The 121,896-nt window shown below is 40.5% G+C and overlaps 3 protein-coding genes and 1 long non-coding RNA gene across 8 annotated transcripts in view; 1 reads left to right on the top strand and 3 right to left on the bottom strand.

Annotated features, from left to right (window-relative positions):
• Positions 1 to 361: 361 nt before the first annotated feature.
• IFT80 (intraflagellar transport 80) lies at positions 362 to 70,453 on the bottom strand. Its single transcript, XM_072142910.1, has 18 exons — positions 69,511 to 70,453; positions 68,963 to 69,073; positions 64,152 to 64,220; positions 61,724 to 61,833; positions 60,558 to 60,647; positions 58,171 to 58,308; positions 29,357 to 29,536; positions 24,719 to 24,837; positions 20,756 to 20,830; positions 18,383 to 18,546; positions 16,865 to 16,929; positions 15,744 to 15,879; positions 15,313 to 15,460; positions 11,413 to 11,584; positions 7,579 to 7,668; positions 7,316 to 7,488; positions 3,704 to 3,827; positions 362 to 519 (listed from the first exon to the last, which is right to left on the bottom strand). Exons 1-18 carry the CDS (start codon positions 69,533 to 69,535, stop codon positions 397 to 399), a joined length of 2,112 nt encoding a protein of 703 aa, XP_071999011.1. The 5' UTR covers positions 69,536 to 70,453; the 3' UTR covers positions 362 to 396.
• A 1,938-nt stretch (positions 70,454 to 72,391) lies between these two features.
• On the bottom strand, positions 72,392 to 81,057 carry LOC140122251 (uncharacterized). Its single transcript, XR_011854300.1, has 3 exons — positions 80,850 to 81,057; positions 80,406 to 80,601; positions 72,392 to 72,860 (listed from the first exon to the last, which is right to left on the bottom strand). It is a non-coding gene; the product is annotated as an uncharacterized lncRNA (long non-coding RNA).
• On the top strand, positions 80,535 to 110,431 carry SMC4 (structural maintenance of chromosomes 4). Of its 5 annotated transcripts, none has more exons than XM_072142906.1 (24): positions 80,535 to 80,667; positions 81,816 to 81,961; positions 82,383 to 82,561; positions 82,806 to 82,997; positions 83,569 to 83,745; positions 91,651 to 91,815; positions 92,118 to 92,245; positions 93,427 to 93,567; positions 93,671 to 93,821; positions 93,990 to 94,154; positions 96,416 to 96,649; positions 97,717 to 97,902; positions 99,138 to 99,299; positions 99,392 to 99,617; positions 100,565 to 100,644; positions 100,734 to 100,886; positions 101,706 to 101,832; positions 102,585 to 102,774; positions 103,110 to 103,254; positions 103,429 to 103,602; positions 106,312 to 106,494; positions 107,101 to 107,333; positions 109,090 to 109,273; positions 109,892 to 110,431. In XM_072142906.1, the coding sequence occupies exons 2-24, from the start codon at positions 81,841 to 81,843 to the stop codon at positions 110,066 to 110,068; spliced, it is 3,873 nt and encodes a 1,290-aa protein (XP_071999007.1). In that variant the 5' UTR covers positions 80,535 to 80,667; positions 81,816 to 81,840; the 3' UTR covers positions 110,069 to 110,431. The 5 variants fall into 5 exon arrangements, with proteins under 5 accessions (XP_071999007.1, XP_071999009.1, XP_071999008.1 ...); XM_072142908.1 differs by lacking the exon at positions 80,535 to 80,667 and adding an exon at positions 80,868 to 80,950; XM_072142907.1 differs by lacking the exon at positions 80,535 to 80,667 and adding an exon at positions 80,994 to 81,083.
• Positions 110,432 to 119,854: 9,423 nt separating this feature from the next.
• The window catches only part of TRIM59 (tripartite motif containing 59), a 10,265-nt gene continuing 8,223 nt past the window's right edge, over positions 119,855 to 121,896 (bottom strand). The window contains exon 2 of the mRNA XM_072139579.1: positions 119,855 to 121,896. This exon is cut by the window's right edge and continues 28 nt beyond it. Within this exon, the coding sequence (XP_071995680.1) occupies positions 120,734 to 121,896 (1,163 nt within the window). The 3' untranslated portion in view covers positions 119,855 to 120,733.

Below are 121,896 nucleotides of genomic sequence, written 5' to 3'. Positions count from 1 at the left end.
TAAGTGATTGTCAGAACTGAATTATTTCTCCAGGGGAAACTATGTAAAATATCCCTGAAGAGAATGTCTAACCTTGAAGGCCTTGTGTAAAAAGAAGTCAAAACTTGAAGGTCTTAAAATACGAAACATTAAAGTACAACTGAGCTCAGGAATAATATTTTAGGTCCATTAGCATTTATCTTCTGCACTGCACTAGTCAAGCTATCAGCAATCTGTACACTTGTCCATTACCTGATCAATAGGCAAGAACCTGCAAAAAGCATAAACAGAACAAAAATCTAGCTATACAGTATGTTTATTTTTAGGAATAAAGGATATTGGTATCCTAGGCATATCTTCTGATTCCCTGCAGGTTCCAGCACCCCACGTGTTTTATACAGAACTGTATTGCTCACTTCAGTGCTGCAATGAAATGCTGCTTCTAGTTGAGGGACCTAGGGGCCCAGTAGACGCTCGTTCTCTCTCCTTCACAAGTTCCAGTTCAATCTTGGCTCTGATTTTCTCCCAGTCTACTTCAACCTGAGCGTCAAACAAGAAATGAAGAGAAGGATTACAACATTTTAAACATCACTAGAGCAGAAAAACTGCACATTTTCAATGGGTTGTGACACAATCACAACTTTCATGTATTCTCGGCCTTCTTTTATGTGGCCCATATGATGTGCAGCAACTAAAACCTGAGTCAGTATGTGAAAAGGAATTGAATTCCAAAATTTATATACAACTGGTCTGCCTTGGTTGTTCCTTGTACAAATAGGGAAAGTTTAGAATACCAGTTATAATTGGAAAAATAGGAAATGGTAGGGTCATCCATAATAGTAAGATTGGGTCCAAGTGGTTCTGAGGAGGAGCTGGCTCGCAGGGGAGGGGGGTTTATGGAAGGGAAGGTGAGGAGTATGTAACCAAAGTTATGTCTAAATACGGATTTAAAATCCAAATATTGTAAGGGCATAGCACAAAAACTGTAATTATTTTGCAATTATCCTGCTGATGTAATGTATACTTGTAGCACTGTATAACATTATTGCCTGCGGCAGTTTATGTCCATATCTCCCTCCTTGTTGTATTTGTTGGGATTGTAAAAAGAGAGGAAAAACTTTCAATGAAGACATTTACACACACGTTAGACAGTCTGAGGGTGCATCCACACTTTCAGGTTTTCAGATGCAGTTTTTGATTCCCAAACTAGGAGTGGAGTAAACTCATTATCATCCACACCTGCTTTTGGCTTCTGAAAAACTGAACGTGTGGCTGCACCCTTACAAGTACCATCGGCCTTTTGAAAGCAACCATAAGGATGATAGGACACTCAGCGAAATGTAGCTACCCCCGACCAATAGAATAGGTCACAATTGCCTGAAGAACCAATATCGATGGATTTACATGCAGTAAAAAATAAAAGCCACTGCTCACAGCTGAGCGAAGAAACACAGGGAGGGCAAAAATAAACCCCTAGTGTGCCTGGAGTTTGGATCTTAAAGTTGTTACGAACTTCACAGCCTGTTTCTTAACAAACTAAGTAGAATTTCTTATTGAAGCGTATTAGAAAAATGCTTACAACACTTCTCCCGATTATTACAAATTATTTCAAACAAAGGTTATGCTTTAATGGTGTATTCTGACCACTTGTGTTGAGAGGCTATGAGCAACTTAATTTTAGCTTGTTCTGGACATAACAAATACTGAACCGGGTGTATATGTGAATATATGTCATAGTAATAGTGAGTGATTATGGTCAATGTTTTATTGAATTTTGCTTTTCTCTTGTTACTAAGGGAACAAAAGTTAATAGGAAGAAAGGTGGGTATGTCGAAATGTGAGGGGGTTTGTGACTCTAACGTAAGGGAGTGTTTCAGGAATGTCAATAGTTAGCAGATCTTTATTTCATCGGCACAGTGCACTAAACATACATCAAAGAGATAACCTTTTCCAATAAAAGGAACGGCAATCTTGGATAGAAAGCTGACTGTAGTAAAGATGCAAGATTAGCGCGGCCTAAATGTGAGAATTGCAGGATTAAGTGATGGTTCTCTAAAGGACACAGGGATGCAGCCAGAATGTGACTTGATCAGGGGAAATGATGATATCTTCTACAGATAAAGCAAGCAGAGACGAGTTATCATTGTACTTGAGTCATTACTTAATACACTTAAGGAAGGTGCAGACATAAATTTAGAAATGCTAGAACAACACGGCACAAGGTGAAAGCAGTAATGTTATCTCAATGTCCTGGAAACACAACATGGACTGAGAAGATTTCTAATTTTCCATATTTATGAGTCACACAACAATCCTTAATTTAAAATTAATCCAATCCATAAACTATGTATAACTGAATCCATAACCTCCATTCAGGCATACTGCAGTATGTGACATTGTATGCGGAGATTTAGAATATTAAAAGGTATACATGTGAACCTATTCACATAACATTAATGGGTGTACATGTCAAATATTATATATTATATTCACAGCCTCGGCAGAACTACCACCTAAACAGCCAAGTCAGGCCTTCCAATGTCTGTCAACCTGTGACCTCTGTATGTAGATAGAGTTAACTGCGATGGGATGTGGAGTGCCAACCGCTTCCATGCATCACCATTCATATTCTTCCACTGCAAAGTGCAGCAAAGAAGAGAAATGCTGCAAGGGAAAGAGGAGAGGGGAGTATCTGACTTTTATTTTACAACACACGGCAATAAATGGTGGGAGGTGAAGCCAGGGGCGTACAGGAAAGATGGGAGAGCTACATAGATGGAGACATAAGGTGCGAGGGCCACCTAAATTGGGAATAAGGTGGTGGTATATGGAAAAGGAGGTATAGGGTGAAAGAGACTACAGAAAGTAGAGAATAAGTAGGTGGGGGAGATCCCCAACATTACTCTTTCACCAGCTGCCAGGTCTCTTACGTGTTCTCACATGCTGGAAGTGCTCCAATAGGTTGCTCACCCCAAAAGAAATGTGCTTAGTTATGTGGCATAACTAAAGGGGTTGTGGTGCTGCAAATTGTTCATTTTTTTCCATGACCGTCGATTGCTTTACAACTCTGTCTTTGGTTCCTGTGCTGCGGATCTCTAATGACAAACCTGGTAGACTTGACCTGTGCTGCCCTCCCTAACCTTAGCTTGTCCCTGGAAATTCTCCCCTGGTACTTGGCATTGTTGTTTAAAGACACATCCACTTCAACTACCACCTATACTCTGACTACTTAGAGAAGCAGTAACCTGGCAATCCAGGTAATTGACATAACATTAATATCACAGTAAGTCTATAACCCATTGCTAGTTACAGACTGAAATCTCCAGAAATTTCTTGCTGACTATAGCTATACAAAGTTTGGCTAAGGTGATTTACATCAATGCGTGTAATGTGCGGTAGCCTGGTATCCAGACTCTTCCACTACCTTATGGAAAGTAAATAAATTTTTAGAGATGACTGCATTAAAAAAAGCAATAAACTTTTCTACAACCAGATTATTCATTATTTTGATCATTTCTAATCTTCTCTCTACAAGGACACATTGGAAAATGGTTCAAAAGTTTAAAAAGTTCAGGTATAGTGATATACTCCAAAAATAATGAATAAAAGAGAAGTACAGCAGTTATACACAATATATTGGGGGATCCTGATGACCACGTGCCCCTGAGTCAAGGATGACAAGGATGTAGAGCAAATACAAATATCAGTGCACAGATCTACTTACACCTTCTGCATACTGCAGAAATCTCTTGTTAGTTTCTTTTTTATTGAAGTCGTTCAAATACTTTTGTCTATAAGCCAAAACTGTATCGACATGTGTCTTGTGTTTCACGGCGAGCTCCAGGGCCCTAAAGTAAACATACATTATTCTATTATAATGGGTGACAGCAAGTACATTAAGCAGGTTACAATGTTTGCATCCAAAAATTCATTTTAAACTTGTTAAAATTCAAATTCTTGATGTGACAAGAGTTTGTCAAGCGAGGGTCTTCACCAAGGCCCCACCTATCCCTATGGGTGCAGTCATACAAAACCGTTAAAATTGCAATCAGTTTTGAGGTGGTTTTAGGTGTGGTTTTGTTAATTTAACAGGTAAATGATATTTGTGGAACAGGCTTCCTCTTCAAAAACAAATTCACCCGTTCAGTTCATGTCTTTCACCTGTTTAACAAAACTGCACCTAAAACCACCTCAAAACTGCAATGCAATTTATGAGCAGTATCCTGGGCATTTCTCAGCAGGAGGGAAGGGGGGGGGGGGTCTAGCTGAGACCCTAACCAACAAAAGTTTTTTTTCACTCCATAGTTTACAGTTTTAATTCCAGTATGAAGGCCATATAAAATTCCATATAAAAACCTGGCACCTGTTGATCATGTGAAAATGTGGTCCTGGTGGTACCCAGGGGACAGAACCAGGAGCAGACTGTGTAGTTGTCAATGAGTTTTAGGAAAATTCCTCTCGTCTATAAATTCTACTTTCTTATCTAAATCTAGAAGCTGAGAATCTGTCACTGTCATCTAATAAGCACATAGGCTTATAAGGACTGTTACAGTATACAGTACTTATCAAAACACTCTTGTAACACGCCATGTACCTGTGTGATCACCGAAATATCAGGACAGATTTTCAGCTAAAAATATGACCAAGAATCAGCACATGCAACGGCTCCAAGCAGATGTCTCGATAAAATTTGTTATACAAAAATAAATTGAACCAGTCATGTAATCTGCATGTTGCATTATATGGAGCAGGAGAGGCTGAGCATTTTGTACATATAGTCCTATCTGCAGGAAGTGCAACATCCCTGCCAATGCAAAGCTTTAACAGGTGTTGCGAAAATCAAATCCTCCTCCATACAAAGGGTTAATCTGTGAGAGTGATCAACTCACTGAGGGCTTCCAGTGTGGAATCATGGTAATTCAGCTGTAAGTCTCTGACTGTGGAACAATGTTAACCTGGTTAACCAATCAGTGTTTATTTTGCAATTGAAATGTCAGGAGCAAGCTGGTTGGATGATCCCCTGACCTGGACACTCCCCAATGTTATAGAAACTTTCAGTGTGGAAGGTTTTCGATGCTTTCCCCGGAGGCCTCTCCAGGGAGAGCCCAGAGAGTGCTAAGGCCCAGCATGCAACCACGGGGCCCTTGCAGACCTCCAGCACCAGAAATCTGCTGAAGCAGCCAACCATCCTCCAGCCACCATACCGGGCTGTGAGCACATCTTCCTGAGGAATTAGATCCGTCCAGCTATCTCCTTCCAACTGAAGTTCTGCTGATGTTTAAGGCCGTTGCCTGCTGTTCGCTGTTCCAATAAAGAACTATAAGTTATTCTGCACCAACATGCCTCCGTGTGATCCATGGGTTAGGCTGTTCACCATCACGGGCTACCCATCCTCCAGGGATCCCTATCTACACACAAGGGTTGCCCCAAGGAGAAACCTATTCTATAAGCCTCTCCCTCCATTTTCTTGCACACACCACCTGCTGGAGACCTGCCAGGCTACGGACCTGCAACAGCCAGCCAATCATGTATTCCGGGCCCTGGCTTCATCCAGGTCACGAGAAAGGCTAGGCCCCAGTGGGGGTATGTTGCAGAAGCATGTTATAGAGCAGGATGATCAGAGCAGATTATATAAAGTGTCCTATCTGCAGAGAGAAATGTTATAACTCAAAAGGAGCTGGTCAGATTGTATGTAGGGTCCTATCTGCAGGCAGAATGTTGTAGAGCTGAAGAAGCTGAGTACAGGCAGTCCCCGGGTTACATACAAGATAGGGACTGTAGGTTTGTTCTTAAGTTGAATTTGTATGTAAGTCGAAACTGTATATTTTATCATTGTAGTTCCCGACAATTTTTTTTTTTGCCCCAGTGACAATTGGAGTTTCAAATTTTTTTGCTGTAATAGGACCAAGAATTATCAATAAAGCTTCATTGCAGACAATTTTAAGCTGATTATTGCAATCTGGGACTATTTTAAAGCATCCAGAGAGCTTCACCAGAGGTCACAGTGGGCAGAGGGGTCCGTCTGTAACTATGGGTTGTCTGTAAGTCGGGTGTCCTTAAGTAGGGGACCGCCTGTAGTTTGTACATAGTGTCCCATCTGCAAGCAGCATATTATAGAACGGGAAAGGCTGAGCAGATTGTATATAGTGTCCAATCTGCAGGCAGCGTGTTATAAAGCAGGAGGAGTTGTACAGATTATACATGGTGTCCTATCGGCAGACAACAAAAGTTTTAGATCAGAAGGTGCTGAGCAAATTTTACATAGTTTTAGATTTACAGGCAGCATATTATAGTATTAGAGAGCAGAAGGAGCCATGTAGACTACATACTGTTCCATCTGCCGATAGCATGTTATAGAGCAAGAAAAACTGAATATGGTGTTCTATAGGCGGGTGGCATATAGAAGAGCAGGCGGATTTGAGCAGAATGCACATAGTATCCTTACATGTTATAGGAACTAAGCATATTGACATTCACAACTGCAGGAAGAGATTGAGTAGAAGTATTTTATTTAACTAAATATCTACTTATTCTGTGAGCTACAGCTTAAATTTAAACAAAATCTACCATTTGTTTTAATGCATTGGAACCAACCATGCCTTGAGAATGCTGCAGCGACACAGCTGTAGTGATGCAGCATATCTTGTTTAATCCCTGAACTGAGTGGTTTTGCTTAGAAAAAAATTATAAAATTCAGGACCTTTGGAAAGCTGGGTGCAGAATGGCTGCTGTACATAAACACATTACTTCCACATACACAGGAGCTGCCTGAATTGTCCAGACAGGACTAATCAAACTGAGCTGGATGACAATTGATTACTTCTGACTGTCAAGGACAACACAGTGAATACAGTGTTTTCTGAAACAGTGCATAATTAGGGTAAGAGGAGAGCACCAGGGCAACCACAGGGGAGAGACAGCCTAATTATCATAATTTTATAATAGTTTTTTCAGCAAAACTACTCAGTTCAGGGACTATAACAAGATATGTTTCTGCATCAGTGTAGCTACATCATTCTCAAGGTATGTTTAGTTCCAATGGTAAATTGAGTAAATTGGTAAACTTTATTGAGTGAGTATATTAAAATATCAGTCAGTCACCTCCCCATGCAATTTATTCAACACAAAACAACTGTGTATATGCCTGAAGATTATATAGCATTCTAAAATTCCCTTAAAGCTTCATTTGCTAGAATGTTGTTTTTTCTTTTAATAATCTTATTTCTGTTTTAGGTCCACTAAAAAGGTGTTTTAAAATGTGATTTTCTTTTATTGTAAAATATACATAGCCTCTACTTAGATCTGATGTTCAACGACCTATTTCTGTTTGCATTACCTCTCCCAGTTGTAGGAGTCAATGTTGAGCTGTATGGCTTGGTAAATAAGTCCAGCCTGCAGGATAATGGCCTCTGCATCTTGAAAGTTCCCACTGAAGAGCTGGATGTGAGCCAATCTCGACTCTTTTGATGGCAGATCTTTAATTGAATTTATGTACTGAACTTTATCAATCTGCAAGAAAAATAGTAGACGCTGCAGAAAACATCAACATTCATCAAGATAGTGCTGGTATTTAAGGGGGGATTATGTATTCTTCCTTACTTCGCCAATAGCTGCATATGCAATTTCGGCTGTGGACATATCTTTATTCGCAATGGCCATAGCGGCTAAACAAGCCCATGTTGTCTGCTCCTGCATGCAAGGAGATAGAGAAAGACACAGGCATCAACATAATAAAATGTTTAAAACATTGTAATATTTAAAGGGAACCCGCCAGCAAATTGTTTAAAAATACAGAGAGTGACAGGTTCCCATTTACTCTAGTGAAGACAGCTGTAACCTGTGAAGTTTCGAACTCAACAGTGATTTACTTAAAAAAATAAAATAAAGCCAGTGACAGGTTCAGATAGAACCCTCTTAACTAAATGCCACCTTCTTTTAGTTAAACGTGGTTTCCCTCACATCCCCATAAAATCAACTTTGTTGATTTACCCACTAACATTTCCAAAATCTACCTCTACGGAGAATGGGGAGAAGTAGAAGTCCAAGAAGGCATGCTGTAATTTCATATGATCAATACATACATGGGGTAGATTTTGCAAATGTATAAAGGACCTTTGATGACATCACCCTGGTCACATGATATGAATGGTAAGAGGAGGCATAGGGAAAGGGGAGCAGTAGAAGTGAGTGAAGATTGGAGTGGCCACTTGACTCTGCTGAGCAGGGCATGCTCCCTCTTACTCACCGTCGGATCTGGCTGTATGCCAGGTAAGATAACAAAGATGATTTTATGGGGATATTAAGGAAACTATATTTAGCTAAAAGAAGGTGGCAATTAGTTAAGAGGGTTCTACGGGAATCTGTCACTAGCATTATTTGTGAAAAATGTGGTGACAGATTTCCTTAAATTTATTTTCATCTTTTCAAGTAAATCACTTGTCGAGTTCAAAACTTTATGGGTTACAGCTGTCTTCACCAGGGTAAAGACATTTTCCAGGAGTTAGACATGGATGACCTGTCCTTAGATTAGGCCATTCATGCTTTATCAGTGGGGATCCTAGCACCTCACTGAGATTATGCAGTAGACTAAGCAGGATACAGAGCTGCACACTGGACAGCAAGTGCATAGCTCCAAACAGTGTGTAGTGAGCACAGCAGGTGACTGCAGCTCATTTCACATTTAAAGTAAATCTGCCATCAAAATCAAGCACGATAAACCAGGGACACTTACTTATAGATCCAGGCACTGTGACTGTGGTAATATTCTTATATTTGTTATCCATTAATCCAACAGGCTCTGGGGGTGTTACCTGAGCCCCTCTGTGCTGCATCTTCACAGGCTTTTCCACTGTGTAAGATTACAGCAGGAAGAGGGAGGGGGGAGTGCGAGACAGTAAACTACAGCACAGAGTGGCTCTGGAAATATCCCCCAAAGCCTCATTAGCATAACTTAAAAGTTGATTTTTGAAGGAATGAGGCCATGGATGACAAATATAAGTTGATTACAGTCACAGTACCTGGCTCTGAGTAATTTACATTCAACACAACTCCAAAAAAAATCTCCAAAAAATTCTACAAAATAGTGCAAGATTGTTTTTTTGCGGGCTGAGCAATGTATTCAACCATGAAGGAAAACTAACAAAATATCTTCATGTCATGTTTTGAAGAGTTTCAGATTGGAAAATTAGAAATAATTAAATGAGAAGTAAGTCACAATCATTTGGTAATTATTGTTATTTTTTAACATACAAAGATTAGTATTTTTGGCCAAGATTTATATTCCTTTTGGACTTCAGTGTCTTTTTTTTCTTATGTGGTATAGTCATGCATAAGTCAGGACTGTAGAACAATACCCCCTTTGTAAAAATCAGGTTTGGCCAATATCCAGGTTTCTAGAATTAGGGCATATGGGCTTGATAATTTTGGCACATTTCTTAGGAGGACACTAAGGACTGGAGCACAGGACTATTCCCGCCACTTCACTATACTGGCGTAAACATAGAACTACCGCTAGTGCAACGCCGTTGCAAGGAGCTGGTCTCATGATAAATCTTCCCCATAAAGAGCATAAGAACATTAATTAAAGGTAGAAAGCCACTAATGAATCTGATGAGCAGCTGAGATCCAAAAGACAGACATTCAACTGTTCCAAGGAACTGGTCTCATGATAAATCTTCCCCATAGATCCAGGCACCATGACTGTGGTAATCTTGTCATATTTGTTATCAATGGCCTCCTTCCTTCTAAAGAGCCAAGGCTCTAGGAGGTGCTACCAGAGCCCCTCCATGTTGTAGTTTCACAGGCTGTTACACTGTGCAGGAGCATTCCACCCCTCCCACTGGCTGAGACTGTAATAGGTAGAGGGAGGAGGGAGGTGCTGAGGGAGCAGGTGGGAGGTGAGATGTGTTCCTGCACAGTGTAACAGCCTGTGAAGATATAGCATAGAGGGGCTCTGGTAACGCCCTTCAGACTCATTAGCATAATTATAAAAATTGGATGAGAGATATATAATACATGAAGATTTCCAGTGTCACAGTGCCTGAATATACGAGTACGAGTCCATGTTTTATCCATGCTTGATTTTGATTTCCTTTAAAACTTGGCAGTGTCTCCTTCCTTGACTTTGTCAGACATTGAACATATAGCAAGTTCCTATATAGTAATGGGATTTTCCTCCCTCTAAAATATGTACAGGATTCCGTAGGAGGAAAAAAAAAATCTTATAGTGAGAACAAAGTGAACAACAACAGAAGTTAACCCCATTATGTGGAAAACTTTAATCTCCTAATAGACTTTAGATAACAAGCTTTGTATAGAACATTAACAAAACTGAATGATGTGAAGTTAATAGAATAGCCTCCTCTGGTGTCTGTATAAAAACGTTTAGCACACAGGGAATAAAATATACATTAGATTATCTCAAAGCAATGTGGAATAGGTTTTAATAAAATGCAAAAACATATGCCGGCTTCACTGAGACATCAGTAATAAAACGGAATATTGATAATGTGGGACTTTCTATAAACATCCATTTGACTACCTCTAGGTTTCTATATTGGAAGAAATACGACCCGGAGCATCTTGTTCATGCTGTTTGTTTTTTAATCAAAGATCCAGAGAAAGTTTATGTGGCTATAATACTGCGTTTGCACATTTACTTTTGCTAAGTTGCAACAGAGCTCATTGCTCTCAATGGGCCAATTCAAGAGAAAAGTGAAGCCGCTAAGGCTTTGTCTGGATTTTAACATATGTTGCTGCAGTGCAGATGTTCACACAAGCCAGCTTCATTGTTTCAGCCAACGTAACAGCCTGGCGCTGGAAGGAATGCCAGGGGCATGCGATCTGCTGCTGTATGAGAAAGCTCAATCCATTGGAAGATGCCCTCAAGAGCTGCTACACTAAATGACAGTCTCACATAGGAAAGGCCTATTGTTATATCAAACATAGCGAGTGGAACTTTACTGTGCACTTTGGAAAGTTTATGGGTGCCTTGAAACCCTCACAGCATACTGAGCAGGATCATATTGCTCAAACTGAACAAACAAAGGTCCAAATGATCCAAGCAGCATGTTAAAACTTTTTAAAGAAAGATTGGTTTCCTTCAACAATAATTGTAAACTTAAAACACCCAAAAGCTAAAAATAGTCTTCATTTTAAAGGGGTATTCCAGTATTTGTGAGCTATACCCTATCCACAAGATAGGGGACATAAGTGTAAGTACAAGGACGACCACCCATTACAAAAATGTGATTACAGTTCCCCTGTGTGAAAGGATTCGAACTCCACTCTAGAATACAGATTACCCATAACTATGTGTCCAGTGTATTCATTGTTACAAATAGCCCAGTCCTAATACCGGATATTACTGATTATATTTAGGTTTTTGTCCAGTATACCTAATAAAGGTAGCAGCAGAACAAAATAATAACTCACCTTAACAAAGCGACAGAGCCGGACAGCCTCATCCCACTTTGAAGCAGTCATGTAATCATGAATAATTGCTGGATATGGCGATATGTTCGTGTGGACTAGGGAGCCATCACTTCTTCGAATTGTCACCCTGTTTCCGACAAAGCTCACAATCTGGGGACTCTTGGTGTACTCACTGTGAAAAAAAACGTAAAAAATATTATATTTTAATAAAATCTCTCTCTATACACCGTTTTACAAAATTAGCAAAGTATATCAACATAAAAGCTTTATTTTTGCTAAAAAAACCAAAACTTGACGATAATGAAGAACAGCAATGACAGTACAGTCCCCAATCAGTAAGTAGTGCACAGGCCTTTGCTTTGAATGACATCAGCACATGTGCAGCCACAGGACATCACTCGTCTCTCACACGGCTCTGGTGGGATTGTGGTTCACTCTTCTTCTAGTCTCTTCCACAGTTCTGTGACTGTTGTGGGTTTCTTGGCCATAACTTTGCCACCAAGATTTTTCAGAGGTTTTCTGTTTTAAGGAACTGCTTTACCCGCTTTGCTGTGCGATAGTGGGCACTGTCCTCCATGAAAATTGCTGATTACAGGGGCGTAACTAGGAGACGCAGGGACCTATAGCAGGTTTGTGCATGGGATCCCCCTCCCCTTAAAAAAAATGATAGCTTTATTTGTACACTCATACATACAAATTTATACACTGATACACACACATTTAAACACTCTTTTATACATCTATACACTCATACATACAGCATATAAAAACTTATACAGTATATACACATAGTATCTACACATTTATACACACATACAAGACATATATAAATCATTTACACACGTAGTTTATACAAATCAAAATTTGGCCGCCGTTCATCAGGGACATAGGGGCAGGCAAGGGGGCACGGCAGAATCATAATGTGTGCATGGAGAGCTCCCGAACCCTTCCCTCTATGTTCCCGCTGCTGAGCATTGCTGCCAACAGGGGCCGAGGACCTGCACTGCGCATGGACATATTGTGGCAGATTTACTTACCCGGCCCATTCGCGATCCAGCGGCGCGTTCTCTGCGGTGGATTCGGGTCCGGCCGGGATTCACTAAGGCAGTTCCTCCGACGTCCACCAGGTGGCGTTGTTCGGCCACGCCCCCTGATTTCCGTCGCGTGCATGCCAGCGCTGATGCACCAAAATCCCGGGGCAAAACAGGGAAAATCGGAAATATTCGGGTAACACGTCAGGAAAACGCGAATCGGGCCCTTAGTAAATGACCCCCATTGAGACAGGCCGGGGGTCACAGAATGAATACAAAGTCGGCCGTGTCCCCTGGCCTATTAACATGGCGGGCCCCATAGCAACCTCTACGCCACTGGCTGACTGAGTGAAGAACGCAATGAAGGAACCATGTGTTGCTGAAGAAGGTTCTGATACACTCTGCATTCACTCTGCTATGTAGCTGAATCAGAGGTCCAACTCCTGCTGCAGAAAACATTGCCCAAACCATGACATTTACTCCACCACATTTCACTGACTTCTTTACACACTTTGGTTCAGTCTTTCCCTAGTTTGTCGATAAAAAGAGCCAAATAAGTTGAACTTGCTTTCTTCAGTAAACGACCTTTTACTTCAGTGGACGACCTTGCATCTTTTTTTCACACAAAAGGCCCCTAAGCATAGATGAGTAGACTTTTGATTCTTTCTGCTAATGAGAGGTCTCAGCTATGACACAACGCGTGCACGAGAAGAACGCATGGATTTGTCTGGGACTGCATTGTTACATGAAGACTAGAGGGAAGAGGAGCTGTGGGGTGCACCAGAATGCAAGTATTTAAGTTTATTTTTTTATACCCCGCTGGGCTCCCCGGGGCATTTAATTACTGGGGGTGGGGTCACTGCTGCAGGGCATTTCAGTACCCCCTCAGGGAATTTCATTAATGGGGAAGGCTTCTGCAGACTTATTAGAGCGGCTACTGCACGGGGCATTTCTTTACTAGGGGAGGCTGCAGCAGGGCATTTCATTACTGGAGAGGGGGGCTGCATGGGCATTTCAATATTGGGGGGTGGGGGTGACCAATGCACTTCCCACCTTGGGCTTATACTCAAATCAATACGTTTTCCCAGTATTTTGTGGTAAAATTAGGTACCTTGGCTTATACTCTGAGCATTTCATTGCTGGGGGAGGCTGCATGGGACATTTCATTGCTGGAGGCGGCTGCATGGGGCATTTCATTGCTGGGTGAGGCTGCATGGGGCCATTTCATTGCTGGGGGAGGCTGCATGGGGCCATTTCATTGCTGGGGGAGGCTGCATGGGGCCATTTCATTGCTGGGGGAGGCTGCATGGGGCCATTTCATTGATGGGGGAGGCTGCATGGGGCCATTTCATTGCTGGGGGAGGCTGCATGGGGCCATTTCATTGCTGGGAGAGGCTGCATGGGGCATTTAATTGCTGGTGCAGGCTGCATGGGGCATTAATGGCTGGTGGAGGCTGCATGGGGCATTTATTGCTGGTGGGGGCTGCGAACAATGCATTTTCCACCCTAGGCTTATACGCAAGTCAATGAGGGAAATTTATGAGAAGCGTCTGAGAGAAGAACTGGCCTAGTTACTCAATTAAAATAATTACCGCTCATCTTTTACTTTCCCGGTTTGCAGCGTTCAGGCCGTGTGCGTTCCGGGCAGCACGCGTTGTGAGTGTGATGCGAGTTTGTTGTGTAGAAGGGCCTTATAGTTGCCCATGGAAACCAGACATTTCTCCCCAAATAAGTTTTCCCAATATTTTGTGGTAAAATTGTGGGCCTCGGATTATATGGTAAGTAGCAGCAGAGGTGTCTAATTGGCAGCTATCTCCATTACACATTGGCACAGGTATTATATATGGAATAAATCTTTGCATTCATGGGAAACAGCTGCCGAATGACAACAGGAACCTTATGACAAACTGTACCTTAGTAGCATAAAGGCAATCTGGGAATGTGTGAAGTATAGGTTTATCTCCCACCACACCACAAGTTACAGTTTTCCTTTACTCTTCAAGCAGGTTCTGTGGTTCCCAGTAAAATATTAGTAGATTTGCTAATTTTGCTGACAATAAGCAGAGACATGATCGTCTGATCATTCTAGGAATAGAAGTTATCTGGAAAGATGTAATTCTACAATAATAATGAGCAGTCACATCTTAACCAGAGATCTACCTGATGAATGGAGAGTTTCCATACAGCACTATGTGAAAAAGTCTGTGTGTCATCATGAAAATAAACAATGTCATACAAAATCCAGCAGGTGGTGCAATTCCCCACATGCTTTGAATAAAGCAATCCATTGTGCAATGCAGAGTGTGCCCAAGGGTCACAGCGTCTTACTACTACTACACGTCTCCAATCTCTACCGTCCCCTTATAACACATTCATTCCTGTAAGCAAATATTCCTCCAGATATAGTTAATGCTGGAGAACACAGATTTCTATAGACAATTTATCAGTGTATATAGATATGTCATGTTGTCTAGTCGAAGTTCTGAACATTCTGTTATTTTCACTGCAAAATGTTATGCAACAAGCTTTGGGGTTCTACAGCTTCCAGGGCTCAGTACCTCTCCAGCCGAAACAGCTACACTACTCACAATGAATGACTTAGAAGTTTGCAGAACATATAACTGTTCCAAGCTTGGCCTTATAAAAATAAAGATAAGATACAAAGGAGTTAAGGTGGTGTTGTAGGATTAGTCCAGAGTAAAAGGGTCAGGGATGGCAGCTATATAACTGCATGGGTAATCATATCCTGAATTAGACTACAATGGATGATGATGATGTACACAAGTCCTGCAGTGTGTATATTTAATACAATCTCTCTCCATTGCCCAGATTTCAGCAGACGAGTACTATTAGCAACATACAAACATACCTTCCATCTTTCTCAGAAATGGTTTTTGGTAGCAGTTCTTTATCCACATAGGCCACGTTTGGATAGTACCAGACAGTGAAACGATTGTCCTGAATGCCACACAGTATATTAGATAAGTCACTCCATGCTAAAGTGTGTACCATACTACCTACAAAACAAAAAGAGGCAACGCATTTCTAGATTTAGACTCAACATGAATACAAGTATTTATTAGGTTACTGAACAGCAAATTACTAAATCCCATATAGTCCCTGCTCAAGAAAGCTGCAAATCGTAAAGACTTGGGTCATAGCAAGGAATCGATCCTCTTGTTTTACTTTGACAGAAGCCTATATCGATCTGCTCTGCATTTGCATCAGTTTCAGATAACCAATGCATTACTTATGGAAGTCACTGCATGTAAAGTAAACAAGAAATGAATTGCAACCTACCAATTTTGACAGCTTTCTGTTCTTTTCCAAGCCTCCTGACCGTACTGATGTAGAGGTCTCGATTTTTATCAACAAATGCAATTTTTCGTTCAATCGCTGGTCCTCCTTGATCCAGTGCAATCTCTACTACTTCGATCTGAAATTGAAAAGTGAGAGTGAGATATAAATAGAATGTGAAAATGAAATTCCACTCAAAGTTCTCCAAACAATTTACTTGTGCTCTTGTGATTCACCAGGCTCTTAGGTAAATTCACTGCCGGAGAAATATGGTATTGAAGATGAATAATCACATAGGGCGTCACTTAACTTCCAATTATCACACATCAGAAATCATCACCCATTAGATGTCACCCTAGTATACCAATGTGCCAGGAAATGCACCCATACAAGCGCCTCCACCCATATAGTAACCCATTTCCATATACTAACAGATAGATTTTAGTACTCTCCAAAGTCTCTGAAGAGGTTATCAAAACAAACTATGGCAGGTATGATTTGTAAAGCACTACGGAATATGATGGAGCTATATAAATATTATTATTTTTATGTTAAATAACACATATTGGCACAAACGATAGCTGTTCATATGTTCATGTGAATAATTAAATTGATAACATCAGATATGATGTCCTGTACACATGAAGATTACCTTCTATCAATGGGGTTTGTCCTAGGTAATGGGCTACAGCATAAAACAAATAAGATCTGTATTAAAACATGAGATGCATCATATTCATAGGAATTGCTGTTTGGGGCCTGGTACAAGAAGCTAGCACTGAGCTCACTCGCTGTATCTATGACATTTCACAATTCGCCCCATAAGTAGCCACAGAAAATCTAGCTCCATGCAGATAAGACAGAAAAAAGGCATGTGGCAGCATCATATTGCTCACTGTCCAAAGAATTTAATTCACAACTGTGTGTGGTCCAGCTGGAAAAAATCCATGCGGGAGACAAAGCGCTAGTTATACAGTAGTTAACCTCTACGGCTGCAAACTGGCTCTTGTTTGAGTTTTTTCTTTTACACCCCTTTTTCTCTACTAAAGTAAAACGCAGCATAAAAGACAAATAACATACAAGAGGAAATCAACAATGAAATGCGACTGTACTGAACACTTCACCTTATGTGCAAGAGGTTTCCCGTCTCCCAGAGGCTTTCCTGATAGAGCATCAAACAAGTAGATCACTACAAAAGAAGGGAAGACATCATGGCAAGAGGAAGCATACACCTTCATTCACTGGCACTTCTGATCTGTATGTGAGGAACATAGGAGTAAATGTAGGGAAGTACACCTTTCCTGGTTATCTGACTAGATTCAAGGTGGGATCGTCCTCCGATTGTTGGGGGAACAACTTTTCAAAAGTCATGAATAAAAGTCAGTAGTCATAGGTGAAGATGCCATTTATCTTTCTTACTGTTTAATGCTTTGATCTTTACCTCAGCTCCAGCGATAATCAGTGAATACAGTTTAGTCACAGTCTATGAGAGGCTATGGTTGTCTGAGAGGGGAAGTGCTCCAGCACAGTGTAACAGTCTGTGAAGCTACGCAGGAGTTCTGGGATGCCTCCCAGAGTTCTTATGGCTTATTAGCTTAGTGTTAAAAGTTGAACTTAGAAGGAAGAAGGCCATGGATAACAAATGTAAGAACATTACCACAGTCTCAGTGCCTGGATCTATGAGTATTGTCCCTGGTTTACCATGCTTGATTTTGATCCTCGGCACAGTACCGAATCTCCCTACCTCTCTTCCCTGGACTAATTCCAATGCACACCCATTTGCTCTTTGATCGAAGTTTATGCTCTTCTTTAATTCAAACCTCCCACTTCTCCCGAGCTGCACCAATTCTCTGGAATTCCGTTTCAGGCCGTTACCCAACCACCAAGCATGCTTCAAAGATACATCTCTTAAGGCAGGCCCATCACATTCACTGACTGCATGTAACTTTCACTCTCCTTTGAATAACCCACCCTGTGCACTCCTCCCGCCTATGTTATCTATCAGCACTGGAGTTGTCACCCCTTCTCCCTCCATAGGCAAAAGAACGACTGTGTGCTTACCGCGCCGTGACCTGCAGCCATTGAAATCTATGGGGGCCTTGATCTGATCGCAAATCATGCCCCCATTTTAGTTGTGTGAATTAGCCCTTACTCTGTAGTCCCATTCACCATGGGCTCTGTACTTAAAGATGGTGGCTGGTGAAGGCTCATACAGCATTTTTTCTTTATATAATGGCTGGACTGTTGTATAACCACTGTCACAGCCTGTGTCACCCCGTCCTCCTCATAGACTGTAAGCACTTGCGAGCAGGGCCATCGCTTCTATTGTTTAATTTGGCCATGTGATTGCTCTGGTAGGTGTTATTTTATATATCCCCCATGATGGCGCTATATAAAGATTTATTACATTGACTAAAGTACGAAGCAAATGCAGAGATAGGATAAATATAAAATACATATTACTAAACTACTTGTAAAAAATAGATAAACAGGTCATTGGTCCCATATACACCAAGGGGAATATGCTTTAGTAATGGAAAGACTGCAGGGTCACTTTTAAACCTTGGTATTAGATTTTCCTCTTTGCTCCATTTATCTCCAATATGACCTGCATACAACAAGTACTGAATATGATGACTTACACTTTTCATCTGTTTTGTCCTTCATAGCTATGGTATCATTGCTTAAAGACACCGTCTGTGCATTGAGAATATCTGTCCTCATCCCAGGCACTTTCGGAGAGCTGATGAGACGACCTTCATAGGAGTATAAAAACAGACTGCCACCATCCACCAGGAGGAAATGCCTGCAAGAAAACAAGGAAGGAAGGAAGTGGCCAAAGAGCAGGTACATTACAGCCAACAATGAGGACATCTTCAAAGAGGACCTCAGCAAACAAAGCAATGAGTCAGGGCAGGAGCACCCACATCTATGATGTATCTCCAGCTACAAATCATTGCTACTTTCCGGAGCCTCATCTGTGCTTGTAGTTATGCAGAATCCAGATTGTGTTCTGAACTGTAGATCAATATGTTGGGTAACTTTACAATTGTTGGGTTCTACGGCTTGTATACGCTAGCACTATGCAACGCAGCATTAAAAAGCAAGGGATCCGGTCCTTAATAATGTGGAGGAATGCAGAATGGAATGTCATTCATTTACTACAAAACACAGAGCATATGGCTGATTGGAAACTGATGCCATAACACAAGCCACGTGCAAGCACAAGCATCTGACACTTACACACACACACAAAGAGGCCAGCTCCTTATACTTCACATTAGAGAAGAGCAGAGGAAGGAGTGGACGGGTAGATTTCATGCATATACTGCACACATCCTGGACGGTTTACTATACCACAGCAGTAAATAAATAACTTCTAGATATATATAAATGCATCATAACGGTACATGCAGCCTCCATCAGAAACCATTATTAATCAATAAAAGATAATATTTTCTTATTATTCCAAGACTTTTTTTTTAGATAGAGGCTCTGTCCTGTATCTCTATGGCAGCTGGAGTGTGGAGGTTGTGAGTTCAAATCCTGGGCTGGCCAAAAGATTATTTAATTGAATAAAATAGAGACCTTGTGTCTGGAGAAGCCCTGGGAGATGTAGAGACCACAGAGGCTTGTATCGTTCAATCACTGATACGATGGTTTCCTTAACTTATCAGCATAGACCGAGCAGAGATTCTAGTATGACATACAAGTTTGTGTTATAACTACAGTTCTCTACCGTTCTTTATATTAAAGCTCTGGATGATGAATTTCATAGGTAATGTCAGATCTTGTTAACTCAGATTAAAGCATATATACACTCACCGGCCACTTTATTAGGTACACCATGCTAGTAACGGGTTGGACCCCCTTTTGCCTTCAGAACTGCCTCAATTCTTCGTGGCATAGATTCAACAAGGTGCTGGAAGCATTCCTCAGAGATTTTGGTCCATATTGACATGATGGCATCACACAGTTGCCGCAGATTTGTCGGCTGCACATCCATGATGCGAATCTCCCGTTCCACCACATCCCAAAGATGCTCTATTGGATTGAGATCTGGTGACTGTGGAGGCCATTTGAGTACAGTGAACTCATTGTCATGTTCAAGAAACCAGTCTGAGAGGATTCCAGCTTTATGACATGGCGTATTATCCTGCTGAAAGTAGCCATCAGATGTTGGGTACATTGTGGTCCTAAAGGGATGAACATGGTCAGCAACAATACTCAGGTAGGCTGTGGCGTTACAACGATGCTCAATTGGTACCAAGGGGCCCAAAGAGTGCCAAGAAAATATTCCCCACACCATGACACCACCACCACCAGCCTGAACCGTTGATACAAGGCAGGATGGATCCATGCTTTCATGTTGTTGATGCCAAATTCTGACCCTACCATCCAAATGTCGCAGCAGAAATCGAGACTCATCAGACCAGGCAACGTTTTTTCCAATCTTCTACTGTCCAATTTCGATGAGCTTGTGCAAATAGTAGCCTCAGTTTCCTGTTCTTAGCTGAAAGGAGTGGCACCCGGTGTGGTCTTCTGCTGCTGTAGCCCATCTGCCTCAAAGTTCGACGTACTGTGCGTTCAGAGATGCTCTTCTGCCTACCTTGGTTGTAACGGGTGGCTATTTGAGTCACTGTTGCCTTTCTATCAGCTCGAACCAGTCTGCCCATTCTCCTCTGACCTCTGGCATCAACAAGGCATTTCCGCCCACAGAACTGCTGCTCACTGGATGTTTTTTCTTTTTCGGACCATTCTCTGTAAACACTAGAGATGGTTGTGTATGAAAACCCAGTAGATCAGCAGTTTCTGAAAGGCACTCAAATCACCTTTCTTCCCCATACTGATGCTCGGTTTGAACTGCAGGAGATTGTCTTGACCATGTCTACATGCCTAAATGCACCGAGTTGCCGCCATATGATTGGCTGATTAGAAATTAAGTGTTAACGAGCAGTTGGACAGGTGTACCTAATAAAGTGGCCGGTGAGTGTAATAATACATTAATATCCTACCTTTCACTTTGCAGGATCAAACTCACAGTTCCTTCTTTCAGATCAAAGATGAGTGGAGTGTTCCAATTCTTTGTACTAGGGATAAGGGGAAGATTGTGTTACCATAATAATACATCTTACATACAAATACAACCAATTCACTTTCTCCCAGCGCTTATCTGTCCGTCTGCCACATCCTCATAGAACCAGTGATTTTGGGACAACGCTTCATGATAACTTTTTCAAAGGACAACCACTATATTGGGTGCCTTAAAGGGGTTGTTCGACAAATAACAGCCATCATTTATCCAGAGCACAGACACAAATGGTCACAAGGTTTCCAATTGTCTCAAGATGGAGTAGTTGTGTGCCCAGCAGTCCACTTTGGAATGGTGATATGAGAGCTTTGGGACTGTGGTTCTGGTGATTACTCGAGAACCTCTGGATTGGGAGGACTGTCATTTGGGGGACAACACTTAATTCCATTTGTTCATAAGGGTTCATAAAGACAATTTTATACAATTCTACGTAAACTGCCAAATATTCACTAACTTACCATATACCTTCTGTGACTATATAGCTTACTACCACTGTGGTCTTTCCAATACAATTCTGCCATTTTAAAACCCAAAGTGTGCCTTAATGGAGTTTTCCCACAAACTGAACTTAGACCCTATCCACAGCTTAGGGCCCAACTTGCTGATCAGTGCGGAGACCCCCACAGATCACGAAAATGAGGTCGATGGACCCCTCACCTCTCCTCAGACTAATGGAGCAGAGAGCCGCGCATGACCGTTCTGCTCCATTACTCTCTATGGAGCTGACGGAGATCGGTGAGCATGGCGCTCAGCAAATTCTGTCTGAGGAGCAGCGAGGGGGTCCATCATTTTCGTGATCTGTGGGGGTCTCAGCACTGAAACCCTCACTGATCAGGCCTAACTTCAGTTCAGTTCGTAGTTATGAAACATATAGAAGCTAGGGCTAGAGCGTCTAAAATTTAAAGGGTCACTCAAAGCAAAACGGTAAATGACTTTGGTTCAGTTTCATTTACCTAGTGAAATAAATTCCTATTTTGCAAACTTCCTCCAGTGGAGGAGGTAGTGCAGAAAGAAGTGTAACATGGCGAGGAAGAACTTGAGACCTGACTTTATACAACCAATTTATATCTCATTTCAAAGTTTATTTTCTGGATGGTGCCACAACACTGAGACATGAAAGATACACAGGTGGTGTTTTATTATTTTCTGCTGACAGGTTCCCTTTAATCGTTAATGGGATTTTTAAAGGGATCCTGTGACCAAATTTTCACAAATACAGCTAGTGACAGGTTCCCATGGAGTTCTATTAACTGACATCCTTCAACTAAAAAATAATTGTTTCCTTTATATCCCCATAAATCAACTTTATCTTATATTATCTGGCATCTGAGGGAGCGTGACCTGCTTGGCCGACCCCTCTCATCTATTCCTCCCCATGTTTTATGCCTCTTCTCAGCATGTCATGTAACCAGGGTGATGTCATCTATGGTTCTGTTACATTTTCAACTTCTATCCTATGTATGTGTCTAATCACATGAAATCACAGCATGCCTCCATGGACTTTTTCTCCTCCCCATGCCTCCATGGAGGTATGCTGTGATTTCATGTGATCAGATACATACATGGGAAGGAAGCTGCAAATGTTATCTTCAATGACGTCACCCTGGTCACATGAGATGAAGTGCCCAATGATGTAACAGAGCTCTCTCTCTCAATGTTCCACATAGTAGTAGGACCTGTCAATCAGGAACAATGAGGGCTACATTGGACTTACATAGTAACATTGGACTCACATCAGGTGATGTGAATACAAGTTTAGAAACAGATTTCTTTAAATTGCAGCCATGGAAAGGAACCATTTAGAGATAAGACAATGCTTTTTGATCATATTTTTAATGAAGTATTTATTTTGGGCGAGTTAATTTGCATGGCAGGTTCTCTAGCTATGTGGAGAAATTCCATAAAGAAATCCCAATTTTTTTATTCAGTGTGAGTGCGGATGACACAGTGCAGCCATCTATTTCTTTAGTATGGAACCAGATGTTGCCCATCATGGTGGCGGGCAACATATACCATAATATATGTACACACAGCAAATGTTTCTCTTAACCATTACAGGAACTATACCAATCTAGAGACCCAACAACTAGATTATCGAATTTTCTTATAAAAGTGTTTATAGGACAATTTTTTTTCATTTAATAAAGGCAGTAATGCCTTAATAAGTGCAGTAATGAGTAGCACATTTTAATAGGTTTTCAATGAATTACCCCTTAGCTTACAGCTGAAATGCATAGTAAAATGTGCTATTTATTAGTGTAATAAAAATAAAAATTAAGAGTTGTGCAGAGTAATAGCATATATGATGATAAAACTAATTCTTCTAATTCCCATTGGTAAAAAAACAACACTGGGTTTCATAAAAACACTATGGGTTTCATATAACACTTATAAGCACACATAATATATATGAGGAGGTACAAGCATCATCATATACCCAGCTCTCAGCTCACCACAATGGACTCCAAAACCTGGTATCAAATCCAACAGAGCCCCCTTCCTTTTTCCAACTATGCCCCCTTTTTGGGATCTGTTGAGAAGGGCAAAAAACTCCATTTGTGGTGGTAAGTTTTTTTCCCTACACTAAATTGGCATTTATAAATGTTCCCCAATGTGTAGACTCAGCCTAAGGCCTCAAGCATTCCAGGTTTTTTGGGGGAGGACTGTGAACTAGCCTCAAAAACGGCAGCTAATTCACAGCCCCATTGACTTCTTCTACTCATGGTGTTGCGAGGCACGATGCATGCACACCGGACTGGACTGCGCCGCAAATTATAGAGCAGGTCCAATTCCTGCTGCGATTTACCACACAGCTGCTCATTTCCTACAGCAAGGTGAACAGTACTCAACAGATGTCCACCCGGCTGTTTTCGGCCACCTACAGGGGATAAAGATGCGTCTTTCCAGTGACTATACACAGATAAGGTATATTAGAAAGACTTACACCGGTTCTGTGTGTTCTACCACATCTGGTTTTGGCTCAAAATAACGGAAAGAAATAACTGAAGACCTAAAGGAGATGTGAACTGGGTTTTATTTGGGTCAGTGTGTCTGTTTTGACATATCAGAATGAAAAAGGGGCAGTTTTAAGATGCCTGTGATGGATCCATGTGCTTTCTGTCTATACATGGTTCATACAAGTCATACCCCCCTCATCAATGTTTAGCAACATAATAGTATGCATACAGAGCTGTCCATTGTTTTTCTGACCATTTATTTTGTACATTTAAATTTGTTTGAGAAAAAAAAAACAACAACATTCAGTTAAAAAAATAAATAAATAAAAAGATTTCTTCATAACGAGGATAATTCTTCAGGAAACTAAGAGGTCTCTTCTTATATTTATCCCATTACACTGTTTATATAGAGATGACCCGGTAACATTAGCCTTGTTAGATAACAGGTACACTTTATTGAAGTGTAAGCTTTCGTGTTACAAATCCCAAACCGTATCTGCATAAAGCATAACAGCTCCAAATATAAAAAACCTCCTGTATTAAAAACTGAAGAGATTTTCTTTCCTTCCTGCAGCTGTTCACAAATGTGTTATCCCCAACCATTAAGTAGAGGCGTAGATCATGAACTAATAACAATGGGGTGGAGGCCACCCTTTCACTTTGTAAACTAGGTGACCACACTGAAAACAGAAAGCTACAAAAACAATTACTTGAAAGATTTTTCTTGGAACGTGTCCAGATGTTTTGATTCTTTAATGTCTTGGAGAAGCAGAATGAATTAGTAGCAACAGTACCACCTGCTTCCTATGACAGTATTTCAACAAAGGATACAAGCCTGGTATAGCGTTGGCTTAAAAGACCTTTGTACCACACATGATTGAAAAGCAATGAATCAAAGGAAATGTTTTACAGACAGACAACTTGCTTACCTAAATACATAACACTGGAGAGAGGTGGAGACCACTAAATGTCCATATTTCAAAGATGCCTTAATAACTCGGTCACGAAATTCCAGCAAGTCCACGGCATCATTTATTACATTGCGCACCTGGAAATAGAAGGAATAAGGGAGGCACACATGACATTTTGAAATGAATTTGCAATCCCAGAAATAGTTGACCAAAGTTTCAGAAACTCAAGATACAGGGATTGAGTACAACATCATCGTGATACAAACAATAAGATGGGTTCCCGTGGCATGCCTCCTTCTGATAAGGAGTATTTAACCCCTTAAGGACGCAGCCATTTTACAGCTTAAGGCTCAGCTCCATTTTTTGCATTTTGACTTGCGTCACTTTATATGGTTATAACCTTTGAACACTGTTACTTATCAAAGCGATCCTGAGATTGTTTTTTTTCCTCACATGTTGTACTTCATTTTAGCGGTAAATTTTGGCTGATAAGTTTTGCGTTTATTTACAAAAAAAAAAAAATGGATGAATTTTTTTGAAAAATTTGCCATTTTCGAAATTATCACATTTTCAGGCAGATAGATTTACCACCTAAATAAGTTGCTGAATAACATTTACCGTATGTATACTTTACCTTTTTATAATTTTTGAAATGTCTGGATAATTTATTTTGATGTCACACGGCTTACAAAAAGAATATCGATTTTCCGTATTTTCAGAATTGACTATTTTGGGGATAATTATGGTTTTGAATGAAATTTTAAATATTTAGCATTAAAACCCCCCCTACATCAACCCATTTTCAAATCTGGCCCCCTCAAACTTTGAAAAACAGCTTTTAGAAAGATTGTTAACCCCTTGAGATCTTCATAGTTATCAAATCAAAATGGAGATGAAATTTAGAATGGTCCAATTTTGTTGGTGATACATTCATTTAGCGCTAAAATTTACACATTTCCAAAAGATAAAAAGAGAAAACCCATCTTAAAATTTGTTACGCAATTCCTCCCAAGTACAGAGACACCCCCCCCCCCCCACATGTGGCCGTTTCTGCGAGGCGCAGAAGGGAAGGAGCACCCTGTAGCTGCCAAGATTTTAGTTTCCTCATTGGCCCCTTTTGCAGGCTATAACATTTTAGCTTTTTCGTTATTGGGGTCATGTGACAGCATTTTTTTGCGGGATGAGAAGCCTTTTCCAGTGTTACCATTTTGGGATTGGTATCTCCTATTGAACTTATTTTTGAGGAGTAGAAAAGCATTACTGAGTTTTTAAATTTTTTTTTTTTTGGCTGTTCACTGTACAGCCTAATAATTATGGCATCTTTATTCCACGGGTCGATACAATTACGAGGATACCAGACTTGACTATTTTTTCTTATGTTTTACTAAATTTGCCAAATAAAACCCTAATGTGGGGAAAAATCTATCATTTTTGCATCTCCGTCTTCCAAGTGGCATAACATTTTTACTTTTTTGGCTACAGAGCTGGTTGATGACTTGTTTTTTTTCGGGACATGTCGTACTTTGCAACAGTATCATTCTGGAGTACACTCGGCGTTCATCGTACGGGTTCAATAATTGTTTAACTTTATTCTACGGGTTGTTACGGACGCGGTGATACTAATATATATATGGGGTTTGTGTTATGATTGAGACTTTTTTTATATGTCTCTTTAAATGTTATGGGGCTTATGGACATTTTTATTGATTTATTACTTTATTTTTTATTGAAAAACATTTTTTTTACATTTTTTTTACTATTTCCACCATGGGACATGAACAAGCAATCATCTGATTGCTTGTTCATGATAATATCCTGCAAAACTGATGTATTGCAGGGTATTAGCAGTGTCAGCCTACGCACATGCATAGGCTGACAATGTGCCTTTAAGATGACGTCATAGACGCCATCTTTCAGGCACTACCAGATCGGACCCCAGGGCTGCCACAGCCACGATCGGTGCCCCCCGAAAACGGCTCGGGTGTGCCGATCGTAGGGGAAAGACCCACAGGCAAGTTAAATGCCCCGGTAGCGTTGAGTGATGAATTTGATGGGTTAAACACCCGCGATCGGAGCCCACTCCAACTGCGGGTGTTACCCGGGGATGTCAGCGGTTGATTACCGCTGACACCCACGACCCTCGATGTGGGCTCGGCTCCGATTCAGAGCTGAACCGGCATCGGCTCAGTGCCGTACTGGTACGCTGAGGGCTTAAGTAACCAAATCTAAAAGAGCAAACACAACGGCTAATCATAACCTGACTATTTTGAGGGAGCATCCTATGCGTATAAGAGAGGTGTCCCAACTCTAACTCAACTGATGAAGGAGGTGGAGACAGTTGGTTAACAGCTACTCAAAGGATATGGCCATTAAAGGGTTTGGCCACCAATACTTAATTTTAACAAGTGTTAGACCCTATTGCATACTTGAGCATACCCTAGAGCAATATACCGCGTATGGCAGAAAATTGAGTGTTTTACCTTCATTGGACCTTGTGTACATACCGTATATGCCGGCGTATAAGACGACCTGGTGTATAAGACGACCCCCCTACTTTCCTGTTTAAAATATAGAGTTTAAGATATATTCGCCGTATAAGACTACCCCTTTTCCAACGCATACAGTAGTATACAGCACAGCCCCCAGTAGTATACAGCACAGCCCCCAGTAGTATACAGCCTAGCCCCCAGTAGTATACAGCCTAGCCCCCAGTAGTATACAGCCTAGCCCCCAGTAGTATACAGCACAGCCCCCAGTAGTATACAGCACAGCCCCCAGTAGTATACAGCACTGCCCCCAGTAGTATACAGCACTGCCCCCAGTAGTATACAGCACTGCCCCCAGTAGTACACAGCACAGCCCCCAGTAGTATACAGCACAGCCCCCAGTAGTATACAGCCTGCCCCCAGTAGTATACAGCCCAGCATTAAAAAAAAAAAAAAAACATATACTCACCCCGATGCTCCCTCGATGTCCGCGCCGTCTTCTTTCTTCTGCCGGGCGCCGCCATTGATCTTCCCCGGCAGGCGTCTAGTATGACGCGCCGCTGCTGACGTCATACTAGGCGCCGACCCGGGGAAAGACATGGCGGCGCCCAGCAGAAGAAAGAAGACGGCGCGGAAGACTGAAGACAGCACAGCGCGGACATCGGGGCCAACGGAGGGTGAGTATTTTCCCCCCGATGTCATTTTGAGGCTGCCGGCAGCTTTTTGAGGCTGCCGGCAGCCATCGCTGTGCAAACACCCGCGATCGGTGCTAGCACCGATCGCGGGTGTTACCGGTAAGCCTTTGCTGCAATATGCAGCAAAGACTTACCGGCTATGGAGAGGGCTCAGCCCGTGAGCCCTCTCCATGCAGCGCGATCCGACCGCGATCGTCTTATACGCCGTCATTACCGGCGTATAAGACGATTACCGGCGTATAAGACGACCCCAGAGAAGACAGAAGATTTTTCTGTCTTCAAAAGTCGTCTTATACGCCGGTATATACGGTACTTTAAAATGTTTAAAATTTTGCACATAAACCTGTTGGCATTGAAAATTTGGGCTGCCCAATGTGGCCCAATTACATGTGTTTATGTACAATAAGTTGTAATTTGCAAGTTTAGTAAATTTTAAGGTGTGGTCACATGTAGTGTTTGTGATGATTTTTTAAACACATTGCAGAAACACATGCGTCTGAAAGAGTTTTTCTTCATACCTGGAAGTGTAAGCAGCTATAAAAATGTTAACACAGCTGCTTACACTTTCAGCAATTAAGAAAAATGCTTTCAAACCAGCCAAACACATGCTACAACGTTTCTGCAATTTGTTAAATGTAAACCCCACACGTAACTGCAACCTCATATGTCGTCATCTCCAGAGGTTGCGGCTGGAGTGCTTAAAAATGTAGGCCAATTTACAGCAGCTGTCCACTCTTGTACATTACCACCAAACCCCCTCCACACACGGCTTCCGTCTATGTGGATTTGAAACATTTGCGACAAAAAGTCTAACAAACCCCCCAAAATTAACACCTACCAGAACGGGAAAAACTAAACATAATAAAAAAGAATGAACATACATAAGGTGCAAAAAAAGACCTACCTAAATTTTCAATTATACGAAAAAAAACCCTCTAGGATACATGCCCTCCAATAATAACAATTGTGTGAGACTCGCTCCTGTGGAGTGTTGCTTGCATCCAGTGTATCATCAGTGGGTGAACTCTGCTTATGTGCCCATGTCAATTGAAAAAGAACAAGGCACAGTAATAGGACCTACTCCATCCATTGCGACTCGGGAAGTCGGCTCATACACAGGGCCATAGAAACCACATATGGAATGGCGGGAGGGAAGAGAAAAATGGAAAAATGGATGCTAAAAAGGGCCTGGTCCTTAACCAATTAATCTGCCCCATGTTCTCTTTAAATAGTTACTTGTCAGGTGTCAATAGCAAAAATCATACAGAATAGGAGGATTATTACACCACTTTGTCATGATTGGATAGTACAAAGAGGGAGTACCCCATCTGCCAAAATCCACACATCTCTAGACCTGTGATGGGCGGGACTTTGAATTCTGGAAAATCAGTATGGGATTCATACATTAACACACACACAATGTAATAGGAATACACTTATTGTTAAACTTAGTTGTAATTATAAAAATACTCAACCTGCATAGCTCGCCTCTTGGTTAAAGTTACTTCAAAATTCTTCCATTCCCAATGTTGTTCAATAACATGAGCAAAAATAACATGACCGTTTCCACATGCTCCGGCAACCTGGGTTCCATCTATTGACCATGTAAGGCTGAATATACTTCCAGTGTTTGGTTTTTCTAAGGCATAGGACCACTGAAAGTAATAATGAAACAATCCATGAATAAAGCAAAAAGAATAAAACAAACACATAAAAAACAACACAGGATTAAAAAATTTCAATAAAATCATGTCAACAGATGACTCAAGGGAATAAAGAACTTTTAAAATAGTCCATTCTGTCCTTGCCTGAGCACACCTGAAGCAGCTGGACATCAGACAACAGATGAGCCAGTGGCAGAGGTCAAAGCTGCTTCAATGAATAAGAATAGGAGATGACACGGCAAATGGTTCAAGTCTGCTAGAGACATTAGCAATATATGCAGGGCTATTAAGATTGATCAGAAGAAAGACGAGGCAAGCTTAGCAAATAGAGCTCAGATGCAAAGCTAATTATAACAGCCATTAATCAAAAACTGAAAAGGAACTTTATTCAATAAGTAGGACGACAAAAAAAAAAAATCCATCTGTTTAAAGACAAAATATGTCCAGTTGCAAAATGCTGGACACATCGTTTAGTGCTTTGGGGAAGGAATATTTAATGTGTTTGCCATATTCAGCACTATAATTTCTTTTGCAGTAGATGTGAACCCACAAAATATCAAACTCCTGGGAAGCTTGTCAACTTTGGTAATATAAATATAATGAGGGGAGACAAGTGTTACTGAAAGACTAACTTGAAATACTGCTAGTCAATATACTTTATGGAGATCCAGCAGCAGGGCAAATCACCGAATGTTCTTTACATACATGTATAATCATGGGGCCATGCAAGCTGCACGGGTCACACATAAAATATGTATAGGGAAACAAAAAAAATAAAAACTTTTTTTAATGATTGAGGTAAATGTAAGAATGGAAATCTCTATTTCTTGTGATTTTCTCAAAACTAATAGAAAGATCTAAAGTTGGTTGAACGACATACAGTTAAACATTGCAGAAATTTTTTGTTTCATCTACAATATTATGAAACAAAAAATTACAAAAAAAGTATATAAAATGTTCTAAATTTACATAAGATGAAACACAACATTAGGATGCTGAAACCAAGTAGTGAGTACAAGTGCACTGCTGTACTGTTCTTTGGAAGTGGTGAAGCTTGGTATAACCTCCCATGTGTCTAGTAGAGGATTTCTATCAAATATGGGAGGAATTATAGGAGCTTAGCACTTGGTACATAATAAATTCTGTGGGATAACAGAAGAGTAATAACTACTGAACAATTCCTATTATGTAATCCCAAGTGTTCTTAAATGATTAGAAATATGACTCGCGTGTAGGGAATGTTTGGCACAAAAGAAAGGAACTTCCTTCTAATCAGGAGTTCTGTGATTTTCACAACTGCACTCCTTTCCATTGTGGATGATTTTTAGGAATGAAGGAAGGAATAAAATGAAAACAATATGCAACGTGTATAAATACATGACAGAAAATATTGTATAGCGGTATATAGGATGGTATATAGGATGCATTACTATTCCACCATGCTGTTTAAGGTAAACATGGTCACGTCCCTCACTCCTGTTGTTCCATATGACTGTTTGTACTCTGTAATGTCTTATCATCCCCTATGATTTGTTAAGTGGTATAAAATATGCACTACAGAAAAAAAGGTAATTATTATTATTTAGCATGTAGAAACCGATCCGTATGTTGGTCCAATCACACAGACTGTACACATTGAACAGGGCTGGAGTCCTTGTATGATACAGATACATACCTCCCAACATTTGTCAAAGGGAAAGAGGGACAAAATGGCGGCACGCGTAGCACCCCCAATCACTCCCTGGCCACGCCCCAAATTTTAGCCATATTATAATAATAAAAATCATCTCAATTAAAAAAAAAAAAAAAGATCCTCTATGAGATTTGAACCTAGAACCTGCAGTGTCCATGTACAATAATGTCACAGCGCCTCAACCAACTGAGCTATAAACTCTGTGATTATCAAGGATTGGAATTTTGGTAACTAAGAACTATGACTACTGTTACACTGTGACACAGACTTAATGCCTTGGTATACAGAGAGGGATCTTCTCAGAGGTTATTGTAATTATTGAGATTATTATTATTATTATGGAGATTATTATTATTATTATTGGGATGATTATTATTTTTACTATTATTAATAATCATCTCCATAATAATAAAAATAATAAAATTTATAATAATAATAATAATAATAATAGTAGTCTCAATAATTACAATAATAACCTCTGAGAAGATCCCTCTCTATATATCAGTGCATTAGTCTGTGTCACAGTGTAAATGGCAGATAACACTTCTTAGTTACCAGAAATCCTCAGCTCTGTATCACTGGGCTTATAGCTCAGTTAGTTAAGCTCCTGTCTACAGTGCAGAGGGTCCCAGGTTTGAATCTCAGCCTGGGCAAAACTTTATTTAATTTAATTATATAAAGAGCTTGTGTCTGGGGAAGCCCTGGAGACCATATATGGACAGATGGTGATCTGACCTGATGACGTGGTCACTGCTCTCTCTGCTAACCCGACACTTCTCTGAAAAGGATTCCCTGCCCGATGTCTGCTCTGAGGAACCCTAGGAGATGCAGTGACCATATATGGATAGATGCTGATCTGAAGCTGATGACGTGGTCCCTGCTCTCTCCGCTAAGCCCGACACTTCTCTGAAAAGGATTCCCTGCCCGATGTCTGCTCTGGGGAACCCTAGGAGATGCAGTGACCATATATGGATAGAGATCTGAAGCTGATGACGTGGTCCCTGCTCTCTCCGCTAAGCCGACACTTCTCTGAAAAGGATTCCCTGCCCGATGACTGTAGAAGCCATTCTTTACTATCAGTTCTGGCTTTCAAAGTATTTACTATGCGGACACAGCGCCGGGACACAGCGGGACCTGGGGGGAAAATCCGTGACAATCTCATAGCTGCCCGTGACGCGGGGCAGAGGTAAGAAAAACGGGACTTTCCCGGCAAAATCGGGACGGTTGGGAGCTATGCAGATATATGATGCAAGGACTCCAGTACTGTGCAATGTGTGCAGTCATGGCAGAGCGGCATGGTGGCTGAATGAGTAGCACTTCTGCCTTGCAGCACTGGGGGTCCTGGGTTTGAATCCCACCCAGGTCAACATCTGCAAAGAGTTTGTATGTTCTCTCCGTGTTTGCGTGGGTTTCCTCCCACACTTCAAAACATACTGTTAGATTGTGAGCCCCATGGGGATAGGGACCAATTTGACATGCTTGTGCAGCGCTGCGTAATCTGTGTGTGCTATATAAAGAATTATTATTATTATGGGATCAGCCCAACATAGGGGTCTGATTTCGTTGGCTGAACATGTTCATTTGTAGCTGGCCTAAAGGGATATTCCAACTATGACAGCCATTCCCCAAATGATCTTCTCCATTCCAGATCTTATCCATGTGCAGATTATCAATGCTTTTCTTTTATCCACTGAAGTGCATGGAAAACATTGTGCTCCTGAGAGATGAAGATTTTGATGTTGTGTGGGCATATGATCTGGAGGTTTGGATCACCCATTCTGTCCATGTTCATTTGCAAGTATTACAGAGAGGTGCCCTATTGGAAAGGAAGTATACAGGCGAGGTAGGTGGATGTATAGTTAAGATAGGGTCTGCAACACTTGAAGCCAAAATTTGCAATGTAGCACAGTCTTCAGTAGGTAATCAAAGTAATGGCAGTCATATTGTGACACACAAGTTGCCATGTCTATGCCATATTGGATTTTCTTGAGATCTCCATGTTGTAGATGTGGACACAACTACTTGTGCTATAGCCTAGTTCATTATTTAGGCTGTTTAATGGACAAACCATGAAAAGAAAAATAAACGAGCTGGACATGTAAAAGAAGAATACACAGAGAAGGATACTTCCGCTATTCCCAGCAGGTACAGGATCTAGCTACACATGTGATGCTTTACTCAGGTATCCAGCGATTAACAGCACAGCACAGATAAGAGCTAAAATTCTGCAAATCAATGACAAGTGGCAACAGGGAAATTTAGGGCGGCACAGAGGCTCAGTGGTTAGCATTACAGCCTTGGGGTCCTGGGTTCAAGTCCCATCCAGGTCAACATCTGAAAAGCGTTTGTATGTTTTCTACGTGTTTGCGTGGGTTTCCTCTGGTTTCCTCCCACACTCCAAAAACATGGGGACAGGGACTGATCTGGCAAACTCTGTGTAGCGCTGCGTAATCTGTAGTCGCTTTATAAATAAAGGAATCATTATTATTAGGATCTCTCCTTTTTCCGCTAGGTGATTGGTGCAAGAGTGGAAATAAGTGTTCTCGCGTTTCTATTATTTTCTAACTATGGAAACAGGAGTTTGAGACACTCTAATTTAACTGTAACTCATAATAAGAGGTATAAAATCCACACCAAATTTGTTGCATGAATTAATTTCCCGTCATAATTTTGACATTTAAAAAAACGGTAAACTTTATTAACCTCTGCACAGCACAGACAGGACATTGCATCTGAAAGTAATTAGCACGGGCAGCTCAGATGAAGTGAGGTCTGAAGAATTGAATAAGTGGAACAAGGCTCCTAACTGGTGCAAACCTCAAATTGACAGGGAAAGCTTTAGATAAAAAAATATTTAGCAGAAACAACTAAATTATTTCGACAGACCACAGTCAAATGGAACGTGCACAGGCATTTCATCATGTTGAAGTTCTCAAACACAAATGAGGTTTCACTTTTATTTTTATGAAACAAATGATTTATGCAGAATTTGGTTTCATGAACGTGCAGGCTGTAAACGTGTAATAGCCTTATGTTTTCAATGTGGAACGCCAGTACTTACATAGTGGCTATAGAGGAACCCAAATCCCACTGAGGATTCTCCACATCATCACTACATAGGCAAGTCCTAGGCATGTATGCAATTAGTTATACACATATGGAAGGCTTGTCAGGACTGGCTACGTAAGTGGTCAGAAAAACAATGTATTTAAAGGGAACCTGTCACCAGGGACCTCATGTTCATTAAAGACAGGTTACAGAGGCCCATTACAGCTTCAGTGCAAATATGTCTTTCCGCTTTTTCTAAGCCTTTGCATTACAATATAATTGTGTGTTATAACCTACCTTGCACCCTGACAGAATCTTCTGTGTAGTCCTAGGGGTTGAGCTTTGGTTTGGATGCATTTTTTTAAAAAAAAACACGAGACTTGTCTGTACTGCAGGCTGCCCTCATCTTTGTGCGAGCTGAGGAGTGAGTAACACAGACAAGTAACATGTTGCTTTTTTGTAACGCATCCAAACCAAAGCCCAGCCCCTGGGACTACACAGAAGATTCTGTCAGGGTGCAAGGCAACACACAATTATATTCATAGGAAAGACTGACAGGGAGAGACCGAAAAGCCCTCAGAGTAGTATTTTGCAAAAATGGTAAGAAAATGATGAGGCGATAAGAATGAGGCTCACCAGATAGAGTTGCGTTTGTACCAGGCACAACACTAGTGGAATGCGTGGGGGGCACCTTATGGTGCTGCCAGTCGACTAGATCTTCAGAACACAGTAGCCACACCCATCTGATCCAGTATAGTCGGTAGGAGGGCTGTTGTTGATATGACGCACAATGGTAGTGAACGGAGTCGGTAGAGGTCTTCAAAGGAAAAGTCTTTTATTGGGGTCTGCACAATGCGTTTCAGAATCTAAAAGGATTCCTTTTTCAAGTGGAATGAGGCTGGGAGCACAAGGCTCGGAAGGCTTGCCATGTGTCACAATAATTGGTTATGCCCAAGTAATTTTAAATTTTGTCCACATGAAATACAAGTGATAAGTTTTGTGTTTCGTTTTAAAAAAACAAAACAAAAAAAAAACCAGTGTGTGGTGGTAACCTGCTGTATGGGCACAGGGCCAGGTATAGAATGAAAGCAGCGTCCTTCGGAGCAGAATTGTATTGTCCCATTGTACAGGCTATACTTTTTTTTATTTTGGTAATGCGAACATATGAGGATTTATAACTTGCGGGGTGAGATACAATGTATAGATACCCGTAATTCATTTTTGGGGGGTCTATAGCTTTTCATAAGATTTTATTAACTATTTCAAATCAATCAATTTTTATTTTCGATTTTTAACATTTTTGCCCCCCACTTGCCATAACATAAAAATAATATTTTATCTCTATTCTCTGGTTTATATAGTTTTTCTTATCTTTACTCAATTTTACTGAGCAAAACCAATATTTAATTACATTTATATATATATATTTTTTTTTTTTACCATCGACAACTTTTAAGGGGCATAATTTCTGTACTTTTCTGTTGATAGGTCTGGTTGAGGGCCAATTTTTTCCGAAAAGGGTTATTCTTCTCAGTCGTATTATATTAGGGCGTGTAACTTTTTGATCACTTTAGAAAAACTTTTGTGAGGGTATTTTATAAAAATTGTTTATTACAAGTCTTTTGTGTTTTTTTTTAAGTGTCATTCACTGAGCAGGTTCAATATTGATTTAGATTTATTGAACAGATTAATAGGGACACAGGGATAACAAATATGCAAGTTTTTTTGTGTTTTATATACAGGGGGTCCCCGGGTTACGTGAAAGAAAGGTTCTGTAGGTTTGTTCTTAAGTTAAATTTGTATATAAGTCGCAACTGTATACTTTAAAATCCACAGAGACCAAAAATATTCTGTCCGGAGTTACAATTATAAAGATATTGGATTGTCATAAGAACCAGGATTAACAATAAAGCTTAATTGCAGACACATTTAATAACAGTTATAGCAGCTTATTTTAGCCTAGGGCTAATGTACAGTAAATTACCAACATCCAGAGGTCCGTTTGTAACTAGGGGTCGTCTGTAAGTCGGGTGTTTTTAAGTAGGGGACCGCCTGTACTTTATTTGGATTTTATATGTAACTGGGGATTAAGATACTTTTTTAAATTCACTTAATTATCTTGATAAAATTATTTTTTGCATTTCTTTTTTTTACATTTTTTTTTAATTTTCTAGACTTGGGCTTGAACAAGTCATCATTCGATTGCTAACTCATGCTCAATTAGTTATAGTCGGGTCCTTCCAGGAGGCAGAACCCAGCGTTAAGAGGCACTTGCCGCAGCAAGGATTGGATCCCCCGATAAGCTCTCTGCTGTGGGTCCGATCCATGCGTTCACGCTTGGTCATGCTGATCCCAGCTGTTAGTGCCGGGTCTGGGCTGTGATGGCACAGCCTATACATGGCAGTAGCAGGACCCGATGTCCTCCAATCTTTTTCTGAAGAGACGCCTCTCTATGGCTGCCGTAACAACATGAAACAACGGTCATTAAGGGGTTAATGGAAATCTACAATTTTCTAATATGCACTGTGAACACTGATGCAGAAACATATCTTGTTTAATCCCTGATCCAAGTGGTTTTGCTAAAAAAAAAAAATTTATAAAAAAAATTGTTGGACTGGCTGCAGTACATAAACACATTACACAGAGCTTCCTGAACTGTCCAGAGAGGACTAATCAACCTGAGCTGGATGACTCTTACACAGCAGCTGGGGGATGGTGCCGCGATTGATTATTTCTGTCAGGGACAACACAGTGAATACAGCGTTCCCTGGAGCAGTGCATAATTATGGTAAGAGGAGAAGCACCGGAGCAACCCCAGGAGCGCCAGAGCCTCATTATCATAATTTTTTTCAGCAAAACTACTTAGTTCAGGGATTAAACAATATATATTTCAGCATCAGTGTAGCTACAGAATTTTCAAGGTATGTTTGGTTCATAATGCACAAAAACAAATGGTAGATTTCCTTTAAGTTAGAAGCATAAAGAAAGTTTATATTGAGGAAGGAGACAAAAAAGTTGCTTGCTACTTTATGGGGTTAGTGCATTTGTTGCTTTTTATACTTTTATATGGTCTCATTTAATTTTTATGGTAGATTGAAATTTTAGGGATTGACCACCACTATGAAGCACATAAAAACAAGCAGCCCTAGTAGCAATACAATTTTAAGTACAATAAAAATGAAGCTTTCTATTAAAGTATTGAAGATTTCTACTAAAGTAAAATACGTAATAGAAATAGTGAAAGGGTGTATGCCACGCAAGAAAGGTGGTGGTTTATCTATCTTAATCTTATTAACTACTAAAATATGTTCCAGAATGTAGCTTGGAAAGAAGATTAAGAAAAAATTGCCACCTGGGAATTTTTTTTACCATTCACCTGATCCATGAAGATTCCAATTTCCAACAGGGCTTGTAAAAAGCCCAGGAATTTAACATATTGCTTTTAGCAGTGTTTTAGTGGCCATGTAAATCATAATGTGGCTGGATTCTATTGTAAAGACACATGGACTGCTGCCAAAAAATTCAGCCAGACAATATAAAAACCTGCTGAAGAAGCTATTTAAGGCATGAACACAAACAAAATACGATTGACCAGAGACTAGCACAGAATATAATGGATCATCTAAATGTATTTTGGGTTATTAATGATTCTTGGTACATCTGTAACTTAGGTCACTCTTCCTTTTCATTCCCTACAATGGATTCACTTTAAATGAGCAGCTGTAACAGCAACGTGGGTGGTAGTGTCTTATCGATTAGATTTTTACCACCAATAAAAATGGACAACATTTCTTAAAAATGACAGTCTTACCAAGCCTCCTGTATTTATACCAAATGATCCCACCAGCTCTCTCTAGCTTTTGGTAAGTTACAGAAGATAGTGAACCACTTGCTTTGGGATTCCTCTCCACCTAGGATAGCTAGAGCGACTCTTACCAGAAAAAAGCTACAAGGGGGTTTGGGTCTACTTGATTTGAAAAGATATTATGAGGCAGCGGTGTTAGCATGGGTTTTAGACAGGTTTCACGCAGGCATGGGGAAACTGTGGGTGGAATTGGAGGTCGTTCTCTCCCCCGTTCCTCTGACCACACTCCCTTGGTCACCTACATTCCTAGCCCATGACCATCAATTAGCCAGAATGCCCTAAGTGACTTTTCAGGTCCTAAAAACTTTCAGACGCATTGAGAGGCCATGCGGTTATTTAACATAGATGGTCCTATGAGCCCAATAACTGATATTACAGACTTTCCACCAGGATGCCAACACTATTATTTAGCGCCTCTGCTTAAGAAATCTACACTGTCCTTTACACTGCTCCTCTGTGACTCGTGTCTCGTGTCCCTGGACGATGCAGCAGCAGGTGAGCCCTACTCTACAAAAACGAAATGGGAACATACTCAACTGCAGCACTTTTTAAAAACCCATAAAATTATATTGAACCTTCACAGATTGATATCCCCGTTTGTATAGCTATGTGCCTTTAAATTAGCAACCCCTCAGCCGATTTCAGCGATCTGTTATCTTTTCTTGGATAATTTTGCTAAGTCACACCTACCATACGCTAAAGCATGGGAAGTGGAACTTGGGAGGACATTCTTCGAGCACGAGTGGTCTAAATCCTTTGAACGGTAAAGCCGAGGAGACTAACTTTAAAGTCCCTCCCAGTGGTACTGGACTCCAGCCAAGCTTCACAGGATATATCAATCTTGTCCAGACGAATGTTAGCGATGGGGCAATCACCAGGAACTATGTCCCACATTTGGTGGGAGTGCACCCGATAACTCCCTTATGAAATCATATTGCTACACAGGATAAGAGAGCCTATGGCAGACTCCCATCTACCCACTGAGCAACAAATCAAAACCTGTGGGCCGTGGCTCAATTTGAAAAATTCAACGGCATATGCTTCCTTCGAGTACTCTTGATTATTTAAACAGTAGGTACCAGTTGATCATTCAAGGACTGATAAGTCCCCCAACCCCCCACACCTTCCTCCCTCCCTCTCTTACCTTCTCCACTTTTCCATTAGATACCCTCATCATACTTTCTGGTCTCTCTACCGAGACACATTGGGGCAGATTTATCTAGCTGTCTGAAAGTCAGAATATTTCTAGTTGCCCACGGCAACCAATCATAGCTCAACTTTTGTCTTACCAGTGCTCATGAATATTTTAAAGGGGAGCTGGGATTGGTTGCCATGGGCAACTAGAAATATTCTGACTTTCATACAGCTTGATAAATCTGCCCCATTCTCTTTAAATGTGTGGATTTGAATTGTTAGTATCCAGTGTTTATGTACAGTACTGTTTTACAGTATCGCATTCGCTCATATCTGGAATTTATACACGTTCAATTTGTCTCTATTAATTGCCACATGGCTATGTGAATGTCGGAACATCCACCAGCCTTGATTTGTACTATGTTATAACTCTGTATTGTCAAGTTGTCAATCTGTTTGTATTTTGCTTTTTTTTTACTTTTTATTTTTTTAATAAACTGAATGATAAATCTCAGTTCACCTTTCTCTGTTGATGGAATCCAGGGGGAGGGAATCACACTTATGAATGAAAAAATATATGTCCAGACAATTTGTAGTACTCTAGATAAAACATTAATGTTTATTTAGAAATGCGTAGAAAATTCAAGCAATGACTGTAATCACGGATCAGCTCCATAGTAATTAGTAGTCATTAAGGCTATGAATAAGGCAATCAAAACCTTTACAAAAATGATCAGTAATGAAAACTGAAGATAAACACCGTAAAGGTGGCCTCACATGCAGATTGTAACAGGATTGGTCAAACATTTCATTTATTTGCAGTCATAACTTTTAAGGAATGTTACATCTTACTTGCTCCATCAAAGTCAGTGGAGTTGGCATGTGATTATTTCAATGTAAAGTCTGCTGAAGCCCAGTTTAAAGTATATCTAACTTTTCAACAAACTGCAGAAATCAGTCATCCAGTGTGTGTGTACTTCACATCTTTTTTTTCCTTACAGTGTAAGGCTACATTCACACGAACATATGGAGGACGTATATACGGCCGACGTATATACAGCCAATATACGTCCCCCATACACTCCTATGGGCGCACGGCACCCTACGGGAGCGGTACGGTGCCGCACGTGACCTGTCCTATCTTTTCCCGTAATACGGCGCCGTGCGCCATAGGTTGCTATGGAGAGGGGCGGGGGTGAGCTGCGCTCACCTCCTCCTCCTCTCCCCGTACACTGCCGTTGCCCGCTACGGTACGGTACGGGCGGGCAACGGCAGTGTGAATATAGCCTAAGGCTACATTCACACGGACGTATGATTTCTCCAGTCCCGTATTCACATGACGTTTTTCATCCGTATGCAGCCCGTATGTAACCCGTATTTTATACGTCTCCATAGACTTCTAGGGCATACGGAACTGAAATATGGGAGAAAATAGGACATGCTCTATATTTTTATACGGCTAGTATACGGTACGGTACGGAGTTAACAACAGCAATATAAATGGTCAGACGTATTGTCCATTGAAATGAATGTGGCCGTATGTAATCCGTAAAAAAACGGTACGGATACGGACGTTCTCATACGTCCGTGTGAATGTAGCCTAAGTATTAGGATTGCACAAATCACAGAATTTTGAGTGTGATACAATATCTTAAGAAGTATCACAATACTCCATACTGATACGCTATTTTCAAGAAAAGAAAAATAAAATCATCCAAATGTTTAGGGTGCGGTCACATGGCGAGCAAATGTCAGCTCGATCGCATATGCGTTCCATTGAAACGCATTGAATGATCAACCAGCATTTTGCTAGGAGAGCTTTCATTTTTTATGACAGTTTATTATAGGTTACTATAAAATGTATGATTTATGTAACCTCAACATTTTTATTAATTGAATTTAACTATTAATTATATGCAATAAAAAAAGGATAATTTAGAGAGAATATAGAGATCTCTGAGAAGATACATCGTTATATACCAGTGCATTGAGCTTGTGTAGCAGTGTAACTCTATGGAAACTCTACTGAAGCTCTTAGTTAGAAAAAACTCATCCCATTAACAACCAGCAAGTCCATAGTCTAGTGGACAGAGGTGCTCTCTCTCTATGGTAGATTGAGAGAGGTTGTGAGTTAAAATCCCCTCTAGCCAAAAAACATATTTAATTTCATAACATGAAATAATTTAGAGACCTTGTGTCACGGGAAGCCCTGGGAGATGTAGAAACACCATACATGGACCGTTCATGATAATTTCCTGATGAAATTTCCATACATCAGGAAACCCTAGAAAGTATACATGGGAATTTTTCCTGACCAATACTTAAAACAAAAGACCGCAAAGTATCTAACTTTATATGCATACAGTGGTATATTTTTAATACAATACAGCTCCCCCGACCATAAGAAGGAGAAGCAAAAATAGGCAGCGGTCAATGATTTGCTTGATGTTCAGGATGTATACCTTGTGTTATGATTGTCAATATATGGGCAGTTTATGTATTAACCAATACAAATAAAAAGGGGGCACGGATACCATGCACATCCCGGTGGATTTGTCTCTTTTACACTCCCTGAACTAAAAAAAACTCTACTAAATTGCACTTTCAGGTATTTGACTCGGAACCAGGGTCATCATCTTTGCTGGTTTGGTGACATAAATGTCCTTAAAATGGACATAATGCCTCGTCTTCTATATCTGTATCAGACCGTTCCAATACCGGTACTCTTTCTTCTCCGAATTGTGTTTGTGGTTTCTGAGATTTATATGGGGGGGGGGGTCGGATCCAGTCGCATTAGCTTTGTGGTACTGTCCTGCATTAAGGTCAGAGTGGGAGTGGGATTACCTATTTCGAAGATAGACCATCTGGCAGCCCTCATCCAGCGCACAGCAGACTGGCACCACCATATTCATTTTAGGCAGTGCATACAACTGGAGTCTGATATATAACTTCCCACTCACCGCCATTTGAGTTCTCCACTCATTATTCTCCACATATTTCTTTTATGCCTGGGACCCTTTAGCTGAGGAGGGTAAGATTACAGGGTCTATTACACCGTTGTTTCATAACTACCGTATATTCCGGCGTATAAGACGACCGGGTGTATAAGACGACCCCCCTACTTTCCGGTTTAAAATATAGAGTTTAAGATATATTCGCCGTATAAGACTACCCCTTTTCCAACGCATACAAAACACCGGTAAAAAAAAAAAAAAAAAAAAAAAAAAAGATTTGAATTTAACATGGTCCTTTTTTTAATTTAAATTCTTATGACATGCAGGTATATAGCAGGAAAACTGTCGCTCATAAACATAAGGCATACAACAACAACATTACCATTACAGCACAGCCCCCAGTAGTATACAGCCCAGCCCAGCATTAAAAAAAATAAATAAACTTATATACTCACCCTCCGGTGGCCCCGATGTGCTGCGCTGCTCCCCCGATGTCCGCGCGGCTCGTCTTCAGTGTTCCGCGCCGTCTTCTTTCTTCTGCTGGGCGCCGCCATTGATCTTCCCCGGCAGGCGCCTAGTATGACGTGCCGCTGCTGGGAAAAACATGGCGCCGCCCAGCAGAAGAAAGAAGACGGCGCGGAAGACTGAAGACGAGCCACGCAGACATCGGGGCCAACGGAGGGTGAGTCCGGGGATGCGCCCCGATGTCTTTTTGAGGCTGCCGGCAGCCATCGCTGTGAAAACACCCGCGATCGGTGCTAGCAATATACAGCAAAGACTTACCGGCTTTGGAGAGGGCTCAGCCCGTGAGCCCTCTCCATGCACCGGGACCTGACCGCCGCCGTGAATACACGGCGGGCGGTCGGGATTACCGGCATATAAGACGACCCCAGAGAAGATTTTTCTGTCTTCAAAAGTCGTCTTATACGCCGGAATATACGGTATGTTTTTTCCCCGAGGTGGGCAGACTTGGCTTTTCTATGTTGGGATATTGGGGGTCTGACATCTGGTTTGGCAGAATTATGGATGGTACTTCCATTCCATCCCTCGAAGCATTACAGGCTTCCCACCCTGATCCTCCCAACTCTCGCCGGGACGTGTCATCGATTCTCTGCGGCATCCTTCTAGAGGCTGATACCCCTGGCAAGCTGCAGTTCACGGACTCATGGGAAGCCAAGCCGGCCACTGAAATTTCTGACTATGATGAATGGGAGAAGGCATAAGATTTTGTTGAAGTGGTATCACTCTCCTTGATTACTCCATAGGATCTTTACAAGTATGCTGGACGTGCGGTGCGGAGGTAGGTTCCACTCTCCACATCTGGTGAGACAGTCTCTTGCTGCAGCCTTTCTGGAACTTACCAGGGGGCTGGCTGGCAGCAGACTACTGGGGACTTGATGGCTATATACTGGGAGGCTGTGACCAATGTACACTATGATTACGTCATTGTGGACGTGTCTCTGCCGGCTGTTATAGCAGAGAGAAGAAAAAAGGAGGAGCCATGGAGAGCGGAGCATATGGGAGCCTCGCCGAATATTGGGGACTGCCCGAAGCGAGTATGTAAGTTTATTTTTTTATGTGCTGGGCAAACTGGGGGCTGGCTGCCTGTATGCTACAGGGGGCTGAGCTGGCTGCCTGTATGCTACAGGGGGCTGAGCTGGCTGCCTGTATGCTACAGGGGGCTGAGCTGGCTGCCTGTATGCTACAGGGGGCTGAGCTGGCTGCCTGTATGCTACAGGGGGCTGGGCTGGCTGCCTGTATGCTGGCTATATACTGGGAGGCTGTGACCAATGCATTTCCCTCCCTCGGCTTATACTTGAGTCAATAGGCTCTCAGGTTTTGGTGGTAAAATTAGGGGCCTCGGCTTATACTTGAGTATACACAGTATTTTAAAACAATGTTCTCCATACCCCCCCCACACACACACACACACACACACACACACACACACAGAATAAAAGAGGAAAAAAAAGAAAAACAGATTGTTGCGATTACCAAGACTGTAACCAATTTAATTCTGGGATAGAAGAATAGCGTTATAAACACATTAAAACGTTATTGTAAGCAGTAGGCAGCTGTATATGTGAATACCAGATCCCGGCTAGGTACACATCTGCAGTGATCATTTTCTGGCAAATTATTGGGAGTGACCAATCCCTGATAATCATAGTGTGAGCAGTACGCTACACAGGCAGCAGCTATCAGCAGGACGGATCCCGCATACTTGTTACAGTTTGTGTTCTTTTGTCAAGTTTCACCCAAGGCTTTTGTTTTTGTTTTCTTTTCTGGCACCCTAGGATAGGGAATATGTATGTAATTGAATTAGGTTGTTTAATGAAGGACATATGCAGGTGAAGGGTTAATGACATGAATGATTCCCGAGGGAGCAGTTTGCTGAATCAGCTCCATTACATCAGGTACTTTAAAAATGTCTGTGTTGACCAGAAACCTTGGTCTGGTTCTCTTCACATAATAATCATTGTGGTGGCATGTGACTCATTCCTGCTCAGACTCCAATCCCCGGCTACTCCTAGAAGTCCTACATGGTGCAGCCTTTAGCCACTGTTTACATTGGTGTCAGGAGGGGAAAGACAGGCACGAGGGAGCGAGATCTGGAGGCTACCTTTGTAAACTTGTACTGCTGGCGGGTTAGAAAGGGAGCAGCTGGATTTAGTTAAACCTCCTTCTGCACGTTGGCCTTGCTGTAGCATATATCACCCAGTATTAACGTTGCCTTCTTAGTGTTGACACAAAGATTTTACACTTGGTTTTTCTAAAGTGCTTTCAGATATTTGCTGTCAATGCTTCAAAGATCTTAGGAAACAAAGCAGCAACAAATGTGCATAAATCAAGGTATAATGCCATCTACTATTAAAGTATAAAAGAAGATGGTTAGCGCTGACTTCATATCACAATAATCTGTCATTGTGGTAGAGCTGCGCACAGACAAGTCAATATAGACAATCAGTTCATTAATAGAGAAAGTACAATGTCTTTCTAACCATTGGTTCAAATATCCATCATGCAAACAGTAAAAAATGCCAATCTCCCAAGAAATGTCTGAGGAATTCCCACAGTAATGTAAATATTTACATCTAAGAAAATAAAGTTCCAAGGTCCCCAAAATATCAATTTAAAATACCAAAGACAGATAAATAAAGATAAAGTCTTTACTTTACAAAAACTATAGGTCAGCACATGTAGTCCTGGTAGAGGTGTAACTACAAATACATATAGAAAACAGTGCAGGCGGTCCCCTGCTTAAGGACACTCGACTTACAGAAAACCCCTAGTTAAAGACGGACCCCTCTGCCCCCTCTGACCTCTGGTGAAGCTCTCTGGATGCTTTACTATAGTCCCAGTCATCAATGATCAGCTGTAAGGTGTCTGTAATGCAGCTTTATTGATAATCCTCGGTCCCATTACAGCAAAAAATTTGAAACTCCAATTGACACTGACAAAAAAAAATCTTGTACGTAACCCGGGGACTGCCTGTAGTACAAAACAAATAGTCTAAGTAAAGAAAAGCATGTTACAAGTAGTCCTGGTAGAGCAGTACAGGACATGCTCTACACGCTACGAGTTGTAGTAAAATTAGCAAGAAGTTAGAAGGGGTATTTAGGATTTATTTATCGGTCTCTTATCTTTCGGACACATCTTAGATATTAGATCAGTGGTGGTCTTGAACCTACCACCCCCACTGATTGTTTTAAGAGATTGCAGTCTGTGGACTAGCAATGCATTGTAACTTTCTTTGTGTCTTTCCATAGGGAGCAGGCCGTGCTGTGTGTACAGCTAAAGAACCAACATGTTTTAGCTTTTTTTTCCGTCGGTGGCACGGTACTCAGTGTTCTATGCTGTGTACAATGCACTCTTCTGGCGGCCATATTCTAGCTGCCGTTATAGCTACAGTAGTGTGAAAGGGAACTTATAGAGGTAAAACGCAGAACAGTACATGAGGTTGAAGGCAGTAGAGTACATGTAGTAGAAGTAAAACAGCAGCACAGCACATGTAGTACCATTAAAGTACAAGCTTTGACATGCTTTGTGCAGCGCTGCGTACTCTGTGTGCGCTATATAAATAAAGAACTATTATTATACATACATTATATACATTATATTTTATATCCAGCATATTTTATATCCAGCATGCATGGTTTATGATCATAGCAGTTATATGGGTATCATGATCAAGCACATGACTGAAACACCACTTTAGTAAGGCAAATGAAACATGGCGTCAAGTAAACCTTAACAATACCTTTATCGGCTTTATACTGACCCTCAAAATACTCTGTCTCTATGAGAGGTTAATTTTTCCAAGACTTCACATGTCTTAAGAAAATAGTAAAATACAATTTTTCGCTTGCTTGCTTATATTCCTATCTATATTCCATACAGAAGATGGATACAAATTGAGACAGGAGGACAATCTTCTTATATTACCTCAATTCTTATATAATCTCTCAAACAGACCAAAACAGGGTTATCCACCCCTTTCTCAAGCATCACCCTGAAAGTTGCAGCAACAAGCGTTACCCTCACTGAATTTCACTATAGTGCACAGACTGCTTACTTTCAAAGAGTCCAAAACTTGATGAGGAATCATTTGTCCATTCTATTTACTAAGTACGAATTGAGATGATAAGAAGATTGTCCACCCGTCTAAATTTGTATCCATATTCTGCAAGGAATATAGATAAGAATACAAGTAAGCAAATGAAAAATTGTGTCTTACTATTTTCCTGAGTCCAGTAAAAAGATATAACTACCAAAAACCACCAAATCCTGCCCACACTATGTAAAAAGTCACTCTCCCCTCATACAGAATCTGCATATAAATGTGCTTATCAACTGTAGATACAGTTACATCCCAAGATTAATCAAGAGGTGCACAGGCTGTGGGGGTCAGGACCCCAAGTGTGGTCCCCTGGTTATTGCATATGGAATAGTTTCGATTGCAGCAGCCACATGGGGAGTAAGTCAGGGAACAATTACACATTGACACATGAAGTAGTAGAACAAAGGAGCACTGAGGCTGAGCCCAATCTAAGAAAGATTGGGGACCACTGGTCTGTAAAGATAAGACATCCATTCAAAATACAGGTTTCCAGCAGAAGCCTTTTTCAATCATATTAGTAGTATAAATCAGGAATAATTGCATAATTAAATAAGTGTGTGGCTATACTGTACAATCTGTGTGCTGCCGCTGGACATCTATCCACTATCCTGTGTATATACTGCTTGTTTGGCCTAAATACCTGGGAAAGATGACTGCTATGCCCCATCAGCAATAAATGGCATTTGCCAAATTATAAACAATCATGGAATTTATACATATTTTTTCATGGATTGTAAGCTCTTGTGAGCAGGGACCTCATTCCTATTGTGTTGTTACTCTGCAATAGTCTTATCTTGTTTGTATATGCCCCCCATGTTGTGTAAAGCACTGCAGGATATGATGGCGCTATATATAGATATATTAATTATTATTATAATATATTATTATAACTATTCTGTGTATAGTGCATACATTACAGAAACACAGGGCATATTGGACATTTTGAAATGAATGAAAATGAAGCAGATTACCACTTGTAACCAACACCCTTGTGCAAATCCTTCAGACTAAAGTGTCTATTTCAGACCTGCTACATCTTTGTTGGGAGACTATGGGGCTTATTTACTAAAGGGTCCATGGATCGTATTTACGTCAGATTGTTCATGGTATTTGGGATTTGCGCCGCTAGGACAGGTATTTAGAAGGGGATTGTGTCGCACGCGATTGGAATATGGCACAGTGGCGCCGGCTTTCATGCAACAGAAATCGGGACGGGCTGTCGGACGTTCCGACTGATTCAGACTGAGCGCGGAAATAAAACGGTGTTGCAGGCAATGCATTTATATGCACCAGGAAGACAGGAACTCCGGCAGACCTGAGCAGGGAAGTGACAGATGCACGATATCGGGCACACAATGTTACAGAATCGCGGCACAAGTGCATTGTCGTCGGACAATGCACTTTCGGAAACTGCTGTAGGTCATACTTGATGTCAAAGGAGCTGCCTAACAAGGTAGCTAAAAGAGGTGTGGTTTTCCTTATCCCATCCTGGAAAACTTGGCTTATTTTCACAGGTTAAACAGGCAGGTCTGCACAACTAGCACTAGGACATGGTGTGTGCAGTAGGGATAACACCAGAAAGTGGTTACACAGGTAATGCACTACGTGAATGATAAAAAGAAGAAGCATTATTAAATTCATCATGTCAGATTAACCTCCCTTGAGATTTGATGGACAGAGGTTTATTAGACCGGACATCCCAAGTTCAGTTCAGTAGTTCTAGGTGCATGTTCACAGAGAGCTTGTCAGAACAAACTCGCTCGTGGGCAACCGGCCTTACAGATAGAACTTTTTTTAGGGTGAAAGGTCAAAGTAAGCACAATAAATTAAATTATCAAATTAAATTATAATGGTAAAAGTTCATCTGACAGGATTAGCTGTTTGAATGCAGCACAGCACTGGTGTCAATGATTACCTCAGAGTTGGGGGAACCTGTAACTAAAACCTTATAGCAATATAATGTTATCACATATGTGAATTATGCATGTGATCATCAAAAACTTTATTATATATTTCATGAAGTAAATCAGCTTCTCTTTGATTTTTTTCTGCTCTTTCTCCAGCAGTGAGCAGTATATCTGAAAGCTTTCTGAGGTCCATACATTTCAGACAGATCAGGACGCTAATGATTAACTCTTTCCATACCTAGAGATATATCAGTCACCTGAAGAAATTAGACTATCCAGTGACTGTTAAGTCATTAGTAACATCATCAGGTACCCTTTTCTCTGAGCTGTCAGTGGATATAGGACAGAAAGCTGGTTTACTTTACCTTATTTCCACCAAGGACAGGTTGCAGAAGGCATTTGCATTGCAAATCTGCCTTTCTGCCTTCTCTAAGCATTTGCATTACAATACAATTTTGTGTTTTTACTTATTTTCCACCCTGACAGAATTCTCTGTTAAGTCCTGAGGGTTGGGCTTTGGTTTAGCTACATTTCAAAAAACAACACATGACTTGTCTGAGCTGCTCAGTGCTCAGCTCTCAGCCCCTACCTTTGTGCTCTTGTACAGCTCCTCCCTCCCCCACAGATGTCAGTTCACCAAACTGTGAGCTCTGTTCCTGTGAAGGTGCACAAAGGTGGGAGCTGAGAGCTGAGGAGTCTGCAGCAGAGACAAGTCACATGTTATTTTTTTAAATGCAGCCAAACCAGCCCTGGGACTAAACTGAGGATTTTTATCAGAAAGCCAGGTAAGTTAAAACACACATATATTATAATGCAAATGCTTAGAGAAAGCAAATAAGCATATTTGCAATTCAGGTGTGATGGGCTTCTGCAACCCATCTTTAGTGAAAATGAGGTCCTTGGGGACAGGATCCCTTTAAAGGAAATCTACCATCAGAATCTCACCAGGCAACACTTACTTATTGATCCGGCCACCATGACTGTGGTAATCTTCTTGTTGTTATCCATGGTCTCCTTCCTTTAAAATTAACACAATCAGCCAGAGGAGCTTTGGGGGGCACTTCTATGCTGCAGGTTCACAGGCCATTACAGTGTGCTGTAACAGCCTGTGCTGCTATGAGATTACAACAGGCAGACATAGGTGGGTACTGCTTAGGGGGAGACAGTGTAACAGCCTGTGATGCTACAGCACTGATGAGCTCTGGTAACACCACCAGGAGCCCTGCAGACTTATAAGCACAATTGTAAATGTTTATCTCAAAAAGGCTGCTATGAACAACAAATACAAGAATATTACCAGTGTCGCAGTGTCTGGATCTACAAGTGCCCCTGGTGTAGTGTGTTTGATTCTGATGGCAGATTTAGTTTCAATAAGGCAGAAAGACAGTAGGAAAAGGACACAGGAACATATTTCTTTAAGGAAGCTTATTACAAAGTTCACTATTATTCATATATAAAATTCTGTTGAAAGTTTAGTTGCGCTTTAAGCAGTTACGCGTTAAGCCTTACTGTCCAACACACGTCTATACATGATCCTCATTCATTATACATAAAGAACACTTAAAGTACATCACAATATGTTAATAAAAATCCTTTACTAAAATAAACAATAAGGATTTAATGTGGTGTGGATAATCCTTTCCAGATCTTCATTAATGAGGTGAATAACAATCTCGTCTAACTTTTGGTGTCACACATGGAGGGGACGGTATAGAATTAAAGAGAAAACAAATCTGGCCCAGAAAGGAGGAGGCTGTACTCTCTGGAGCACGTTTGAGTTGTCTAAGAAGATAATGATTTAATGGCTGAAAACTAATGACTCTGCCAGAGGGCTTGGTGGGGGCCCCTCGTGTCAGACAATGTCATTTATCTCCTTACACTGCATGCGCTGATCAGGGAATATGGGTGAAATAGAGAAGAATAATATGGACGCGCGTGCCTATAAAATAAATAGACCTTTAGGACGCTATTATATACTGGAAGTTTATTATCAAGCTAAGAAGGGGATTTACACAAGTCTTCATGTACCTGAAGTGTGGACATAATTAAAGATTAATGCAGAAAAACCTCAAGCAGAAACGCCTGGAGGCAAAAGAGGGGGGGGGGGGGGGCGAGATTTGTGATACTGCTGAGTCAGGACTCTCTTTGTTTGGATCCAACTCTGCTAACCTTCTCTCAACCTTCACCTCTGACAGCCATTTGCTACTTATCAAGTCTAATTTTCCTTCAGTTAAATCACAGTATGTAATAAGCGCAGTTTTAGCCGCACATTTAAAGTATTAGGTTACAATTAATCGTCGCTTCTAAAAAACAAATACATCTTGTTTAAATTCACATCTAACTGAGCAAGAAGAAGCTTGGACTTCACGCTGGGTACAACGAATGTATGGGGGAATGCATAAAGGGCAGACCCCTCCGCTTTGTACACGCAATATGTAGTAATTATATAGTATAATGTATGGAGGGGAGTCAGGAGCCGGAGAAAATAAACTACATCTGTGATTTCATTCCCGCTGTCTGGAAAAACCAACGAAAAGTAAAAGCAGTCGCGTTACATACTGTACCACAGCTCCACAACACATAGCAAACAAGAAAGTAAAAAAGAAACAAGTAATAGCATGGCATATCGGGCTAATTTTATGCATTTACACGACAAAGTAAAAATAGGAACGTGAAATTATGTCCTGTATTTTATACATAATTTTTTTTTCCTTTGTATTTTGTCACGTTCACAGATATAAAAAAAATGAATTTTCACGATTTACATGTACAATATATAAATTGTACATGTAAAGGCTCCTATTGCACGGATAAGGTTACAATAAATTAATTCTATTTTTGCCCAAGATACTGGAATAGGCTTTTTCTATATAAAAAGATAATATTTTATATATATATATTTACACCCATAATTTCTTTTTATACAGGTATGCAAATATCACTAATAGTCCAAGCATTACAGGCTTAATTTCCACTTTCAAGATCGAGTATAAGTCGACCCATGTATAAGCCGAGGTGTACCTAATTTTATCACAAAAAACTGACAAAACCTATTGACTCAAGAACAAGCCGAGGGTGGGAAATGTATTGGTCACAGCCCCCCCAGTATATAGGCAGCTCCCATGTAGTATACAGCCTGCCAGCCTCCATGTAGTATACAGCCTGCCAGCGCCCATGTAGTATACAGGCTGCCAGCCCCCATGTAGTATACAGGCTGCCAGCCCCCATGTAGTATACAGCCTGCCAGCGCCCATGTAGTATACAGCCTGCCAGCGCCCATGTAGTATACAGCCTGCCAGCGCCCATGTAGTATACAGCCTGCCAGCGCCCATGTAGTATACAGCCTGCCAGCGCCCATGTAGTATACAGCCTGCCAGCGCCCATGTAGTATACAGCCTGCCAGCGCCCATGTAGTATACAGCCTGCCAGCGCCCATGTAGTATACAGCCTGCCAGCCCCCATGTAGTATACAGCCTGCCAGCCCCCATGTAGTATACAGCCTGCCAGCCCCCATGTAGTATACAGCCTGCCAGCCCCCATGTAGTATACAGCCTGCCAGCCCCCATGTAGTATACAGCCTGCCAGCGCCCCTGTATTAAGGAAAAAAATTAACACTGTACTCACCTTTCCGAAGCCCTCACCCCGTAGTTTCTCTTCGTACTTCGGATTACGTCACCGCTTGCCAACGTCATTGTTTGTGAGCCACCAGCATCGATAGTGGAGCAGAAGGACCCGAAGAGGCACTGGAGCATCAGAAGCAAGAAGAAGACCTACTAGGTTTTAACAAATTTTCTCCATTAAAAATTAACTTGTAACATGGAAGATGCAGTCGGATCTGCAGAAGGAATGTTGTAGAGCAGGAGGAGCTTAGCAGACTGAGAAAACATTCAGTATAATTATTGTATAAGTATTGTATTGTATTCATCTATATTTTCTTGGGAAAGAAGTCCACTGCGTAGTTCTACTTCGTGACTTTAGACCTTCCCATCATTGTATTTGTCGAGATATCGGTCCATCAAGGACTAGGATCGCCTACAAAAAAAGCTAAGAATACCAAATGCAGTGATATAAATGAATGAAGCAGACACTGGGGGGAAATTATGACTGCTTCTATGCCGTAAACTGTGCACTGAAGGAAATTGAAATTATTTTTGCAGCAACACCCCCACCACCACGCCAAGTGGGCGTGGAGGGGAACTGCCATCCTGGAAGTTGGCCAGCACAGGGTATACGCATTTTTTAAAAATCTGCATTTACGCAAAACTACGCCAGGTCGGACCTGGCATGGTTTTGCCGACCACACTGCCACCTGGGGGCATGGCCTCTATCATACGTCAGTAATGATAAATTCCCCATGCTGCCCACAGATTTTCATGGTCAATGAACACTTTTATACCTTAGGCCAACCTTACACGACAGTACAGTATTCTGATCCATACTGTGGTAGAAGGTTAAAGCATGTAGCACTTGGACTACAGAATGGTATACACAATTTACAAGTAAAAGGACCAACTTCAATAGATTGCAAGCTCCTGAGAGCAGAGCCCTCACTCCTATTGTTCATGCTATTATTTTGTCTTATAGGTCTTATTTTATGTGTATATGTACCCCATGATCTATAAAAAGCTAAATAAAGATTTATTTTTATTATTATTATTATTATTGTTATTCAAGAAACACACAAAATCGCCTCTTGGAAATTCACATCTTGTTTTGGCTTAGACACTACAACTGTTCTACACAGAATACTATATGCTGCATCACGTTTAGTCTTTGATATGCCTGCGCTTACACCTGAATTTCCTTCATTTAGTCATTGTCCAGCAGAGGGAGCAGAACACTAACAAATTCCCAGGATCCGTAGGATTTCTGCATAGCACCTTGTCCTGGGATAGTATTAATGATGTTTGTCTGGACAATGACATTAAAAAAAATTAAAATAAGAATAATAATAATGGTTTTATTTATGCATTCTTAAAATAAAGAACCATACAACCGAACAAGCAGCTGACAATGATTAATTGTACAGATCACAAAATAGCATACATGTGCAAGAAGAAAAAAAAAACAAAACAGCAAATCTAGCTATCAACTAGAATCAGCCATCGACGCAGCCTTGGTGTTCAGGCTCCCTCTAAGACGTTTCTATAAACCTACGGGTCCAGAAGAGTAAAATAAATTTTGTCATAGTGGCTCTGAATCCCCTCCCCAGTGACACCCAACAAACATACCTGAGGAGTGAGAAGTCTAGGAAATTCAAAGTGAGAGTGAAGAAATAAGACAACCTCAAACCAAAAACCAGACACCCTTGGGCAATCCCACAGAAAAAGAAGAAAGTGTTCCTATTACAACCCCACAACGGAAACATAGATCTGATGGAGATACCCCCATGCTAACACAATCTAGGTGTAAAATATATACAAGAGATATAGATATATATTACACACACGTCTCTGGCATTAACCACTGAAACAAAGAAAGAGCGTTCCACTTCTTTCCAGTTCTCCTCCAGCAGGTCAGGGATATCAGTACACCACCTGCTGCGCACTCTATTAAATGGCCTGGAAGAAGTAGACTGGAGTAAGGAATGGGCCTGCGTAAGGGGTTTGGGAAGGTTGGGAGCACCGAGGAGCCTCTCCAGCTTGGAGGATTTTCGTGGGAGGAGACAGGGAGTTAAATTGCGCATGCATAGCATGATGCAACTGTAAATAGGAATACTGCAGACACCACAGGACCCCAAACTGTTCACCAACAGGGACAACATACCAGAGTCAGCTACGCACAAGTGACCCAAGAACTTAACCCCAGCTCTTGCCAACATACTAGGAAGGGAATGCAAGTGTGTAAAATGGGGATTAGCCCAAAGAGGAGCTTGAGGAGAGTATGCAGGAACCTGTCCCTAAACCAGAATCACATGTGCAAGCTTGCCACCATACAAATAGAAACAGGGGAATTACAGGTGGGCTGAAAACTATGCAGAATATTCGTAAGACTTTCATAGGAACCCATGAGTGCACCTGCCAGTAACGTGGCTACAACACTCGAATCAAGGTCCAGCCACCAGTGAGCATACAATACCTGAGAGGTCAAGAAGTATACATTAGGAGCAGCCATACCCCCCACCACCACCTTCAGAGCCCGAAGCAAGGCAAGGCTAAATCGAGACAACCAGAACATACTTTTTGGGAGAATAATTGGGCATCCATGAAATAGGCAGATAAATTTAGGGAGATAAATGATTTTAAAATATATTAATCCTACCATAGAGGGACAAAGGTAAGGGCTGCCACGAACAACGTTGTTGGTGATCAGCGGATCTGAATTCAAAGCTTTAAAGTCTTGAGGATTAAGTGATACCTGAACTCCCAAATACTTGAATTGAGATCCTATCAATGGTGGAATAGGGAGAGTTATATCAGGGACATACCTGGAGACAAGGAGAACAATACAGATTTAGGCCAATTAACCTGTAACCAAACCTCTCAATCAGCTCTAAAAGAGAAGATAGGGAGGGACCGTCGTCAGGAAGGTACACTAGGGTGTCATCAGTGTACAAGGAAACTTTTTCAGAGGTGGAGCTCCTTACAATAACTTTCATTAGGGTAGACTGAATAGCTAACGCTAGTGGTACATTGGCCAAAGCGAATAAAAGAGCGGACAAGGGGCACCACTGCAGTGTCCCCCGTTCCGATAGGATTCAGAGATATTAAGGTTTGTTCGCGCCATGGCATGAGGGAGAGAATAAAGTAGATGAATCCAAGCCTGAAAGAAGGGGCCAATATTTAGCTTAGCTATAGTCAAAAGAGTAAAAAGACTATCCGGTAATAGAACAAATCTAGGATCTCTGTTCTGAACCGCAGCTGCAATATTTAAATACATCACAATTACACTATTAGAATACAATTTGCCAAATTTAGGTTTATGAAAGACGTTTTTTTTTAAATAGATCACTGCGAGGGAAAAGTTACATAGAAAGAAATAAAAAAAAAAAAAAAAAAATTGCACTTGGCTTTAAAAGCCAAAAAAAATTGTCTGCTCCAAGAATGACGGAGGGGGGGGTGTATATTAGACAAAAAGTAAAGAAAATGATAGGATCGTCTGACTAACTTTCACTGCCCGACCCATCAAAACTAGAAATGTACCCATGAAAAGTAGTATACTGCCTATGAGGCATATTCTGCATCAACATCTTAACATTTTCTCTCTCCAGTTCCATCCGTGCTGGCTGAAAATACTAGGAAATTTAATCCAGGAATAAGCTGTTATTATGTTGGACCATTTGCTTAGTAATTTTCAGTTTTACAGTCTCTGAAAACGGAAAAGACACAACCTTGCCGAAGACATTGTGATTCAAAAGGAAATAAATCTTTTATATTTTTGTATACTTCTTCCTAGTGCCCTCCTGCCTGTGTAGTAGACACTGCGCTGTCCAGGCAGGCATCAGATGGCAGTCATTGAGATCTGAAGCCTGGGGGACCGTGGCAAACTGATACTGCAGCTCTTCTGTGTATATTACAATAAAAAAAAAAAACTCCTACTGTTTGTCCAGATCAGGGCGAATATCCCGTAAGGGAAAGCTTTGATAGGCCATTCTGTCCGGCTTACGCCAACATACAAATCTGGTGCCTATTTTGGATGTGACAGAGCTGTGGCAAGGTCACATCCTAAGGGATAGTCCTAATTGTATCCACAACTTACTAGGGATGAGGTCATCTGTTGCTGCACTGTTTTCCAGCCCAATCCCCAGCTGCTTCTTAACAAAGGTGGACCTGACCGTTGCTAAGCTGTTCACCCCACAGTCACTGTCTCAAGCTGCCATGTGGCAAACAGCTTCAATAAAGGTGAAACAACAGCCGCCCCAAGTGCTGAATATACAGGCGCTCTGCAGAATTTTCATCTATGTAGTTGTCATCTTTCCAAGTTAAAGATATTATGCGACAGTGTATTATTCATAGATCGCTGTCTGCAGCTCAGTTAGCCGACTTGTAGCCTTTTTGGGCAGCAATCATTGGAAGTTATTATTTCCATATCTGGACCCAGAACAACTTTTTACAGGTATCATGACCTACCTGTATGAAGAACACTTCTCGGAATAAAGAAAAACAGTTTAGGTGCAAAACCATTTATCATACGCTGAGCAATAAAAAAAATAAAACTAAGAAAACTATGAAAATTCTGACATTCAAGAAAATGAGCTAAGCCGGCTTCATTATTGGCTTCATACTGGATGATAAATCAGGTTCATCTGTAGACTATTTTGCTTGAGTACGGTATATTATTTTATACACTTTGCGGCAGAAATTTGATGTGACTCCTAATTCTGGGATATTTGACTGTTCACAGCATTTGGGTTTTATTAAACCTTTTGGCTGTGCAGTTGTCTTTTTATATAATACTCTACATAGTATAGTCTGGTAGCTACACGTGAGCCTGATTTGGAAATATTGCACTGGTTAATAAATGACCCACATAACCCTTACATTTAGTTTTTAAAGGTTATTCTGCAAACTTACTTTTTTAACCTTTTTATCTTTCCTATATACAAACTTATATGCTCTTTATGTTTTGTGCCTTCTGGTTAAAGAAACTATATACTTTTTTTCTTTGTGTTTACTTTATATATTTGTATGGTATTCTAGACCAAACTGCAAAATATAGTGTACTGGCATATATAAATTTACCTAATTTAAGCCATAAGGACACTCTGGTGAATGGTAAATACGGGTAATTTTTGTAAATTGGCCAGGAAGCTAACATGTATACTTGTGTTGTGAGCAGAGGCTTACCTGTGATGTTATATCACTATTACATGAGTACAGTTTTGCCTGCAGTCCCATGTGAATCCCACAGCTGCGAGCACCCAAAAGCAGCAGCTCATAACAGTGCTTAACAGAAGGTCCTATGGCATAAATCTCCTAAACACTAAAATACACGAATTAAGGAGGTGCAGATAATATTATTATTAGCATCATTCCAATCAGAGACAATGATATCACTAGGAGCGACAATAATCAGAAATGAACAATCAAGTATCCCCTGGAGGCCAGCTGCAAGGACTCAGAACAAGAAGGAAACACAATAGCTTGGAGTCGCCTTTACCCTTGGGTGCTGGCTGCAGCTGCAACCCCCGTTTTTTGTCCATGAAGTCTAGTTAATATACTGTGGTCAATCACACCTTCCCAGTATTAGTCTTTATTTCAGTGGAATAAAATGAATATATACTTTACATCAAGCCTTAGGAAACATAATTGGCTAAGCAGAGGTAGTGTGTGATCATTCTGTATAGTCCTAGAAGAAGTGTAACATCCTCACAATGTATAGATCAGGGTTTGGCCATATTGTTATTATTATTATTATTATGTAAACTAACAGTATGTAAAGAATTTATCATATTCTTTCTTACCCCAGTTTTATCACACAGGCGCAGAGTATGGAAAGATCCCACAGCAAATAGGTCTCCATCTGGTGCCCAAGAAACTGAGGTGATAGGATATTCATGAGATGTTGAGCTGTACAGGGCCCGTCCATAGCTGTCCCAAACCTTTATAGAGAATAAAGAGATGCATTTATTTGACAAATATCCATAATAATAAAATGGGAATGGCCAATAAAAAGTTTTTAAGGTTACAAGAGGTTTCCCATTGCTGGCACTCCTAGAGGTCAGTAGTAATTTGTGGTTTACCGTATTTTAAATTAACAAAGCACCAACTTCAAATCAATGAGCAGTCGGTGTAATGCATGGACATATAAGGTTCTCCTACGGGAGAGGTCCTTTTGTAACGGCTCTTTATCCCCTTCACAACTGCTATACGGCTATACACATCCTATCTGCACATGCCACAACAGTGTCAAACTTTAAATGGCCATATCTCCTGAACCGGGGAACCTAGAAACAAAACTGATGGAATTTTATTAGAGAGGAGCATCTCTTCTTTAATATTTAAGATGAAACAAAATTGGAGATATCTACTGTTAAAGTTACATTAAAAAATGTGATTTTTAAACACAGATCTCAAATACCGACTGCAACTTTAACAATGGATATCTCGGATTCTGTAACACCTAGAAACACAATCTTGGTTTTAAAAGGACACCTAATTTGTTTGTAGGTGCCATGACTCAAGAGATAAGACTGTTTCAAGTGAGCCACCTCCAGCCTGTAAGCTAAAGGCAGAATGCAGAAGGAGCTGCAGAAGACACTCTGCAAAAGAACATGCACCCTCTGCCCCTGAACCTGGACAATGGCTATGGATTGACGCTGTACATATTTATAGCATCTTTTGTAATTTAAATAAAAGTTTCACATGTCGTAAAAAAATTTAAAGTAAAAATTGTTATGTGACGTATTAGTACATCACACGGTGGCAGCAGGTGTATGGACTCACGGGCTGAGCCCACTCCTTATAAAGATGGTGGGTATTTGCTGTATATTGCAGCAAACACCCAACGGCAACACCCACAATTTGTACCAGCACCGATTGTGAGTGTCAACCCTTCCATCGCCGCCACTTGGGCAACACAATATTGGCTTAGAGCATCGATCCGTTTCCATGGTAGCCTTGGTTCTCTTTGTAGCTTATTACAACGTGCGATTTGCACATTGTAACAGATGACGTTGAAAATCCAAAATGTCCGATGTATCAAAATATAATAACAGCTATTCCTGGCATTTAACCATGTAATGAAAAATAGAAGATAAATAAAAGTGATCAAACTGTACAGTCCTCAAAATGGTAGCATTGAAAATGTCATCTCATCTTGCAAAAAAGTACACCACATATAGCCCCATACACGGATGTCGTAATGAAGAATTTTTTTTTCTGTACAGGAGGTTTTAATTTTTGTAAAAGTATGAAAACATTACAAAACCTATATAAATATGGTATCCCCGTGATCGTACCGACCCAAAGAATAGAGTAGACATGTCATTAGGGGCACACAGCGAAAACTGCAAAACCCAAGCCCACAAGAAAATGGTGCAAATGTGTTTTTTCCTCCAATTTTGCTGCATTGGAATTTTCCCGCTTCCAAGTACACGGCCTGGAATATTAAATACTGTCTCTGTGCCATTCTGTGCAATTTGCTGCGCAGAAAACAATCCCTCACAGAGCTCTTTACATTGAAAAATAATAATTGAAAAAAAAGTTATAGATTTTTGAAGGTAGGGAATGAAAAATGGAAATGCAAAAACAAAAAAGGGCCTGTTTGTTAAGGGGTTAAAGAAGAGCAAAACAGAACTGCAAAAATTAACCTGGACATTCAGGAAACAACAACCCTCAATCACAAAGATGTTCATCTGACCTCAGTTTTCCTTAATAGTGCATTTGAAAAGCAGATTACATATTGCAAAGCTAACTTTACTATAACAACAGATATCAATAGACAAATATTCACTATTGTATTGGGGAAATTATCAAGAATAGTGCCTCATACACCCAGTCTTGTCTTGTGTGCTCAAGAGATGCATAGATGGGAGCTAAAAAATGTATATAATTTTTTTCAGTGTAAATCTGCCATTTCAAGAGGGAGTAGGGAAGCCCCCATTCCAACAAGCCCCATCCAATTTTTTGGTAAAGTGGAGAGCAGAACAGGGACCACTACAATAAATAGTAGCAAATCTGAAAAAGACTGGCTTAGGGGGGGTTCATCAATTCTCCCAATGTGTCATTGGAACTACCCAAGTATAATAATTTTAGTTTCAAAAATTTTCAGTTTTAGAAGCATAAAAGCAATTTTCTTTGTTCATTTACCTATATGATAATAGAATACGACAAAACAATATCTACGCACCTTATATTTACAGTCCTCTCCAGCAGATAGGATCAAGTCATTCACAGGATTCCAGTCAACCTTCAAAATGACTCCCTCGTGAGCTTTCCACTTAAAAGACGAAGGAGAAGTTGTGAGCTCCAAGTCATAGAAATATGGTCCAGTTCACCAAGTTTACCAGCAACCGGGACCTTCTAGTGTTTGACATCCTGCATATTGCTGCCATAGTATTAGATAGGGGCTCTCAATGGAGAACCATCAATTTTAATGGATATTTCACTTCAGCAAAATGTCCAATTGGACTCTGCAGAAGTAATAAGGGAGTCTCTTCCTCCACCCCCCTCAGACAGCTGGAAACAACAACATATTCCTGTTTCTGGAACCCCTCCAGTAGTTCACAGCTGTTTTGCACAACCAAGCTATCATGTCCTAGGTATCGGGAAACAGCTGGAGGCCTTAGGACAGCTCCAGATCCAAGATTTCCGTGGACCACCTGTATTTTGTGTCATACCACCATGATTCCACACAAGTTACATCTGGTATTAAAATATACGCTGTTTACAATGTCGGAAAACTTTAAATAGCAGAAAAATATTTCGGCATTTTTCTGTGACAGGAGGTTTTGCTATGTCTAGAAGCCTATGTCTAGGTCTTAGGATTATTGTAGTGCAGAGGAAGTATGAACGTTTTTGTAGTCATATTTTAGGATTATTAATGACCCTGGCTTTGTATATATGACAGGAGTCAAGCCACCTCCTGTTTTTACATACACAATATTGTGAGACATTCAGTAGGACATTCTATAGTTTTGTATAGCAGCAAGAAATGTATCTCTGATCATCAGTGGGAAAAGTCTAAGGGTGGGGGCACAGCTGGTGGCAGAGTGGCCTGGCACAGGGGGTTTCTGCCCCGTGCACTACCTCAACCATGTTAAGGTTCACCTTGGCATGGTTTTTGCACAAAGTATGCCACCCGCTGGATACATCAGGAGACCTAAGCCCATCAAGTATCTTGATGCATTGCCAGAAGGTGGGGCTTTCATCATACACTGGCGCACAATAAATCTCCCCCTAGAAGTGCAAGTGTCGTGGACACTACTGATTTATTAGGATATTACTGAGTGTGCATAGAGAACTGAAATACTTTGTCTGTCTGTAGGCAAGTAATAGATGGATGTCATTTGATACCTGTAATACTTTGGAACTTGGCTGCAGTGGTTTAATGATCAGCTGTTTTCCTACAGGGTAGAGGACTTTCTCAGAATCAGGACCCCAGGCAACAGAGTAAACCGGCAAACCTACACAAATTCAAGGAAAAAAAAAAAAAAAAGTACTTAGTAGGCCATTATTAGAATTAAACTAAAAACCTAAGTAAGGTTAGAAAACTTGTGTGGTATTCATAGTATTTACAGGCAGGTGGAATATCATGGTGTGAACAGTGGCTTTTACACACATTGGTACAGTAGTAAAAACTTTGAGGCAGATTTACTATTTCTGTATAATTTACAGAGTGCACATTTTAAATAGACAGACAATCTAAGGCCCAATTCACATCTCCATTAGGTTTTTAGTTATTTCAATCAGTTATTGTGAACAAAAATACAGATGTGGGTGAACACAGATCAGGTAAAGTCTTTCACTTATACTTTACCTCTGCAGAGTCTACGGAAAGACCTGTTCTGTGTGTTCAACCACTAATGGCTTTGACTTACAATATTATTATTATCTGGAGCAGGTTCCTGCTGTAGTCTTGACATCACCTACAGCCTTACAACACAAACATAGGCTGGCCATGACAGGCGGCAACAGCACTGAACAGGAGGGGGGCCCAGCCACATATAAAAAAAATATTCCAGGCTAACCCCTTTAATAAAGTAGTCTGCTTACACACACTAACTTGTTTAAAATACTGTGAACAGAACGTAGAACGCACACTGTACTGATCATTGGAATCGCCATAGGCTTGACAGTAGCTTTAAAACCCCCAATGCCTGACAAAAATGTGATGATCCCAAACAACACTTTTTATATTGGTCGGAGTTCACTAATATGGTAATATAAGATGCTTTTTAAGGACTTTTTTTGGATGCTGCTTGGTCATAGACTATAATATACAATCTTAGTTTAACAGATCTTTGACAAGTTCATATAGAACATAGTGCAGAGTGGTCGATCGATGCCAGTGCTCAGCTCTGGGCGCGGGTGTGAAGCCTGCTCTTTGTTATTTATTCTTGAACAAAACCCCTCCACTATTAGATGACAGCGGCCCCACAATTAACGCTGCTGTTTAAACAAAGTACTCAGCTGGCGCAGCCAAGTCTTGTAGAGATTGGCCTAGAGGGAGGGACAAACGCCACTATTCTCCCCACTGGAGGCTCAGCAAGAAAAAAACCAAAGTTGTTACAGAACAGGACTAAGGCTTCTTTCTAAAGGCAGCCCCGTGTGGGGGGCAATCATCATTAAATCAGGGGAAGAAGACCATTAATAAAAAGCTGGCAGATCCGATTCCTTCGTCAAATACACATTGTACTGGTGATGTGGATTATGCTTCATAGTGCATCTTAGAACATATTATTATCAGCTCCTCATTCATTATAAGAGTTTATATGTGAAGCACTAATGATCCTAATCAATGTACATTTTTATAATTATGCTTTCTAATTCTATTCATTCTAATTGGGGAATACCTGGCATTTAGGACCACAATCTGCAAAGCAATAATATACAGTAGTCTATGTTGTTCCCTGACTCCATAGGTTCTGCATGGGAATGGCTTAGTAGCAACCTGCCAAACCAACACAACCAATATGAGGTGTAAAGATAGATGAAACAGGCAAAGGCTAAGTTTAAGAAAGTGTTCAGAACTCCGCTATCATCTTCCTTCTCTAAACCAATAATAATGGAAGTCTAAGAGATCATCACTTGATTGTAATGGACATTGAATGGCTTCCATTAATATCTATTTGCACCACTTCCATTACTGCTTACGTTATTTCAGCAGGAAATTGGACAGGAGATATGCTGCAAACTGACACGAAGGGGGAGATTTATCAGAAAAGTCTGAGGTAAAACTGTTCCAGTTCCCTATTGCAACGAGTCAGAGCTCAGCTTTCATTTCCCAACAGCGGTTTATAACATGAAAGCTGAGCTCCGATTGGTTTCCATAGGCAATTTGAACAGTTTTACCTCAGACAATCTGATAAATCTCAAAGGCTCAGTTCACACCCGCTGCAGGCCTCAGTTATTTACTTCGGTCACTAAATAAAGTAATGACAGAAGTCTAACAAATCTGTTAAAATGTCCAATTTTCCGTAACTTTAATTAGACCTGTTGCTTTAGTGACCGAAGATGATACGGGGAGTTCAAACACAGGTGTGAACTGGTTCTAACATTGCTACAGATATATCATCTGACACTAACAAACCTGGGGCAGTTTAAAACAATCTAGTCTAACATTACACTGCAACTTGTAATCTGAAAATGATGTCACCACATAATAATCATAGTGAGAAACTGCGTGTAAGTGAATGGAAGTAGCAGTGCTGTGTGTGCTACCAACAGGGAACACTGGCTAGAGAAAGTACATGAGCTCCAGTATTCCGTATTACCTACTTACCATTCTGGGCCAATGTGGATCTCAGCATACCACTTTTAGACCATATCTTTATGTGTCCATCTTCACCAGCTGCAGAAATACAAAAATAAGTTTACTGGATTTTGCAAAAGGGTGAAATGTGGTGTTATCGCCATACTCAACATATGTTTTTTGCTGTGGATGAGCAGCTGTTTTTCTGAAACATTGAATAATTATAATCCTTATAAGAAGAGTATACAGAGTAAAATATGTATAACAGTATCAATTAAACATTTCAACAATTTAAATGGGAAACACAATTTTTCCCTTTAGTAAAATAGAATATAATGTTACACTGGAGAGTTAACTACTGTAGGACTGTGGCCAGAAGTATGTGACCCATGGAACATACAGTAACACTCCATTAATCTGTAATGGACTGGAGGCTGCCTCTTCGAGGCATTGCTATGAAAATTTCCATTAGAGTTGATCATTTACTGCAGCAAATAACTCCCACAAACTCCCTTATTAGCGATGCTGATCGGGAAAACTTAAATGTAAGTGAGGGATTATAAAAACTGAACAAATACCAACATATTTCCCAAAATTTGTGCGGTCAAATATAGCAGGCTAAATTCCAATTGGAAGCCACAATAATGGAAACAGCATGAACACGAGAAACGTTTGTAAAGAAGTGAAATGGACTAACCAAAACATGATTTGTATTGAGCATTCCATTCCATTCTGAAACCGATCATCACTGAAAAATGATGAGAGCTTCCCTTTAAGGCTAATAGCTAAAGGTGCCTAATGGACCCTGAGGGAGGTGACACACGTGGCTTTTTTAGGCCGTTTTTAGATTGTAAAAACCACACGCTTTTTTGAAAACCGTATGCGTTTTTGACAGGTTTGACCAATTACCTTAATTACCGATCTGAAGACGCACTAATAAAAACAGCCTACAAACACCACGTGTCACACCCTTAGTCCCTTCTCACCAGTGAGAACGTATGTTCTTGAGTATGAGGAGGGTCAATGGAAATAGACATCAGCCAAACAAGCATTTGTAAGACAGTGGACAACAAATAAACCATCGATACCCCATGTCTTAGGATCAGATAATATTGCCATCTTATAATGGTTCAGTAGGCATTTCCAAAAGGATATAAAACAGGTAGAGGTGACGTAAAAGAGGTCTCATAAACTGTAAGCTCTTGTGAGCAGGGCCCTCACTCCTATTCTTCCATATGACGGTTTGTAATCTGTAATGTAATATTTGTATATGCCCCCTATGATTTATAAAGCGCTGCAGAAATTGATGGCACTATATCAATAAAAATTATTATTATACACTCACCGGCCACTTTATTAGGTACAGGCGGTCCCCTACTTAAGAACACTTGACTTACATACGACCCCTAGTTACAAACGGACCTCTGGATATTGGTAATTTATTGTACTTTAGTCCTAGGCTACAATAATCAGCTGTAACAGTTATCAAAGGTGTCTGTAATGAAGCTTTAGTGTTAATATTGATTCTTATGACAACCCAACATTTTAAAAATCCAATTGTCACAGAGACCAAAAAAGTTCTGGCTGGGATTACAATGATAAAATATACAGTTCTGACTTACATACAAACTCAACTTAAGAACAAACCTACAGACCCTATCCTATATGTAACCCGGGACTGCCTGTACACCATGCTAGTAACGGGTTCGACCCCCTTTTGCCTTCAAAGCTGCCTCAATTCTTCGTGGCATAGATTCAACAAGGTGCTGGAAGCATTCCTCAGAGATTTTGGTCCATATTGACCTGATGGCATCACAGTTGCCGCAGATTTGTCGGCTGCACATCCATGATGCGAATCTCCCGTTCCACCACATCCCAAAGATGCTCTATTGGATTGAGATCTGGTGACTGTGGAGGCCATTTGAGTACAGTGAACTCATTGTCATGTACAAGAAACCAGTCTGAGATGATTCCAACTTTATGACATGGCGCATTATCCTGCTGAAAGTAGCCATCAGATGTTGGGTACATTGTGGTCATAAAGGGATGGACATGGTCAGCAACAATACTCAGGTAGGCTGTGGCGGTGCAACGATGCTCAATTGATACCAAGGGGCCCAAAGAGTGCCAAGAAAATATTCCCCACACCATGATACCACCACCACCAGCCTGAACAATTGATACAAGGCAGGATGGATCCATGCTTTCATGTTGTTGACGCCAAATTCTGACCCTACCATCCGAATGTCGCAGAAGAAATCGAGACTCATCAGACCAGGCAACGTTTTTCCAATCTTCTACTGTCCAATTTCGATGAGCTTGTGCAAATTGTAGCCTCAGTTTCCTGTTCTTAGCTGAAAGGAGTGGCACCCGGTGTGGTCTTCTGCTGCTGTAGCCCATCTGCCTCAAAGTTCGACGTACTGTGCGTTCAGAGATGCTCTTCTGCCTACCTTGGTTGTAACGGGTGGCGATTTGAGTCACTGTTGCCTTTCTATCAGCTGGAACCAGTCTGCCCATTCTCCTCTGACCTCTGGCATCAACAAGGCATTTCCGCCCACAGAACTGCCGCTCACTGGATGTTTTTTCTTTTTCGGACCATTCTCTGTAAACCCTAGAGATGGTTGTGCGTGAAAATCCCAGTAGATCAGCAGTTTCTGAAATACTCAGACCAGCCCTTCTGGCACCAACAACCATGCCACGTTCAAAGGCACTCAAATCACCTTTCTACCCCATACTGATGCTCGGTTTGAACTGCAGGAGATTGTCTTGACCATGTCTACATGCCTAAATGTACCGAGTTGCCGCCATGTGATTGGCTGATTAGAAATTAAGTGTTAACGAGCAGTTGGACAGGTGTACCTAATAAAGTGGCCGGTGAGTGTATATCTCCCATTAGCCGGGAAGGATGATGCGATCTCCTCAATTGGGGGGCAGACAGACCTCCCTATACTGGAGCTTCCTATCTACATTACTCTCATCCTCAGCTATTTATTCACATCGGAAAGTTGAGTACAGTTTTTTTAGATTGGAGTATAAATCGAGTTAGGGTTTTTCGGCTTTTTGTGCTGAAAAACTCCTCTTATACTCGAGTACTTAGGATAATTATTTTCTTGCATGAAAAGCCATCTATTAACAATATGTACGCCAATTTATTTGTATTACTGATGATTTCATACTCCTCCTTAACTAAAAATACTCCTCAAAATGGTGAGAGTATTATTACACTTCTCGAAAAATGATATTGCAAACTCTGAGGTCTTCTATGAGCTCCCAACAGATAAAAATATAGGATTATAATAGTTTTTGACACTTGATTTAGAACAACAGATTTTTGGCATTTTTTTTTTGTCGATTTTTGGTGTGACAATGATGTGCCGACTTACGGTTTAAAGAGTTACTAAACTTTCGACCAAATTACATAAATATTGTAATATGGTATTGTAGTAAACTTTGTAATATACTTTATTAAAGAAATATTGGTCCTTATTTAGGCACTTCATGTAAATCAGCTTTCGGTCCTATATCCACTGACAGAAAAAGATATAAGTACCTGATACAGTATCTAAAAATGTAAAGGGTTATTCTAACCTAAGCACTGACATTGAATTTAATTAATCTGACATAAATATACAATTCTTCACTTGGATGTTATTAAAAAAAATGTAGATGTGTGAATTTACCATAAACGTAGCCCTATTGTCTCTTAAAACTAAGATTGTTGTCCTTGGATACGACCACCACTGCTGGAGTGATTGCGCAAAGAAACAAATCGTTTTTGCATATAAAATGTCTTGGAGCCACTGAATGTCCTGCAGCCGTCCGTGGTAATAAATACTAAATCCAGATTGTCGGTTGCCTTAATAGCGTATACGTGGCCACCGCTGCTAGAGGCAGCGATCTTGTTTTTAAGCGACTTAATGATTACATTTATGGGAAATTATTCTCACACAGCTACATTTTTTAATAACATCCAATTAGAAAATTGTACATATATGGCAGGTGAATTAAATTAAATGTAAATGCCCAGATGTGAATACCCCTTTAGCCAGTCCCTAGAATGATTGAGGAAATAACATAGTCAATTGCCTCCTTATCTTTCTGAAGTAGATGGATCCCAGGGGACTTTCAGATAAAATGCTCACTGCAGGAGAAAGAAGAAACAGAAAAAAGTAGCCACTTCCCATAATTAAAGGGGTTGGCCTCTTTTACATAGGTTGCTCATGTGCCTTTACTTCCTTAATGTTCATCGAGTGATTAAGCAGCCCCGCTACTTACACTTGTGCTGAGTGCAGCAGCAGGAAAAGAACTAATCATCCTCCGCCCCCCTCACCTCTTACTGTCTCTGTCAGTGAGGATGGAGTGTGAGAAGAGAGAGACAGTGGTAGGTAGCTGTGTATATATACACAGAGTGCAGCATGGTGAGAACATGGAAAGACTGAAGCTTTCAAAGCAGGCAAAGGCACGGGTACATATACATGGAGCTGCATGTCTAATGGAAGAAAATTATTGAAAAATGACCAACTTCTCTAAGTATAATACAACTATTGCTCTTATCTGCTCTATTCATTTCTGAAATAAAATGAAAATTATCTTCAGAGATTTACTTACTATTTAAGACTGCTTGGCAGTCCGAGAGAAAAATAAGATCGAGGCTTTAGACTACTTCCTTTTACTATGGATAGACATGGACAATTAATACTCTGAAACCCAAACATTCAGAATTTTCACAGTGGTTTTGATTTGAGATGTACAGTCTGTACACTGATCATAGTACTGATAATGCAGAATGTTTATTCCATATACCATTCACACCACATCTGTGTTATAAAACCACATTTTACCTGTTACCAATGCTGTTCCATCATAATTCCAGCGACCAGCAAGCACCGCTCCAGAGTGAGCATCAACACTTTTCTCAACTCGTCCCAACTTGGATATCAGATGGAATTTTCCTAATAAGAAAGCACGAGATATATGGTCACTTTTTAAATTGGTTTTCCCAAAAAATGAAGTGCTGAAAAATGTTTTCTAGATCTCTGCTTTTATCCTGTGGATAAATACTGGTGCTTGGGTCATGTGACATCACACAGGTGCACAAGCCATTAGTATCACAGAGAGTAATCAGAGCTGTGTGATATAACGAGCCGTGCACTCGTGTGATATAACATGACCATGGACAGGTTTTTATCCACAGGAAGTAAACAATACAGCATGACACCAGATCCAGAAAACCAGATCCAGAAAACCAAAGATAAATTGATACAGAATCTATATTGGAAAATTGTGTTGTAAACCTTTTTAGAAAAACAATATCAATTATTTGCTAAAAGTGGACAACCCCTTTAACTAGGTATAAAACATGGAGGCTGTATGAAGCACAGACACTTACCATCAGAGCTTGTAATTACAAACATATCAGACTGCCCTTGCTTTTTGCTGCCCACATTTTTGGGGAACCAATGAAGGTCAATAGGATATGTGTCATCTGGAAGTTTTACAACCAATGAAGTTTCGCCATTTAGCAAGTTCCACTTTAGAATCTGGTGGTCATCACCGCAGGAATAGAGCTCATCTGCAGAGGTCCAACCCACACAGCTAACAAGCTCCTTATGTACTAAGGAATTAAGGAGCTTAACATATGGTCTTCAGAAAAAAGCTTATAAAATCACAGAAGTTATCGCCCAAATGACTTAAATGCATTTGACTAATTTTCATTTTATAGTTTAGAACAAATCTCCATTTCCATGAGGTCTGGAACTTTCCTGCTTATCCAACCCTGGCACTCTCTCTACATCCATATGTGTATCCAGTGCTTAACCATTATCACACTGAATCCCATGAGCATGGATTGGTCCTTGGTGAGCATTGGGATTGTCACAAGTGTTTTTGTTCATACTAATAACTCAATGTCAAGTCACATCTTACATACAGGTAGACATGAACTTTGCAGGTCATAATGTAAATCCTGCAGAAGTCATGACAGCACTCCACCTTTATTTGCTCTACAGTCTCAACCACATCCCCTCATTCCTAGTTACAGGACAATAATGTTAAGACATAAGATGAGACATTCATTCTCACTACATGAAGAGCAGGTATTGGGTAGAAAAGCTCACAGCTTATATTAGTGATCAGTACAAGATCCAAAAGGACTTTGCTCACCACTACTCACAGATGAACATTGATGGAGTATATGATAGGAAGCCAACATCTTTCTGTCTTTCATTACATCTTCTCCTGACAGCATGTTGCATGCATTGGGAACACTACAGGGGGACCTTTGTACTATGGTTTTAGTGTAGGAAACTTTACTGTAGCTAATCACGGACCTCAGAATTCACAAATTGTAAATATGACACATAAATGATGTACATGAGGCAAAGGGATTGTCCAACCACAACAACGCGCCTATCAAGTTTTCCCCTATACACGGAATAGGGGATAATTTGCTGATCATTGGGGCTTCAGGTGTGGGAACTACACAGATCATGATAATAGAGGACTGTTGTACCCCAAATGAACGAAATGACAGGTCGGACATGCACACCGCTCCTTCATTTACGAGCTATGGCACTGCCAGCAGTAGCGGTGTACTGCACTCAGCTATCTCTGCCGGTGCGGTGCCATTGAAATGAGTAGAGCATCAGGTGAATGTGCGATCATCTGCCGAGTGCAATTATGGGTAGAACGGATCTTTTTTCATGATTAGTGCGGGTTACACCACTGGGAGCCCCCACTGGTCTGTAAATTATACACTATCTAGGTCAGTGATGGCTAACCTATGGCACTGGTGCCAGAGGTGGCACTCAAAGCCCTTTCTGTGGGCACTCAGGCCATCACCAGAGATGACTCCAGGTATCTTCCTGCAGTCCCAGACAGCCCAGGACTTGCTGTGCACAGAGCTATTTTAAAGTGACAGCTGTACCTGGGACTATTTTATGCTTTATTGGTGTCCTCAGGTGCTGGTATCAATGAAAGCTGTGACAGAGAAGGGAGTATAAATCACAAATTAAATTTCTGTGTTGGCACTTTGCGATAAATAAGCGGGTCTTTGTTGTAGTTTGGGCACTCGGTCTCTAAAAGGTTTGCAATCACTGATCTAGGGGATAGTGGAAAACTTTGTTTGATGAGGCTAGACAACCCTTTTAAGTCACACACACCAAATACAGGCAGTCCCAGGGTTACGTACAAGATAGGCTCTTTAGGTTAAGTCAGAAGTGGCATATTTTATCATTGTAGCTGCAGACCAAATTTTTTTTTGTCCCAATGACAACTGCATTTTCCAGATATTTTTGCAGTCATGGGAACAAGGATTATCAATAAAGCTTCATTACAGAAACATTATAGCGGGTGCGTGTATGTGTCATGTATTTACAGTATGTGAATGCTGAAGGCAGTGATTGGCTATAGCAAACAAGTTTCTTGGTATAAAACCATAGTACAAAGGTAGCTGGGCATCCCCTTTAACAAATGGCTCCATTCTCTTGAACACATACGATTTGTCGATTCTAGGTTTTCTAGGTTTGAGAGCCATTCAAATGGATATGAAATCAATAGTTTTAGCCTGGTAAACTCATTGAAGATTGAAAGATTAACTGTAAAGGTTTTTTATTTTCCACAAATCAATAACTCTTGGAAAGTAAAACAAGTTTGTCTATTATCTGTGTTATCTAAATTCAGCAGTTTCTTTGCTATCCCCCTCAGATTACCCGAGTGCTGCAGTAGCAGCTTCCTCTGCTGACAAGCCGTGTCTGTAATATAAACACATCTACAAATTCTATGACTCATGGAAGGGGAGGAGCTGCTGCTCCCTGTTGACAGAAGAGGAGGTCACGTGACAGAGCTCTCTCTGTGTATGTAGCAGTGCTGGATGTGTCCAAGACTATGGATACAGATCTCCCCTGTTCCCCAATCAGTCCCTCCATCTCAGTCTGTGATTCTACAGAACTATCTCCGTCTCTCTCTGCACCTCATGCTGCTCCCCTCCTGCACCTTGTCATCAGCAGTATCAACTCTGTGCAGATAAGCTATTAACCCTTAGTGCTCAAGCAGCACAGGCATAGACTTCATGTACTAAAGATTTCTACCACTTATTACATGTTCCCTGATCCTCCATGTGATGGAAGCTGCCAGGCTAGTCACATCCTGTAAGTGCCCTGTGCAGTGTTCACTGGATTAACTTTGAGAGAGAACACAAGGCATCATGGGATATGTGGGCAAGCTAACTGGCACCAGCCTGAGGGCATAGACAGACAGATATTAGTCTTTGGAGAGAAAGATTTTTGTCTAACACTTTCAGAACAGACAATGCCATAACTTTGGAAAGAAAAGGGTAAGCACCACAATGTAGGCATTGTTCTGTTTGTTTTTAAAGGGGGAATCACATATAATAATTTGGTAAAATCCCCATAACTTTACAGTTACGCTTGAAGTTTTGCTCTGTCAGCCTCAGCAAAGGCGAGAACTGCATGAACATGAAATGTACACATATTCTGAGACACTGACATTCAACAAAAGCTGTGCCATTTTCTTCTCTTCCACAAAACTTGGCATAAACTGTCTAAAAACATTTGCCGTATTGTTTTCTAGGACTTCTGCTTTCCAGGAACACATCACACTTTACACCAATGGATCCTTTCCAGATTCTTATTGTAAAGGATATGCTTTGGTTCTTTCAATAAAGAAGTCTTCAGTCTCATTGTGCAGCGACTTAAAGATGTCTGTAAATAAAATTTAGACCTACAGAAACGGAAACAAAATGGGGAGTTACTATGAAAGCTTCCAAATAATAATCATATACTTTTACTTTCTAGTTAAAGGTATGGGGTGTAGCAATAGCCACAGATTGCAGAGCAGTGGCGGTCCGTCACACAGCAATCTTAATTCTTACACAGCTTCTTCTATTGCCAGCGCCTGAGTACTTACACAGTGGAGTAGTACACCCCAATTTCAGTGCAACAAGAGGCTGAAGTGCAATGACTTGAACTTCTTGTCGCATTGGTGATGTCACATTGGAAGGGGTGCAGCAGTGCTGTAAAATGCCCCATATAACAGATACTTTAGGTGTTGTGGTCACTATTACAGCAGCATCTAAAGTGTTTAGTGCTAAAAACCTAGTAAACTTAGCCTTTTTTGCCTAAAATTTAGTTTAAAAATAAATTCTGCCAGACAATTGTCACTAGCCTTCTCTAGTATGTAAAGAGCGCAACCAAAGCAGAGGAGGGCAGAGTCTACTCAATGTTAACCGTGCAGATTCCAGGTGCACTTCTCAACCCGAATAAAATTTTAGATTATGGCTGGATGTGGTGGCAGATGGGACTATGAACATTAAGTTGGGTACATACTACCACAACATCATAAGAACTTTAATTGACCATCTCAAGAGTGATTCAGGAGGTGGATAGTGACAAGTTTTTTTTTACATTTACTTTTCTTTCACACAAAACGAATGGCACGTCCGGGCCAGGACCCGAGCCTAGCATCACTTTTGGCTGGAGAGGTCAGGGCTCCTCATCCCTCCCCTCTCCATAGAGAGAAGTGCTGCAAGGCCTTACATAGAGCATGCTTTTGCTGCATCTTTTTTCCAGCAGCAGCACGGTACAGTGACACCCGCGTGTGTTATCAGTGATTTCCACTGATAAACTACTGAATTTATTGTCTGTGGCCATTTGCAAGACTGATTTTCTCCACGAACCCAAAGTCAAAAACAATTGTAGCACACACGTTTTTTCCACGTCTAGGGCCCACGGACTTCAATAGAAGTCAATGGGCCGAAAAAGAAAATGCACAGGCATCTTTTGTCCATTTTTTTTCTTTTGTCTGATACATTTTCTTGTACGCAGACATCATGCAAAAAAGTGTTTATACTTTAAGGGGTTTAACCTTTCACATTTAATTCATTATATATATATATATGTAGCAACACACCACGATCCAGCTCATTTAGGTCCAGGTGTAAGATTTAGTAAAAGTTGTGTTTATTTCATCGATTAAAAGTATACATCGTGGAAATACCGAGCACCAGCTCAGGGTGAGCTGGTGCTTATTTTTGTTAGTGTTTTAAACCGCGGTATCGCGGTTTAAAACACTTTTTAAACTTTATAGCCGGCGCAGGGAGGTACGCGCTCAGCGCTTACCGTGCGCGCGGCTACATAAGAAGTGAAGGAGAGCCGCGGGCATTGTAAGCGCCGAGCGCGTACCTCCCTGCGCCGGCTATAAAGTTTAAAAAGTGTTTTAAACCGCGTTACCGCGGTTTAAAACACTAACAAGAATAAGCTCCGGCACCAGCTCACCCTGAGCTGGTGCTCGGTATTTCCATCTGAAACCTGCCACTTCAAGTGGTAGGTGTAAGATGCATATACCGAGCACCAGCTCAGGGTGAGCTGGTGCCGGTGCTTACTTTCATTAGTGTCCTAAACCACTGTATCGCTGTTTAAACACTTTTTATTCTTTACAGCCGAAGGAGCTTCGGCGCACCAAGAGCGCGACAGTGCGTGCGCCTACATAGGAAGTGAAGGAGAGCCGGTAACGTCACGCGGACACTAATAAAAGTAAGCACCAGCTCATCTTGAGCTGGTGCTCGGTATATGCATCTTACACCTACCACTTCAAGTGGTAGGTTTCCTTTAAAGAGAACCCGTCATGCAAAATAACCCCCTAAACTAAATATATTTTCATAAACTGCCATTAGAGAGCATTGCCTCTATCCCTTCATTGTCCCTCTACATGACTGTAAACCTAAGCAATGAGGTCCTAAAGCTGTATGCAAATGACCTGTGAAATGTCCAATGAAGCATTAGCATATTCAAGCTGTCCACTCTATTCATGAGTGGGAGGCACAGCCACACCCCCAGTGCTTGACTGACAGCCTGTATAATGATGTGAGGCTGTATAATGATGTGCTTCCTGGTGCTGGTGGCCACGCCCCCTGCAGCCTGTGTGTGCATGTGTGTGTGTTTAGGAGAGATACAGCAGCTCCAGGCAGCCATGTTACAGCAGAACATGTCACATTCATGTGTAGCTGATGTCTCTGTGTCTCTCACCTGTATATTAGGAGGATGCAGCATTTACTATACATTACACACAGACATGAGCAGGGGGAGGAGAGGGGAGGGATAACAGGGGTGACATCACTGCCTCTGACCATGTGACCAGCCTCATTTACATAATAAAGAATAGATGATTTTATAATGATTAATGTATGAAATAACTAGATAAAGCCTGGGATGGGATCCTTGTGAGCTGCTCTAACAGGTAGTAGTGACAGGACAAGTGACACAGACCTGATGACAGGTGTCCTTTAACCCCTTAATGACCGCCCTATCGGGAATCTACGTCGGTCATTAAGGGTACTTCTTCTGATGCGACGCCTTTCTACGGCGCCGCATCAGAAGAAGATTTCGGGACATCGGGTTATTATAGTGCCGGTGTCGGTGTCGGGCTGTGATATCACAGCCCAGACCCGGCACTAACACCCGGGATCGGAAAAACTCCGATCCCGGGTGTTTAACCCCTTACACGCAAGTGTGTCCCCCGTGGATCGGACCCCCCCGGTGTGCTTACCGGGGGATCCGATCCCTCCTGCCGCTGCCCCGGGTCCCGACGAGTGACCCGGGGCTGTCGGCTCCTCTTCTCGCCGGGTTCTGCCTTCCTGGCAGGACCCGGCTGTAAGTAACTGAGCATGCGCGGCATGCTCAGTTACTTACACTATACACTGCAATACAAGTGTATTGCAGTGTAGAGGCTTGAATAAGCGATCGGATGATCGCTTATTCAAGCCAAAAGGTTGAAAATAAGTGAAAGTAAAAAAAAAAAGATTAAATTGTTTTATAATAATAATTAAATAAATAAAATAAAGTCCCATAATCTCCCCAGTTACACATATAATGCAAATACAGTATATAAAACACACAAAAAATGTACATATTTGGTATCACCGCGTCCGTATTAATCTGTACAATAAATCTAAATCAATATTGAACCCGCTCGGGGAACGATGAAAAAAATAACCACGAAAAACTTCCCGTAATATACAATTTTTCATCAAACACTATCACAAAAAATGTTCTAAAAATGATCAAAAAAAGCTACATTCCCTAATATGATACGACTGAAAAGAACAACTCTTTTCGCAAAAAATAAGCCCTCAACCAGATCTGACAACAGAAAAATACAGAAGTTATGGCCCTAAAAAGTTGTCAATAGTAAAAACAATGCGATATTCTCCAATATTGGTTTTGCTCAGGAAAATTGAGCAAAGATAAGAAAAACTATATAAATGAGGTATCACCGCAATCGTAGTGAACCAGAGAATAAAGATAAAATATTATTTTTACATCACGGTGAACGGGGGGAAAAAAATGCTAAAAATCCAAAATAAAAATTGATGATTTTGTTTGTGTCCCCCTTGAAATAGTTAATAAAATCTCATGAATAAGCTTTAGACTCCCAAAATAAATTATCTATACATTGTATCTCATCCCGTAAAAATTAAGCCCTCATATGTTTGCATTACCAAAAAAAAATAAAAATGTATAGGTTGTACAATGTGACAATACAAATCTGCTGTGAATGGCGCCTCCATTCATTCTATACTCGGCTGTGCGCCCGTACAGAAGTTTACCACCACATATGGGGTATCAGTACACTCGGGAGGAATTGGGCATCAAACGTTGCAGTGCGTTTCATCATTTAATTTATTCTGAAAATGTCAGTTTGGCCTAAATGAATGTATGTTCCAAAAAAATTCCATAGTTTCTAAATCGCAGGTCCATATTGTTTTAACCCATGTGAAACACTTAAAGGGTTAATGGACTTAATAGAAGTTGTTTTACATATGTTGAGGGGTGAAGTTTCTATAGTGGGGTAATTTATGGGGTTTTACTATTACTTAGGCCTTACAAAGTCACTTGGAAGCTGAGTTTTCCCTCAAAATGTGAGTTTTGGCAATTTTCATGAAAATGAGAAAAATCGCACCTAAAGTTCTGCGCCTCATAACATCCTAGAAAAGTGAGAGGATGCATAAAATATCATCCCAACATAAAGCAGACATTCCGTAAATGTAATTTAGCAAGCTTTTTGGGTAGTTTTACTTCCTGTCTGGGAACCAGAACATTTCAAACTAGGAAAATGAAGAATTTTTACAAACTTTTGCCAAATTTTCACTTTTTTTCAGAACAAATCGCAAAACGTATCACTAAAATTTTATAACTAACATGAAGTACAATGTATCACGAGAAAACATTCTCAAAATCACCGGGATATGTTAAAGCGTTCCGAAGTTATAACCAATTATCGTGAGACATGTCAGATTTGAAAAATCGAGTCTGGTCATTGAGCTGAAAACTAGTGTCGGTGATAAGGGGTTAACATTAGTAGTTACTATGAACAAGCATATTACAGCTACATCATAAAGAAAACACCCTTTTGGCCACTACTCTACAACCATTACTAAAATTGTATTCCAATTTCTTGCCTTTTTTATCTGATTTCATGGTACTCTGGGCTTTATTGTAGTGATAAAACTGGAACATTGGAGCTTTGTCTAAAGACCATAAAGGCAACTTCTGACTTTATGAGAATAAAATCAGAATTTTAGATTACATTGATTTTAATTAAGTTTATTTAATTCTAATTTTAATATCCAAATTAGGAGGAGATAGTCGATGTATCTGCCATACGACTCGTTGTCATAGAAGGGATTCTCTTCCGTATAGTTTGTAGCTCCCACCATGACATCACAAGATTAGCCAATGAGGGCAAATATTTACTTTTCTTCAATTGGATGTTATTAAAAAAGTGTACCTGTGTGAAAATAACTTCCCATATTGAAGTCATGTTAACTGTCCTTGTATACGACCCTCCCCGCACCCCGGCAGCGGTAACCACACATGTACTATTGAGCTATGCCCAAACACCTGGATTCAGCATTCATTACCTCAGGCAGCACCAGGACATGCAGTAACATCAGGAAAATTCATATGCAAAAACAATTTGTGTCTTTGTGCAATCCCTCCAGCAGGGGTGGTCATAAGATGATGCCACTACATAGAGAATGGAAATGTACTGTTCTCTGTACCGATTCCACCACCTGTCTGATGCTAAAAGAAAATCAGCTGCATAATTCATGAGAGAAATCTAAAGATTGGGGTTTGAACTGCTACCAGTCTGCCACAGGATGTGGTACCAATCTGTGTCACCTCTCCTGTGGCTGAAACAAGTGACAAACTGCGCTTTATTTGAAAGAAAGTCTATTCTCCCAATGCGCTATAATCTGATGAAAACATTTTTAAAAAGATGCATAGCGATTCCCAGCACGCCTTAATTATTTATGTCAATTAAGTCCTTTCTGGGAAATTCTCATTTGAAACAATATGCTAATGAAGCAGTTTGTGGACTTTTTGTGTATCCTCAGCATCTGGAGCGTTGTTCTCTCCAATGGAGAAGTTGGAGATTTATCCTGTGATAATCATGTGGCAACTCTAAGGCCTGTTACACACTTGCGAGTGTGATGCAATGAACTCGCATCACACTCGCAACGCATGCTGCCGGGAATGCACGGCCCGAACGCTGCACCGCGAGAGTAAACTCGGCATGTCAGTTCACTCCCGGTGCGCAGCGTTTGGGCCGTGCGTTCCCGGCAGCTTGCGTTGCGAGTGTGATGCGAGTTCATCGCATCACACTCACAAGTGTGGAACGGGCCTAAGAGAAGATGGAAGTGACTTGGGTAGGAATAGCTGTGCTCATGGCACGGAGGAGATTACCTAGGTATACCAACAATCTCTTTAACATACAGAACCATAAACACTGCTTTTGAGCAAGAGATGAACAGTGGTTTTTTAAAGCAAAATCAAGCATGATAAATTAGGGGCACTTATTCATAGGTCCAGGCACAGTGATTGTGGTTATTATGCTATTGATCATAATGGACCCTCCATGCTGTAGCTTCAATGGCTGTTACACTGTGCAGGAGCACATCCTCCTCCTACTGTGTGCTGAAACTTCCTCTGTTGCAGTGAGGCAGCAGGCAGAAAGTGGGGTGAGTGCTGAGGGGTCAGAGAAGGAGACAGTCTGTGAAGCTACAACACAGAGGGACTGTTGAGAGCCCCAGGAGAGCCCTTCAGACTCATTAGCATATTTGTAAAGTAAGGAAAGAGACCATGGATAACAAATATCAAAAGATTACCACAGTCTATGAATAAGTGTCCCCGTTTTCGATGGTACAATTCCTTTAAAGACAACCTGTCAGTGAGATGTGGGACACTAAACCACCCACAAGTCCTTATGAACCAAATCGGCGTCAAGCGAGTACTTCTGTGACCAGTATCGGAAAAAAAAAACCTTTATACTTACATAGAGATGGGTCTGATAAGGTGCATCGGACCCATCTCTTGTGCTCCCAGCGCCTGCACTGTAATGCATTGAAGCCGGAGCTGCACACCCCAGATTTATTGTGCGCTGTACCTATGGCGCATGCGCTGTGAAGCTGTGGTGTGGTTGGCTGGCTTCACTGTGTGACTATGCGGGTAGCTCATAAGAAGGTAAATATAAAGATTTTTTTTGTTTAATAGTACAGACATAAGGATCGGCGAGTGTCCCAAATCACTACCATATTTCAAAACAAAAAAATATCAGAGAGCAGAATTAGCCTTAGTCTGCAAGAAGTCTAAATATGATAACACAAAACGTGTGCGTTTCAGGGGCCACGGACTACATTCCCGGGGACATTTTTCCTGTTCGCATGTCATTATTGTGTCACCCCCTTCATCCTCATAGACTGTAAACTCTTGTGAGCAGGCCCCCCATCCTATTGTTCCATAAGACTGTACTGTCTTATTTTATTTGTATATGTCCCCTATGATTCGTAAAGCGCTGCAGAATTTGATGGCGCTATAGAAATGAAGATTATGTGCGTGAAGACAGTTTCTGAGCCATGCTGGTCCGCGTGTCATCCGTTTTTGCAGATAGAAGGCTTACAAATTCTGCCACTAGCTTGTCCCAACCACATGATTGCAAACATGTCCGGCAACGCTGCATCATCCCTTGTTTTATGCCTCCCTAGACATCTATCAGAAGGTCTGAGCCACAAACACAGTGAAGAATCTGACCTGCTCTTAGTTTCCTCTCCACACGGATTCAGGAAAAACCCGGACATCTACATGGCTCCATTCAAATGAACGCGTCACATCAGATGTGCACGGAGCCCAAATATCATCCCCATGTCACAGCAGGAGAGGCCACATCAGGCCTGCACATGTATGAAGCTCCCCCATCACCACACATTACCTGCCCTGGGCTCGATCAGGCCTCTGCTCCCTGTTGCAGCTTTGCTACGCTTCCCCTCCAGCTTTGTGGCCGCGTTCCGTCTCTATGGTTACCTATCGCGAGATTTCGATTCTCCCTCACGAGATCTTAATGCAAACCGCCGAGACTTGATGCCCGGCGTGTGTTATCTATTGGAAGAAGGAAACCTGCGTCTCTGCTGCATGGGTGAAAGAATGTTCGCAGATGTTATACATCCCCGGAGGAAGGCGACTACAGACTACAAGTAACCGCCATGTTTGATCTTGGCATAAGTGATTCAAGTCTTCCAATCTCGGCTCTTCCTAGTAAAGAGCTCAATGACAAGCTTCCCGCGCAGGATACCTAGTCATCTCTAGTGCAGTTACCAGTCGTAAAGTCTTTCCTTACAGAATCAACTGTTTGATCAGTGTTAAAATACTTTATTACCCGCTACAAAAATCTCTTTTTGACAGACAGAAAAATGGCCGCGCCTGTAGACGCCTGATGGATCACATGACCTGACATTAACCAATTAGCGCTTCCAAACGGTAAAGACGCTCAGGTTCCGCCCATTAGTCTGTCCCGCCCCTCATAGACGTCTTTTTCCGTTGCTTCGCAACCTGGCCCCGCCTCTCAAACCGCCTCGTAGTTCAGTAACCGTCAATTATTGTCTTTCTCGTGGTAATTACCGTTATTACATGTCCCGCGCCGGCGTCCTCCCCTCAGGAGCCGCGCTCTGTAGACGTCCCGCGGCGGCGGCAGCAGCTCTCTAGCCGCTGGGTTCCACTAAGGAAAATGGCAGCCGGTCCCATCTTTTTTTTTTTTTTTTTCAAATCTGAGCAGCCTCCCAGCATGCACCGCGCTTTTGTAACGAACTTCGGTTCGAGTTTGGATTTTGGGCGCCATTTTCGAGTGGAGTAGCTGAGGCGCTCGCAGGCGAGACTGAGCATCCCGCGAATAACTGCTCGCAACCCGGGAAAAAGCGCTCAGAAACCGCCTGAAAAATCGGCAAAAAATTCAGGGAAGTTGCTGGCGAGCGGGCGGCGCGGCTGAGGCGACTTCTCAGGTGATTTTCCTCACAGTTTGCCTGTTTTAAATTTTTAGCGGGACGGAGGTGAGAGAAGCCGCAGTGACAGGCGCTGGATGGGGGAGTGTGTACACACAGCTGTCATCCACACACACACATACATGCACGCCCGGCTCACAGCGCTTCTCTCCACAAGTCATGTCACTTGTCAGCGCTTCTCCCTCCAGCCTGACACACACGTATCATCCCCGGACATGTCAGGAGGACACCACAGCCGCACGGTGTGAACGATGCCCAGGCACAAAGCGATCTGCACCCCCCGATGTCTTGTACGCTGTACTCATGGGGGTCTCTTCTCATTGGATTTATTTGTGTTTCGGCTCCAGATTCTAATCATCCATAATCATCATCATGCCGCCTAAAAAGACCAAGTCGTCGACTGCTGCGGCCAGAGAGCCCATGGAGGAGAGTGACCCAGCCCTGCCTCCCCCTGCCCCAGAGCCGGCGGACGGAGCGGAGCCTGCTGAACAAGGTATGGAGCCTGATCGGTGGCCATCGTCTGGCAGACATCGCTCGGGGAGAGCCGCCTCCTCCTATGCTGAGGAGGGGGCGCCTTTGTGTGCGGAGCGCTGGGACAGTGACAGGCGCTTAACCGTTCATGTGCCGGGGTACGGGGATGTCATCCATCCAAGTTATCGCATGCAACCTTTTCTGTGTGCACTGTGCCAAGCCGCTGCGATCTTACTGCTCTTTCCATGGGGATTGGTCCAGGGAACTTTTCCCGTTGGCTGTTTGTGTGCCTACTATCTAGAGAAGGGTGTAAGATCCCAATAGGAGGGGGTGGGGGAGGAGGAAGAAGGGCGTCTATCAGAATCCCAGTTCTTGGGGTACAACGTGTATGTGCCACTTTTTTATTTTGGTGTTTCTGGAAGAATGAGTGTCTGTCATTTTAGGGACTGCTCCAGAGGTGCTGGATAATAGAAGTTTAGAGGAGATTCTGAGTAGCATCCCTCCTCCCCCACCTCCAGCAATGACCAATGAAGCTGGAGCTCCTCGTCTCATGATAACCCATATTGTAAACCAGAACTTCAAATCGTACGCCGGAGAGCGCATTCTGGGGCCTTTCCATAAGGTAAGAAGCTCTTACTGATCCAGCAGCTCTTATATAAGATTACTGCCGATGTGTAGGCGGCTGCTGCTGCCCTGACAATGTAAACATCTGCATGTAATACACTTTGTTTTGTGCTGCTGTTACTCCACAGTAGTTTCTTTGGCAGACTTGGTGATGACTTGGTTATATAAAAAGGTATAATGAACGTAATATCGTGTAATAAAGATGCGTATCTCTGCTTACATTGCTTATTTTGTTTGCCCAGCGTTTTTCCTGTATTATTGGGCCCAATGGTAGTGGAAAATCCAACGTGATTGATTCGATGCTCTTTGTTTTTGGCTATCGAGCTCAAAAGATACGATCCAAAAAGCTGTCGGTGTTGATCCATAATTCCGATGAACACAAGGATATTCAGAGTTGTACAGTGGAAGTGCATTTCCAGAAAATAATCGACAAGGTAAGGCTTCACTAGTTTCTTGGAATTGTCATATTGAGACATTTAGGGTTTTATTTTCTGTATATTGAAACTAGTTATTTTTTGGCAGATTTTCTTTTTTTCGTGCCACCACTCCCTTTTTTTCTTTTTTTTGGATTGTTAAGTGTTCTATTTTTGCTTATATCTTGTCTCTTAATTCTCCACCCGACTGGTTTTGTTTGTTTCCTGTTTGCAGACCGATATTCTTTTCTATTGTCCAATGACTTTTTATTGCATGAGCACGGACTTTATTTATAGGCCCTCCCTGGCGTAGATTTGAGGTGTCCTAAACGTATTGGTATATAGAGAGATCTATATTATGTTATCAATGTTATAAAATTGACCATTCTAGGGGTCAAGTTGTATACGAAGTAGATGGTGTTCTAGTTAGTTGATAACAGATCACGTCATTCTCAGTACACATCGATTAAAGTTCTGTCATCTCTGCTTGGGTGACATTATCCTACTATTGTGGATAGTTTTTATTGGCATGTAATAATTTTGGTAATGAAAAGACTAAAACCTAATGGTTTTTTATTGTTGTCTGTGACAGGAAGGGGATGATTTTGAAGTCATTCCTAACAGCAACTTCTATGTATCCAGGACGGCTTATAAAGATAATTCGTCAGTCTACCACATTAGTGGGAAAAAGAAATCTTTTAAGGACGTTGGAGTTTTGCTCCGAAGTCACGGCATTGATTTGGATCACAACAGGTTTCTTATTCTACAGGTAATAGGAGTTAAATAGTTGTGCATAGTCTTCTAATGTGCTGTACAATAGATTTAGGTTTCATCTTCTTTCCTCTTTTTTTGGCGTGGGGAGTTTGAAATCCTTGAAAAGCTGTAGCAGCACATCATGATTTGCATATTACACTAAAGATACTAATCATTATATGCTGCTTCAGTATTTTATGGAACGTAACCAGTGCTCTCCCTATTCCAGGATGCCTGAGGAAGACAAAGCTGCTCTATCTGTTCTGCTTTAGCAGCACGTAAATATTGGGTGCTAAAATAATCGACCCCAATATTATTGTGCTGCTTTAGTGTGGCAAGAATTTTGACATCAGCTCTGAAGGTGTGCTTGCTTCTGTCACAGTCTGAATAGTCAGGCCAAGAAATATAATGTAATTCTTTAACAGGCCTATATATATAGTACTAATGTGTGATGGCTGGGATGTTTTTGAACACTGGGCTGTTTATTGCCTTGACTATGTAGCTTTTTGGTTGTAAGGTTTTTTGTTTGCTTTTGTTGCTTTATATAATTGCTGAGTTTACCTGACTTTTCCGAAGGAGAAATGGTGCCTACTCTGAATTTTTTTTTTGGGGGGGGGGGGGCGACAATTAACTCTTCATGTGGTGGTCTTCCTGCAATTGTACAAAATGCTGCTTATGTTGGCTTTACACATGGTGTGATATAAACTCTGCTGGTGCATACAGTGAAGCTTCTTTATCCTTATGTACATTTTTGTTTGTTGGGTTGCATGTCCAATTATTCCGTGTTTATTGCTGTTAGATTTTGAGTATTAGTTTACAGGGAAACAAAACAAATACATGTAGATTTAACTTTTTTCTTTTCTGTCTACAAAGGTCAACTTAAAAAAAACGTATTTTTTATATTTTTTTTTTCACCTTACTAGAATAGATCTCAAAAATTTATAAGTAGATTTTTTTTTTTTCTTTTTATTGCCATGTTTTACCACTTCAGGGGTATATATATGGCTGGGGAGAAGTCAATACTGGAATTTGTCTACATATTGTTACTGCTCGTGCATTGTTTAACTAATATATCTATATTCTATATAATATGTGAATGTTACAATATAGCACAATAGGATATTTCCTGGGTAACTAGGGGCTTGTTACATTCTGCAAATTTTACAGAATGTAGACAACCACTTTTGTGCGTACCAGTTCAATCTAAGGTACGAATATAATGTGTATATTTGTGTGTACTGAAAATCATGGCCTAAGATTTTTGACTTGCTCAATATCAGTAACTTGCGCAAAACTAAAATTTTTAACTACATGGTTAACAAGACTGTATTCATCCCTTACAGGGCAGTCAAGTATTAGGCTGGTTTCATACACAGCGTTCTGTGGCGAGGGAGGGAACACCTTTTTTTTTTCTTGGTATCCTTGTGTAAGGTTCAGTTTGGCCTAGGATACTTTCAGTAGATTTTGTGTTAACTACAGTTTATATTTCATAGTTAAAGATTATTGGTTTGTGGCGTTATTGTTAGTAGGGGGGGGGGTGCTATTTTTATGTGGTGCTATTGTTAAGGGCATCTATACAAGTAATGAAACTACAATGAAAATGTTGTGTGTCTTGTGTGTAATCGACGTTGACAGCTAGGTGTTAATTTTTGTAAAATATCTGAAATGTCCAGAAATTCATTTCAATTAATGTTTTTCCATCTAAATGTATAAATATATTGTCTAAATATGAACTTGTGGTACACAGGTCTTGCCCTTAGCTGCAGCTCTCTACATCTCCTTGCTTTAGTATTTACAAAAAAAAAAAAAATACACGATCAGTGAGAGCAGATATGCAGGTTACTGTTACTGCTCCTGTTCTGAATCTTTTGAAATGCTGATGTGTTGGAAACTTTACTAACAACACACAAAGTTTTATAACCGAAAACACATTGTGCAGCATAGTGTATGTCATTGATTGTCAAAAGCCTAGTATATGCTGGTGGATATGTACAGATAACTGATACCCAGTGGTCACACGAGGGTTTTATATACTTGTTGTCTAGTTCATAACCTGATCACAATTGGCAATAAGAGACTGGCATTACACATGACTTCCAAATAGAATGCTTGCTTTAATTTTGTAAACTTTTTACTAAAAAAAAAAAAACTTACTGATGCCGTTTTTTATGAATATTTTGTTTTAACATGAAAACAGCATTTCATTTAATAGAGATTTATATTTATAAAGTTTATAATGATTTCCTTTTTGCAAATTTATTGTACTCGAAGATATTTTTATTGTGATGAGTTGGTTTTGGCTGTGGTGGGCTCCCACCCACCTCCCCAGATGGCATAGTTTTTATTTTTCTCTATTTTAGCACTGCATTAGATGTGACTTGTGAATTCTTAGTTGAGCCTTTTCATTGAATACATTTTTACATTTTTTCTGAGCTGAAATTGTGAAAATAAGTAACTATGGTGTTTTGTGGTGTTTGCAACTTCATTTGTGGTAACACTTTATTGAATGTTGTGCCACTGTCACAGATGAATGAGGTTAACCTTAAGGGATTCAGGAAGTGGGTTAAGCGATGAAGGTATGTTGCCTTTTATAATTTTCCACCTCTTCCCCCCCCCCCCCCCCAACCTAACACCAGTTCCACTTAACTCATGTGGCCATACCCTAATGGCACATGCCAGACAAAATAATGGGACTGTCAATAAGTACAGGCAGTCCCCGACTGAACTGATCACCCGACCCCCTAGTTACAAGCAGGCCTCTGGATGTTGGTAATTTACTGTACTTTAGCCGCAGGCTACAATGATCAACTTTAACAGTTATCCAAGGTGTCTGCAATTGAGTTTTATTGTTGATCCTAGATTTCATGACAACCTCATATTTTTAAAATCCAATTCTCAATGAGACCAAGAAAATTTTGGCTGGGGTTACAATCATAAAATATACCGTTCCAACTTGCATACAAATTCAACTTGGGTTCCTTTAGGCTTGTTCTTATATTGTATGTAACCCAGGGAATGTCTGTATTCTGACTCCTGTGATAATGGGGTGCACTATTGTCTTGCAAATCTTGATTCCATTGTCTGTCTGTTCCCCTGCTTTTTGAGCTGTAATGGTTGGATGGTGTTCTTAAAACATTTTCACAGAAATGAATGCAGGCATAAGACGAGGCATAAACTCTCACACAATTTTTTTAGCTGTTAATGCACTGACATTTTAGTCCCTCCCCTTTTATTGACACTCCCTCAATTTAAAAAAAAAAATGTTCCATTCTAAAGATTCTAGTTGGTCATTAATTCAGTGCACACACATCATACCCCATGGTGGCAACCCCCCTCTATCTTTTTAATTAAAGGGGTTATCCGGATTTTAAAAACTAGTGAGGGCCAGGCTGGGGCAGGCTATTTAAAAATAATAAACATCCACTTACCTCCTCCGGAGCCGCCGATGTCCCGCGCCGCGGTCCCTTCGATCCGTGCCCCTGTTTGTTTACAGGCGCACGGAAGCCGCGCACAGGGAGCTTCCGGTCCGCGATGTGGCCGGCTCCTCCCATCCGTCCCTATCTCCCAGCGTTGTAAGCGCTGGGAGATGGTGTCGGATGGGAGCTTCCGGCCGCCCGGAAGCTCCCTGTGCGCCCTTGTGATGAAACCGGCGCACAGAAAAGACCGGCCGCGGCGCGGGACATCGGCAGCGCCGGATGAGGTGAGTACATGTTTATTATGTTTAAATTGCCCGTATTTTTTAAAACATGGATAACCCCTTTAAGAAATGCACTATTGCATAACACTGCCTAGAAGATGCTGTCATCTTGCCTCAAAAGTAGTCATTTTTTTTTATTTGGCCTTACTCTTCGCCTTTTTGCAGCTGCTGAAATTTCCAATTATTTCCAATGGTAGACAATGCTTTAGGAGCTGTTGTTTTCCAACAAATAACATACAACATGGAGACACTTCTGATACACTGGGCCTGCCACTGCTCGATAGACCTGAAGGGGGTTACCATGACATGAACATCTTTGTTATGCACTGGTGCTTGCGGTGTGGATTTATAGATGCAATGCTCCTAGGGAACCTTTTTAAGTATTCCAAATTGTACCATTGGCTCAGGCGGAAGGGGGTAGGAGCTTTTTTAGGTAGAGCTGTAGCTATTATGTTCTCAGGGCTCTGGTGCGGAGGGAGACTCTGTACTGGGCAGCTTTACTCAGCAAGAGATGCCTGATCCTTCTAGTTAGGGGTGAAGTAATTAGACATGTGATTTAGATTGCCATGAGCTACACTCGGGAGTGAGGGGAGAAAAGACAGTCTTATTAAAGTTAACTCTGCTTTAGAACATGCATGTACTGTGCTCTGCAAGGCTGATGGACTATCTGCTGCCTCGCTCCTCGAGAACAGTCCCAGATTTAGTAAGCACTAGGGAATAGAGGACTTCCAGCACCGTTTACTACTAAGATTCTGTGGTCAATAGAGTCCACCGCATCTAAATGGTTTCATAAGAGGGAAGCACCCTATATTAGGCTTTGGGATCTCTGTCATTGTGATCAGATGCCGTTGCATGTACAAATGATGGCCCACAGATTTACTGTCGTTATGTGACAGAGGCACAGCTTACTGTAAATCTACCATCAAATTCAAGCAAGATTAACCAGGGACATTTACTCATAGATCCAGGCACCATGATTGTGGTAATCTTGTATTTGTTATCCAAATCCTCCTTCCTTCTAAAACTTTTGAAATTATGTTAATGAGTAGGCGTTACCAGATCTTTTCTTTTTGGTGGCTTTACTGGCTGTTACAGGATGCACTCCCACCATGCTGTGCTGAAACTTTCTCTACTGCAGTGAGATTACATCGGGCAGTGGGAGATGGAAACTCTGGCAACAGATATTCCAGGTCTGAGGCCTTCATTTTCTTGATTTTGTTAGGCCACATTCACATGACCGTAGGGGGACAAGTCCTATCTTTCCCTGTGTTACGGGCTGTGCGCCGTGGAACACTAGGGAGAGGAAGGGGGGCACACGTAGCCGTGCGGACATACATCAGTGTGCCTTACTGTATTGTCTGCACTATCACTGTGTGGATGCAATTTATATACCAGCTGCTATAGTCAGAGAAATAAGTGGGGAAGACTTATCTGAACTCTTAACAGGTCTGATGTGCGTTAAAAAAAAAAAAAAACTGTACATCTGTTATGTTAAAAAAATAAATAAAAATTGCACAATTACCGACTTGCAATGTTTTTGACACAAAGGCGTACATCCGCCATGCAGTTATATACTCGCCCCCCCAACTGTGCAAAGCTTGGATGAGAAAGTTGATATTGCTTCAGAGAATTATTTGAAACCAAATTGTCGAGTTTGACAACTTGATAAGTCTTTATAAAAATCCAAATAGAATAAATATTGATTAACCCCTTAACGACTTGGCCTTTTTTAGTTTTTTCACTTCCATTTTTCACTCCCCACCTTCAAAAATCTATAACTTTTTTATTTTTCCACATAAAGAGCTGTGTTATGGCTTATTTTCTGCGTAACAAATTGCACTTCGTAGTGACGGTATTTAATATTCCATGGTGCGTACTGGGAAGCAGGAAAAAAATTCCAAATGCAGTGAAAATGGTGAAAAAACACATTTGCGACGTTTTCTTGTGGGCTTGGATTTTACAGCTTTCACTGTGCCCCAAATGACATGTCTACTTTATTCTTTTGGCTGCTACGATTATGTGGATACCAAATTTGTATAGGTTTTATAATGTTTTCATACATTTTAAAAAAATTAAAACCTGTACAAAATTTTTTTTTTTTTTTATCTTGCCGTCTTCTGGCGGCAATAACTTTTTCATACTTTGGTGTACGGAGCTGTGGGTGGTGTCATTTTTTGCGACTTCTGATGGCGTTTTCATTGCTATCATTTTTAGGACTGTGCGACCTTTTGATCACTTTTTATTAATTTTTTTATATTCTCCAAAATGGCAAAAAAAATAGCATTTTTGACTTTGGACGCTATTTTCCGTTACGGGGTTAAACGCAGCGAAAAACCGTTATTATATTTTGATAGATCGGACATTTTCGGACGCGGTGATACCTAATGTGTTTATGATTTTTACTGTTTATTAATATTAATATCAGTTCTAGGGAAAGGGGGGTGATTTGAATTTTTAGGTTTTTTTATTATAATTTTTTTAAACTTTTTTTTACTTTTACTATTTTTCAGACTCCCTAGGGTACTTTAACCCTAGGTTGTCTGATCGATCCTACCATATACTGCCATACTGCAATATGGCAGTATATGGGGATTTTACTCCTCATTCATTACAATGTGCTGATAGCACATTGTAATGAATGGGTTAAAACGAGACCGCTTCGGGCCTCCGTGAGGCCCGAAGCTGTCATGGCAACAGATCACCGCTCCCCGTGACGTCATCGGGGAGCGATGATCCGCGGCGCCATCTTTCTGAAGCCTCCGGCAGCATTGCCGGCGGCGATCGTAGTGAAAGCACCCGCGATCGGTGCTAGCACCGATCGCGGGTGTTACTGGTAAGCCTTTGCTGCAATATGCAGCAAAGACTGGCTCGGCCCGCGAGCCCTCTCCATGCACCCGGACCCGGCGCGCGCCGTACTAGTACGGCGCGCGTCGGGAAGGGGTTAAATTAGATTCATTTCTCTCTAATACAGATTAGACACTTTATTAGGTGTATTTGAGTGTCCTTCAATTTTGTTGCTCTTGAGCACGTAAAAAAAATATATAATGGGTGCATCATTGCAATTGGGGTTAATGGGCACCCCACTATTTGAAATCCTAGAACTCATGTGTAAAGATAGGGCAACACACAGTGAAGAGTGGAGAATAATGTTGCTTTGCTGAGGCTTCCCTGCAGGGAGGACCTAAAGTCTCCTTCAGCAGGTGAAAGCTGCAGGTGTTGTATGTTGCATGTATGCTATCATAATCATCATTTTATGGGGAGGCTGACTTGAAGCACCATAGTTGCCCACATTTCAAGGCTTGTAATTTATAATAATATAATATTGCCATGTGAAATTGAGACCCTAGAAGATAGATGTGTAGTGATTTAGAGGCAGATATGTGACCTAGCAGTCATGTAATCACTTTTGCATAGTATCATTAATACATTAGGTGTCTCCTGTTTCCTAAAATGCCTGTGAATATAAAGACGGCAAATAACCTTTTTTTTTTTTTTGCGGGGGGGGAGGGGGGAATGTTATCTACCACTAGGAATTTTTTTTTTTCTTGCTTTCTAGTACATTGCTACGTAATAATAAATGCTGACAATTTGTCCTGCACATAAGTTCTCCTACAACTCTGTAAATGGAAATATTTAATAAATTAAAATGCTAAGGACTCTCGAAATACAGTAAGTGAGAACCGGAAGAGACAATTGTTCTAAATGGGTTAAATACTTTTCTTAATCTTTAGTATAAATGTAAGTATTAGGGGGGGGGGATGATATAAAAATAAAATTTAAATTAAGTAGCCCTAATTGTATATCTTCCCCTTAAATGGTCAAACATCATGGTATTACTTGAACTTTAGTTTTTTGTTAAACTTCATGTAAAATTGTGTTTCTTTTATTTTAAATGTATTCTTGATGTTTTTATTGATGGGATTATTTTCACTGTCTAAGTGAATGCCAAACTATGTAAAATGTTTCTTCCTCTGTCTGGGGCGATATCTTGCTGTTTCTCCTAAGTATGCACATTACTGACAATGGGGTATGATGCAATTCCGTCTGCAGAGAACTGGCTTACCATTGAACTGGGCCACTAGAAGCAATATGATTATCAACCCTATTCGAGGACTTTGCATGATGTGTATGACCAACTGGATAATAATGAATTATATGTTGATGCAAATCAAACTAAACCAATTTTCTACTTTTTCTGTTCATGTGTTTTTAATTCTCTCTTAGGGTGAAGTTGAACAAATTGCTATGATGAAACCAAAGGGACAAACTGAGCACGATGAAGGAATGCTGGAGTATTTAGAGGACATAATAGGCTCAGGTAGACTCAAGGAACCCATTGAACTTCTTTGTCGTAGAGTAGAAGCCTTAAATCAGCAAAGGGGGGAAAAGGTAAGTCCTGTATTTCGGTTAATAAACCAAAGATTTGTTGTCATGATCTTGGTTATGCTTAAGAATGAGGTCCTTTAGCTGAGAAATGGTAGTCTTTGTCTTTGCTGTCACTGCTTTAACCAGCACTGATCCTGCTAATATAACATATAACATTTCCCCAATAGAATACATTAACTTTATTGCTAACCATGCACTAGATCTACAGCTGTATATTCTAATGTAAATGAGTGTAGTGTACAAATACAATTCCTGCTCATGTGTGAATATTACTGGTATAACTACATATTTATTTATTTTTAAAGCTGAATAGAGTAAAACTTGTAGAAAAAGAAAAAGATGCATTAGAAGGCGAGAAAAATAAAGCCATAGAATTTCTTTCTTTGGAGAATGAAGCTTTTAAAAAGAAGAATCAAATCTGCCAATATTACATGTAAGTGACATTATAAGGAAAAACTAAAACATGGCATGCTTAAAGCACACCTGACCTTGAGACTTGTGGTAGGTAGGTCTCCTTTGCATTTATTTCCTGTACAAGATGATATAAGATATCATGTTTGGTATCCATGGCCTCCTTCCTTCCAAAATGCACTTTTTAAGTTTATGCTTTCGGGTCTGAGGGGTTGTTACCAGAGACCCTCATTAATAATTTTTTTTTTTTTTTTTACAATGAGCAGAGCAGGTCTCTCATCCCCTTGCACTTCCTGCTGCTGCTAGATTACACAGGCAGAGCGAAGGGCAGACATGCTCTGCTCATATTAACAACCTGTGATGCCTCAGCTAAAATTTTTCTAATGAGCCTGGTAGGTGTTTCCAGAGCCTCTCAGGCACATTAGAATAATTTTAAAAGTTGATTTTAGAAGGAAGGCTATGTATAACAAATATAAGAAGCTTACCACAGTCAATGTACCTTGATCTATGAGTTAGTGCCCCTGGTTTATTAATGATTGAATGTGGTGGTAGATTTTTGCTTTAAAGAGGGCCTGTCACCCTTAAAAAAGCCACTATGAACTGCTTACTAATGTAAGCAGATCCTAGCGTTACCCCATTTTTAGCAGTGTTAAATTGCTAGCTTTATCGGAACTCTGATAAACTAGCAGACATTGCATCGCCGTAGCCTCAGAATGCTGGACCGCTGTGTTCATAAGGAGGGTGGTCCGAGACGCTGCTTCTTCCTCCGGACCGCACCATTGCCCGGTGGTAACTGCCGGGCTTCATGCGACCACCCCTGCATGAATACGCCGGACTTCTGTGAGCTTGGTCTGGCGTTCTGAGGCAATGGCGCTGCAGTGTTTGCTACAGTTCCGATAAAGTTAGCAGTTTAACACGGCTAAAAACTGAGTAGAGCTAGGTGTGTTTTTTTAAAGGTGACTGGTCCTATTTAAGGCAGGACAACAACAGACTATATTTTTTAAAGATATGATGACCAACCCTTAAGTTCTTTACTACATGGATACTTTTTTTCAGTCCATCTGGCAGTTTTAAACTGTTGAGCTACTTTGTAAAAGACAGAAAAAAAAGTTCACATTTTGCACATGATAAATTATAGTTTATTTACCCTGTACTTCAAATAATGGCTGTATTGTGACAATTTTTTTTTTACTATTTTACAAGACATGATTTGCAGAAACGCACTCAGGATATGGAAGCTCAAAAAGATAAAATTCAAGAAGACACGAAGGAGATTAATGAAAAAAGTACTTCACTAGCTGAAGAAATGAAAGAGAAGAATAAAGCGTTGAAAGATGTTGAAAAGTAATTATTCCATTTTGTTTATCTATGTGTAATATATTGAAGTCTATTTAATAAAATAATCGATTTCTTTCCCCCGCCCCCCTCCTCCCCCCTTCTCTTGCAGGCAAATTAATAAAATTACCAAGTTTATTGAGGAGAATAGGGAAAAATTCACGCAGTTGGACTTGCAAGATGTTGATGTACGGGAAAAGCTGAAGCATGCCAAGAGCAAAGTTAAAAAACTGCAGAAACAACTTCAGAAAGATAAGGAAAAGGTACCCTGGCATTTTTTTGGGGGGAGGAGGGAGAGAACATTTCCAAATATGCTTTACTGTTTGGGTTCCAATCATTGGGGAAGTCCAGTTTTAATTACTACTTCTTATAAAGCTTCTTGTAGAGATACTGGAAGCAATAAATTACATTTTCCTCTTCGGCTTTAATAGGTAGAAGAATTAAGAGGTGTTCCTGCTAATAGCCAGAAAATAATTGATGAGGCAACCAAAAAAAGAGAAATTCTTGAAAAACAAAAAGAAAAGGAGGAGGAAAAGTTGAAAGAAGTTATGGATAGTCTTAAAAAAGAAACCCAAGGTTTACAAGAAGAGAAGGAGGTTTGTAGTTTTATGTTGTTTTTCAGTATATTTGTTGCTAAAAATATTACATAAATTGATTGTGTAAATGCATTCCCACATTTAAACTGCAAAATTGACCTAAAAGGTGGGTTGCTCATCAGCACCTATTTTATTAAAAATAAAAATCACATACTTGAATAATAATATCCCATGTTAAAGACTTATTTACACAGTATTATTCTTGGCATGCTATTCGTAGTTTCCGAAGACAGCATACTGACAGAATAATAAAAAAAAAATTAAAAACCTTACTGAACATGTCATTAGTGTGTTTTTGGGGTTGTTTTTTTGTGGGGCCCATACAAGCTATAAAGATTTTCCTCCACACATCAGTGGAACAATGGACATGTGAAAAACTACATGGTAAATAATGCTTCCGTAAGGCATAATTGATCCAGTGATCAGTAAAGCCAAGAAGACAAAAAAAAACCTGTAAATTAACCTTGACTGTTAGCTTTAGTGCTGCTGTTTATTGGGAAAGCGGGGACTATTTGCCTCAAATATAGATATGATGCAAGGAATCTCATTCTCAGCTGTGTAGTCAGCCCATGATACAGGACTGTGCAATACTCTGTGATCAGGGGCTGGGCATGCTGTGTGAGAAACGGCCCTTATTCTTGATGCCAATTTTAAATTGTCCCCCTGTTCTCTAAATAAGGTTAGTAACAATAAAGTGTTAACTTATGAGTGATTGACTGACTGACACATTTCTATTATGTTACCAGAATATGTTGACTTCGTTGCATGGGGCACATTTCAAACAACTGTATCTTCTTAACTGTGGCACCTAGAAAGCACTTGGTGTTAATGTCCCAACTGATTATCTTTCCAGGTCCCACAGAACAAAGAAATATCCAAATTTATTAGGAGTACGTTTTGAATATACAGCTCCTACTCCCAAATGTGCTTTGGTACAGACGTTATTGCTGTTGGAAGTAGGGTTGCACGATGCATCCAAACCTCGATACTTGTACAAAACTTTTAAACTGGGAACTGTTAACTACTGAGTTTGTAATTTATGGTACTGAATGACTTGTGCCGTTCTACAGACTCCTAGTAGCTGTCTGAAGGGGAATCTTCAGACGAAATATGGTGCAAAGAATGCAGGAACCATGTCATCGGGGAAATATCATGAACTGTCCATATATGGTGTTTCCCCTGACACAAGATCTCAAAATTATTTCAGGTTTAATTAAATATTTATACCCAGAAGGTGATTTGAACTCACAACCTCCACTCTCTACCTGTCTTAGGGTGATGCCACACATGGCGTTCTTGGTCCGTTTTTAAACATCCGTTTTTGGCTGTTTACCATGCATTTGGCTGCTTACAACCTGCTTATCTATTAAGATAATTGGGAAAAACGTACAAAAAACGCCATCTGTGGCATCACCCTTAGAGATGCATAACCTCTATCTATTAGACTATGCACTTGCTGGTAGTGAGTGGGAGGGTTTTTACTCACTAGAGCTTCCATAGTGTTTCACAAACTCCATGCAACTCCATCTCTGGAACTTCTCAGAGATCTCTCTATATATCACTACATTATCCCTTTTATTTTATTTTCTAATTTTAAACACTTCATACATAGTTAAATTGAATTATTAAAAATGTATGACTCAAAATAAATAATATAAAATGTATAAACATTACCAGGACAACCTTCACAATACATTTAGTAACCTGTCACAAAAATCTAAAGCTCTCCTTGCAAAACACTGGTTGAACGTTACTGTTCGCACGTTACTGTTCGCATGCGTTGCATTGGAAACACTCATGCTGAGCCCCAGACGTTTGCTCTGCATTTCTAAATGCAATGTAAATGCCCCATGTGACTGCACTGCAACCTAGAATTCTGATAACGACATCCTTTCAAGAAAAGAAAAGTCTCTAACATGATACTTCTCTGGGCTTATTGGATTGATGCTGTACATATTTTTGACATATTTTATTGAATTTGAATGCTTAATAAAATACTTAGGAAAAATTGCAAAACTGTTATCTTTTCCATATTTTAGTTATTTGTCTGTTAATTCAATAAGGAAAACATTTTAATTAATTCACATGAGTCTCAAAAAATAACAGTAAAAATTGTTGTGTAAAACTACAAAATATGATCTAGATATTTCACTACCAATGGTTTAGAAAGACCTCTTGGAGTAGATACAAGGTATGTTGTTTTTTGGGGTTTTTTTTTTTTTGTTTTTTATTACCTTCTAATACTGCATGTTACTATATAGGTAAAGGAAAAAGAACTAATGGAGTTGAACAAGAGTGTGAATGAAACCCGTTCAAAGATGGACGTTGCACAGTCTGAGCTGGACATTTATTTGAGTCGTCATAATACAGCATTGTCCCAACTAAACAAAACTAAGGAAGCTTTGAACAGTGCATCAAGCACCCTGAAAGAGAGAAAAGCTGCAATCAAGGAATTGGAGATAAACCTTCCAAAATCACAGGAAGACCTTAAAAAGGTGCATGGGGGCTTGTGCTATTAATTTGCTGTCGTTCTTGGAATTTAAGGCTTTTACATTCGAGTGGCTTTTTTTTTTTTTTTTTTTTTTTTTTTTTTTTTTTTTTTTTTTTTTGAGGTTCAAAAGAAATCTACCTTGCGCTCCTGTGGCTTGCTTGGTACTTTTCCTCTTACCCTTACTGTGCCCTGCTTCAGAGAATGATGCTTTCACTTGTCACTGACAAGCAGAAGTAATCACTTTCTGCACCATTCCCCAGCTGCTATGTATCCTTTAACCAGAGTCATCCATCTCAGGTCCTACTGGAGAGTTAAGGAAGCTCTGTGTAATGCGTTTACTAACGGCAGCCAGCATGCAACCCAGCTTTCCCAAGGTCCTGAATTTTATAATTGTTTTTTTTTTTTTAGAAAAAACACTTTGTTCAGAGATTAAACAAGATGTGTTTCTGCATCAGTGTAGCTACAGCATGCTCAAAGTATGTTTGGGTCACAATGCATGATAACAAATGGTTTATTTCCTTTAAGATTTAAATTTGCGTTCTGTACCGGTTTAACTAAATCTATAGAGAATCCTCTTATGACCTGAAGTAGCATGCAATGTATAGCTTCATAAGCTTTATGTAATGTATTATCTATATTCTCACTTTGGCTATCACAAAGACTGCGTTTGACTCCAACCTAGGGAATGTATAAGGATAGAGTTACTTTTTTAATGTGGGGTTTTTCATATTGGTAGTGTTTAGATTTTCATTGACTGTGTGAGTATTTGTACTGATGTCTAGTAGACACTTGCTGTTTTTGGAACTCAATTCTCAGCAGTCATCGCAATTTAATCACAGGTAGTATTACCAAAAAACCACATATAAAGGTTGGATCAGTCAATAAACTGGGCAGATACGAGGATGAAGATATATCGCAAAATGTTTTTCTTTTCTTTTTTTTCTTTTTTTTTATGTTATACTTTATTTACAGTTGCTCCCCGTGTCTGTAGAGGATAAAACGCATAATAACTGAAGTTACCCTTAAGAGGTATACTGGAATTTTTCATACACATTCTCATTTTATGTACAGAAAGAAAGGGAGCTTGAATCACTTGTGCTAGAAGAATCTGCTGTAAAGGATGAAGTACGAGTCATACGTCAAAAAGTGGAAGAAGCGAGAAGTTCTTTATCTGCTAATCGTAGTAGAGGAAAAGTCCTTGATGCTTTAATTCAGCAAAAGAAATCCGGAAAACTCCCAGGCATCTATGGAAGATTGGTATGTTTGTTTCATGCGCAGCATGCAATATTCTTGTGTAACAAGGTTGAGTGGCTGTATTCTTAACTCCATTGGGAGATCGATGACACCAGGAATATGGATGAATAAAAGTCGATGGTGTCTGTTGAACATTGACAAGGACCTTGGTGATTCAATAACATAGATTCCAACTCCTAGTTAGTTTCCCCCTAAATGGTGCATTTTGGCAATGCATGTCTTACAAAAGCAATATCGCATACAGCTATATTGCAAAGTCTCAAAAAGCATTTTCTAGATCAATACCAACTTACTCTTATTTCCCATAGTGTTAATTCAGGAATATGAAAAGGTGCACGAGTGCATAATGGTATCTTGATGTTACTCAGAAGTTTGTATATACTACTACTGCTGAGATCTTTTTGACATCACATTACTGCTGTGGGCAATCATTCTTGAGCTTCATTCACACGAAAATTGGTTGCCACATGTAACTAGAGCAGTTTCGCTCTCGGACACATCTCCCGCCATCAGACGTCTGCTTTCTTTTTTTCCTCAGCAGTTTATAATAAGAAAGCTGTTGCCACAAGCAACTAGTACAGTTTTGCTCTAAAAAGAAACTTCTGATGTCTCCCATTGATTTTGGTCCTTTTGTTTGTTGCTCCTCACTTTCAAAAATGTAATGATTTTGTATTTTTTCATGTGCAGAACTGTAGGAAGCTTGTACTCTGAAGTACAATTGGTTATACAAAGTGTCATTATTTTATATTCAATGCCACGTACTAGGAAGAAAATTACTAATGTGGTTAAATTTAAAAAAAAAAAATATAAAACATGTTTCTTCTGTTTTTAATGCTTTCAATGTGCGCTTCACATAACCTCCTGTTATTCTTTGGTTTGGTGCGATCACGGGGATAAGAAATTTACTTGAACCTTCGGGGATCTGATCGCTTTTGCCTTATGCTATGATACTACTATATAGCAGTATGTGGCAGTTTTGCTACTAATCTCTAAGCGTCTCTGCTTAGAGATCATGCAGAATGACAGGTCCTTGGCTCTGACAGAGACTTCAGGCTGTTATGCTAACTGATTCTGGATTAGTTTGACTGGCCCATGGAAAGCAGACGTTCTTGTTCATGAGGCCTTAATCAAATCTCCATGCTTTTGTGTCCCAAAATTGTCTGATTATAGTAAATTTGGTACTACTGTGGCTTGTGTAAAAGTAAAAAGGCTGCTGATTATTTTTATTTTTTTATTAGGGTGACCTTGGAGCAATTGATGAAAAATATGATGTTGCCATTTCATCCTCATGCGGAGCCCTTGACCACATTGTTGTGGATACTATTGATACAGCTCAAGAATGTGTTAATTTCTTAAAGAAGCAGAATGTTGGAGTAGCAACTTTTATTGGCTTAGACAAGGTAACTGCACGTTGCAGAGCTGTAGGGACATTTTCATTCATGTATGTAATTAAAGACCTGCATTAAACTATCTTTATTTTGTTCCATCATAGATGAAGGTGTGGGAAAAAGGACTAAATACTATTCGTACTCCTGAAAACATTCCTCGATTGTTTGATATGGTGAAAGTCAAGGATGAACATATCAGACCAGCTTTCTACTTTGCTCTACGAGATACACTTGTTGCAGATAACTTGGATCAAGCAACCAGAGTGGCTTTTCAGAAAGACAAGAGATGGAGAGTGGTGACTTTACAAGGGCAAATTATAGAGCAGTCAGGTCACTATTTCTTCTTTACTTCATTCCAGTCCTTACAGGGAAACTTTCACCAGGGTTTACCCCACTAAACTACTAACCCCCTCATGTAATGTATGAAATTTCCCTTCTGAAGTTCCCTCTTTGGTGTAAAATCGCCCCCATAGTTCAGCAAATGTGACTCTTCTGGTCCCTTTTTCAAATGAGCTGAGTCAAGTGTTTTGGTTGAAGGGGTAGTCTTTATCGTTATCCTCTGTTCTATAGCACTTAGAAACATGTTTTTTATGGCATATTGTTCATTGCATCATATTGTTCTGTGAGCTACAGAACTGTACATACTGGCAGTTAAATAGTAGGAAATGCAAGATAAAGATCCAGTATTTCCCAATTTTAACTCCATTTGTCCAGTTCTGTACCTCACAGAACCATAAGATTGGTGATATCTGAAATGACATTCCTATCTTTGACACATAAAGCCTGTTTCTTGGTACTAAAGAAAAGAAGATGGTGGCACCTGAATTGACACTCTCCCTGAAACCACTACTTGACCCATCCTATGTGAAAATGAAGTGAGAAGAGTTACATTTGCCTGACTTTGAGTGCAATTTTTAATAGGTTAAGGTGATGAGATTTCACATGAAAGAGCCATTTCATATCCTACCTGAGGGGCCTGGAAGTTTAGTGGGATAAAACCTGATGACAAGTTGTCTTTAGATCAAACTTCTAATTAAGGATTAAAGTTGTTTTTTTTTTTTTTTTTCTTTTTAAATAATCTTTATATAGCTTGATCATATTCTGCAGCACTATACAAGGAAATTAAGATTCTATAGGGTAATAACATTCTTTTGAAACAATAGAAATGAGTGTCTAATTTGCAAGTGTTTACAATCTGGGAATATAGAGTTTTTATCAAAATAATCTTGTTGACCTATAACCTGTAATTTATTAGGTTTTATAACTTTCATTCCCAGGTACCATGACCGGCGGTGGTGGCAAGGTGATGAAAGGCAGAATGGGAAATTCAGTTGTTGTTGAGTTTTCAGAGAAACAGGTTAGCGTTAATGTGATAAATTTTCACATTTTATAATGTTTTTAGTCTGTTTTTAATGTAAATCCTATTTTTAATTTTTGCATATATAGTTACAAGATATGGAAGCCAAACTTAGGGTTGACTCTGAAAAAGCTACAACTATTCAAGATCGCAAGGTACATTTGGAGGAAGAACTGGCTAAACTGCGGCAGTCAACCAGAGAGATGAAAAATACATTTGAGAAATACAATGCCAGCCTGCAGGTAAATTTTAGATATTTACAGTATGTTCCTAGGGTAAACTATGTTAAATTAATGGGGTTAAGCAAATGGATACTGGGTCCGAGTGTTTCTCTCGGGATGGGAGGAATGGAACAGAGGAGACAAAAAGCGCAAAAGACTCAAGTGTTTCCCCAATGGAGCAATAAGGAAGTACTGGATAAAAACTCTCACCTGGTATGTGGGGGAGTCAAGGCGTGAGTACCTCTGGTGTTGAGGATATCTAAGTATGTTTGGGTATCGGCAAAGCTGACAGCCACGAGATTGTCTGATGGTCCGTTCTCCCAGGAAGATGGACCAACAAGCGGACGAAGAGGATGCACGTGGAGTGGATAATCTCGTTTGTCACGGCGCTGCTTTGCTAGAAGTCACTCGTATACTTACAGTGAGTACTTTTTAAAAACGTATTTTATTAGGACACTACGCGTTTCGGTCCCGGTCCGGGACCTTCCTCAGGTGTAAAATACATACACCTGGATGTATTTTACACCTGAGGAAGGTCCCGGACCGGGACCGAAACGCGTAGTGTCCTAATAAAATACGTTTTTAAAAAGTACTCACTGTAAGTATACGAGTGACTTCTAGCAAAGCAGCGCCGTGACAAACGAGATTATCCACTCCACGTGCATCCTCTTCGTCAAATTAATGGGGTTGTAATTTATTCCTTTCTACAAGATGGAGATCTGTTTATATACCTGTTTCCATGGATCTGTTCTGAGCTCCTATGAATTTACCTAACTTTTTTTACACCAATTTGTAGAATAGTCATAATGTTAAAATAAATGTACAACCCTTACCTTTTAGAGTCTTTCTGAACAAGAAATACACTTGAAAGCACAAGTCAAAGAGTTGGAGGGTAATGTAGCTGCTACAGCACCAGACAAGAAGCAGCAGAGCCAAATGGAGAAAACATTGGAAAATTTTAGAAAGGGTAAGTTTTTGTGCCTTTTGGTATATTATATGTACAGTACCATTTGGTATTTAAATACATGTAAGATATATAAGACAAATCTGATGCCGGTTAATGATGATGCATTTCTTTGTCTTGGGTTACTGAGATTCTGAATTTGAATCTATTTAGTTAGATTAGCAACAGCATACCGTGGCACAGTGTAATAGTTGATCTCTGGGAAAGCTGTCACTTGTTGTTTTTAGGTGGGGCAAGGTACTTGTCAGGATTTACTCATTTTGAATTGGAAATACGTACACATGCATCGATATAGATATTTTCGCTCTATGCAGATAGATAATTTACTGTTCTGTCTGAAAGCAAATTATAAGACTAGTTTATTTCAAACTAGAAAACCAAACAGCAGTCTGGTAGCCTAAAAATATATTATAGGGCTGTTGCACACGAACTGCTGAATTTACCAACCCAAACCCAGAACATATGGATTAAAGTTTGCCTATCTGGGCTGCAAACCTGAGAGACAGGTCAGAAAAACCTGCTTGTGTGCATTTCCCTAATGGAGAGGCTCGAATATGATGAAAATACCTGCATCTTCAACTCATACTTTGCAGACTTTAATTATTTACTTTAGTTGGGGTTATTGCAGAGCAGACCGAGCAGCAAAGACACATATCTGGATATAGTGTACTGAATTTGTGTACTATTTTTACATATACTTAATCTTGCTTATGAAGGTTAACTTTTAAAGTTGTTACGTAATTTTTTTATTGAAGAATTCGAGAAGGCGGCTGAAAAGGCTGGAAAAGTAGAAACAGAAGTAAAAAGACTTCACACTCTTATAGTTGATATTAACAATCACAAGTTGAAAGCACAACAAGATAAACTGGATAAGATTAACAAGGAGATGGATGAATGTGTCTCCTCCATAACAAAAGCTCAAGTATCCATCAAGACTGCAGATAGGTAAGAATTAAACTGCTCAAATGCTGCCTCACTTGTGAACCATTCTGTTCTTAAAGTATGATGTTTTGTTTTAAATTAATATTATGTTTTTTAATAGCATTTGTGTAATAGTATTTTCATAGCAAAATTACTGTAGTAATCTTGTGAATATTATTTTACTGCATATTTTGTTATGCTTAGTAAATTATTTTTTTTTCTTTGTAGAAATATAGCTTGGTCTAATTTTTTTCTCAGTAGAATCTAAAATCTGTTTGTTTGTTTTAGAAAATAATGTATGGGGGGGGGGCATTCAGTGTTCACTAACCATTTTTAATTTTTCTCCCTCCACCACAAAGAAACCTCAAAAAAGCAGAGGAAACTGTTGTCCGTACAGAAAAGGAAATGGTGGACAATGACAAATCAATAGAGGAATTATCTGAGGATTTGAAAAATCTCGAGGAAAAGGCAACCGCTGTCATGAATGAATGCAAAGATGCAGAGGTATTGTGGTGGTTTTTTTTTTTTTTTTTTTTTACAATTTTGTGGTCATAAAAATTGTTAGTTTGTCCCTGTGGCCTTGTGAATGTTTCCTACCATTTACTAGAACTTGCAGATCAATGCCGTATTTACTATTATTTACTTATGCAGTTTTCTTTTTTCACTCAAATGGTCTAGGGCTCGCTTGGCGAGATACAAGAAAAGCACAAAAATTTGCTGCAAGAAATTAAAGCCGTTCAAGATAAAGAACATGCCCTTCAAAAGGACGCTCTGAACATCCGGCTGAAAATTGAGCAAATAGATGGTCACATAGCCGAACATCAGTCTAAGATAAAACACTGGCAGAAAGAGGTAGGGTTTGGAGCTAGATCAGTGGTTCTTAAACTTGTTTGAGATTTTATATGCACATTCATCGAACCCTCCTTTAGTGATAAAATATGTATGTGTCTTGACCTCCGTGGCGCAGGCTCCTCCGAACCCCTGAGACCAACCCACCGAACCCCCAGGGTTTGATAGAACCCGGTTTAGAACCAATGAACTAGATACTTGTCTGTTCTGGCCATAATTGTGAAAATCTGATTTGTATAAATTGTATAAAGGGATGTGTGAAGAGGGCTCACGGGCTGAGTCCTCTTCATACAGAGGTGGGGGTTTTTGCATTTTGCACAAAACCCCCACCGCTAATAACCGCGGTCGGCGCGGTTACCATGGTAGCCTCGGGTCTTCTTTTGATTCGAGGCTACATGGCTTATGCAGGTTCGTTACAATGAGCCAGTGGCTCATTGTAATGTATGACCTGCAAAAATGCCATATATTGCAATACTGTAGTATTGCAGTATATGGTAGGAGCGATCTGACCATCTAGGGCAGCGGTGGCGAACCTATGGCACACGTGCCAGGGAGGGCACGCAGAGCCTTCTCTGTCGGCACGCACTCAATGCGATGTGTCCCACTCCTGATCCTGGAGCGTGGAGCTAGCAGAGCCTACTGCTCTTGTTCTACCTGGCTGCTGCCAGCTTTACAATCACAAGAACTTCAGCAAGGAACAGCGTCCAGCCACAGGTCAAATGTTAAGTGTGGGTGGAATCTCTGTTGCATGATGCAATCACAGCGTCTGCTCATTCAGCCCCTGATTCCTTCCCACATGTTGTAGGAACGAACTGCTGACAGAGATGAAGCTGGACGTCAGAGGAAGTGAACGGGTGAGCTTCATCTGCTGCTCATCCCCATGCCTTTTGGTCTCTCCTGAACATCATTAACATCCCTGGTCATTAGTCACTCAATCTGTACAAGACTGCTGCAATCCAAGCCATAGCAGACAGTCCTGTGTAAAACACAGCAATCCTGTCACATACAGGTTACACAGGACTGTCTGCTTTACATGGAGGGAAACACAACAGCAGTAAGAAAGGAAGCAAGAAAGCTGCATCAACCTTGTGTATAATATAGGGTCCCATGGTGGGGAAACCCCTGTGAGTAACTAACAAACATCCTATTGCACTGTATTTTACACAGGGCTGCTACAGCTAGAAACCTTTCTTTTGTTATATAGTACCTGCAGCAGTCCTGTGTAAACTCAAACAGGACTGCTCAACTTAGTAGCTCCCTATTTATTTTTTAATAACACAGGACTACTGCAGGTTTTCTAGTTATCCACAATGGCAATATTAGGCCGCGTTTAGATGTTGCGTCTAAACAGAATTCAAACGCAACGGGGAGGAACTGCACCCAATCGTAAACAAAAACCACATGTTCTGTATGCAAACAATGCTAAACAAGTTGCGCTTATTCCCTAATGTATGAGTTTAGGACCTTTCAGGGTTAAATTTCCGTATTGGCACTGTTCAATATGTAAGCAGGTTTGCGGTTGTAGTTTGGGCACTCAGCCTCTAAAACGTTCGCCATCACTGATCTAGGGTTAATGTACCCTAGATCAGGGGTGGCGAACCTATGGCACGGGTGCCAGAGGCGGCACTCTAAGCCCTTTCTGTGGGCACCCAGACAATCACCCCAGAATGAAGTTCACCAGACAGAACTCAAAGAATCTGCCTGCAGAATTCTCCTACAATGATAGATGAATTTGCCCTCCTCTTTTCAACTGGGTTGGTGTCCTTGGGAAGCTGAAAGATTGAAAGTTGTCAATGAACAAAGAGAAATACATTGCTGCGTGGCACTTTGCAATAAATAAGTGGATTTTGGTTGAAGTTTGGGCACTGAGGCTCTAAAAGGTTCGCCATCACTGCCCTAGATGGTCTAAAAAATAGTGGAAAAAAAAAGTTTAAAAAATAAAAAAAATTAATAAAATATTAAAAGTTCAAATCACCCCCCTTTCCCTAGAACGGATATAAAACATAACAAACAGTAAAAATCACAGACATATTAGGTATCGCCGCATCCCAAAATGCCAGATCTATCAAAATATAAAACCGGTTACGGCCGGCGGTGACCTCCGAGGCGGGAAATGGCGCCCAAATGTCCGAAATGCGACTTTTACACCTTTTTACATAACATAAAAAATGATCAAAATGTCGCACAGACCTCAAAATGGTAGCAATGAAAACGTCGCCTCATTTCGCAAAAAATGACCCCTCACACATCTCCGTGCGCCAAAGTATGAAAAAGTTATTAGCGTCAGAAGATGGCAAAAAATGTTTTTTCTTTTTTGTACACATTTGTTTAATTTTTGAAAATGTATTAAAACACAATAAAACCTATATAAATTTGGTATCACCGCGATCGCACCGAACCAAAGAATAAAGCTGAGGTGTTATTTGGAGCGAAGAGTGAAAGTTGTAAAAACTGAGCCCACAAGAACGTGACGTTTTTTTTCAATTTTTCCACATTTGGAATTTTTTTTCAGCTTCGCAGTACACGGCATGTTAAAAGAAATAACATCACGGGAAAGTAAAATTTGTTACGCACAAAATAAGCCCTCACACAGGTCTGTACACGTAAAAATGAAAAAGTTATGGATTTTTGAAGTTGGAGAGCGAGAAATCAGCCGAAAAACCCTGCGTCCTTAAGGGGTTAATAACTTCTTCTCATTTCTGTGTTCTTCAGATATCAAAACTTTCCCTCCATAAAATAGAAGACAATCAAGAAGAAGTTCTTCCTGTCCTAACACAAGAAGAGTTAGAAGCCATTAAGGATCCCGATCAAATAAATAATCAAATTGCTCTTCTGGAAGCGAAGAGTCATGAGATAAAGCCAAATCTTGGAGCTATTGCAGAGTATAAAAAAAAGGTATGAGTACAGAAACCAGTGTGAAAACTATGCATTGTAACCCATGGTGGACTGGAGGTTGTCATTGGTGGAATGACAAGTACAATGATTAATGTTATACTTTATTTAGAATTGTTCTTTAATACTAATATTTACTAAAACAAGTTTATTCTTTATAATTCAAGTACATTATTCTGTTCTTATCCTACCCACCACCACCACCACCCACTTCCCATATAAATGGGTTGAATGAATTAAAATGCAGCCCATACTACCTTTGCAGTTGACCTTGATATCACTTGCAGACTTTCATGGGTAAAAACTATGCAAAACCTGTAAATTGTCAGATTTTGCAGTTATGCGTTTCCTAACCTACAGAATATGGAAAAGGGCACCACAGGACAGGATCACGCTGACTATTAACATAAGTAATTTAACATTCTGTACAGATAATGTATGTATGAAAATATAAAAGACAAATACTAGCCATTTTTTTTTTTTGTTTTTTTTAATTGTGTATATCAAATGTATTCTAATGAGATTAAGTTGTTCCTCATTTTTGTGTAGTATTTGTTTGCACCCTTTGCTGCTCTTTTTTCATTTTTGAAATTTTCTGATGAATCGTAGGAAGAACTATACTTGCAAAGAGTTGCTGAACTTGATGAAATTACAAATGAGCGGGACCGATTTAGACGCGCGTATGAGGATCTTCGTAAACAGCGACTTAATGAGTTTATGGCTGGATTTAATGTCATAACAAATAAGCTGAAAGAAAACTACCAGATGTTGACTTTGGGAGGAGATGCAGAGCTGGAACTTGTTGACAGCTTGGATCCATTTTCAGAAGGCATCATGTTTAGGTTTGTGAAATATTCTCTCTCTACTATTTATCATATACAAGTTAGATGTTTGTGCAATTCTTGTGCATATTATTCAATCTTGCTTGTTTAGATAAACCTCATATAAGTTGGAGTTTAATTCTTTATACAATCCTAATGCATTGGTCAACTTAAAACATCTTTAATAAATAGGACACCTGTCATCAGGTCTGTGTCACTTGTCCTGTCACTACTACATGTTGGAGCAGCTCACAATGATCCCATCCCAGCCTTTATCTAGTTATTTCATACATTATTCATTGTAAAATCATCTATTTTTTATCATGTAAATGAGGCTGGTCACATGGTCAGAGGCAGTGATGTCACTCATGTTACCCCTCTCCTCCCCCTGCTCATGTCTGTGTGTAATGTATAGTAAAGCATGGCTAGTGTGTGTGCAGCATCTGCTGACATGCTGCATCCTCCTAATATACAGGTGAGAGACACAGACATCAGCTACACATGAATCTGACATGTTACCTGCTATAACATGGCTGCATCCTGGAGCTGCTGTATCTCTCCTATACACACACACATGCACACACAGGCTGCAGGGGGCGTTGGACATTTCACAGGTCATTTGCATACAGCTTTAGGACCTGAATGCTTAGGTTTACAGGCATGTAGAGGGACAATGAAGGGATAGAGGCAATGCTTTCTAATGGCAGTTTATGAAAATATATTTAGTTTAGGGGGGTTATTTTGCATGACGGGTTCTCTTTAAGTCAAATTACCTCCTATAGATTTGCATAGGATTTTATTTAAAGGTTATGTCACACAATTAAGACTTCCCATCTATACATAAAATATCTGATAAGGTGACACTCTTGCTCACACTGAGAATGTGGTGCTAGTTTGCCCCTGTATGAAATGTAGTGATGGTGAACCGTGCAGGATTTTACTGCATTTAACTCTGACATGCACAGATAAATGTTCAATGTGCTTGGTTCCAGCAGCACTCCATACATGTACACACACTTAACCACTACTTCATAGATGCAGAAGACTACAAGACCCCCATATGTGACTGCTCATCTGCTTAACTTCCACTCCAAAGGTTCAGCAGAAAAATGTCCTTTTTTATGAATGTGTTGTTTTAAAGGGCATCTACCACCAGGATGAAGGACTGTATGCAAATGAGCCTGGCTCCATAGGTATTAATTGGAGTCTGGAGCCCCTCCAGACCATTTGCATACAGTCTTTCATCCTGGTGGTAGATGTCCTTTAAAGGTAACCGGACAGAAGAATTTAGTCCTACAAACCTCCAACCTTTTTATCCAGGAGGGTAAATGATCACATTAAATAGAGTAAATAGATCTTTGATGCATATATAACACCTGTTAGAAGTGTGGATAATCGGTCCACTCCTGGTTTAAATAATACCCTACAGAAGTAATACAATGTCTTAAAGGGAAACTCCGCAATGCCACCAAATCTTTATTCAAATATTTCTTACTATCTTTATTCTTTTTATTCTTCTTTTAAGGCCTTTGAAATCAACTGATATTTTAATGGAACAGCTGGGTTTCTATTTATTATTTTTTATTTTATTTTAATCGTTTAAAAATGGAAAAATTTAAAAACTTTTTTTTATTATTTTGTTAGTGCAATTGTTTTTTGTTTTTTTACTATGGAGTAAAAATAGTCAAGCTCCTAACTTTTGCATTGACTAGAAACATTGTGCTGTGACTTGTAAGTGATATAATTCAGCATATTCATCAGTTCTCGATCTTTACAGTGTGAGGCCACCAAAGAAAAGTTGGAAGAAGATATTTAATCTTTCTGGTGGAGAGAAGACCCTAAGTTCCTTAGCTTTGGTATTTGCACTTCACCACTATAAGCCAACACCATTGTATTTCATGGATGAGATAGATGCAGCTCTGGACTTCAAAAATGTGTCAATTGTTGCTTTCTACATCTATGTAAGTATCTTCTCTGTTATGTATGAGTACTATTTGGCATGTAATTAATGGGATATTGAAAATTCTGGCATATTTGCAGACGGGTAATCCATGACATATAGCTACAGGTTCCATCCTTCAAGTGCCCACAGAGGTTTTTTATTTTTTGTTTTTTTATTGCAGCAGCTCTTACAGGAAAGGTTGCTTTTTATGCACAACCCTCTACATTGATGGCTTTAAAATATCTTGGCATAGAAGTTCAGCTTTTTGGACCCTATAGGATTTAGACTTTTTGTTCAAGATTTTATAGAAAATGTAAAAAGAATAAACCTTCTACTCTTTGCAATCCCATTCAATCTGTTCACAGTCAGTCACTGCTGATCAGTTTATGTACAGAGGTGATGCCACCCTGACCGCAGCCGTTGTCCAAGGAGCATCACCAGGCTCTGAGAGACAGACTGGCGGTGACAGACTGCGCACCAGCTTAATAGGAGCGCGGAGGGACAAGTATAAGTAGTTTAATATTTTTGAAGAACCTGTCATGAGGCCCTTTGACCCATTAAGCGTGTATTTAGATGCATGAGAATTGTGGTATTCTTTATAAGCAGCAGGTAATTTTATTTTTTCTTTTACCTTAAGGAACAAACGAAAAACGCCCAGTTTATAATCATTTCCTTACGTAACAACATGTTTGAAATTGCGGATAGACTCATTGGAATTTATAAGACTCATAATACAACCAAAAGTGTGGCAACAAATCCAAAAATTATTGCTTCAAAAGGACTTGCAGAACTTGGTGCCACACAGTGTGCCTAAGGAGATGTTACCCAAGTGCTGGTCGTAGAGGAGGAGGCCTCACTAAATTAAAGTGGACCACAGGAACATCCAGACAACTGTTCCTGTACCGAGTGCTGTCATCTCAAGGGGAATTGCCCAAACACGGACCTTTACCATTCATACAGTGATGCCTTTCGCTCCTCTGAGATGCTGCTATTGTTATAAGGAGCTTTTATTGGACTTTGGTAAGAGGTCCTAAACAAGAACACCATACACAAAAGAAACATCGGTCTCGTCACTAGTGAGAGGATTATAAACACACTTACTTTTTACTACCTTGTCTTGTGTTAAATGTATATATTTTTTTATGTAAATTTGTTCAATAAAAGTTAAACCTCTGAAGTGCCTAAGTTATCTTGTCCTTGTCACTGTGTGCAAGCTTTAGATTTGAATCCCATATAATACAGAGATGTGTTTATAACATGATCAATGATTTTCTGGTTTGTTTTCAAGGGATATATTTATAGATATTCACTATGCTACAGGAAATGAATAAAAAGTAGCTCAAACTTAGACATTTACAGAATCTAATGTCACTGACCCAGGAAGTTATTCTGACCGCTACATTTGAGGTCAGGAAGGCATTTTTTTTTCCTTAAAAAAAATTATCAAAACCAATTGGTTTTGTTCTTTCTTTCCTGTCTGGATTAACACCAATGAATTGCAGATTGAAATTGATGGATCTGTGTCTTTTTCCACTATGATAATAAAATCTATATTCCGACCTTTCTCTAAGGGGGAGGGGGGTATTCAGATTTCTTCTTGGTGTTTGTTGAATTGCATTAGCATACTGCTCAAAATGTTCTATAGATTTTATACTACAATGGGCAGAATAACAGAAAATCAAGATGCTGTATTCTATATGGGCAGAAATATTTAGACTTCCCATCTAAAGAGCCAGTTCACAAACCAATAAGTGATCTTGAGGTCTTGGAAGACTAATATATTTTGAAATGAATCCCTAGAAATGGTTTCCCATTGTGCTTTGAGATCAGACGCAAAATTTTGATTAAAAAAAAGTTTTTTTGGCTTGTGCTTTATAAGTGACCACAAACTTGTCAAACCTGTGTGGACCATTGAATTAATGCACTGGGGCGGAGTCGTGCTACCACAAATTGGAAGCCTAATAATGTGCAAAGCTGAGGGTAGGTTTCCTTAGAAAGATTGTGTGTGCGTGTGTCGCTTTGACATATCCAAGTGATTTTGAGGTTGCTTTCTCGTGACAGATTGCACTTTGCGTTAAAGACAAGGCACTTGGCCTCTTAATAAGGCGCAGGTGATTACTTGGAGCTCAGTTTAAACACATCCAGGGTACAAATTGTCACAAAGCAGGATGTCATTTAAAAATATTACTTTTTATTAATAATTAGCGAAAATATCTACTCACATTATCTCCAGTCGCTAGTTGTGGCGATGTCTGTGCGGCAGCTTTTTTTTTTTTTTTTTTCCTTCGGCCAGCATCCTCCTACTATGTGGCCGTGCCGAATACCTGCCCCACTTCTGGCAGGGACCGGAAGTGGGGCACCAGATAGCTTCCAACATGTCTGAGACTTCGTGGGGGCAGAAAATTTGAAAAGAATGCCGGACGTCTTACACCCACAGCCCACCACAGGAACAAGTTGCTGCTATCGGCTGTCTTATCTGTATTCCTGTGTGAACCACCCGGTTTGCTGCCTCTCCATCTCTATAATATGAGCTCAACGGAAGAAGGTGAGCCTTTGGTCATCATGAACTCCCCACTATGATGGAAAATAAAAGGTAAGTTTTTTCAGCTCACCCACTTCTAGCAACCACGTGTTGGATGTTGGTGCATGGACAAACTGAGCCGGATCAGTGCATAGTTGAACATAGAAACTGTTGAATCCAGCATCCAGGCAGGTATAAAGGCAAATGGTGATGGAAAAACTAAAATTTTATTTCACCCTTTAAAAATGGTTCAAAAATAAACTTCAGTATTTACTATCACCATATCCAGCGGTTAATGTTCCAGGAGCAATCTTCTATGTGGGACTTTATGCGCTCCTTCATTCAGCACGAAGTGCACAGTTCTATCAAAGTTTCTAGAAGGAGGGCAAGGTCTCCTGCTTCTCAGAGTACCTCTAGAATGTGTGATGAGTCTGATTTTGAGGTTGATTCTGATCCAGAGTTGTGTTCCAATTCTGAGAAAGATGAGTGGCAGGCCTCTGTTCCCTGTAGAGGATACTGATCACCTGGTAAAGCTTGTCAAAATGACAATGGAGCTAGAGGATGAGAAGGATGAAAGCTCTGTTCAGGACATTATGTTTCAGGGGTTAGGGGAGAAGAGTAAAAAAATGTTCCCTATTCATGAAAGGGAGATAATCCCAGGGAGCAAATGGGTCCTCTATATAATTCTGATGGGTCTAAAATTGATCTTCAGCGCTTCCCCACCATGGTGCTTCAAGATCACAACAGTCTCTGGTGCGTCTGAATCGTTCATCTGCAATACCAAGCTCTTCCTTTCGGTGTAGCAGTAGCACCAAGGGTCTTCATGAAACTTATTTCCAAGATGGCCTCCATCAGTTGTGGGTTAGTAGAGGAGAACCATCACAAAGTGTCCTGGAGACAAAAAAGGCCTTTGTCTTTAGTGACAGATGCAAGCCAGTGGGGATTGGAGCGCAGCTATGGAAATGGCTGTTTCAGGGCTCCTGGAGGCCAGAGATAGAAGACAGCTCTTCAAATTACGAGGTGCTGAGAGCGATTCTGTCGGCAGTAAAGTAGGCCATGCCTCTTATTATAATAAGGGTTCAGATCTAAAAGTCTTATCGGACAATGTGACAGCGGTAGCATTTGTAAACTTTGAGTCAGCCTCAATGCACCTAACCTCCGGTATCAGCTTAGACAAGGTGAATGGTGCCTTCAAGAGAGACTTCAGATGATAGTGAGACTATTGGGGCTACCGCAGATAGGCTTATTTGTGGACCGCAGGAACCGTCAGGTCTGGAGTTCTGCACCTTGAATCCCAGTCCATGGGGTCTAGGCGCCCTGGTAGTGAGGTGGGATCACAGTTTGGCATATGCTTTTCCCCCTTATGCTACTACTGAGGGTCCTACCAAAAAGACAGGGTTGTGCTAGGGTGACAGTTGTAGCCCCCTTTTAGACCAGGAGCCCCTGGTTCTCTGTCCTAAAGGAGCTGTCAATTCCCGATCTTTGGATCTTTTCAGAGAGTCCAAACCTTCTGTCTAAGTTTTACACCCACTGCACTTGACAGCCTGGATTTTGAGAGGCTGATTTTGGCTAAGAAGGGGCTTTCTGAAAATGTTATTGCTACATTACAGAAGTCACCCCGAATATCTATTTTAGAGTGTGGAAGGCTTTGTCTCAATTTTGTCCATAGCCGGATTTAGACGTGTCTCACCCTAATATGTCTAAGACCCTATATATTTTTTTTTTTTTTTATTTTATTATTTATTTCATTTTACAAAAAAATTTTTTACAATCTTCAGTGTCCATATAAATGTCTCTAAAAGGGTTACATCTTAAAACCTTATATTACAACAATTTTTGGATTTACAATATTCAACAAATCGCTAAATTTCCTAAAAGGAAGGAAACCACATCCCTTAATCTAGTAAATATTATTCTATAAATTACTTCGATTTGAAAAATAGAGAATACCAAATTTAATATACTATGCAAGGAACTTAATGTCATTAGATTACCTATAAACCCCATGATATACAACACCAGTTGGTATAAAAGATAGTGTACCCGATTGCCCCCCCCCCCCCCGGTATGTAGACAATGGAGAATACCAAATTTAATATGCTATGCAAGGAAATTAGTGTCATTGGGTTACCTATAAACCCCATGATATACAACACCAAGGACCATAGATTTGGTTGGGCTAAAACCATCCACTCTTAAAGTTCAGGTTTCAGCCTTGAGTGAACTGTTTGAGAAGCCCCTGGCCTCCCATCCCTGGTTGTTGAGGTTTATTAGAACAGGCTCCCGTATTGCCCCTGTTAAGGGGTGTACGGTTCCTCCCTGGGATCTTTCCCTAGTGTTGAATTTGCTGACAGAAGAGCCCTTTAAACCCATAGAAAATATCTCTTTAAGGTGGTTAAGTTTTTGTGGTGGCCATCACCTGGCCATCAGCCAGAAGTTGCAGTGAGATCTCAGCCCTGTCCTGTAGGAGTCCCTATGCAAAAGCTCTGGACGATAGGGTTGTTTTAGTGGGTGATCTGTCTTTTTTGCCTAAAGTGGCTTCTAAGTTTCATAGAATTCGCGAGATTGTTTTGCCAACATTCTGCACAAATCCCTCATCGGATACGGAGAGATTTCAACAAACTTGTCTTAAAACGAACAGTGGTCAAGTACTTGGAAAGGACTCCAGCTGTCTGGAGAAAGTCGGACAACCTTTTTGTTTCGTTTGGAGGAAAGAAGTCTTCCCCAAATGCAATCGCAAGGTGGATTAAATTGGCCATTTCTGCAGCTTATACTCAGGCAGATGTCCCAGTAGGGTTGAGGGCCCATTTCACTAGAGCAGTCTCTTCATCCTGGGCAGAGTTTAGAGAGGTCTCTCAGATTTGTCCGGCTGCTACATGGTCATCCCCGCACACTTTCAGGCACTACAGGCTGTATGTGGCGGGTTCTCATGAACTATCATTTGGTAGGCGCATTTCCTCTGCTGTCCCTCCCCAAGACATTTTTCTATTATATTCCCTCCGGTGGGTGCTGTCGTGGTGAAGGGGGAAAACTTGAATTACTTACCTGTAATGTTGTTTCCTTGAACCACGACAGCATCATGTATTGACCTCCCTAATTTATTTTAAAGTTTTTTGAGTTTGTCTTCCTTCCCTCAAATGGTGCGGCATGATAAATTGGGGTTATGAATTTTTTTTCTTGGTGATGGTTCTCTCTGATTCATTCTTCACGAGTCCAAAGTATCTAACCATATGAGTCTCGTGCAGTCTCTGAAATCACTGAGGAATGGAGTGATTTCCTGTCCTAGAGGAGATCCCGCTCTCTTTGGTGGGTGTTGTCGTGGTTCCAAGAAACAATGTTACCGTTCAGTAATTCATGTTTTATAGACACTCAGGTAATAGGAGATACATCAATCACTTTGCGCTAGCTGATATGTTTTGTGTTTTATTTCTGGAAGAATTGATAGTGGGGAAACTGGAAAAACTCTCAATTTTCAAAATTTTCCCTGGCCTCTCATTTTTGTAGGTCATGAGGTTTCCAATTTTAGGTGCAAGCTTTCACATTTTCATTTAAAGGGTTAAAACGAGACAGCCTCGGGTCTTCGGGATGACCCGAGGCTGTCATGGCAACCAATCGCCGTCCCCGCTAAGGTGGTAGCACCCATGCGCCATTTTTTTAAGCTGTATGACAAGAGGCAGGGGCGCACCTGGCATGAGGCGAGTTGAGAGCCTCGCCGCAGGTGGCGCGCCTCCTGCAGAGCGAGGGGATACTGTGCTCCCACTGTCTGGCACCGCACTCTCGCCACCGATCCCCTGCCCTCCGGCCGGCTGGCAGGCATCAAGCTCCCGCCTCCCGGAACCATGCTCCAGCCCTCCGTCCCAGCACTGTGCTCCTGACTCCAATTTGACCGTCTCCGAGCGCCGCTCCCCTGGTCCAGCTCCCGGGTCCAGCCCTCTGCTCTCCGTGAATGACCCCCACCCGTGCCTCGGTTCCCGGTCCCTCCCCCCTCCAGACTCCGCCCCTCCGCTACTGGCTCCTGCCCCTCCTCAGCTCCCAGATCCCCCCTCCTCAGCTCCCAGATCCCCCCTCCTCCACTCCTGGATCTCCCCTCCTCTGCTCCCGGCCTCCCCTCCTGCCCCCCCCCTCCACCTCCGCTATCGCCCCTCCGCATTTTATACTACATGGTGGTACACTGTATGCACTTTATACTACATGGAGGTACGCTATATGCATTTTATACTATATGGCGGAACACTATGCATTTTATACTACAAGGCGGCAGGCTGTATGCATTTTATACTACAAGGCAGCACGCTGTATGCATTTTATACTACATGGCGGCACGCTGTATGCATTTTATACTACATGGCGGCACGCTGTATGCATTTTATACTACATGGCGGCACGCTGTATGCATTTTAAACTACATGGTGGTACTCTGTATGCATTTTATACTACATGGCGATACACTGTATGAATTTTATACTACATGGCGGCATGCTGTATGTATTTTATACCACATGGCGGTATGCTGTATGCATTTTATACTACATGGTGCACTCTGTATGCATTTAATACTACATGGCGGCACGCTGTATGCATTTTGCATTACTTTATTGTCACACAAACCAATATGATGGATCCTGACACTCCCTGTTAAATTACCGTATATCCCAGAGTATAAGCCGAGGCCCCTAATTTTACCACAAACACCTGGTAAAACCTATATTTTCTTTACATATATGGGCGGGGGGGGGGGGTTGCTCTGTGGCTCGCCTCAGGCAGCAGACAGGCTTGGGACGCCCCTGGCTCAAGGGGTGGGTGACTGCTGCACTATTAAAAAATAATTTTAATGACCATGTTGTGCAACTACCGTGAGAAAGACATAAAAAAAAAGAGTATGTACTATTTTCTATTGAGATTCCATTCCGTACACCTATGTAAGTCTGTGGGTATGTGTAAAATACATGCAGCATAGAGTTGTGCACCATATCCAGGGAGACCTAGATCTGTGGGAGGTGCATTCTGTCAACCGGCCAGTAGTCAACAATCCATCATTTGCCAGCCCACCGTATTTTATACGGATAGGGTACCACAGGTGCTCATATGGGTGAAAAACATCCTGTATGTACAGCCAAAATACAGCTGCATATACAGAACAAGACCAAACATCGTGTGCATGGGGACTGAGCCAGATGTGAAACACACACATTCTATGGTTATGGTCGGGCAGCGCAGGACTCAAAGCCCGACGGCAGATTTGCTTGAAATATTAGTTGCTAGGGGTTGATGGGTTTTACACTCCATGTCACCAATCAAGAAAATTACTACAGTAAATGTTATAAATTTTATTTGTATTTTTTAAATACAAAATTAAGATCTTTTTCCTGTGTTGGTACATTAAGAAATGCCAATAGACTGTCCAAAAATAAACAGCGTGTATTAAAAGTTATTAATCATTATATTAACATTTTTCATATTTTAAACCAAAACATTTTAATGTGGTTATATAGGCAAAAAAGTACTTTGGTCACAAAGGGTTAATGTGAAAAAATATTATGTAGTCATACAGTTTATCAATACATTACCATGAAAATGATCATACATACAGTATTTAGGGTATTTATATTGGCTTTCTACATACAGTATAATAAAGTTTAAATGATATACAGGCAGTCCCCGGGTTACGTACAGTGACAATTGGAGTTTAAACATTTTTTGCTGTAATGGGACCAAGGATTATCAATAAAGCTTCATTACAGACACCTTACAGCTGATTATTGCAATCTGGGACTATAGTAAAGCATTCAGAAAGCTTCGACAGAGGTCAGAGGGGTCTGTCTGCAACTATGGGTTGTCTGTAAGTCGGATGTCCTTAAGTAGGGGACCGCCTGTAATGGGTTTACTGATACCAATACAATAGAAAAGTCAAGTATGTAGAAAAGGTAAATAATTTAGTAGGTAAAGAAAATTAAAAAAAAAACAACTATAAAATGATCCTGTCCCTCAGTTTTTCCTTCACAGTTTCCTAGGAAATCCCTGATTACATGAACTGTGTGGACTTGATGTTACCAATAATATTGGCTTATGCACGAGTCTTTAAGAAATCATTTATTTTTGTCGCAAACCATACATTTTCACACTGCTTTGTAAAGCCACATATGATTAGGAGATTAAAGGGGTTGGCCACTTTTCAATAAATACCTTTGCCTCCTTTGAGAGGTTCAGCCTTTCCCTATCCTCACCATCCTGCTCTTTGTATATGCAAACAACTTACTGTTTCTCACTCCTCCAGTCAATCCTAGTGGCCACTGTACCTCTTTCTCTCACTATCCATCTTACTGACAGACACAGGGAGAAGGGAGGGAGGGAGCAGGATAAGTCATAATCTCCTGATGCAGGCCCCTCCTAATCAGAAGAGCTCAGACATGTTAACAAACATCCAGGGAGAGTTTGCAGGCTGCACTAAAGTATCAGGAATGCTGAATCACTTGATGAATATTCAGGGATTATTATTATGGCATATGTTCAACAGAATGGCCAAACACCATTCTTGAAGAATGATAATTTTTAAAATTGTAAACCAAAGCCATTTTTGTGTTTGCTACTTTTAATAGCTGTAGCAGGAAGTTTAACCCCTTAACGCTGAAGCCACTTTTCACCTTCCTGACACGGCCAATTTTTTCAAATCTGCCCTGTGTCACTATAAGTGGTTATAACTTTGGAACGCTTTAACATATCCAAGTGGTTTTAAAATTGTTTTCTCGTGACACTTTGTACTTCATGTTAGTTGAAAAATTTTGGTGTTATGTTTTGCGTTTATTTATGAGAAAATCAGGTATTTGGTGAAAATTTGGAAAATTTCTTGATTTTCGAACTTCAAAATGTTCTACTTTTTCCACACATAGTCATAACAACAAAAAAACGTAATAACTAACATTCACCGAATGTCTAATTTATGTGGACATGGTTTTTTTATGCATACTCTTATTTTTATAGGATGTTATGGGGCTTTGAACATTAGGTGCGATTTTTCACATTTTCATTAAAAAATGCAAAATCCTGCTATTGAGGGACCTGCTCAGGTTTCAAATCACTTTGAGAGGCCTAAATAAAAGTAAAACTCCATAAATTACTCCATTATAGAAACTACACCCCTCAACGTACGTAAAACAACTTTTATGAAGCTTGTTAACCCTTTAATTGTTTTACAGGGGTTAAAATTAAATCGGTTGCAATTTTGAAAGTAAAATTTTTTTGGCTAAATTAATGTGTTTTTCAAAAAATTTACAAATTTTCAGTGGATAAAATACCAAAACGCTCCACAAAATTTAATACCCAATCCCTCCCGTGTATAACAATACCCCATATGTGGTGGTAACCTGCTGTATGGGCACACGCCAGGGCATTGAGGGGGGAGCAGCGCCATTCAGAGCAGATTATGCATTGTCACTTTTTATAAATTTTTTTCGCAATTTGGACATATAAGGGCTTATTTTTTGCGACATGAGATGCACTTTACAAATACTTCATTTTAGTGGGTCATTAGCTTATTGATGAGATTTTATTAACTCTTGAATGTATGGGTGAAAAGAAAATTGTCAATTTTGGTTTACTTTCATTTTGTATTTTTTGGGGGTCGTACACCGTACACTAAAAATACTATATTATCTTCATTCTATAGGTCACTACGATTACGGTGATACCTCATTTATATAGTTTTTCATTTATTTTTACAATTTACAATAAAAACTAATATAGAGGAAATCTCATTTGTTTTTGCATCGCCATCTTTTCAGAGACGTAACTTTAATATTTTTTGGTTGACAGAGCTGGTTTAGGGCTTATTTTTTACGTGTTGAGTTGTTCTTTTCAGTGGTACCATTTTGGTGCACATAACTTTTTTCTATCAACTTTAAATGCCCCTAACACGTGTTAGGGGTTAACACCCGCGATCGGAGAATCTCCGATCGCAGGTGTTAGAGGCGGGTGTCGGCTATAATGTATAGCTGACACCCGCAGCTTCTGGCCCCGGCTCCAATAAGGAGCCAGGGCCAGAAGTTTGATGAAATAGTACTGCATTTTGCGGGAACGCAAATGTCGGGAAGGGGTTAAGGGATTACTTGGTAATATGTTCTATTGATGGCCTATTCAAAGGGGATTTCATTATAATCTGAGCGGAGCTTCCGTGCCCTTGTAAACAAACAGCAGCGGACACCAGGAGCGCCGCATGAGGTAAGTACTAGTTAATTTATGAATGCATCCCACCCCCGGCCACCTCATTTATATTTAGTTTGTCTCGGACAACCCCTTTAACTTTTTATTTTAAAGGGAACCTGTCTTGTTTTATCTGTTCTGCTAACACGTTTGTATGTCTTGCCCAGGAACAGTGAGGTACTGAGCAGGAGGAGGAGGCTGGTTTGGGCCTGTTGTTACAGAAAGAGTGATGAGAATCTTGGAATTAAGATGTCCTTTCTAAATTCCCTCTTTAATGTGAAACCTCACCCATTAATCTAAAAAAAACTCGCCCGAGGTTAGGCAAATATGATTCTTCTCACCTCATTTTTTACATGAGATGAGTCAAGTTTACTGATTGCAGGGGGTGGGGATGTGTTACATCAGAAGCCCCTATTTTCGACTCTATATATAGGTGATATAAAAAAATTGTAATTGTAGCCTAAGGCTATTGTACACCACCCTGTACATTAGCTATGATAGTGCTGCATCTCAGTATGTGATGATTTTCTTCATCTTATACTCAGGATTGCAGTTTTTCTTCTCTACAACTAGTTATAAAGTGTATGTGGTTGAATACATAATATGGCAGTAAGTAAGATCCCATGAGACACTGATGCAGTATACATATAGTATGCATATAAGAAAGATAGTGACTCCATCTGTGTGTACAAAGCTCAAGTTGTGTGATAGCTGTGTATCAATGATGGTGAAACCGATGCAAAGTGAGATCCTGTATGCAAGTTAAACCTTCAGTAAAGAATGCAGATGGCCAATAAACTCCATGTATAAGCTAGAAAGTCTATGGGAAACTGCATTTACATGATTCTCCCCAAAATGAAGGACTGGCCCCATGACTTCAGAAAAGCACGTCCAATAGCGAGTAGTCAAGTCTGATGATATTTCTGAGTTGAAGTAAAAGAACAACAATATAAAACTTGTAAATAAGAGAACAAAGACTAATATCCATGTGAATAAGGGACTACTAGCAATCCCTTTGTAGTCCTCATTCTCAAAATGTATGCCAAACTTTGGTACAGGCAGCAGAGAAACATCACCAATACTTGTCTTCAGGTATTGATCTTTGAATATTTGCCCAACCCTGGGGTAGATCTCAACAGGGTGAATGGGGAGCAGCTGCTTCTTCTTCAAGGCCATCATCCTCTGCCGTATGTCATGAATAGTATCCAGATAGATGAGTGGAGATTCTTCCGTCTGAACGGAGCTGCTCAAAGTCACCAAGTCCACTTCTTCATCTTGTATCTGCTTCATCTCTTCTATTTGTGGGGCAAAAACGTCAGCCACCTGTAGGTTCAGATCATTGAGGGCCGCTAGCAAGTCTTGTTTCTTTTGTTCAAGTACCTCAATTATATTGTCAAAAAACAAAGTCACCTCCTTTTTGTCTTCCAGGACGATGTTTTTACAGTTGGTCATTTGCTCTTCTAATGCCCGGATAACGCTGGACACACCGGTGAAGTTCTTACTACTCAGGGCAGCCAGGAATTTAGAAGCCGCCTGCTGCTCTTTCATGTAGGCAACATCTGGGTCATCTACAGGGTGACCTTTATGTGGTCCTACTGTAAGACACTGGCCACATATCAATTTTCTGTCTTTCAGACAATACATGTTCAGCTGATGCCTAGTATGCTCAGTGCAGGTTTTAGAACGGAGGTTATTTTTATATTTTTCTACAATCGCTTTTAAAGCAAAGTTGACTGGCAGCGACTGAACTCCGGTAGGAATGTCTGTAATCCCTCTGCAGGCCGGACATTTCAATCTCCCCATTGACAATCTCCATAAATAACTTTCTGAAGACCTGATTAAGTTTTCAAGGCACTTTCTGCAAAAAGAATGAGAACACTGAAGGATTCGAGGATCTTCATAGACGCTCAAACACACGGAGCAAG

The sequence above is a fragment of the Engystomops pustulosus genome, chromosome 3, assembly GCF_040894005.1.
Source record: "Engystomops pustulosus chromosome 3, aEngPut4.maternal, whole genome shotgun sequence".
NCBI lineage: Eukaryota > Metazoa > Chordata > Amphibia > Anura > Leptodactylidae > Engystomops > Engystomops pustulosus.
This window is presented reverse-complemented; position numbering and strand designations above follow the sequence as displayed.

What these genes read in the sequence shown, in the direction of transcription:
- IFT80 (XM_072142910.1), bottom strand. Translation starts at nt 69,535, where the DNA reads ATGTTTGTAATTACAAGCTCTGATG. An exon ending in TGTAATTACAAGCTCTGATG is followed by an intron (nt 69,074 to 69,510) that starts GTAAGTGTCTGT and finishes CTTTCTTATTAG; the next exon opens with GAAAATTCCATCTGATATCC. An exon ending in ACAGAAAGCTGTCAAAATTG is followed by an intron (nt 15,461 to 15,743) that starts GTAGGTTGCAAT and finishes TTTGTTTTGTAG; the next exon opens with GTAGTATGGTACACACTTTA.
- SMC4 (XM_072142906.1), top strand. Translation starts at nt 81,841, where the DNA reads ATGCCGCCTAAAAAGACCAAGTCGTCGACTGCTGCGGCCAGAGAGCCC. An exon ending in ACAGGTTTCTTATTCTACAG is followed by an intron (nt 83,746 to 91,650) that starts GTAATAGGAGTT and finishes ATTCTCTCTTAG; the next exon opens with GGTGAAGTTGAACAAATTGC. An exon ending in TTGTTGCTTTCTACATCTAT is followed by an intron (nt 109,274 to 109,891) that starts GTAAGTATCTTC and finishes TTTTACCTTAAG; the next exon opens with GAACAAACGAAAAACGCCCA.